Below are 144,179 nucleotides of genomic sequence, written 5' to 3' on the forward strand. Positions count from 1 at the left end.
AGTGTTCGAATGTCTTTTACTCTCATTCTGACATTCTCCCCTACAGTTGTTTTTTTTCTTTATCCCTTTTCAATTACTAGTTTTTGCTCCCAGTTTATGCAGAAACTAGACCTTTGCTTAATTCATTCATACCTATCTCTTCATGTATTGCACTGCCATGTGCCCCTTTAGCTATCACCAAACCCTCCAACGTGTGGTCACTCTTTTTCCAGTATACTCACACTTAACTCTGTATGTCAGTCTTTCTTCCTTTTTCTGATTGCTGTTTGGCCTTGTTTTTCTCATGTGTCTGCCTTCTATGTTTGTTACATTGTGAAAGGATTGTGGAAACTGTTTTATTTTTCTTTCACCTTTTGCTCACCCACTCTTCACCTTGATAAAGTGGCTATGTTTGTGAAACACGTTTATCTTGTTACCCACAACATTTGGGTCCCTGCTCATGTTATTCATGGCCTGACTGGCTGGTGAAGGATTCGAGGGTTTTGGCTTCCCTGCAGCGTTCAAGCACCCACCTCCCTTCTTCCAGTGCAGCCCGTGTACTTGTTCTCGCATGGCGCTTCCATGAGGGAAGATCAGTGATTCTGCTGTCAGTGGCATTTGTCTCTGCTGCCACGCTATTGCCTCATGTCACAGCGGCCTATCTCAGGGCCTCTTCAGTGCTCTGAGTTCTCTTTTCTTCTATACTTCTGGGTACGTGGGTTGGAGAGCTTTCCTCCCTGGCATTCCTAGGTTCGTCTTCTCAGTGTTCCTACCTCCCGGATGCGATCATTCCAGAGCCCAGAGGCAGCGTCTGCTCTGTCCATCTCTTCCCTACCCATTCGGATTAGCATCAGGGAACCTCCTCCTCCAGCTGAGGACTTCTTTTTTATAAGAGTCTCTATTACGAGATGTGCTTCTGATTATATGATGTTGAATCTGAGTAGGGTCAGGGATATCAGTTGGGTGTTGCCAAGGGTCACATCTCCGACCCTTGAGGTGTCCCTTGCAACCCCTGTGGTCTCCCTTGCTACCCCTACAAAACTTTTTTTTAAATTGAAGCTCCTGGGCTGTGGCACTGTGGCATGCGCCATGTGGCGCTTTGTTTCTGGAGTGGCTGGATTTCTTGTTCAGGCCTCTTTAAAAAAAAACAGTGGATTCCACAAGAGTAACACTTTGAGCAGTGATCCCAAATAAGAAAGAATAGGAGTAACAAATAATGTGTCTTTCTGGAATCCGATACAATCATTTCCAGACTCATTAATGGTTTATTTCAGGCACACTTCAGGGGTTTATAGTCATAATGTCGAAAAAAAAATGTCGACAGACAAAAATGTCGAAAAAAAATTGTCGAAAATAATAATGTCGACATCCTATACTTATAATGTAAAAAGTCATTTTTTCGAAAAAAAAATGTCGACTTTTTTTTTTAGACATTATGACTATAAACCCTTAAAACTATCAACACCTCACCCAACACCCTCCTGCAACCCCCCCACGCCCCCCACCACCACCCTCCCACCCCTCATATGCAACACATTCTATTTATATATTTATTTATTTATTTATTTATTCAATAAATAAATAACCAAAAAAAGGATCATTTACTATGGAGGGGGTCCCCCCCAACCCCCCCTCACCCAACACCCCCCTGCCACCCCCCCACACCCCCCCAACCACCCTTTCACCCCTCATACTCAACACATACCAATTATATATTTACTACCCCCCCTCACCCAACACCCCCCTGCCACACCCCCCAACCACCCCTCATACTCAACACATCTTATATATATATATATATATTTATTTATACAATAAATTCAAAATTTCGAAAAAATATCGAAAAATGTCGACATTATTGTTTGTCGACATTATTTTTTTCGACATTTATTTTTCGAAATTTTGACTGTCGACATTTTGACTGTCGACATTATGACTGCACACCCACTTCAGGTGGTGAGTCACTGATTTAGTCTGTTCTTAAACACATCAAATTCACAATGTAGACAAAACCTTCCAAAAAGCATATAGGGCAGCATAAGCATCCATTTCGGACTATGTATTTGGCTTTTCAAAAGTTTCAGTTATAGTATGATCATCACAAGACATTCCATCTCGGTGCCCTTGGTCACTTGACATAATCCTTGTGCCTAAAAGCTTGTGTACAGTGTAGAAATGTTTCACCATAGCACATAAAGTGGCCCTCCATTTCATTGTGCCACATGTAATGCTTTGCTGTAATGTGTCTATCTTTCCTATCTCCATGGCATGCTGTTCAGGATCTTTGTTTGCATGTATGAGAATACGGGATGCTGTGTGAGTGCTCTGCTTTCCTTGCACTACTTTAAATTATTTAATACACTCTTATGAACCCTCCTAATGGTATGTATTTTACCAACCTCTGAAACCTGAAAAGTAGATCCATGCAAGATTGACATGTGGGCAACTTTGCACCACACCTGCAGATGAACTGGCCTGTTATCAAATCTCAGGTACCAGTTTAATGGTATGCACTACCGAGTATAATTTGCTTTCTGACTTTGAGAACATTCAGACATGAAATTGCTCATTTTACTATAGCCGGTAAGATAGCTATAACCGGTAAGATAGATCACTGGGTTGAGCGCTCGCTGCTGTGGTGTGTGTGTGAGCTGCAGGTTGCAGGTTCGAATCCCGGCAATGCCAACTTAGCCTTTCATCCATCTGATGTTGATAAATGAAAACCAACACAGGTTGGGTGATATTGTATGTATCTTTGTTCTATATAAAGCGCTTAAGCGTAAGTGCTATATAATAACTCATCGTTATCATTTGGCCTTGGATATCTGCTTGCACTCATAGTGATTTGGTAATACACAGTGATATTAATGATAAATATGGTGATCTATTCTTGTGTGAAATGTGTATCACATTACAGCGATTTTGTAACCATATTTTTCATAGTGTACTTAGGAACAATGCTATGCGATGCCACTTCCTGTTTTGTCATTTGGTGAAAGGTTGTGTTCCCTCGCTTCCAGTGATGTCATTCAGGTTGGGGTCAAATGGCACCACTTCCTGTGATGTCATCAGAGGTCAAGGGTTGTGTGATGTCCCTTCCGCTACCCCTGGCATTTTGGTGAAATTAAGTCCCTGAGTAGGGTTCAGGACTGGTGTTAGAAAAATAAAAAGGTCTTATCTTTACCATTTCTGTGGCCCCTATATAGGCGGAGAGTATAGATTTCATGGGGTCCCTCTTACAGTCCTCGTCCCCTAAAGGAGGAGTCATTCCCAGTGGCCAACCCCCTAGGGAGGGTCTTGCGGGCTCACTGCCCTTGCCTCAATGGGGGTGGCTATCCTTGGGGAGAAGGGACGAATTTCTGAGTTTGAATTCAGGCTTCTGCACCTTTTAAAGCAGTCTAACAGACTAAATCAAATGAACTGTGCAAATGGATGCGGGAAGACATTATTTGCAGGATCACAGATCTGAGAAATCTGTCAACTTTGTGTAGGGTTCACCTACATCCACATACAATGGAAGTTGGGCCCCCTTATCACAAACCTGGCCCACCCAGATGAAAATTCCTGGGCCTGCAGGGGAAATACAGCCGAACCTGTTCCATGTTACCGCCGCACGTTTTGGCAGTAATGGCCACATTAAAAGTGACAGGGTAGCAGTATTGGTTCCCATTTTCAAGACCCATGAAAGTCCATTCTGGAAATGGAGAAATGATCACTGGCGTTAATTATGCCAGTGCTAATTCCGCCCATTTATTGGTGGTATTGTGGACCTAAATCTGAAACCAAGTACAAGAGGCTTTCCCTCCACATCACGTCCAAACTCTAAATCTGGTAGTGAGGAAAGCGGTGAAGTAATCCCATTGCTGTCACTTTTTTCCTGCACTGCCATACTCATAACTAGGTCCAATGATTTACAAGTAGTCATGTTTTGTTATGTTTAGCCAAAACCCTTGATTAATACTCTAGCATAATATAAATAAATAAATAAATAAATACATAAATAGTGAATGGCACAATGTGGATGCATTCTATAATGCACTTAACATTATTATCTGGCAGAGTCGCACCAATCCTATAGTGCTGATCTCCTATCCGGTAGAGTGGGGCATATTTCGTATTTCTATTGATCATCGATGGTTAGAATCTATAAAATGATATCTTTGCCAAATATATATAACACACAAACCGCCCTAATGAACGGTGGCAATGCCCCTCGCCTTTTTCTTCCTAAGAATACCAGAGGAGTTCATGACACACCTCTACGCTCATCAGCCCACAGCAGACCCGTCCCATGAAGACACGGCCAGACCTATTGACTTTTTCCGTACGTGTTTAGAAAGGCTTGGCATGATCACAGCTGGCAATACCCCGGTGTAATCCTGCTCGGATTACTGCAAAGCCCTTTTTAAGGGCATGCATTCTCGGCATCTGCAGAGGCGTCCAACAGTGCAAAAGTCAAATGCACATTTATATCTTTGGGTTTAAGAAATGTGGTCACGTCTCATTGGTGTTATAACCTTTCCAGGATGTTTAAAGTAGCCTCTGCGAGTCGTAAAATGCTCTGCTGAACTGAAAACCTCTACCTAAGCAGAAAGATGATAGTAATGCTTCAAAATAATGGCTGCCGATTGCCCAAGGCAGTGGATTGTCTTTCTGTGTTTTGGGACCACATGTAGGCTCTAAACACCCGTCTCAGGTAGACTAGAAACTTCCCCTCTGCCAGCTGTTTCGTGGATTTAGAGCAATTTAAATGTTTGCTTGCAAATAATGTGGGTGTCACATTGAAACTTTTTTTTTTTTCCAAATGATTATTACTATCATTAGAGTATTTAGGGGACCTGGCGTGGGAAGCAACAGAACGCTTTACAATCATAGGGGGAAGAACACAGTGAGGGAAGCAGAGAAACAGGCAGAGGGGAGCTAACAGTGGGCAACTGGCAGCAAAGGATCTACAAGCAAATCTAATCAGCCATGTTTTTGTCTGTTGCAGGTATGTTTCTCTGGATTATCACTCAGTGGCTTTGAGCCTGTCACATGTATGTAGGTTCAAAACCACAATGCTGTCGGGAGGTGAAAGGGAAATACCGGGACAATCGCACACAGGTGGAGATCATTTCCATGTAGGCACAGGGGGAGAGGGTGACAGGATCCAACAGTATTTCTTGGCCATGCGTAGTTCAACACATTTGCATCCAAATAGTACTCTGGGTCTTGAAACGCCCAGTCTCTCTTGAAACCCACTCTGCTTCTAAGCCTGGGAAAAGTTTATAAAGACTTGTGCATGGATTTTAAATGCACAAATGTGCCTCCCCACAAAGCCAGCCCCTCAAAATGTGCCAATCCCATAAGTACTTTAAATATCAGGATCTTTCAGAGTAGAAATGCCAAGGCCATACTGAACAATACTCGAAAGCAACAAGTTGCAGAATCCCCTTGAGACCAACTCTCCCCCTGCAAACGTTTTGGTTATGCAGGTTAAAGAAACAAGCATTGCCAAAGCCACAGAGGTGGCTTTTGTGTAGGTATGGGATTGGTATTTTGATATAATAGTGCTACCTGGCTATAAGATGGCACATCCTGTGAGTACCTAGGCATATCAGGCTAATGGCTGGCAAATCCAATCCAATGCCTATACAAGATCCACGCATTTTTGATCTGATAGGTTTTTTTTTGTAACAGGAATTCAGGACACGAAACAGATGCAAGTAGACATTAATGCTGGTTTGCAGTTTTGATTAACCCATTAACTTTTAGAAAACTGCTTAGAAATAACAGAAATCATAAGGTCAGCTCAAAGAAATTGAAGTCTTATGTGATTTGGACAGGAAGGGGCATATACTGAATGGTAATGGCCATAAGGACTAACATTTCTATGGCTTGTCTTTGGGTGGGTAAAAAAACAAAGAGTGTATGTTCTTCCCCACATCCCATCCCTCTTATTTCTTCATTTCTCATGCCAATAGTTATGGCCTTTGAGCAGCTCTTACGGTACCTCCTTATATTCAAAACTAAAAAGACAAGTCCTGGAAGACTGGTGTGGAAAGGAGGGTGTGGAGATAAATGAAAACACATCCATGTGAGAAAAGGCAACACTCCTGGACACGCGTCTCTAGGTGCCAGACCATTGCGATGCTCGAGGCTGAACTTGTACACAAAGAGAACACCAGGAAACACGCCTTCTCCTGGTACCTCCCAGCCTACTCCAACACTATCACAAGCACAATTAGGACTTCTCCAGTGCTCATGTAGTTCAGGAAGGGACTCAAGACCCTACTCTTCAGGATTCGAGGGGACATTTAGGAACTGCTACTCCTACGTATACATAACCACTGTAACATCATGCCTATGAGCTATTGCTTTCCTGTGTCCTGCTACTTGCTTGGGAGTAGCAATTACATCTTTTATCAGTCCCACCCTCACCACACACTGCTCTTACTATCCATTCCTTTCTCTTCTACTTCTCTCTTAATTCTCCTCTGCTCAAAACCATTTCAACTCTCTTCATATCACCCCTTTCTCTCGACACCATCCCTCTTCTAGCTCACCTGCTCTACCTATTCACAATGCTCCCCACCCTAACTTTTATCACACTTCCTCTTTCACATCTAACCCTGGTGCCTCTCTACTTCACAGACTCAACATCAGTATGCTTCTAAATTTTCACTCTCTATATGTTCCTCTTTGGAAACACAATCTGCCTGAAACTGGATGTCCCTTACCTATGACTTCCTTCTTTCCCATTCTCCATTTCTTGACCTCATTACCCTTACAGAATCTGGATTTCTTCTTCAAACTCTGCAGCCCTTGCTGCCCTTTGCTCCTTGCCTACACCTTTACTCACTCTTCCTAACTAACTATTAGCGTTGGTGGTGTAGGACTGATCACATCTTCCAAATGCCCTATCTGCCCTACTCCCTATCTCCTGCTAGTTCTCCCTCTTTCAAATACACTATCTCCACAATCACTATCCCTGTGACATTCACATAATATCTATCCATCGGTCAACTCGTCAAACTGGTCAATATTCTGACCACCTATACCAACTAATTGGCTCCTTTCCTCCCATCATCACCTCATTGTCACTGGTGACTTTACCCTCCCCTCTCTTTCCACTCCTCTATCCACTGACCTTAGCTCTCTTCTCTTTAACCACTAACTCTCTTCTGTCCATTCTCTGCCCATCCAATCAAATGGTAACTCCCTTGACCTTATTCTCATATCAGCTCAATTCTCTGCCTCTAATATCACCACCACTCCTTCTACCTCTCGTCATTCCATTGTCTATGCCTCAATCTCCACTCCTAGTTTCATCCCACTCTTTCCATCTATCACTTCCATTACCAAGCGCAAGTTTTCCTCCTCCAAATTCCCTATCTAACTCTCTACCCTACATCACTCTCCCACCTCCGAAGTAAAATTCACTGCTCCATCCACATAGAAAGCCTTCACTAACTTTAACGCTCCCTTCTCCTCTCACTTCCCTCTTACTACATTTACTCCGAAACCCTCCCCTCCACGGCATTGAATTACACCTACCATCTGCACCCTGAAAACAACAATGAGGGAAAACCTTAGATATCCACCTCTACCTGACTGCTCTTCAAAACTACTCTTCTGCTCTGGACTGCCAAAGGTGACTTCTATCTCTCTCTCATTTCGTCTCAATCCTCTCAACCTAGGCGCCCCAAAAATCTCTCACCTTAATTCCCTGACCTACTAAACCTCCTACATGGCCTGTACTCTTTCTGCTAACAATCTTGCTCTCTACTTTGCTGGAAAAATATTTCCAACATTCAAAATACCCCCGCAAATGACCTTCTATCCCCCATGTGCTCACTTTTCTCCACCACCTCTACCCTCCTCTCCTGCAACAATGTCTTTCTTTGCCCACACTAAACCTAATGAGATTCTTGACCTTCTCCTCAGGGCTAACCCTTCATGTGCCCTCATCGACCCTCTATCCTCACACATAGTGAAATGTGTAGCGTTCAGTGTTGATCCATATCTTACTTCCCTCTTGAATTCTCCTTTTGGCAGTGCCACATTTCTATGATCCTACAAGTAGGCTTCTGTCATCCATATCCTTAAGAAACCTGGCATAGACTGCCAATTTTCATCTGGTCACTATTCCAAAATCCTAGAGGGCGTAGCTTTCAACCAACTCACTGAGTTCCTTGACACACAAAAACTGTGGGATCCTCTTCAATTTGGCTTCTGATCTCTGCACTCTACTGAGTCAGCTCTCCTTAACGGGTGCAACTACATCTCTTTCGCTCGTCATGCTAACCGTTCATCTATTCTTATTCTTCTCAACCTCTCTACGACCTTTGATACCAACAACAATTCTGACCTTCTCTCAACACTATCTCTCCTAGCAATTAAGGACAAGGCCCGCACTTGGTTTGCTTCATATCTCACCCCCAGACACTTCCAGATGTCCTGCAACAGTCTTTACTTCACACTCACCCCACTTACTAGTGGTGTTCTGATGAGCTACCGTAAAATGTGTCTGTCACTCTGCCATCAAATACTGCATGGCATCTCACTTGCTCATGCTCAATTCCACTAAGAATGAGGTTTTCCCTTTCCCAGCCAAACAGGCTATTTCTTCCTCTACCCCTCTTTAATTCTTCTCTGCTGACTGCCTTCCCTTCTCTGCTTCTGCTTACAACCTTGGGGTCATCTTTGATCCATCTCACAATTTCTCACTCTTCATCTCCAAATCTGCCTTTGTGGCTAGACTAAATCTCCTCAACATCAAAAAAATAAGACATCTTCCTCCCTTCGAAAAACTGCTAAGCAGCTAATCTCCTGTTTAATACTTTCTTGATCTGACTATTGTGCCAGTCTACACTATGGCTTTCCCAATTATGCTTTTTCACCTCTCGACAAAGCACTCAACTGTGCTGTCTGTAAACTCTTCAACCTTCCCCACTTTCCCTCCAAATCCCCAGCCAGTCAGTTAGGCTGGTTATCTATTAGACACAGGGCAAAAGCATAAACACATTGTCATCATCTTCAAAACTATACATAGACGTTCCCCCACCCTACTTATCAGCCCATCTCACTCCCTACTCTCTCCTTGCTCCCTATGATCATTCTTGGCTCACCTCCTTGCCACCTCTTATGCCCCTTGCATTCCTACTTGTGTCTGCCCTCGTACTCTCCTCAATCCCCTACTCTGGAATGCTCTTCCTCTTCGTCTCTGCACTACTCCTACTCTATCTGTATTTAAATTCAACCACCTAGCTCCACTCTTTTCTCAAGAACCACTTGCATAGCATTCTATGCCACCACATCTCCCTGTTCACCTCTCCCCCACATCTCTACTGTTAAACCATATTTGCATAAATATCGTCTGATTATGAATATTGTCCTAACCCATCCGCATTTGTATTAAAACCTTCGGTTAATTAGAATTGACTTCAATCGCCATTTTGGAAAATATCTTCCATCTTGATTCTAACTTCTGCTCTCTGTTCAGAAATGATTAACCATGTTTTCAGCTGCCAAAGCAGAAACAATCTTTGAGCCTATGTCAGCACTGGGGCTGGGAGAGCAGACTATTTGTCCTGTGTAAAGAGACCTTTTATTCAGAATGAACTCTCATTCAATGTGTTATCTATATCTACAAAACTCATCCTCCCTCCAACAGTGATATACAATGCATGTAAACTAATGCTATGAGTTTTTGAAGGAATCCTTTGTACATTTCTTGAAACAGGACTTACTCTAAAAGCTAAAGATCCACACAGCTGACTACAACAAAGATTGCCAGTATGTTTAAGGAACCTTGGAGCCAAAGTGAACTTAAATTTAGAGTGTTGTCTGCATCAATGGCATCAGCCATATTCAAACATAAGAACTTGAATGGTAGACAAACTAAAACTATGTGCCTTAGCCATAAGCTATTGAATTTGTTTCTTGAAACGAGGATCAACCTAAACTGCAGAACCAACACCACCATTGAATCTTCAAGGATGCGACAACATGTCAAAAGTCCAAACCAATATTGTATATTTGTTATGTGAACTGGGCACAAACCCAAATTTGTAACCCATTGGTTTGGTGATGGGCTGGTCTATGGCCAGGACTGTGTATAAATACTGCATGTTTTGTGATGACCAGTACTCTCACTCCTCACTGTGTCAGCTGGTACACACTGCGAGGTGTTGGGAGCCAGATAGCTATCTGCTTTGATATTTGAATCTGTACAGAATAAAGTTATATTCATAACTTTTGACTTCGTGACTGGCGGATTAAATTTTTGGTGGTACTAACCCTCGATGTTCCTTGCTTGATCTTACAAGATGGTGCCCGAATAGGGACCCTCAATATTGATGTCACCTCGCTGATTAGGATGCAGCTACCAGACTGCGATCGGAGCGTGAGAAAAGGAGCCCCTTTTTGTATGAGACGCAACATCTCGACAGTACTGCACGATCTGATCCCTGAACGGTGAGCAAGTGGTTTGAGAGGACATCTTGAAGAGGGTCCCCATATCGAGGCGGGTATTTTTGAAGGAATCGCCAGCCACGTTGATCCTTTGTAATCCGATCGGACCTCCTTTGTCCTTTGCAATCAGGTGAGTCGTGCCCTGATTCCTAAGTATCCTGATATTTGGTTGCGTATTTGCACTTGCGAGTTCAAACTCTGCCAGGTAACACCAGTGATCTGATATGCCTGGGAAATTGTCTGCCTGTTTCAGGGGATTATTCCGTAGAGAAAGACAATCTATGGAATTTGGCCATCCGGCGAAACATGAGGTGTCACCGGCATGTATTATGCACTGTAAGTATGGCATTGGTAGTATAGTATTCAACGATATTTGGCACAGACAAACTAGACACGCTTCCGAATTTCAGTGGCCAGTCAATGATAGTCTTGAGATTGCCCAAATAGAGTATTTAGAGTCTATATTTTTAAAGAAAAAAGCCAGACCTGCAGCATTTGATGTAATTCAGAATTGGAAAAAGGAAGCTATGCAGCAACTTAAGAGTAAAGAGAAGCAGGCACGTTGTCATATCTCAAATTCAGAAAAGGCATTATTGTATGATCAACAGAAACAGTCAGAGTCTGTTAGAAACATGGATAGGGCTTTCCAACTTGGTGTACAGAAAATATATCCGTCTAAAGATTTTCATGCCTCAGATGAACTATTTGATAAACTTTTAAATGAGCGTAGGCCTGGTGCCACTGCACCACCTCCTTATGTACCTCTTCCTGCTGTCTTACCTCTTCCCATTGTTGCACCTCCTCCCGTAGCTGTCCCTGTTCTTCCTGTTGCTCCTCCGCCACCAGCTGTTGCTCCTCTTCCTATCGTTGTTTCTCCTTCTGCATCTCCACCCTTACCGATACTTGCTGTTCCCGTATTTCCGTCTTTACCGCCAGAGGTAGTATCTCCACTACCTGTTGTACACGATGTGTCTGAACTCTGTTTCCCAAGTGGTTCTGCTCCACTTGAAGCAATTGAAGGGGCGAGTGCCGAATCAAAGGTAGTGACTCGTAGTACAGTTTCTAAAGCTAGAAAGAGGGAATTGTATGTATGGGCTAAGAAATGTATAGAAGAAGGTGAAAAATCTGCTGTTTTAGCTCCTATTTCTGACCAAGAAAGTTTTCCGGAACAGAATATTTTTATAGAGGGGATGGGAATGCACTTTGCTGAAATGGGGAATGATTTGACAGACATGGATGTCCCAGAAGGGTTGAGGGATTTGAATGTCTTAGCTTACTCAAGGGACACTGCAGAGAAAGTACATGAGCATGTTGAGAGGGTTTTTTGAGTTTGAGTTAGATTGGTTACACAATGATGAAATAGATGGTGATAGGTTGGACGATCTGTATGTGCAGAAACGGTTTCTTCCTTCTTGTAAATCAATGAGTGAAGAGACACGAATTTGCACAAGGGATGCGCTTAGATGGATTTCAGATGTTTCGATATCTCCCATGGAGGTATATGATACGTTTAGTCAGTATACTCCAGAAATGCAAAAGAAAGTGTTACAGGTAATGGTAGAGTACCTGCAGGATGAGTGTATGAAGAAAATGATTTGTTGCCCTGCAGATTTGATGATTATTTATAAGAGAGCATTTTCACCTGACACTGCTTTGACTACTTTGTCGCTCGATTTAGCCTTATTGCTTAACAAACATTCAGAGTTGCCTACTTCTCAAATGCCAATGAGAGAGGTTCCTCCGATATTTGTTCCTAAAGTGAAAATTCCAGCTGATGCTGCAGCAGGCACACCAGCTACCACTATTGAAGCTCACTATGCTTCGCAATTTGTTCATGTTCCGTTTTCCAGACAGGAAGTGAATACCATTAGACAGTCAATTCCAGATATTAGGACAAATCCTACATGACTTTATAAAGAAATAGAATCTGTCTTGCATTCATCAGTTTTCACTCTGGGTGATATAGGCTTGTTGTTCCCTGTGATCCTACCTGCTGATTTATGGAAACCGATTAGAACTGTAGATGATCAGGCAGGGCTGTATGACACATGGGTTAACTCAGTACGGTTAGATGGAGAAAAGAAAGCTGGAGAGAGACCACCACAGGTGATACTGACACTGCCAGACAGAATAGTAATTACATTAAATACTCTAGTTCCAGAAAGCAGGATAGTTTGGGACAAACTCACTGCTTGTACCCAAGGGAAATCTGAAGGTGCTACCAAATTCTTTAATCGGTTTGAACAAGTATTTTCAGATTTTAGCGGACAGGATTTAAGCACTGAGTCAGGGAAAAGGTTGTTTGTGGATAAATGTGTGCGTGGATTGTTGCCTGATATCCAGTCACAAATCATGACTTCTGAAAGTGCTTGGCAAGCTAAATCGCAGTCCGAAGTATTGCATATGGCTCAGTATTACAAAAATAGAGTCAATAATGAAAAAGAGAGAATTGAAAAGAAAAAGGGAGACTTTGAAAACCAAAGTATTATTGCAACAGATAGTTAGAGGACCTAGAGGTGGGAGTACACAGTTTCGAGGTCAGTTTGTTCCGCAAAGCAATAACGTTTCTGTAGGGTTTTCTGGCACACCAGTGGTCAGTCCGGTTTCTCAGCTGGTACGGATTTCACTGGGGCCATTCACAGAGCATTGTCCATTTCTTCTAATGATGAATTGTGGTGAGAATTTGTTGGGGTTGAATCTGTTGAAGGAATTAAATGCGGTAATTCATTGTTCTTCAGATGGAGTACATTTGACGATTTCACCACAGCAATTTTATGCTTCACAATTTTTGACTAGGACTTTACCGTCTGAATTTAATTAAGTTCCGGCATGTTTATGGACGGTTGATGACAATGATGTTGGCATTTTGCAAATTGAACCTGTTAAAATTGTTTTGAAACCAGGAGTTAAGTTGCCACGTATTCCACAATATAAGATTTCAGTTGCTGGTGATCAAGCTCTAAAAAGAATAGTTTCTGATTTTGTTCATCTTGGAGTGATTGAGGAAATTGCAGGAAGTTTGTGCAATAGCCTGATTTAACCGGTGTACAAGAAAGGGGATAATGTGATTCCTTCCCATTTTATTATTGATTTGCATGCTATCAATAAGATTGTTGCTCCACAATTTCCAATTGTGCCTGATGTAACCACAATAATCACGATGATTCCAGCTTGTGCTACTCATTTCAGTGTGGTGGATCTTAAGAATGCCTTCTTTAGTATTCCCGTACATGTGGATAATAGCTATTTGTTCGCGTTCACCCTAGGGGGACGCTCGTTTACATTCACTCGTGCACCACAAGGGTACACAGAGAATCTGAGCATTTATAGTACGGCTTTGAAAGAGCAGCTTGATACACTTGAGTTGCCTTCTACTTGTACATTGTTGCAATATGTTGACAACCTTCTCTTAGCTGCAGACTCAGAAAGTGCTTGCAAGAAGAGTACTGTGTTATTGCTTATTAATCTAGCAAAGCATGGGCATAAAGCTTTGTTAAAAAAGTTTCAGTATTGTCGACAGGAGGTCGCCTATCTAGGCTATCTCCTGTCAAAGCAGGGAAGAAGATTGACACCTGAATGGATAAAAAGCATCTCTAGCATGTCTGTCCCAAATACACAGAAGGAAGTCAGAGCCTTGATAGGAATGGCTTCTTACTGTAGACAGTGGATCCCTAACTTTTCACTAGTGATAAAACCAATGTTGACATTGACAAAGAAGGGCATTTATTTGCCATTACCGTGGAACTTGGAGCACCAGAAAGCTTTTGATCTGCTCAAGACTTCACTGTGTTCAGCACCAGTTTTGGGCACACCAAATTATGATAAGGCCTTCATGTTATATGTGCATGAATGTGATGGATGTGCTTTGGCTGTGTTAACGCAGACACATGGGGGGAAGAATAGACCGTGCAGTTATTTTTCCTCTACACTTGATCCTGTAGCATGCGCTTTGCCGAGATGTTTGAGAGCTGTCACTGCCGCTGCTGCGTCCGTAAAACAAAGTGAGGGTATGGTTTTAGGTCACACTTTAACCGTGATGGTACCCCACTCCGTAGAAGTTCTTTTAAACAGAACGCAAACACAACACCTTACTTCTGCACAATTAACAAGAAACAAAATGATCCTATTTGCACCGCATATCCAAATTAAGAGGTGTTGCGTATTGAATCCGGCTGAATTGTTACCTTTTCCGCAAGAAATTGCTTGCAGTGACAAAATGTCACATGACTGCCTCTATAATACAGAGCAGGAAATCAAAGGCAGGATTGATTTAAATTACACTACACTGAAAGATCCACAAGGGAAGCTATTTTGCTATGGCTTCTGCTTCAAACCTCCGGACAGTACATCCACTGCTGCTTATGCCATCACTACATTAAATGCTATTGTGGAAACCAAAAGAATTTTGCATAACTCCGCGCAGGCCGCAGAGATTATCGCATTGACTCGAGCTTGTGAACTTTCCAAAGGGCTTAGAGTAAATATATTTACAGATAGCCAGTATGCCTTTGGGGTGGTTCACAACTTTGGTAGACTATGGGCAGAAAGAGGTTTCTTGACCTCACACGGAACTAAGATCCAACATGGTACCTTGATTGTTTGGCTACTCTCAGCACTTGCGCTTCCTACTCAACTAGCAATTATGAAGTGCGCCGCACAACAGAAAGTAACAGATGATGTGGGGAGAGGAAACTTTTGCTGACAGGATAGCCAAACAGACTGCCACTGATTTATACTCAGAAATGTATGTCACTAAAGAAGCCACAAACACTTGTATATTTTTTTTTAAACCATTTTTATTATTTTTAATAAACAACACACCAACACTTGTATGTTAGATAAATGATTTGAATCAATAAAAGGTATTCAAGCTGATGCCACTTCAGAAGAGCTTAAGCAATGGTCTGAGGGTCTAGCAAGTTTAGATGATGAAGGTTGTTGGATAGACAATGTCAGGAACAGATGGATGCTACCCAATGCTTATGTCATTGCTATGGTTACTATGGCTCATGGTCCTACTCACATATGTGCTAGAAAAATGAGTAAACTGCTAGAACATGTCTGGGTAAATGTAAACATCTCAAACACTGCTCAGCGTTTGGTCCAAAATTGCATGGTATGCTTACAGCATAATGGTGGAAAGGGTACATCGATACAGAGGGGTAGTTTTGGTCCCCCCTCTGTGCCCTTTCAAGTGATACCTTTCGACTTCATCGAAATGGAGTGATGCCAGAATTATAAATATGTTCTGGTAGTCATTTGTGCCTTTAGCACGTGGGTCGAAGCATTCCCTGTAAAAAATGCCACAGCAATAATGACGGCAAAAACCATGCTTAAGGAATATTTTCCTAGGTTTGGTTTGCCAAGGTTCATTTGGTCGGACAATGGTCCACATTTTATCGCTGCTGTTATTCTGCAAGTATGCGCAGGATTACATATTGATAAACCGTTCCATCCGGCCAGACATGCTCAGAGTACTGGGCTTGTAGAACGCCATAATGGTATCTTAAAGAATAAGGTGGCTAAGATCTGTGCCAGTAGCAATTTGAAATGGCCACATGCCTTACCAGTAGCTTTATTTTCCATGCAGACGACCCCACAAACCAGAACTGGACTCTACCATATGAAATAGTAATGGGGAGGTCAGCAAATATTTGGAACTTGCCCAAGCCAAAACGATTGAAAGACGTGGGGCATTTGCTCCTTTCTGAATACTTTGACCAGTTAACTGAAAGTTTGTATTTGATTTATCAATAGGTGCGAGAGGCCCTCCCCGTAAAATACGAGGGGACAGGTCATCGACTTCGACCCGGCGACTGGGTGCTCACTAAAGCATTTGAAAGAGCACCCTGTCTCGCACCGCGCTGGAGAGGACCGTTCCAGGTCCTGTTGGCCAGACAGACCGCTGTACGAGTATCCGGAAAGAGACACTGGATCCACGTGACTCACGTCAAGAAGATACCTTTTCCTCTGCCACTTGACGAAGGAGAAGAGAAGGAGACTGTTTTTTCTGTTCCATAAGACAAGCCTGTTGTGAAGAACACCAAGGGTGTCTCGGAGATTCTTCCTGAGCCCGTGGGGCCTGGGGAGACTGCTGCTTTGTTTTCAAATTCTTCCTCGGCTCTTTCAGCACCCTTGAGCAATCTTGCCTCTGTTTCACCACTTCCATCAGGAAGCAAGGACACTCTGTTCTCAGATCACGCCGTACCTGGAGTTTTGAGGTACGATCTGCGTCCACGGCACTAGACTTACAGCACGGCACGGCTGTGCCCAAAAGAAACGACTGTTGAGCTATTCACTTGCCACTCTCGCTGAAACATAAGTGGCCGGTACTGGCAAAGTTACCTTCAATCAAGATAAATCACATGGTCAGGAGATAGCCAACGAACAAACCTAAGGAGTTTTACCGTAGAGACTTTTTGGAACAAACTTTGAGGAACAATACCTTTCACTAACTCTACTCGTACGAAGCAACCGATCGATTGTGAGGCTAACAAAGACATTGGACATCAAAAATCATGGTCCTTGAGTACTTACTGTTTTCTTGTAGTTATGTTAACTGGTCTAACAGTTGTGACTGCGCTTGGGCTCTGGTATATCAAAGGGGTGCGTCCACTTGAGACTTTGTTACCTACTGAAAGTGTTCCCACTATGTCTTCACCTTTTGTGCATCTGCACACTCTACCTCCTAGGGATTCCCAACACAGACAGAGTTACCACAATAATACTTTATTATTAATCATGAGTGCGACCCATGCAATTCTCAATAGAACAAATTGCTGGATATGTTTGCATATGCCATAGTATGGGGAAAAGGGTTGGGCTGGTATATCCATCCTCTTTCTTTGACTACTGCATGCTATGCCTCTCTAAGGGCACTATTCTTTGGTCGTTGGAATGATAGCATCTCGGGGAACTTCGATGGGACTAATTTGAATTAATTTGAAAGATGGGTCCTGACGCCTTTCGGATTTTCCCTTTTCTCAAATAGGAGCAAACTCAATGTTGCCTCTATTAGACCTTCTGATAGACTTTCTAGACCTTTCCAATCGCTAATTTCTTTCAAGATGGCTCACATAGGCAACCGGGAGGCCATGCCTCCTTCTCATACTATTAATCATAGCCCCAACTCTGTTTCCTTCTGCATACAAAGGGATGGTTCTCAGTCAATGGGTACTTTTGAGGGTTGTACCAATATTGCAAATCTGACTAGTGAGGACAGACCTTTGTATGTAGGTAATCCCATTTATTTTGTCTGTGACAATGAAGCTTATACTTGGTTACCTAGAGATTGGCTGGGTATTTGTTATTTGGATATCTTGCTACCAGGGGTATATGTAGCTAGCACATCTGAGGTCTCTATAGCTCGTCCAAGGCGGGACGAGAACAGTGATACTCCTTCACAGCTCATGGGTGATGTAGCAAAATCTTGTTTGCCATTTTGAGGACAGATCATGAACTCTGAGGATATTAGGAGACTGGCAAGAGTATTGGAGAGAACTATCAACAGAACCACCAATATACTATACAATATGACGTTGAAACAGAAAGCAATCAGATTAGTGGCTCTACAGAACCGGATGGTGTTAGACATCATCCTGGCTGAGCGTGGTGGAGTATGTAAATTGGTGGGATCTGCTAGTTCCGTTTTCGCACCTGACTCCTCCCCTACCATATTCAAGGCAATTTAAAATCTACATACCTTGAGTACTGAAGTACATGTCCCAAAGGGAAACTGGAATCTTAGTACTTGGTTCTGGGACTTATTACGATCATGGGGTTGGAAGATCTTTGCAGTCTTAATGGTGATTCTTGGTATTCTCCTGTTCTGTTGTTGTTGTGTACAATGCCTCCCTTTCATATGTTCCATGATAGGAGGATGTTGTACACAAGCAGTAGGTACACTAGGACCTAGGATACAAATGCCTGAAAAAGTTTTATCTATGCCTACAAAACTCATCCTCCCTCAAACAGTGATATACAATGAATGTAAACTAATGCCATGAGGTTTTGAAGGAATCCTTTGTACATTTCTTGAAACAGGACTTACTCTAAAGCTAAAGATCCACACAGCTGACTACAACAAGGTTTCCCAGTATGTTTAAGGAGCTTTGGAGCCAAAGTGAACTTCAATCTCAAGTGTTGTCTGCATCAATAGCATCAGCCATATTCAAACATAAGAACTTGAATGGTAGACAAACTAAAACTATGTGCCTTAGCCATAAGATATTGAATTTGTTTCTTGAAACTAGGCTCAACCTAAGCTGGAGAACCAACACCACCATTGAATTTTCAAGGATGGGACAACATGTCAAAAGTACAAACCAATATTGTATATTTGTTATGTGAACTGGGCACAAACCCAAATGTGTAACCTATTAGTTTGGAGGTGGGCTGGGCTATGACCAGGACTGTGTATAAATACTGCATGTTTTGTGATGACCAGAACTCTCACTCCTCACTGCGTCAGCTGATACACACTGCAAGATGTTGGGAGTCAGATAGCTATCTACTTTGATATTTGAATCTGTACAGAATACAGTTATATTCAAAATGTTTGACTTTGTGACTGGCGGATTCAATTTTTGGTGGTACTAGGCCTCAATATTCCTTGCTTGATCTTACTCGACAACCACATGGCACTTATAACTCACCCATTCATGCTAAAACATAGCACTTCCACCACTATCCTGTACCTCTATCATTCTCTACCGTCCTTGGTCCCTGATTCATGTTTCAACCTCCCCTGCATCATCTGGTCTTCTATCCACATCCTCCAACTCATTGTTTATGTCACTGATTCTCCACTCTGTAAATCAGTGTTAATAAGTTTTGTAAACATTTTTGTGCCAAAAATGCATGGCTTCCCCTGTGATTTTCATTAAATAAATATTTTAGAAAAATAGTATCGGATAGCCCAGCTACTATGATCTGTAACCTACACTGCGGCTAAACTCTGTTAACCCCAAATGACATGGAGAGCACTCTGGTGCTTCCTGGCTAGGTGCCCACTATATAAAGCCAAATACAAAATGGGCAATCTTAGTTAGTTCTAAAGGAGGACCCTACTAACCTATTGTGGAACCACAGTCCCAGAAAATGTCTTCATCTATAGTGCTCCAGACAAGTTAATTTTCACATCACCACATTCATTTTCCACCTATTCAGTCATACCAAAAAAGTCTCAAAAGGGCTATAACTGGGGCTGTTTTTCAAATGTATTTAACACTAAGCAATAATCTCTTTCATATTTCATTAAAAGTATTTTGTTTTCTTAAAGCATCACAAATCCACTGATTAATATCCATATATACATATGATCAGGGGTTATCCTGGATACCTCACAATTTGTTTGTTGTTTCAAAAAAATGGATTTTCCACACTGTTTATGGTTAGTTTTAAGTGCAATTTTTAATTATCATCAATTGGTTTGTGTCAACTCATAGTGCCAATTGTGGTCAGCCGACATGTGTTTCGACTCTGTGGGTCTCTATCAAGGATAGTGTTTGGAATAGATGCCCCAGGTGGGGTTTAGTGGAGAGAATGCAGTGAGACTGGGCTCTTCAATTGTCCCTCAATTTACAAATGATGTTGCGTGCGAGCGTCTCAGTCCGTTGTCCGTGGCTATGAGTCCACACAAACCAATTGATGACAATTAAAAATTACACTTAAAACTAACCATAAACAGTGTGGAAAATCCACTTTTTTGAAACAACAAACTAATTGCGAGATATCCAGGAAAACCCCTGATCATACAACAAAGGAGGTGTGGGCTTCACCTCAAACACATCTTGTGACCTGGCAGCAAATAAGAAAGACACCCTAACAAAAACAGAGCTTCTCAACGACGGTTCCAAACCTAAGGCCCCATCACGAATACTCTTACATATATACATATATCCACAGAGGACACACACTAGTTACTTGAAATCATAAATAGACAATAAGTTACAAAGTCATAGATGAATATTAAACTTCAAGCAATTTCTGAGCGAAACCCTGGAAATGTTCAAGTGTCAACAGAGGGTCCGAAGCACAATCCATTATACAGGAAGCGCACATCCTCGGCAGACTAAACCCATTTGTTTAAATAGTTCTGCATCTGGACTTTGTATGTTTTCTATCCAAAAACTCGCAGTAGGCTACTGTTTGCCCCATTCATTATCATTAATATCTTTGGACATTTTAACCTATGAGCATTTTTATATCTGGTCGAATAGGTGGTTATTGTTATGTTATGTTAAATTTATTTCTAAAGCACGCAAACACCCAGGGACAACTTTGCGCTAACTCCAGGAAGGAATCAAATAGGTTTTCAAAAGACGACTAAATACGAAATAGTTTGCTTGGGCCCTCAGTGTCAGAGGAAGAGAGATCCACAGTGTAGCTGTGGCAACAGAGAAAGACCGACCATCAATATGAGTAGACTTAAACCGGGGCACCCGCGCCAGGCAAGCACTGGCAGAGTGAAGCAACCTGACAGGCACATAAGGACAAAACTTGTCCTGAAGGAATTCAGCTTCAGTACGAAAAAGTGCCCAGACGTAGAAGTGGCAGCTCTGGCCGGAGAATTCTGAAGCAGCTAAAGCTACCGGATCAAATAGGTGGGCTGAGCCAGGAATAGGAAATTGCAATAGTCTAGTGATGGCAAAACTAGAGAGGCAACTACCGGTGCCCGAGCTGAAGTGGGGGAAAGGGAAGAACCCTGAGAGAGATTGCCAGTTGAAGTAGCCCTTTTGGCAGATTGCACCAATCTGAGGCTCAGCTGACAGGGAGGCACACATTGTCACCCCAAGATCATTCACCACAGCAACAGGAATGGGAAAAGGATCAAGGGAGGAAGGCCATAAAAGAGGGGTCCAAAGGGTAGAGGCATAGGGGGGACCCTCAACCAGTACCTCTGTTTTGTCCCCATTTATTTTTAACCAGTTCTTATACATCCATGCTCCCACGGCCTCCTTCTCATTCAAATATGTAATACTTTACAGTAAAACACTTTGTAAACTTTCATAACTTTTCAAGCTGCAACAACTGCACACATATCTAGTGGGTTCAGGTTTTAATGAAACATACATTTCGTTTTGTAGACCATCTCATATCCATAGACGTTTTTGTGCTGTCACCTTGTCTTCTGGTGTGTCAGTGAGAGATCAACACACCTTCAAAACCATGCCCAGCTACACTACCCTAATCATCCAATCGTGTTAATAGACCTGGAACTGGGCACTGGGTTGTGTCATCCCGAGCTTTGCTCACGTCACCACCTGACACCCGTAGACTCAAAAGACATGCTCTACTTCACCACAGTTCTTATCTTGCCAAACACCAATTTCTTCCTCCTCTTCCTAGAAGTGGGAAATGCAACACTGAAAAGTCACTGCCCAAAGGATGTGGCATTGTGTGGAATTCCATGGGTTTTGCATTGAGAACCTCTGTATGGCTTATGCTTTGCTTTTGCTTCGATAATAGCCTCAGCAAATAAAGAAATGCTTAGCACATGGAGATCGTTGTTGACCTCTTCTCTGCCAATCAGAATGTTTAGAGTGCAGTCGATAACTACTGGTATTGACTGCATCACTGTGAAAATTATGTTTCTATAAGTAGACATGGATATAACCATGCCATTCCCAGTGAAGATTTATTGCTACAAGACCCTTCCAATCCGAGAGTACCTTTTTTGCTGCAGCATGCTATTTAACACAGAAAAGAGAAAGCTAAAACATTTGGGAAATGCTTTCACTTTCTCACAGACAAATCATTTAATTTTACATGACACATGCTCACATTAAGCACGTTCCAATTCAACCAAGTTGCAATTACAATGCTTAACCTAGGAAGACTACAATGTTATTTAAATTCTACGAAATAAATCCACATTTAATTTGATAACTCAGTCTATTTACTTTAATCATTCTTAAAGTAACCTTTTTTACTTAACTACCGAACTCCAAAACATGTACAACCATCATGTGCTAATAGCCTTGTCGACCTTGGGAGGGTTCATTATCATTTGACATAATGCCGGATCATTATCCTGTGATAATGATCCCTCCCTCAGTTTATAAGACTATATTATTTAGGTCACATAATATGTGCCAGGCAAAAGAAGCAGTTGGTGGTTTGCTCCAGCTACTTTTACAACTTTTTTTCTATGTAACCCTGACAAATAAGATAGTACAGAATTAGGTGGCGCTATCTGATAAACTTGCCATCTTTTTGCTTTTCACCATCTGATGTGACTCTCAAAGCAAATGCATTATTCCATTTCTGCAGAATAGGGTCACTTAGCCCAATAAAAGGACTCAAGATTGTAACCATACTGCATTCTTTTCAAAACTGGTCTAACAAGAAGACCCAATTGTTGTGCACATTTTTTGAATGACGGTTACACAGTTCCATAAAAGTGAACTAAATATACTCCCCTCCATCTTCAAAAGTGGTTTGGCTTGTTAGCTGTGCCCGCAATTAATTTTTTGCTGCTGAAGTACTTATTTCATCAGTTATCGAGTGTCTCAAATGTCCCTCTTGACACACATGACTGAAGGGTACTGAAATATAGGAGTAATGGAAGGCAAAGACTTGCTATATCATTGTGAATTGAAAACCACATTTCCAATTCATTTTGCTGCATAATTGCAGAGTGATAGAGTACTTTGTGTTCTCTGATGTTCACCTTGAAGATTTTAATTTACAATTATACCATGCAATCTCACTAGGAAGGACACTTCTAAAGCATTCACATGGTTGGCCCTCTCCAGTCCTGACCCCTCTTATAAATGTTCTCAGACCTGAAAGCAACAATAACATATATTTAAAAAGAGGACAGCTTCATGCAAATAACTAGGCTTTTTGCTAATTTTGCATTGTTTACTCCAGCCGATTCACCTCTATGCCACTGCAACGTCTGCGCCTGAGAACACTACGTCGCGGCGACGATAGAGAGTACTCAAGGCGCCTCACCTTACGAATGCAGGAAAGGGAGCCATTAAGGCCCAACATTAATCTCAGAGGTGCACTTTAGCAATGATTGCTGGTGAGAAAAGATATGATTGCAAAAGGACCTGCTGCACAGAGTAAGTTGCTGACAGAATCATTCCAAAGAATAAGCTCCATTTGTTTCTAAAGCATCATTAGAATTGGATTTTATTGTATTGCTTAAAGCACAAAGCTGGCTTGAGAACAGCTGAGTTCTCTACAACGAGAGTGCCAGCATGAGGCTTGGCAGTTTCTGCAGGAGAGAGGGATGGATTTTGACACTTCTGTCCTGCTGTAGAGGTGTCAAGCTCTATTATAATTGCTGCACCCACATTCTCCAAAAAAGACATCTCTAGGTGGGCTAGTCTATCTCTTGAATTTCTGATTATACAGCTTATTTGGGCAGATACACAAATACCTTCAACACTACCAAGAGGTCACAAACCATTAGAAGGCCTTCCTTGGGACAAGGCATACATCAGGCTGGATGTGCCTGGCTGCAACTGTGTAAACTTAAATGAGGGCACCATTCTTATCCAACATCTTCACCTTTCTAGAAGAAATAAGACTGCAGATTTGCAGAAAGTGGAGCGGTCAAAATGTTAGTGGACATACCTTGTATTTGAAAGGCGTTATGGCAAACACCTAACCCCACAATAAATGCTGCTAAATTCCTCAAAGCTAGCACAAGGGTATGAGTGTCAGGAATGTGTATGGATCCCTGACCTGTTTGGGAGAGTAAAATGTCAGATATAATATATCATTCCTACCAAGGGGATGTCCAGTGTCTTCTGAAAAAGGACCCACATGAACCCATGTCCTCCAGAAAAACATTAGGCCCTGTTTCGAAACTAATCCACTCTACAAGTGTTAACCACTATCCTGTGGCTCATTGTGCAAAGGGGGTGGTTGGGAAGCCCTGCATGGAAATACCCTCAGACAATCGAGCTTGGATTAGTCCAATCACTGGTTTGTTTTATCAGACGTACCTATTTATTTTAGTGGCCTCCCACTCAGCATATCAAGGTCTTTGTACAATCTCACAATCTTCTGGGACCCGTTAAGGTTGGCTTCCGACCTCTGCAGAGTGCACACTCCATTCTAGGGTCTCTCACGGATGACCTTAACATTGCAGCTGATGACAACAGTACATATATTCGCACTGTTTTAGATAGGTGTGATCTTTCCGCCGCCGCATTTGCTACCATTTACCAAGACATTCCTTTGTTCTGCCTTTGGGAGCTAGCACTTCTGAGACTGCATGCAGGAATGTTCAGATGTGTTCTCATTGGCTGTCTCCAGGGCGCTGATATTGTGTTAGGCCATTTCCTTCCATTAACCCTGCAAGCAGAAACTCTGCTGAGGACCATTAGTAGCTATGACAGGCTTGTTCCAACTTAGAAATTGTCCAAAAAGGATTAATATTTGCAAACCAAGGAAAACTAGAGTATTCATAATACAGGGAATACAGGGTGTAGATGTATTTAACTGCCAAGAGCTGCCAATGTTTAATTTGTCTAATAACACACTAGTGACTGCATAATGGCACCACTGAGCTAAGACCCAGCCATAATTCTGATAGTATACTGATTGGCTTAAATTGAAAGTGAACAGCTGCTATTCTTCTGTAAACTATGTCTGAAGATCCATCTTGAAGACTATCCCTGTGAAGCAGGTCAGTACTTCACCAGGATCCAAAAATTAGTTTGTGCTTATACCAACTGAGCTATAGAATTGGAAAGGTTAATACATCTGAGCTATAGGATTTTCCAAGCAGATTGGAAAGAAGCCATATTAACACCTCTTTTGATAAATAAACTCTTTGGAACCGACAGATCCTGGCACTTTTGCCCAATGTCTCAGCTGGCCTACCTCGCAAAATAACAAACATATAGTGGTGCTCTATCACTTACAGCCATTTGTGGATGAATTTTCTTTTTTTGATCCCACACAATTTGACTTTGGACCAACGCATTTCAAAGAACTCCTGACAGAGGCCATTTTGGAGCAATTGAGAGAGCAGGTTGATGGAGGTGGCGCTGGGGCTCTGTTTTTGCTTGATCTATTGGCAGCTTTCAACATTGTCGACAGCCAAATAATCATCTCTAGATTAGAAGATTAGGGCATATGAGAAGTAGACTTAAAATGACATCCTTCTTTCTTTACAAAATACATGCAATTAGTGCAACTGAGTATTTTTCCATCTGAAACCAAATCATTTGTTTGTGGCATACTGTAAAGGCTCAGTTCTGTCGCCCCTGTTTTTAAACTTCTATATGTTCGAGCACTAGTGGAAAGAATTCTGCCACATGGGCTTTGTTTTTTAAGTATGTTGAAAATACCCAGATTTTGCTTAAGCTTGCAGGAAGTAGAAATACAACATCAGCTACAGAGAAGAAAGGCCATTGGCCCATGTAGAAATTGATGGAATCGGGGTACCAATAGAGAAACCCAACAAGACAGAGTTGCAAGCTGTTAATGCATCCTTAAACCCTGGAACTCCTTCTGCTGGCCTGATTCTTTAGACCTTTGTCCCAAACCAACCTTCAAGGCTAAGAACCAGGGAATTATTCTTGACTACACAATAAATAGTCAGGTGGCTAATTTTTCGAAAGCTTAGTTATTCCAGTTGAGAAGATCAAAAAATCTGCTCCCGCTGCTAACGTTTCTTCAACAATTGACAGCTGGGAAAACCCTTGTTTCCTCCCGTTTACATGTTAATAATAGAATCTCTGGGGTTCAGGTAAGTAGTGGCTCTTTCTGCAAATAATTCACAGAGCAGCTGTAAATATGCTGCTTAAATTGAAGAAATATGACAACATTTCTTACGGATTGATTGCTCTCCATTGGCGCAAGGTTAAAAACAAAAAGACATCTTTATAGGCATGTATTTAGTTCACAAAACCCTGCAGGCCAGAAACCCCCCCTTTATGTACACACAAGATGCAAGTCTGTCATCAGTGCCAACTCGACAGACAAATGCGTGTTCTGCATTACAAAAGAGAGGATCTCTGAGGCTCTTGTTCGATGTACTTGCAGCAAAACAGGTCAATCCCCTATATAGATCTCCACAGACTGAAATAAATGTCCTTTCCTTAAGGAAATGGCTCAAGACACAGCCTTTTTGATTTATTTTGACCATCACTACACCTCTTAAGTCTACCGTCGTGCAAGCACTGCCCCTATTCCCATATCCTCAAGGTGTCATTCGGACGAAATGTGCTCTATAAAACCACCAAAACCACTGCCAATACCAACTGATAATATGGTGCTACTGGAAATATGACATTTTACATTTTATATGGGTGGTAATTCATGATATCAATAGCCGCAAGACAATAGAGGCATATTGCCCCTGAAATCTGAAATAAAATCAGCATAGACCCCTTCAAATTAAAAAAAAAAAAACATGTCATTCTTTCATTACAAAGCCCGGGTATAAAGACGGTGACACTACAGTGATGGGCACAATGGGGCGTGAACACATGGCACATTAAGTAATAACTGAAACCATATTGAGAGCTTATTGACAGGGCAACTAAAGCCACTCACACGTGAAATGGTCTAGACCAAGGCTTGATTTGTAACCAGGGACACACATATTTAAATTGTGGAATGACTCTGGCCTGTTATGCTTTTCCTAAACTACATAAAGATCTGATAGCCCTGCCAGGCAGATGCATGGTGGATATGGTTCTGTTTTAGAACAGCTGTGGATATGTGTCTCTACAGAAGCTGGGAGCACAAACACCTTCCTTTCATAAAGCTAAGACCGTGCTTATCGTTTTACCCGAGAATCTCCCATTTGATAACTCTAGGTTGATCCAGTTGACTCTAGATATTGAGTCGCACAAACTGATGCCATGACGAGCATTACTGCTGCTCTCAATGCAGGAAATGAGGTTGTAGAACTCAAAGCTATGATATTGCCCTCAAAAAACAACAAATTAAGTGTTGAAGTACACAGAAGCCTTCACTAGCTGTAAAATACAGAGCACATTTTAAAACAAAATACCTTTTAAAATAAACAACATCCATTAACTGTTTATATAAACATGTGGAAACTCTGCATCAATGGCTCCCTTTTCATCCAGTCTGGTAGCTGTTTGACCCTGAATGATTGTTTCCAATGGGCTCAATACAAGAAGCGGTGGCATCACTATTGGGTTTGACAATCAGTTTTAATTTAGCCTTTTTAGTTTTAGAGATCTCTAATGAAAATATGACCAGTTATCAAATACCATAATTGTACTTTTTTATCTACAATTTGGATTTCCTCCAAAGTCATTTGAACCAATTTTTGGATGTTTAATGACCCAATCACAGATAAATATATATTTGATAATACTCCATAATTGCATATGTCCCTTAATTGTTACCACCAAGACCATTCTTCTCTTCACAATGTCCAAGAAGCATTTAATTTGAAAACAATAGCCATTCCAATAAGGTGATTGATCCTTTACATCCACCAGTTTGACTGGTTTGTATGTTCCTATGGAAAAACCTTCTATTACATTTTTTGAAAATGATATTACATTTTTTGAAAATTATTTGTGCCAAGCCCTTATGCGCCAAGTTTTGAGTCAAAAGTCTGGCCTATGTACGGTGTAATTATTGACAGTCTTGTGTTAGTTTATACAAGAGCTTATTAGTTTTTAAATCAGGTTATAGGCACAGTTGTGCCAACATGACTCCCCCTCAGAGGCACGTGCTATATGTTTCACCCATTCTTGGGCTTTCTCAAGGCACATAGATACTCAATTCTACTCATGTACAATTGTTACTTTTGCAAATGTGAGTTTGTCTTTAGTCACATTTAATGCATATTAGTGATTGCCCATTCTAATAGATGTACTTTAACGTTGCATTACAATTTTGTTCAATGTAGACATTGTTTAAAATTCAGTTCAAAATTATATACAGGTCTTCATTTAAAGATAGATTCTAATCAAATGTGTCATCAGTCAGTGAGTATATATGCACATAGTGTTTGCGTTTCACAGGTTATAAAGTGAGGTGTAAGGATAAAGAGGGGAGAGAAATGGAGGGAAAAAAATATTATTTACAGGGAATCATAATCAACCTTCAGTATTTCCATCAGATTGTAACCTGTGGTAGAGATGATGGGAATATATTTTATATTCTTAACAGTTCCCCATTTATTCTTAAGTACTCGTAGTTGGAGGCAGTTCCGTAGGTGATCTACTGTTTGGTTTGTTTAGCGTTCTTCAGATTTTGTCTGTGGCATGCAAGTTAAAAAGTATGGTGACATTTATTTCGGAAGAGGTGAAAAGATGTTTTCGTTAACCTAGGCTTCCACACAGTCTTCCACACAGAGACTTAAGTTATCTTTCATTTCAAAATGAAGCCTGGCTGTATTTAGTCCAATTAAAGTAACGGTGTTTAGTTTTGAAATTGTTGTTTTCACCTTATTCCCAAACCTTCAGCGGCATAGATACATTGTGTGTCATGGCAAAGTGGTCCGTATGGTTACAGGTTTAAATCTATATTAGAAGTGAATTACAGTATATTTACAAAAAGGCACTAGTTGGCATTTAACCATTAACATCATGTCTTAACTATGCATCATGGCACAGTGGCCCGTGTGGTTCAGTTTACAGGTTTCAATCTATATTAGAAGCGAATTACAGCATATTTACAAAACAGCACTAGATGCCATCTATCCATTAAAATCGGGTCTTCATTATGCATCATGGCTTACCTATTCGGTTTATAACTGCTCCTTTGGTCAGGTTCTTTCAGTTTCACAGCAGTGCTCCACCTGTTGCTCTGCTCATTGTCATTCCTATCCTAGTTAAAAGCAATACAATGGCTGCACCTAATTGTGATGCGTGCTGATGTCATTACATTTGCGAACGTGCGCTATGAATTTTTGATCCTAATTCATAGAAATTGTTTGATTAAGTCATAGGGTAAATACATAGTTAGTACTATGTATCCATTATGGGCAGTTTGATCTCTGAAAAGTAATGTTGAAAATCGTACACAGGTTTGCATCGTCATTTGTTTCCGGTCAAGCTTGCTAACCCTCTGATTGGAGAGAGTTGCTCTTAATTTACGGACGTTGTCATTTGTGCTATTTTATAGCTCGACCTTGTTAGTGTGTATATATGATTTTATTTCGGTCACATATCGTCAGGACTTGATGCCCTAACATATCATACGTGGCTACCAGAAAGGTCTGTGCTGGTAAATGTTTGTCAATTATAGAGGTTTGTTGATACATTAAAGTCCAAATTATGCTTTGGTGCCAAATCATTGATTACTTGTTTTTTATTATTATTGGAAATTACATCCTATGTAAACTACATAAGAGCGTTCAGTCCTTGTTCATATTTCAGGTTTGTATATAATTCATGGTAATACATTTTAGCGTTATTGTTTTTCTCAATATCCACTCATTGTGTTGATCTGTGTTAACAGTGACACATGTTGCTGGTGACTTTTGCTGTGACAATACATTACATTATTTGTCTCAATAAACACTCATTGTGAGATTATCTGTGTTACAATTGACACATGATGCTGGTGACTGTTGCTGTGAGAATACATAGAGGAAATGATTGGCTCATTATGTAGCTATCATTGCTGTGATGACACATCAATGATATTATTTGTTCATTATGTGGGTAATGTGACATATGATGTTGCTGACTGTTTGTTATGAGTTTCGTTCACCGGAAGTAATACATTTCAGTGTCTGTGTTTAAACCTCCAGAGAATGTTTTCAGCACACATGTTGTTTGAGATTCCTGTTGCCGTAATGCCTTTTCGTGGTCTCCCAATCTTGGGTCTGGCCCAGTGTGCTTCACTCCAAAGAATTTGATGTCCTTCATGTTGTTTCTCACTCCACTGTGTTCTTTTTGCCAGTGTTCAGCCATGGCGCGCTTTTATTCCATTGAAGTTAAGTTTCCCAGGTGTCTCTGATTCTGGTTCTTAACTCTCAAATCGCACTTTCTACATTTTGTTACAAGCACATACTATTACATAAACCACTTGTGTTGTTCTTCATTTAATGAATTCTTTCATTGTTATTGATCATCCATTGGTTGCGTTGCAGTTGTGAACATTGTTCATTGCGTATTTGCACCTACTGCAGTTACAGCATTTATAAAAACCATTCAGTGGTCTGCCAGTTAGTAGGCTTTTTTGTCATTTCTGCCTGTTTCTGTCCATGAAGCTAGGGCTCAATCTAGTTCTAAGTGTTGGAGCTCTGATGTAGGTTAACATAGGTTTCGCTGAGATGTAATTTTGTAGTTCTGGGTCCAGTTGTAGTATGTGCAAATTCCTTTGGTAGATTTTGAGGACTATACTGTTGTTGTCTGAGCATTGGGTTATTAGTCTTGTTTTGTCATCATCGGGTTTCATTTGTTTTACTCTCGGTTTAAGGAATTGTTTGCAATCCTTGGATGTGATTTTGTTTTCAGAATTGGATATGCAATGATTAGGGTACCCTCACATTAGAAATTGGTTCTCGATAAGGTTGCATTCTGTATTGAAGGTCAAATGGTGCTGCAGTTCCTCCTGGCTCGGGTGAATTCTCCTATTGATGTATTTTCAATAGTACTTTTGAGGTGCCAGCTTTTCACATGGAGAGGAGAGTGGCCTTGACCTTTGTTTTTTTGCAAAACGTTCTTGTTTGTAAAAGCCAACTTTCAATGTATGTGTATAGGACTAAGAATGGGACCCCACTTTACTGTCACAACCCTCGCCCAAAACCCCCTCTGGCAAACCCATTGGCCAGGTGGAGTCAGGACTCAGGCCTCTAGGTCCTGGCATCCTCTTCAAAAGCCCTCATGGGGCCAGTCCTGGCACCTATGGCGCCAGGCTCATATACCATGAAAAACAATGTGCTTGGGAACTACTTTATTGTATTGTCAGACAACATGGAGGCATCCACATAGCTTGGTTCCTAAGAACCAAGCAATGCAGTCTAGTGTTTTGAGTGTGGGTGCCTAGGGACTACTTTACCTGGAATATTTTGTTGGGGCTATTTAAACCACACCCGAGCAAGACAACACGCTTCGTGTTACTTTGCAGCTTGCAACGTGATGCTCACCGTGTCCAGCTATTCCCTCGAACCTCGGAGAAGCAGAACCTGCAAGGAGACAAAAGGAACATCATTAGCAGCAACATCTTACCTGCAGTCTTCATCTTTAAACACTCGCAGCTACTGAGAACTGCTTCCTCGAATCTGCACTCCTCCCGGAAAGAACAACCTGAAAGAGGAAGATAGAGGCCACATTAAAGAAAGCAGTAGAGACATTTACAAATTACGAACTGCTCAAAAGGCTTACCTGGCTGCTCACCTCTCGGCTGGCACCACTCCGGAAATTCCACTCGCACTGAAGAACACCTAGACATACAAGGAAGGAAAACACAGGTTAGCAAAGGCAAGACTTTGCAGCGCTGCGCATAGCGCTTACTTACCGCATCATAGCGCTCTTAATGCGCCATCATTTACCAGCGGGGCTCAACCAAGTCAGTTCACCATGCTGACGCTCCGCATACCTAAGGGAGAAAAAAGAGACATTTTAAACAAAGAAAGGCATGCAGGATAGCAACAAAACTAAAGAACAGCAATAAGACCTACCTGAACAATAACAAACGGGCTGGCGTCAGTGAAGTAACTGGACCGCACAATCCACTTGGGCACCATGGGGACATCAGAAATGGACCAATTGGCCCAATTACTAGGAGAGCTTCATGCTGAGGTTCATTCTGCCCGACAAGAGACTAATGCCCTCCGGAGAGATCTAATAGTGACCAAAGAACGCACTGAATAGATTAGCAGGCAATACTTGCAATCACAGGCAGGACAGATGCCTCTACCTGGAAGCAATCCAATGATGCAAAACCCCGCCATAACACACACTCTGGTACAGATTACGTTACCTGGAACAGTGCCCCTGGCACCACCAGAAAGGTTCTCAGGTGACCCATGGAAGTATGCGTCATTCATCAATCAGTGCCGCATTCATTTTCTCTCTAGGCCTGGAGCATTTCCAAACAATGAAGCTCGGGTAGCTTTTGTTTTATCATACCTGAGTGGTAGTGCAGCAGATTGGTTGGTGCCGTTGGTAACCCATGACGATCCTCTATTACATGACTTTGGGGTTTCCAGAGAGAAATGGAAAAACATTTTGCTCGCCATACCCAGGAACAAGCAGTAGACAATGAACTCTTATCCCTCCGACAGGGGAATCAGGACTTGTTAACGTACATTGCTACCTTCAACAGACTGGTTGCCTAAGATAGGTGGCCAGAAAACAAAAGAACTATGTTATTCCATCAAGGCTTACGAAGCGAATTAAAGGACGTCTTAGCCCAGGTGGTTGATCCACCCAGAGTCTGTACAGAATTCATAAATCTGGTTGTGCAGCTAGACCACCGGTTGCAGGACAGAAAGGCAGACCGGTCTAAGATGGATCCTCGGACCGTGTATGTTCGACCAAGGGAAAACACACCCCGTGTACCTGAAAATGCTGTGGAACCCATGCAGATTGGAAGGATACGGCCTCCATTAACAAAACAAGAGTGGGACAAAAGAAGCCAACAACAGCTTTGATTGTATTGTGGGAAACCAGGACATTTCCTGAAGGACTGTCCAGTAAAACCCCCAAGAAGAACAGTCAGGGCCACAGAGAAGGATGAAGCTAAAGAATCGGAAAACTACCAAGCTTGACAAGCGTAGAGGTCAGTTTGTCAAGTGAGAAGAAAGAGTTGCTGACCTCGCACTTTGCAATACCAGTGATCTTAATTAACCACCAACAGTTTTCAAGAATGCATGCCGTTGAAGCATACATCGATAGCGGAGCAGTTGGAAATTATATTGATCAAGAGCTGGCAGCAGAGATGGGGCTTCCTTTGTGTTCTAAGCCAACTATGGACAAGGTAACCACCGGGGATGGGACAGAAATCGCTTCCGGAGCAGTAACCCAGTGCACAGCCAGGGACCACCTTGCTGTGCCAGGACGGACATCGGGAGTCTATTTCATTCGATCTCATCAAGGCACCTCACTTCAGGCTAATACTAGGGATGCCATGGTTGGTTGCTCATAACCCTTTGATAGACTGGCGAGCACGAAAATTAACCTTCCCCAGTGACTGCTCCCCTGCCTGCTATTACCAAGAGGAGAAACCCGACAACAGGATCAACCCTGGGAGCAACTAATACCTTGCCAAGTGAATACCATGATTTTCAGAATGTTTTCCGAAAGGACCAAGCCAATACATTGCCGCCGCATAGGCCCTATGACTGTCAGATTGACCTTGTACCTGTTGCCTAAATCCCTTGCGGCAGGATCTATGCTCTCACAGAACCAGAAAACCTTCATTTGAAATCCTATTTAGACCAGTAAGTTGCAAACGGATTTATCCGTCCTTCGAAGTCCCCCGCAGCCAGTCCTTTGTTCTTCGTACCGAAAAAGGAAGAAGACTTGAGAACCTGTATTGACTACCGCACATTGAACCAGATCACCGTGAAGAACCCTACCCCTTGCCACTTATCCCTGAGATGCTAGACCAAGTTAAAGATGCCCAGATTTATAACAGATTGGATCTTTCAGGAGCGTACCACCTGGTCCGAGTCAGAAGTGGAGATGAAGGGAAAACCGCCTTCTGTACTAAGTATGGCTTGTTTGAATATCAAGTCATGCCCTTTGTGTTATGCAACACTCCTGCGGCATTTCAGTATTTCATGAATTACATCTTAAGGGAGTTAATTGATGTGTGCGTCTTAGTGTACATAGACGACATCTTAGTATACTCAGCCTCGGAACAAGATCATGTCAGGCATGTTCGTTCAGTCCTCACCAAGCTCTGTCAACATCGCTTGTTTGCAAAGCTTGAAAAATGCTTTTTTCACGTCACCAAAGTCGAATTTCTTGGTTTTATCCTTACTCCAGGAGGCATCAGAATGTACGTGCACAAGGTAGATGCCATTCTGAAATGGCCTTCACCGACGTCTCTGAAAGGGGTACAAAGCATGCTGGGCTTTGCGAACTTCTACTGCCGGTTCATCCCAGACTTCTCTCAGGTTGTGCACCCAATCACAGTACTATTACGAAAAAACAATAAAAAGTTTGCTTGGACCGAAGAAGCAGAAGAAGCCTTTCAGGAACTTAAACAAAGGTTTACCTCTGCTCCAATCCTGTGACATCCTTGTCCATACCTCCCTTATGTCGTTGAAACGGATGTGTCCAGTCTCGCAATGGGGGCTGTCCTTTCACAGGGAGACCCAGAAACCTGTCAGCTACATCCTGTGCCCTTCTGGTCGAAAAAATGTCTTACCTCCAGAGATTAATTATGCCATCACGGACAAGGAACTCTTGGCTATCAAATCCGCCTTTAAAGCCTGTAGGTACTACCTTCTGGGGGCCAGACACACCATTACAGTCATCAGAGACCACCAAAACCTGCAATATCTCAAAGCAGCCAAGGCCCAGTCTTTGCACCAATAACGGTGGGCCCTTTTCTTTGCCGAATATGATTATGTAATCACATTTCGACCAGGAGTCAGAAACAGAAAGGCGGATGCCTTATCTCGCATGGGCATAGATGAAATAGTATATACAACTCCAGACCCAGTACCTATTATACCTGAAGACAAACTCTTAGCTATCATGACAGCCTTAACACAAGCAGAACTACGAAATGAAATCCAATGCACAATGAATCCTGATGCCTACCTCGCATGGCAAACTCAAGGAGAACAATATACCATCAAGGACCATCTACCCTTTTTTAGGGATCACCTATATGTACCCAAGAAGGAATTACAACACCATATTATTTCAAACTATCATGATTCACTGATCGAAGAGCATCCTGGGATCACCAAAACCCTAGCTAAGGTGAAAGAGAACTTTTGGTGGCCTACCTGGCGCACAAAATAAATCACAGAAACAAAAACCATTTGGTCTCCTACAACCATTGGACATTCCTCCAGTTCCATGGCACATTCTTTCCCTTGACTTCATCACTGTTCTACCTCCAAGCCAAGGGTTCAACACCATCCTTGTAGTTGTGGACTTTTTCTCAAAGATGGCCCATTTTATTCCTCTCAAAGGCCTCCCAGATGCAGCCACTTTTGCAAAAGTGTTCCTGGAGGGCGTGGTTAAGCTACGTGGATTCCCTTCGGTTCTGGTCTCTGATCGAGGCAGCCAGTTTGTTTCAAACTTCCCTAAAAAATGTTGTGCAATGGCGGAGATCGACGTTCGGCTATATACCAGTCACCATCCCCAAACGGACAGCCAAACCGAGAGAACCAATCAGACACTCGAGCAATATTTACTGTGCCTGCTGCACCACGAACAAAGGAATTGGAAAGACCTAATATGGATAGCCGAATATACATATAACAATTCTTTGCATTCAAGCATGGGACAAACGCCCTTCTATACCATTTATGGCAGACATCCTCGTACCTCTGAACTAGACCTTCCAGCCAGCTTGGAAATGCCAGCGGTAAAGACTCTACACACAACCATTATCCAGGCTTTCAAAAGGGCAAAGGAACACCTTATTCATGCCAAAGAAAAACAAAAGAGATTCGCCGACCAACACCGGAAAAAGGCCCCTGATTATCAAGTAGGAGACAAAGTTTGGTTAGCCGCTAAATTCGTACCCATCAAGGGAACACGGACCTTTCATCCCAGATTCTTAGGACCCTTTACCATTAAGGCAATTATCAAGCCAGCAGCCGTGAAACTGGATTTACCACCTCATACACATCCACCCGGTATTCCATGTGCCCCTCCTGATACCAATGCAACCCGGTACACTGATTGAGACACCACCTAAGCCCATACTTGTTGACGGAGAACCAGAATTCGAAGTCAAAGGTATATTGGACTCTAAATACTCTAGGACCAAGCTATATTATCTCGTCGATTGGAAAGGATTTGGACCACAAGATAGATCCTGGGAGCCCAGTGAGAATAAAGAGTATTTGTCATTGACAGTGCACACTAATGGTTCAGGGTACGTAACTGCTTGACACTTAATAGGTAATGAGTGATAACCTAGTGGTTAATATTTCCAGTAAAAACTTAACAGGTGGACAATTGGACATGCTCAATCGTGGGCATTCTTTTGTACCCACGAGCAATACATCACTTTTTGATGAGAAGATATGTCTACATAGATTACTCAAGAAACTCCGACTCAAAATTTTCTTTGACACTGATTGTAACATGGAACCCACACAAGGTCCTGAGGATGAACTAGAACTGAGCCCTAAGAGCTATGTTGACCCTCCTACACAGAATCTGATTCTTGATATGTTCGAGAAAAATGTACTTACTGATCTCAAAAGGATTAACTATCATAGAACCACACCCCCCATAACATTAGAAATTTTCAACTACACCACATTGAAGCACTGGCCAGAGATGAGAGTATCACAATTAAACCAGCAGACAAAGATGGGGCCATTGTAGTCATGGACACCGTTGACTACACCAATAAATGTATGATTCTTCTGAATGACTCTTCTACTTACACTAAACTCGATGGCGATCCCATTCATAGGATTAAGGTAGATATTGAAAAAACCATCAGTGAAGCATTCGAAAACGAATGGGTCAGTGAAAAAACCAGCAAGTTTCTTGTTAACCAACATCCTATAACACCTGTTTTCTTTGTCTTCCTAAAATTCATAAAAACCGAGATTCTCCACCACTCAGACCAATAGTAGCTGGAACAGACAGCATCTTTGATCCGCTCGCTATCTACATTGATCGTTCATTACAACCCCTGATACAAAGTATCCCCACATACCTTAGGGATACCACCGACTTTCTAAATTGTATTAATGAGGTTAGAGCCTTAGATTCTGACTGCATACTTTTTAGTATGGATATCTGCAGTCTATATACATCAATTCCTCACAGAGAGGGCATCGAGTCAGTTGAATGGTTGCTCCTTAACTCTCCATCTTCCAGTGGAAACCCAGAATTTATCCTAGAACTACTCAACCTGATACTACATAACAGTTACTTCAGATTTCAGAACACTTTTTTTCTACAAACAACAGGCACGTCCATGGGGTCATCAATGGCCCCAGTGTATGCAAATACATGTATGTATCGTTCCGAGAAGCAATTTGTGTTAGATCACCCTCGGTGGTCTGCATACATCTTGATGTGGAAGTGTTATATTGATGACGTGTTTGGCATATGGTGTGGTCCGGAGGAAGATTTGCTATCATTTTTGGAATACCTCAATTCAGTGCATACCAACATTAAATTCACCATGGAAGTTGGCAAACCACTACTACATTTCCTTGATGTCAACATAGAAATCAAGAATAATACCCTATCCACATCGCTATACGATAAACCAACAGACGCCAATAATCTCCTTCACTTCACGAGCTTTCACCCGAGAGCAATGCTTAAAAGTCTTCCATACAGCCAAATGTTAAGGCTGAAGAGGATTACATCAAAACCAGCGGGGTTTGACATGGAGTGCTCTAAATTGATTGAGAAGTTTGAATCAAGAGGTTACCCATCGTCAGTTTTGAATGAGGCAAAGGAAAGGTCTGACCTTAAAACCAAGGAACAATTATTGTCTGTCAAAAATAAAGAGAAGGAACCACCACTTTTGTATGTTTCCAAATTCTCACGTCAGAGCTTCCAAATAAGCAAGGCAATCAGGAAACATTGGGGAATCCTTCGAAATGACCCAACACTACATAAATTGTTTCCCAAAGCACCAATGATGGCGTTCAAGAGAGGCCGCAACTTGCGTGATAAATTGGTGAAAGCAGAGAGACCGCCCAAAGAGAAACAACAATTTTTAACCACAAAAAAGAAAGGCACCTTTCCGTGTCTATCTTGTTCTCATTGTAACAATGTAATCAAAGGTGACTTTATCAATCATCCCCAGAGGGGTAAGAAAATTAAACTAAAGGACTATGCAACATGTCTCACAACAGGTGTCATATATTCCGTCAAATGCCCGTGTGGCCTGTTGTACATCGGCCAAACAACCAGACCCGTCAAAGAAAGGTGGGCGGAGCACAAATCTACAATCCAATGTAAAAATACCAAATCTCCATTGGTAAGACATTTTCTTGATAACAACCACTCTGTAGCTCAACTCAAATTTCAAATTCTTGAAGTGGTGAAACGTCCGCACAGGGGAGCAGATTATCAGTCGATCCTATCAAGACGCGAGAAATATTGGATACATTTCCTGGAAACATTGGACCCTAAAGGGCTTAATGAAGAATTTTCACTAAGATGTTACATCTGAGTCAGATGATCACCATATGGTATCCCACATGTGGCCTACATGTAGTGTTCTGAGATGGAATCCCTTATGAACATTATCTCATTCTCTCTATACATTTCCAATTGTTCACATTTACAAAACAATTCTTTTTCATTCCCTTTCTCTGTATCACCAATATTGATCCTAAAGAACAAAGCATCTCCACATGTTTAGGTGATTAGCCAGTGTGTTACCTTGAGCAATTGCTCACACCATTGTTTTGTACGGTACATTCAATGTTAATTGGAACTACTGATACTTTTTCCTTAAATCATAATTCATGAGTGGCCAGTTGACTGCGGTCACCTCCATCTGTATATAATTGATGCAGCTTTGATGAAGAACATAATTATCAATGCAGTGACTTGCTCATCTCTTTACATGAATGGTACCGGCACACATGAATAATCGGTATAACAACGGCGAGTTCGTCGTTAGGTGACACTTGGTGCGCTTCACAATTAAATATTCTTTGTAATTAACGATTATGTGATAATTGGTCTTCGAGAAGGAGCACCCGCTTCACACCTACTTAGAACACTTATTTAAGTTTCACACTACTGTTTACTGAAGATTACCCGTCACAAGATGGACCTCGGACTTGAACATCCAGTTTTGTTTAGTCCGCTTTCTATCTTCATCACTCCCTTAGTCTTACGTGCTCATTAGCGTATCACGATCATCATCACGTGATTCGCTGACTTGAATTTCTATGGTAACCACTACGCTTCCCTGAGCGTAACCTGTTTTGGAAACGACGAACGCCGCTTGGCGACAGGTAATTTTTCTGTTCTCACGGAGCATCCAGAATCACTTTTTGAGCGAATTCGCCAATGACGTTATGTGTCCACTTGTCCACAGATAACCCACACGGGCCACTGTATGGAACAACGCTCCATTCTATATTTAGCTACTAACGCTTCGTGCGACCAATGTTGAAGCGACAAGCATGTTTTATGCTATTACCCTTGACTAGTCTCCTTCGGTCCACACCAGGTAATGAATGTAAACACTCATGTTTTGTGCTTTATCTAAACATTTAGTTTCTACGAAAATGTAATGCACATTTATATCACATTTTCACTAGGGAGCGCATGCCGCTTTTCACTGAAATGAAAATATAGAAGCTCCACATATTGACGTCCCATAGATCTGCGGTCACTCATACTTCCCTGCATTTGAATGCCCGTTGGGACATTTGCATGAGTAAGTCTCTATTTTCACTACTTTGGTCAAACGAGTTCTAGAAAGTCTATTCCTCATCACCCTTAGTTCAACAGGATTTTCCACCTAATTAGTATTCTATTGAGTTGGTGCTCACCGGGTCCTCCTTCTCCATAACAGTGGCTAGTAGAAATATGTGATTTAGGAACTATGCATTGAATGTATAGTTCGGTAGAGAATTATCACTTGACCAATTCTTTAAAGCATTGCTTTTTAATTAGCGGCACTGGTTTTATTTCTCTTCTAACATTTGTTATGTGATGCTCGTTATACAGAATTATGGAAAATATCCATTTCTCCTTTTTTTAAAAAAAAAACCTTTTCTTTTCTCCACTTTCTGTTGAACAGTTCATTTGTGTCAGAGTGCTAATAGGCTCAAGAAGAAGAGGATTTCACCTCGAAACGCGTCAGCCAAGCACTGTCTAATCTATGGATACTTTCCTTTGCTATGTTTTGCATTTTTGATGCCTATTGACCGACAGTCAATAATGACTATTGTACATTGTTCTTGTCAAAATTAAATTTCTCTACCTTCTTCATATTGAGATTTCTTTTGATTATTATTGATCATACTGCATATGCAAAATTGTACGTAATTTATTGAATGTCTTTGTTGACAATATTATACAGTGTGCAGGGGACGGGAGGGCTCCCAATCTGGATCCTCTTACTTCCTCTTCTCTTAGCCCAGTGAGAATAGCCACGCACCACACCTAATTAGGAAATTACATCGGGACTTCCCAACCAAACCTGGGCCAGACAGAAGGAACACCATGGGAGGGGCCTTAGGGGGGAGTGCTGTCACGACCCTCGCCCAAAACCCCCTCTGGCAAACCCATTGGCCAGGTGGAGTCAGGACTCGGGCCTCTAGAGCCTGGCATCCTCTTTAAAAGCCCTCATGGGGCCAGTCCTGGCGCCTATGGTGCCATGCTCATAAACCATGAAAAACAATGTGCTTGGGAACTACTTTATTGTATTGTCAGCCTACATGGAGGCATCCACATAGCTTGGTTCCTAAGAACCAAGCTATGCGGTCTAGTGTTTTGGGTGTGGTAGCCTCGGGACTACTTCACTGGACTATTTTGTTGGGGCTATTTAAACCACACCGAGCAAGACAACACGCTTCGCGTTACTTTGCAGCTTGCAATGTGACGCTCACCATGTCCAGCTATTCCCTCAAAAGTCGGAGAAGCAGAACCTGCAAGGAGCCAAAAGGGATATCATTAGCAGCAGCATCTTACCTGCGGTCTTCATCTTTAAACACTCGCAGCTACTGAGAACAGCTTCCTCGAATCTGCACTCCTCCTGGACAGAACGACCTGAAAGAGGAAGATAGAGGCAACATTAAAGAAAGCAGTAGAGACATTTACAAATTACGAACTGCTCAAAAGGCTTACCTGGCTGGTCGCCTCTTGGCTGGCACCACTCCGGACATTCCACTTGCGCTGAAGAACACCGTGACCTACAAGGAAGGAAAACACAGGTTAGCAAAGGCAAGACTTTGCAGCGCTGCACATAGCGCTTACTTACCGCATCATAGCGCTCTTAATGCGCCATCATTTACCAGCGGGGCTCAACCATGTCACTTTGCCACGCTGAAGCTCTGCATACCTAAGGGATAAAAAAGAGACATTTTAAACAAAGAAAGGCATGCAGGATAGCAACAAAACTAAAGAACAGCAATAAGACCTACCTGAACAATATCAAACGGGCTGGCGTCAGTGAAGTAACTCGACCGCACTCGCCCATGAAAGACAACACGCCCCTGCAAAGAAGGCAGGACAGAGAGCACGCCTAATTCTACCACAAGGTGACGAGAGGGCGCCAGAGGGACTGAAATCATATGGGGTGGAGGGAGGATACTTACCCCAGTCGGTCAGTCTTGAACACAGTCCTCCTGTATTTTCAGGCAGAACCTTCCCCGCAGACCACATCAGGGCAAAGCTGAGAAGCATACCAGCGAGTAACCCGGCTGGGTGGCGTCCATGTGGATACCAGGTGAGCGTAACAGTTGCTGGCCACCATTGTGAATTGTATTCCATATTTGCTTTGGTGAAGGTGCAAAAGTGGTCTAAGTCTGTTCTTTCTCTATTCCATATGATGAATATGTCATCAATGTATCTCAGCAATTTTATTAAATTGTCTGAAGAGGTTGGGTGGGACTGGACATGCTTCAGTTCAAATTCACCGACAAATAGGTTCGCTATAGATGATTTGCCATACATGGTTTGCTTGTAAAGAGTTTAATTGAACAAAAATATATTATTAATATGTTATTATCTAATATGATTCCCAGCATCTCTTTTATCATTTCCATGATCTGGTGGTATGACGCTAATAGGTTCCTAAATGTGTGGTCATCCGTTTCCAGTGCTAATCCATGGTCAATGCATGTATAGAGAGCCTTCACATCCATAGTTGCCATTAGGTAATTCTCCAGTATGTGCATTGTGTCCCATGTGTATGAGTCCAGTTTGTACACCTCCGGTCGTAGAATGTTGTGATTGTATCTTGACATGTTCTCTGTTGACGATCCAATGTCGCTGACAATTGGTCTCACTTCCGGTAAGTTTGTATATTCTTTGCGAATGTTAGGTAAGAAATAGATTGTTGGTATTTTAGATTTGCTGTTAATCAGAAAGGATCTTTCATCGTCATTGACCATGATTTTTCTGTGCCATTTATATACTAAGGTGTTTAGGTTCTGTATTGTTTCATTTACACAGCTTCTATAGATTATCTTGTAGTAGCCTGGGGTGGCGAGGTGTAAATTTGCCATTTCTATGTATTCTTTTTTGTTTAGTACTACAATATTTCCTCCTTTGTCAGTCTCCTTGATGATGATGTCCTTGTTTGATGTTAAGTTTTTAATTATCATTTGTTCCATTGGAATTAGATTTCCATTGATTTTCTTTCTGGATTTCTTTTTTCTTTTTCCATTGTTGTTTCAATGTCCTTGATAACTGCCTTGTGAAAGGTGTCTATGCAGTTTCCTTGTTGTGGGATTAGGATGAACTTTTTGGTTTAAATCCACTCTCCTTGAGTATGTTACTGTGTATTCCTAGATGGTCTATTAGATCATTTTCCGCTATATGTATGCCATCCTCCAGTGATAGTAGTATCCTGGTGTCCCTAATGTTGGTGATAGTCAGATCACTGTCAGGATGCTTTGAGGTTTCCATGTCTTGTGTTGGGTTTAGATTGTGAAAGAATTTCTTGAGCTTGAGTTTTCTTACGAATTTGAATGTGTCAATGTGTAGATTAGTATAGTTGTGATGCTGCATTTCCTGTACTCCCTTATCATGTTTGTTCTGTGTTGATTTCTGCACAGGAATCCAGTGGGACTCCTGGCAGTGTAGCCCTTCCTCTTTTTGGTCATGGTAAACAGAGACCCCCGGGATACTTTATAGCACCCATGGGTGGGGGTACAACACTGTATCCCTAGTGTATGTCTTGGGGCACCTGTGTGTTGCCAACAGAGCAGCGTAGGGGTTGGTGGCAGCTCAATGCTGAATGTGACAGTTGCTCTGAGTATCCTCCATTTTGGGATACTCAGGCCCAGCCATAGGAATCAGTGGATTCCTGATAGAGGACAAGATGGTCCCTGGGGCCTCTTGGTTTCTATTGCCTGTTACCATATTTCCCCAAAGTCCTGGGAAGCCCTGACTCTGTCCCTTCCCCTGACTGGCTGTTGGGTGGAAGAACCATATATGGTATTGTGGGGAAGCCCAAGCCAGACTGGTTGTAGCCTTCCCTTTGACTACATGATGTGGGTGACACCGTTGGGGTGGGACGTGTGTAAATAGATTGTGTGACCAATATGCAATCTATGTTACGAATGTCTGGTTTCTGTGTGTGGGACACAATGCATGAGACAGCCCTGCCTGAAATGGTGTGGTGTGCTGAAAGGCTGGGTGTTTGCTCCAATCCACATTCCTTGTTATGGGTGTCTGGGTGGAAGTGAATAGCCTGAATGCATGTGAGCCTGATTGACTGCCTGTCTGCATGAATGCCCCTCTGTGTGATTGGCTGACTGGGCCTGGCTCAGGTAGAGTGAATGAGGGACAGATGTGTATATCTGGGGACCTCTCACTTACCAATTTGTTCAGAAGCTGAAGTCAAAACTTGAAGCTCATCCTTGAAGTCCAGCTGGAAGAAAGAAGAATTGTGGCTCCATTTCTTTTGACAAAATCTCAAAGCTGTTGAGTCTGTCAAGGACTGATCTGAGAAAGGACCTGGCTAGGAGACCTCTCCCCGAGCTATGAGAGACCACTGTGCAAAAGCTGCTCTCCACCAAGGCACCCTGGAAGCCAGTCCCCGAAAGGCTGTCGACCATAGAAGGGGTAAGCAGAGAATCTTGAACTAAAGCACCTGGACATTGAGGCCATGAAAGTCCATTTCCATGGACCGGGGTTTGGAAGATTTCCATAACTGCTGGAAGCCAGTCGAAGCATGCTGCCCAGAAGCGGGGATACCTTGGCGCTGTGCTGCTCGATAACTGGAGCTTCAAAGCTCCACCTTGCATAAGAACACTTGAACACAGGGCTCCCTTGGCATCACTGTGGACTACTTTGTCCTGCCGGAGAAAATCAAGGTTGTCGGCTACCGGGTAAAGTACTCCAGTAGGTTTCCCACCACCCGAAGCCGACAAAGACATCTTGAGGACACTGATGGTGTGAAGATCTGTGGTCCAGCCTGTGGTCGAGTCCCGATCGCCAAAGCTATCCCGAGGTAAGTGCTGCAGCTGCAGCACCGACAGGCCAGAGGGCCGCTGAAGCATCTCTCAACATTGACGCCTATATCCATCAATGAGTCTTCTTTGTGGCAGCAAACACTTTGCATCTAGGTGGACCACATGCCTCATCTTCCCAGGACTTGCTCGAACAATCGTGGAAGAGCACTGCAAAGATCGTAGATGCAATCTTGACACCAGTGTTCCACATTTGTTCGAGGAATCTCGATGCCCTGTGGCTTCTGCTTTAAAGGGAGTCCACCCTTAAGGGATCCATCGATGAACCGTTGAAGAAGCTCTTCCATCTTGGGTACATTTGGGTTGTTTAACTTTTTGGCTAGGAAGCAGGACTTCTTAAACAGCAATGGACTGGGCTTGTTATACTTTCAGTACAGGCTGCCCAGGTGGGGGGAACATCACTCAGAATCATGTCTTAGTAGCGAAAGAAAGCATTCTGCCATTGTTTAACCTAACTTGCCTTCCTTCCCATGATCTATGTTGATATACCTTACTGCATGACTTGTATGCTACCTTATAACTGTCAGCAGTTGATACATTTTAAAGGAATCTGAAGATAAATGTGGTATAAAAAAGGTATATATTTGCCAAATGAGAATTACCAGAGTACAAAGTGTGTTATTTAATTATTATTATTATTATTAATACTATTATTATTATTATTATTATTATTATTATTATTATTATTTTTTTTTTTATTGTTGCATTTATGGTTTGCAGGAAACCTTACACAACATAAAGGGACATACAGAATCAAACTTCAATGGCACAGAAACAGCAGAAAATCATACATTATTTACCAAATGAACTAGAATAATTTGTAAAAAATTGTTCAAAGCTAAAATCAATGATACATTCGTTCCCCACATTAACCTGCACCAGAACAAGTTTGTTGAGGTATCTAAGTTGTCACAACCTTTACCCTTGAAACAACATGACCTAATGTTATCAGAAAAGAGACAAGCAATGACCCAGTGTTTCATGGTTTCTGTTATGTCAACATCTTTGCAAAATGTACAATGTGTTGCATTGCCGATTAGTTGCGAGACCTTCCAATGCTTTATTCCTTCCCTTGTGTTTAATCAGTTCAACCTGAAATGGAGGTGGTTAGCCCATGCTTTATCACATGGGAAACGTTGTAGGTACAGTGGTATGCACTCTCTTGCATGTGTAAAGTGTGAGTATTTGTTACGCACACCTGGCTCCCATATGGGCGTCGGTCGGACACGGACAGCTGCGGTCTCCACCCACGTGATGCGTAGTGCAGCGATGACTGACTGGATCTGCCCTCCTAATCTTGTCTGCTTAACCCGTAGAAATATTCTCCTGCAAATGGAGGGATGGATTTAGCCACTTGTGGATTCAAGTGATGGCACCCCCAGAGTCCTCCCCAACTAATCACCTCCGAAATGCCCTCACAGCAATATCACCTTATATTCTTGAAAGATGAGCTCTCCATCCTTCGTGGATTTGCAGGGGCGCGTCGATTCCAGTTAATTCACTAGTTTGAAGGCTCGGGAGAGTTCCGGAGAGTATTGACCCTGAGGTTCCTGGTGAGGACCAGTAGGTATTAAGTTCATAGAGTTCAATATGTCCGATGTTCACTCTTGTTCCCCCCTTCCTTTCTTGTCTTGTAGCTGGCTCGTGAAAAGATGCTCTTGTGGCAGCTGGTGGCGCTCAGGTAAGAGTCTGTATTACCCGGCACTGTCCGGTAAATGTTGCACGTGGAAAACGTGTTGTTTTGTCTCTCTTTACAGATGCTGCACGTGAAAATATGGAGAGTCACAAAAGGATGCCTCCGGTGGTAAATCAGGTAAGTCTATGGTGGTAAGAATTATATTTATTGGTTCACTTGGCTCACCTTGTGGTTTTCTTTTGTCTCCTAGGTGCCGAAGTTCGGCGAAGAAATGATGGAGGCAGCGCCGACCCGAAGGATGCTGTGAAGACTGGTGAGTATGGCGCGGCGCTGCAGCTGGAGGTGCAGCGCGTGCAGACATGATGTTCTTTACAGGTCCAGAGACGAGATGGATTCAGAATCAGATGTGGAATGGAAATAAGTTTGTTTTCTAACCTTGTCCCTTTCTTTCCTCTTTGTTTTAGGAGCTCCAGATTCGAGGCGGGCGTGGCAGAAGACTGGATGCAGGCTGCAGGCACGGTGAGCGTTACGCTGCTGGATGCAGAATAACACGAAGCGTGTGTTGCTGGTCGGGCGTGGTTTAAATAGCCACAAAAGTAGTCCCAGGTAAGAAGTCCCTAGAACCACACCCGAGTAAAAAATAGTCCCTGTAGAAAAATAGTCCCTTTCAGGCTTCATGTTGGATTGGAGTCATTTGCAGCATGGTCTGCCTGAGGTAAGTAATGACTATGAGCCAGGACTGATTTCTACTATGAGCCTGGCGCCTAAGGCTCCAGGACTGAACCCAGATAGCCCCTAGCCGGGTCTAGATGCCTGCTCCCGGGGCTGATGGGCTTGGCCCGGATGCCTGGGGGTAGGCATCATGACAGTATTCCACATATTTTGTGTTTATTTATATACCTTTAGCCTAGTCTGCTTGTATATAAACAACATTCTTATAAAACTCATTAAAATATTATATTCAGTACTTATTATATCACAAAATCTTAAAATCTCTGCCACATGAGACCCAGCTTCCCACATAAATGTACGTAGTGTACTCAATAAATACTGTTCTTAGTTATCCAGCAGTGTCATACATTACAATATAGAAAAACAAAAATGTCCTTTAAATAAAGCATTATATCACATCATGAGATAATTCGTTTAAATTTACTACACATTCCATAAAAAATTTCACAAAGAAATACATAACATTTATATAATTTCCCTCAATACATTTCTTCCACATATCTGCTATTGCTGTGCTGTCACATTTGTTATTACAGTATTTAATCCATTTTGCACGTAGGAGGGTTACACTTTCACAATCATCTAGAATATATTCTGTTTACTCTATTGTGTTCACTCCACATAGACGACACCAGCGATCTGCACGCCTTATGTTGGTGCATGTCCATGTAATTTCAAGTACTGGACATATGTTAAATTTAATCGGCAGATACTGTCTTACAATCCACCTACTTGGGTATGCCATTATATACTTTGGGCTAACATCTTGCTCCATTATATATGCTATAAAGAGTCTGCTATTCACGTGTGTCGCTAGTTTAACAAAATCTGTTTCGTAGCTGTATGCCTCCAGTTTCTGTTTCACCCACTTTTTGCATCGCCACTGGTGGTTCTGCTGGCTGTCGCTTCTGTACCCCAGGAGCCATCTGTCATTAATCTTTTTGATTTTGACAGTATGCCATGCTGAGTATAAGATTCGCTGGATGTATAGGCTCTTAGGTAACTCACTATGATAGTATTATTCTCTAATATCAAAAGTTTTTCGTACCATAGGGTTACTCTAGATATGTACACAGACATTGTGCCTTTTATGTTGAATTTGAGTCTAAGGTATTCAACTGGTAGGCTCTTGGGCATTCTAAATAATATCCTTATCATTTTCGCTTCAAAATTATTAATGTCCGAGGTTAGACCGCGTCCCCACACTTCAACTCCATGCATAAGAACTGGTATGATCTTTACCGTATATTGTAATACAATTGCATGGATTGACATTACACCTTGCCGCCCAATAAATGCACTTAGTGCATAGATTATTTTCATGCATTTATTTTGTGTTTCAATCCAATGGCATTTCCAGCTTAATGTCTCATCAATTATCACCCCAAGATATTTATACTGTTTTACACATTCAAGTGGTTGCGACTCGAAAAAATCCATCTGTACTTGCAGCTGAGTTTAGTAGCTTTCCCTTTAAAAATCATGATTTTTGATTTACTAATGTTTACCTTAAGGCCGATTGTGATGGCCTTATTATTATAAAATCTAATATTTTTTGCAGGCCACTTTGTGTTTGATCAGCAATAGCAAATCATCGGCTTAACCCATCCAGGTTATTCTCTGTATCCCAATCTTGACTGCTAAAGATTTGCAGGCCGATTCATGGAACAAACGAGTGCAAGAAAATCTTGGCACAAGCAGGCTCAAGCAGGCACAAGCGCGAAAAAACAGGCGCACCCGCATGCGCACGCGTGCGATTCATGGAAGTCCCTGCACGTGTTTTCCTCGGGATGTGCGCCAAACCCGTGCATGGCGCACACGTCACTGCAACATCCCAAACGGCGTGCGTGACGCACACAGTGAAAGCGCACAACCTCGGCGCATACACCAGAAAGTGGGCGGAACACGGGGCGTAACGCACGGAATGGGGAACAACGCGCGAAAATAAGGGCGTAACTGGGGATGTACTGCAGGGAAGCAGACAGAACGCCCACACGCACTCGAACCACATGTATTCATGGAATCGAATAGAGCAAAGCCGCGCACAGCCAAAGACACGCACAAGCCGAAACACGTCCGCCACACGAAGGCAGGCGGTAGCGTCCCTGCGCATTACAAAAGTGGCAATATACAGCAATGATGAATGTCCCATACTACGATTGGGCCTGTGCGAGCGGGGCACGTGTATTTCGGGGGTGCGTGGGAAGTTTCACATGCGATTGAGCGGGGTACGTATATTTCGGGGGTGCGTGGGAAGTTTTACACGCGATTGAGTGGGGTACGTGTATTTTGGGGGTGCGCAGGAAGTTTCACACGCGATTGAGCGGGGTACGTGTATTTTGGGGGTGCGCGGGAAGTTTCAAACGCGATTGAGCGGGGTACGTGTATTTCGGGGGTGCACAGGAAGTTTCACACGCGATTGAGTGGGGTTTGTGTATTTCGGGGGTGCGCGGGAAGTTTCACACGCGATTGAGCGGGGCACATGTATTTCAGGGGTTGCGCGGGAAATTTTACACTCGATTGAGCAGGGTACGTGTATTTCGGGGGTGCGTGGGAAGTTTCACACGCGTTTGAGCGGGGTACGTGTATTTCGGGAGTGCGCGGGAAGTTCTACACGTGATTGAGCGGTGTACGTGTATTTCGGGAGTGCGCGGGAAGTTTCACACACGATTGATCGGGGTACGTGTATTTCGGGGGTGCATGGGAAGTTTCACACGCGATTGAGCGAGGTACGTGTATTTCGGGGGTGCGTGGGAAGTTTCACACGCGATTGAGCAGGGTACGTGTATTTCAGGGGTTGCGCAGGAAATTTTACACGCGATTGAGCGGGGTACGTGTATTTTGGGGATGCGTGGGAAGTTTCACACGTGATTGAGCGGGGTACGTGTATTTCGGGAGTGCGCGGGAAGTTCTACACGCGATTGAGCGGGGTAGGTGTATTTCGGGGGTGCGCGGGAAGTTTCACACGCGATTGAGCGGGGTACGTGTATTTCGGGGGTGCATGGGAAGTTTCACACGCGATAGGTCTTGGGCGAGCGGGGTACCACTCACCGTCTGCGTGTAGAAGAACGCGTAGCCAACACCCACCCGCTGTGAAGTAATAGCGTGTGAACCCCAACGCCTGGAAAACACATGCACCGCACCCCACGGAAAGCAAGTACAGAGCAATGGAAATCCACGTGGGATCGTCAAGCCCTGCCAGGGCAATGCCCGTGCGCGATACGTCACAGACGCGCTTACGCGCTAAGGGCCATTGGTCCAATGAAATCGCGTATGCGTGCTGACACGCTTATGCGCTAAGGGCCTTTGGTCCAATGAAATCGCGTATGCGTGCAGACGCACTTACGCGCTAAGGACCTTTCCTCGAATTAAACGCTGACGTGCAATTTTTTCACATCCCAAATCACTCGTATCAAGCTGGCCACGCAAAAACACACGGAAGACCACGCTCCTGCCCAAAAGGCCGAATCATTGCCCCCCATAGCCCCAAGCACGCTCCCACCTGCCATCTGCTGCTGCCTGACTGCCTGCTGCCCTTGTGCCCTGCCATTTGGTGCCTGCACATCAGCCATCTGCAGGGGTCTAGTTGCGGTGCCCACCCCTGCTGGAACAGAAGACTCCCGACTGGGATACCATCGCTCCACAGCCCAGCCCCAGGACCCAGTTGCCCACCCACGCCTGCCTCGGGGGTCGCCATGTCAGGGCAAACACCATCAGAGACCACTGGCGACCACCAGCCAGAGGGGCAGAGGGCCACCAGCTTCAGTCAGAAGGAAGTTGGTGTCCTGGTGGAGCTTGTCCTGGGGCATTATGATGCCCTCTCCGGATCATCACGCGCCGACAAGGAAGGACGGGACAGGATCTGGGACGACTTTGTGGTTGCCATCAACGTGGAGGGGGTGGCAACCCGCAACATCAAGCAAGTCAAGAAGCGCTGGGAGGACTTGAGGTCCAGGACCCTCATAAAGGCCCGGCGCCTTGTGGAGCGAGGCCGGGGCAGCATGAGTACCATACGGATGAGGGTCCTGGAACGCGTACGCCCAGCGCTCCATGCCCAGATCCTTGAGAGGCAGACCCGTCTGGAGTCGAGCGGTAAGTGGCCAAGCATTGCTGTGTGAGACAGGGCATGTTGCAGTGTGCTGGTTGTCTGATACTTTCCTGTATGTGTGACATAGGCCATGTACGCATGTGTGTGTGCAGGGACATCATGGTCATGCATGTGAGACCAGTAATGTGTGAACCACACAGTTGGTGCATGTGTTTAAATGCAACATGGGGAGCCCTATGCGGAATGGACACATGAGAGCATGCCAGTCTCTGTTCCTGGACATGGGTGGGGGTAAGGGATGGGTGCTGATGCCATGTACATGTATGGTGTCCATGTCTGTGTGTCTGACCTGCGTGTCTGTGACTTGTGCATGCCATGGATGCATGACACATGTCTGTGACAATGTTCAGATTCACTGATGCAGCCTAGTTATCCTTGCATCCACTGTGTCTGGGGTGTACGAGGCCAGATGGATGAAACTACGGTGAAGTGTGTGCATGTGATAGGCATGACCCATGATGCATGTGAGTTCCAAAACAACATTGTATGTTTCAAGAGTCCCTTGGACATGTATGGTAATGTCCATAGCATGCGCCATGCCTGTTACTGCATGTGTTTTGCCTGCACTGACCCATGTGTTGTGGAGGGACATGATGGAAGTGATCTTTGACAGTGCCACTCACATGCTATTGCTTCCTGTCTAGGGGACCATTGTACAGTACCCTGATGCTTGTGTTCTATGTCTCCCTCTACACAGCGCCAAGTGAAGAAGAGGGCAGAGACGGCGCTGTGGAGCAAAGCGGCGGGGATGCCCCCACGTCTGCAGCAGAAGGGGTGGGTGAGCCCCCACAGGGGCATGCAACGGCGGAAGACGGTGTGGAGCCATCCAGGTTGGTGGTTTCCACAGAGGAGGAGGAGGCTGCTACTGAGCCGCACATGGGGCCTGGTGGGGGCATCCCTGCTGGTGCAAGTGGTGCAGTCCAGGGGCAGGGGCAGGAGGCAGCACAGGTCGCTGTGGAGGGGCCTGTGCATGTCACTGTCCCTGACACTGTGACTGCACCACCATGCACCAGCAGGGTTGCCCCATACCAGGCCCGTCCGCAGGTAGGGGGGATGTCCATGTCATCTGACTCCCCTCCAACTGCGGACGATGGGACCCCTGGCCCTATGGAGAAGGTCCTGATTGGTGTTGCGTTGCGCACGCGTGACATTCGTGATGACGTGCGTGCTTCCGGGGGGAGCACGCATGTCATCACGAAGAGCACCGTGCCAACGTGGCCCAGTTGGGAGCGGCCATGGTCAGGGGTTTCGTACATGTGTCAGCCACTCTGGCGACCCTCTCCTCCTCTGTGGATGCTATGCGCCAGTCGTTCTCCATGCCGTCTTCCGGCCCAGATGCCACCAGGGCCCCCTGTGGACCTGCCCCGACCAACGCAGCCAACTCGGTGGGGATCCCATCCCTGCCACAGTCGGGAGTTAGAGGTCCAGCAGGGGTGGACACACCAGCAACTGGACCCCAGCAGATGGAGGATGTGACGGCATCATCGGGCAGGGCACGTGCACAACGGCGTTGGTGGATTCCATCAGCCTGGATGCCGTCGTGCTGGCAGAGGCTGTTGTATCGGAGGCAGCGGCAGGCTCGACGTGGGAGGAATCATGGCTCGGGGCCATCAACATCAGGGGGCAGGCATCGGCCGGAGGGCAGGAGAACCCTGCAATGGGAGTGTCTTCCATGTGGGAGCGGTTGGGCCAGCAGATAGGTGCGGTGCGGCGGCGGGCAGAGGAGGAACGGCTCACAATGGTCAGGGCGGAGAACTCCATGCAGAGGGCGCTGAGGCGGGCTGAGTGCCTCAAGGGTATTCGCAGGGAGTTGGAGCTGGACACCGCATTATCCCTGTGAGACCTCAGGGCCAGGGAACATGCCCGCCTCTAAGCCATTGAACAGGAGTTCGATGATGCCCTGGCCCATGACATCAACCAGTGAGCCGTCAGACTAGCCCGCCACCTTTGTATATAGTTATTTAGGTTTAGGTTTCATTTCTTTATTATTATGGTTTGGAGTCCACGGACTTTGCTCCACTTTTTGTATATAGTTGTATTTTAGATAGGGTTCTTGGTAGGTTTCATTTGCTCTTGGGATAATGGACCCTTCAGACTTTCGTTTTCAATTTTCAGGACATGCATATACTTTCTTTTAGTCATATTCACATGGAGTAATGTTTTTTTATGCTTTCCATCTTTGGATTTCGTTCTATGGACTTTGGGGATGCACCACTTATATTTTTTCATTCTTTTCTTGCTTGGATTTGACTTTGTTTTTCTTATTTCAAAAAGTATTTCTTCATTTGCATGTGTGCTTTTCATTTTGACATTTGTTATACTTTTTAATACATTTATTTATTCAACATTATTGGTGTGGTGTACAGTGATGATTTTGGTGCATGTCTCCATGAGCATTGGCACAGTCATGTGTTGCAACTGTGTGGCTCTGTAGGACATTTGCTGATGGGCATGCTGGTTCTTTTCAGACTATCATGGAATGGGTGATTTACTAGGGAGTGGGAGCAGTGGTTTGTTGGGTTTTTGCACTCGGGTTTGGGGGGGTGGGATTTGGGTTGGCATTAGGGCCATGGGTCTGTATAGTCATGGCGTGGTGTTTGGGGGACATGTGTGGGGGCCTGCTGGCAGGTGCCCCTGACTGCTGGGGGTGGGGGTGCAGGGGGACATGAGTGGGACATGTGTGGGGGCCTGCTGGCAGGTGCCCTGCACTGCTGGGGCGTGGGGTTCAGGGGGTCATGCGTTGATGATCAGTAGTGCAAGCTGACATGTGGCTTGGCTGGGGGGCATGCCCATGGTGGATGGTCTGCCTGCAGGACATGACCAGGGGTGCGGGGTAGTCCCCTGTGGTGTGGGCTGCCTGCAGGGGCCGTGGAGGGTGTAGAGGGGACACCTGGGAGGACCCACACTGCCAATTCATGTGTAGGACTCCTCGGCACCCCCGAAATACACGTACCCTGCTGAAATTGTGTGTGGAAGTTCCCGCACACCCCGAAATACACGTACCTTGCTGAAATCGCTTGTGGAAGTTCCTGCGCACCCCGAAATACAGGTACCCTGCTGAAATCGCGTGTGGAAGTTCCCGCGCACCCCGAAATACACGTAACCAGGCCAATCACGTGTAAGACTTCCCGTGCACCCCTGAAATAAACGTACCCAGTCCAATCGCGTGTAGGACTTCCGGCACACCCCTGAAATACGTACCCAGGCCAATCGCGTGTAGGACTTCCCGCGAACCCCAGTAATACACGCTCCCCGCTCGGCGTTTGCTGCAGCCCTTTGCGCTGGATTGAGGATTTTGATGGCTTTTCTTTGCGCTAGGGGTATTCTTGGGGGCGTAACTGGTGCTGCTGCAGGGTCACTGCATCACTCTGCACCACGGCTGGTGATGGATGTTGAAATCCATGAATACGCTGTGCGCGGAAATGGATTTTAGCGCACGCGGCTGGCGCAGACTATCGCACGCGCACACTGTGCGCCAGCCGCGTGCGCCACTTGTGCGCTGAATTCTATGAATTACCCCCTTGGAGTCGAGAAATGCTGCCGGGAGGTCTGCAAATACAGATTAAAAAGGCTAGCAGCCAGGATACATCCCTGCTTAACTCCTCTGCTGGTCGGATAGTTTAACTTCAACATTCAAGCGTATTCTAGTATCCCGATATAGCAGTGTCATCATGTTCAGCAGACCTTGTGTAATTCCCCATGCTGGGAGTTAGCTCACAGCCTATTTCACATTACAGTGTCAAAGGCTGCGCTAAAATCTATATATGCACCGTATAATCTTGTTCATATATTCTACTGCAGACACTAGTATTAATAAATTGTGGGTGGTATTTGAATTTTGCCTAAAGCCAATCTGGTTAGGAGGTAGAATGTTATTCATAGTAATCCATTTCGTTAGTTCTCCCAGAATGACTTTTGCAAACAGTTTTCCAGTGATGTCTAGCATTGCTAACATCCTATAATTAGCCAGGCTTGTCCAACTCCCATTTTTATATGTTGGGAGAATATGGCTGGCACTCAATGACATGGGCACTGTCCCAGTACGTCCAATCTCCACAAGGAGGAGGTGTAGTGTGGAGGCCCAAAGTGGTGCTGATTTTTTAATGAAACTGTTGCATGTACCATCCGGGCCTGTTGCGCGAGATGAATTTAGTTTACTAATTATCAATATTATATCTTCAACTGAGGCTTTACATTCCCATAGACATGGTGGTAATTTGATTGTCGCATCTAGAGGGGTCTGGCTATTGAGTGGTGTCTCAATATGTTTAACCCATACATATTCTGCTACATTTTGTTGGGCGTAACCCACGATTTACTGGCCCTCTAATGACTGCCCAAACTCCATTAGTATTCCCATTAAGCGTATGGTTTGCCAGTTATTGCCATCTAACTCTTTCGCAGGTTATACAGTAGGTTTTTAGCCATCTCTTATATGACTTTGTTGCTTGTTTTATGGACTTGCTTGTTTCCCTTTGCATATTTGGGTTATTTGGGAATGTTAATATGTTAGAAATTTTAGTCCTCAATTCTTTTTTAGCAATTTGCTCCCGTGGAATTTTGGCAACTCTATGTTGTCTAGTTGTTTCCTTTACCTCATTTATGAGTGTAGAGAAGTCTTCTATGATCCTAGAAGTCACGTTCAATTCATTCGTTTTATGTTGCTTAATAAATGTTGGCAATAACAGTTTAGCCAGTGCATCAGCTTTATCTTTTTTTTTGGGGTTTCTCTGTATGCAGTATTGATTTTCATTGGTGAAAATGCTGCAATTTTCATCATAATCGTTAATATGAGTCCCAGATTGTTCAATGTCCAGACCGACACACAGGAGCATGTGGTTGCTTTCTTCTCGTAGTATTATGGCCATATCAACAAGAATTGACAAAGCATTTGGATTCCCAAATACATAATAATCGGGGGGACACTTTTTCACTAATGGTGAATGTTCTGTTTGAGTCATCTGAACAATTCCCATTTAATTGAACCATCGAATACGAGCAAAGGAGCTTCGCCCAAGCCTTTCCTTGTAGCTTCATTGGGCGTAACTTAGTGAGAGAGGAGCATCCTAACCTCATAGGCACACTTTCACTATTTTCATTGTGGGCATTAAAGTCTCCTACAATCACTAGCGGGACATTAGGAGGACATTCCTGTAACACTGATTTGACAGTCCTCACATTCTGTTTGGTGGCAACTGCCCCTGGGGGATCACAGATATTTATAATAATCAGGTGTTTGTTCTGTGTGTTATTAATTGTGTATATATCTCCGAACCTTATTTTTATATAAAGAACTGTGTTAGCACATAACATAGTCTGTTGACATTCCTTTGTGGGGGCCTGGGGACTCACTGTACTTAAGAACCAGCCTGCATCACCTCCTGAGAGCTTAAGCTTTGGTTGCTCGTCCATATGCTACCATATAGAGAACCTTGGCTGGGGCGCTCTGTGCCTCTCCCCTGCCATATAGGGCAGAGGTACAGATACCCCCTCCAGTCTTTACAATAGTCCATGTTTTTATCTGGTGCAAATGATAGACCATTGTTCTGTGCCCGTATGTCCATCTCACTTAGTATCATGCTAGGGAGGTTTAGTACCATGTTTAGCTACTTTCTATTTCTTCCCGTCTGTATTCCGAGCATGTTCTCATTCCCGGTTTGTCTACTGTTTCTCCTCTTCTTCCACCTGATCCCTCCTCTACAGCAGTGGTCGAAGTGTACGAAAAGAAGCAGTGGAACTATGTTCCCTGCTAGCCTGCACCCACTCCCCACAAACCCGATCACCACGCCCCTCCCAAACACAATACAAACTCCCAAACCCATGCACCTGCTTTTTAAGGGAGTGTTCAGGGCAGTGCACTGAAAGTGCAATCTTCAACTTCTTCCTACACTTTTATTTTAAAATGAAACTATTTCGGAACGGTTTATTTTTAAAATAAAAGTATAGGAACTGTAAAACTTAATGTTAAAAAGTAGAGGAGCACCGCTCCCAACCACACCCGCCCACTTCGACCACTGCTCTACAGCCTCTGGTCCTGAACCTGCTATTTAAGTATTTTGTGAAGGTGGAATTTGAAATCGTACTTGTTTTACGTTGGTAATTCTAATGCCGCGCTGGTACCTTTTGACCTGTTCTAAAAAACACCTTTCGTAGGTAATAGGTTATTGCTTGGGTTCTCCCTGTCTCTGTCCGTGTCGGAGCTTGCTGGTGATGTTTATGGTGTGCTGTCATGTGATTGCAGTTTATATCTGTCATTACATTTTTGCTGGAATGTGTAAACTCTGTCCTGTCTGTTATCTTGGTCATCCCTCAAGGTCTTGCAGGTCTTTCATAGTTTTACTTCATCTTGGTGTAATTTTAGTATGGCGTCCATTATTTTATAATTTTTGGTTTTGGGTTGCTTCCGATGCATCTGCTTTCTGTATTTCCTTTTCTATCTTTTCCATTTCTGTTTAAATTCTTTTGTGTACCCTGTCCGCATGCTGCTTCAATAGTTCCACCATCTTCATTGAGCTTCTATTTAGGTTGGTTTCCCATTCTTCTGCCAGGTCTGAGTCATCTGTATTGCTGAAGTTAGCTAGTATTAGGATTCTTAATCCCAGCGGCAATTGTTTGTTCTGCAGTTAATTCTGCATAGATGCTTTTTCGTAGTATTTATTCATTTTACGTATTGATAGCCTTTCCAATTTAACAAATGTATCTTGTTGACTCTCTGTGTTAGGTGCAGGGGCGTTGCTAGGGGGGGGCTAAGGGGGCTATAGCCCCTGATCTTTTGGTTGTAGCCCCGGATAGAATATCAGGAGCTACAGCCAAAAGGCCAGCTAGCCCCCAGTCCCAACAGTTCCGACATCAGCGTAGCCCCGGGTCTTTTCCACACCTAGCAACTCCCCTGGTTAGGTGTCCTTTTCCTAAAGGCATTATCTGTGCTGCCCTTGCTGAAAAAAGGGCTCTGGTATCTTCGTCTCTGTTGACCCTCTAGGTAGTAATGCTGGTTAGGATCCTTTTTTAATGTAGCTGCGTTCCCTTACTTGAGATTTAGTAGGAAAACGGAGGTGAGTAAAGGGTGTGCCCCCTCCTTTCATATGTTTGGTGGTTAGTACTGTTCTTCTTAAAAAGTTATTTTTTATATATGTCTGCTTTGCCTGGCTGTGTGGACCTGCATTGACTGATACCCACGAGACTTTATAACTTGCATGCCAGAGACAAAATCTGAAAAACGCTGAGCAAACCAAACAGTAAATCACCCACGGAACTGCCTCTAACTACGAGTACTTAAGAATAAATGGGGACATCATAAGAATATAAAATATATTCCTATCATCTCTACCAAAGGTTACAATCAGTTTGAAATACTGAAGCTTGATTATTTATGTCTGACTCAGAAGGCATTACTGATTTAGAAAAAAAAACAATGACTTGGTAAGACTGGAAACAAATACCTAATCAAGATTTAAACAAAATTATTTGCTTAAATGAAATCACCTAGGTATTTACCTGTTAAATAATATATTTTTCCCTCCATTTCACTCCCATCATTTTCCTTCCTACTCACTTTATAACATGTGAAGCTCAAACAGTACATGTATATATACTCGATAACTGATGACACATTTGATTAGAATATATGTTTAAATGAAGACCTGTATATAATTTTGAACTGAATTGTAAACGATTTGTACATTGAACAAAATAAGATATAAGAATGGGCAATAATTAATAAGCATTGTATATGACTAAAGACAAACTCACATTTGCAAAAGTAACAAATGTACATGAGTAGAACTGAATATCTATTTGCCTTGAGAAAGCCCAAGAATGGGTGAAACAATAGCACGTGCCTCCACAACTGTACGTATAATCTGATTTAAAAACTAATAAACTCTTGTGTAAACTAACACAAGACTCTCAATAATTAAGCCTTACATAGGCCGGACTTTTGACTCAAAACTTGGCACGTGAGGGATTGACGCAAACCAATTTCAAAACTTTACAGATCGACTGACTGGTGGGTATCAGTCAATGCCGGTCCACGCAGCCAGTCAACGCATACATATATAAAAATAACTTTTTTAAAAAGAACAATACTAACCACCAAACATATGCAAGAAAGGCGCATGTCTTTTACTCACCTCCAAATTCCTACTAAACTTTCTATTCAAGATGGCAGACATTTTGTCTTGACAGCCAGAGTATTTCTGCATCATTGAGCATGGCCTCACTTCCTGTTCTGGGAAAGTCTGACTCGCTGTTTGCAGTGATTATGAATAAAGTCGCAGAACCTAAATAAGGTTACATAGTTCTTTTCGATTCACATAGCTTGTCTAATAGTTAACTGGTCAAAGGCCTCACACGTGCCTCATTTCTATTTCTTTTCTCCTTCTCACTGCAGTCTCTCAACTACAGTCATCAACTGGCTCCCACACCCTGCATCCTGAAACAAGGGCACATCAGTTTTTTGTGCCTGGCAAAATGTGTAAACCATTAAGACCCTGCATTTCGCTGCAGGCCTAGACATATCTCAGTTTTAAATAGGCCTGCTGTGAGAAATTATATGGTGGCAACCCCCTCGCTGATCATACATTTCTAAAGATAGCAATTGCATTAAAACCCATAGTAACTAGGCAATAAAAATTGTGCACTACCTCATCTTGTCTCTGCAATCTAAGCCTTATTTGAGTTGGAAACCCCCGCCCCCCCCCGCACGATTCAGTGTTGTTTGGTACTCGTTGACTACCACATTGTGAACCAATGTCACACGTAAATGTAAGCTTGATTCCTGAAGCCTTTTTTTGTGCATGCAGAAACACAATTATGATAATACTTACACCTATTACTTCATGTGCATTATAAAATTTCATAACAAAAAAGCTCCTTTGCTCTATTTATTTGGGTACTGACAAAGGCCACTTTTAATAAAACTGAAACATGTTACCCATCAGGTGACAACCTTTCTCATATCCATGAGCTCAATGTGCCATGTTTTAAGATGTGCCTGAAATGTAACGCTATGTGTGCACCTTTAAAAATACATTTTATCTATCTATTTATCGCCAGTAAGCCATAGGCCTCAGAACGCTTATGGATTAGTGACATTTCTGTGTTTAATTTGTATGTGCCTGCTGCTTTCCGAGTATTCACAATTTATATTTTGATGATTGCTCGTTACGACCATCTACATTATTTACATAATAGTGTTCGTATTGCCATAAGTATTAACTTGTGCACTGTAAATGAAATTAGCTTTTTTTATCTTAAAGAAACATGCAATGATCTAAAAACAAATATAAAATAAAGTGTAAGCATTCCATTCAGAACTATATGTCGCTTGGTTTACTGATGAATTGTTTTTGTGACAATTATAAGTCAGAGCCTACCCCTACTTTGTTTTCTAAATTGATACCCCACACATGATTTATGTAACATCCCTCATACATATTAATTTGCATCATCTTTCTTCCCATATTTGATCTCTTGGGTGCATTTAAACACCAATCCTATTATAGCTATATTCTCCACAGAAATGATTGGCATGTACCAAACAACATAATTGAATTAAAAACCTGCCTGCTTAAAGCCGATTCAAGAGTGGAGCTTAAAGCCAATCCAACCAAGACAGAAATTCTATTTTTTCATGTGAGCTCAAACACTGAATATTAGTGCCAAACAAAGATACAAGTTTGGCTGGAACGATAAAAAAAATCAATCGTCCTAGTCCTGAAATGACTTCAATATCGCCAATAGTGTTGATTCATTGAGTCGTTTTGCAGTGGGCATAACTGACATACACAGTTTGGAGTATGAACATGGATTCATATGTTACAAATGTGGGATGATATCCAGTGTTTTCCAGGAGTCAACTTGGATAAGCTTAATCTTGTCGAGCATTGAGCTGCTTTACTTTGGAATCCTTTTACATTGCAATGCAAGTAAGTCATATTTTTCCGACTCGTTCACTTTTCTGCTGAAGTATCATCCCCTTCTCTGATATTTATTTCAAGTGACTTCGTTACTTTTCAGCTTTTCTACTCCTTAAGTACTACAACTCTAAGTTATTACTGTATCTTGACTAGAAAGTGAACACACATTCTGTTTATTTACTCATCACAATAATTATTTAATTGATCATTTTGTTTTAGAGGCAACTGCGAGGATATGGCTCAACGTTTTAAATATTTTAAATATTTGATTAGGCAAGGCAACATATTATGAATTCAAAAAGAAAGTTTTCACACACTCCACACTCCAACTATGGTAAGTTGATAAGGTTGTCCTAAAGATTTGTTAACCGAATTCTCCAAGAACATTATTAACATCTTGAAACGTAATTAAAACAATATGATAAGATCATGCAACTAGATGTGAGGATAATCTAGTAGAGGCCAACATCTAAAGAATGCGAAATGAGCACTGACTAACCGGATATCAGAGAAGAGGAATATGTTCCATCAGGCTGTTAGAGGGAGGACATATTCTGCTAATTGTGTAAGGGATTCCACCTCTGTTGCCCTATTTTCTGGCTTCTCCAAAAAAGATAGAGAAACCTGTTTTTTCTTCTATGAGACCTGTGAAGTGGGGTACAGAACCAGACATGGCGAAGTATTTAAAAAGGAGAAACACCAGGTACACATCAGAGATGGGTGTGGTGCCTTTACTTCACAACCCCCTCACCCCAGGGTGCTGATCATATTTTATCCCTCTATCGAGGAGCTTTACCCCTCCGGGCCCTCTGACTGTGAGGGGAGTAGACTGGCCAAGAGAACAAGGATGGTGCCAGCTGTAGCAACAACAAGTGGAACAGGCAATAGGGATTCCTCTATTTACTGTGATGCCTTGGATGGATATGTAGGCAATCAGGGACAGGTCCCCCAGGATACACCCATTTGCAGCACCAGTGGCAATCAGTATTCCAGGGCAATGTTGCCATTTGATACTTAGTCAATTATAGGACTCAACTCCACTGATTGACAATCCCTTCCCTGAGTAGCCCAGTAGATCCAGGAGTTAATTGCTACAAAACTAGGCAATAGAGCTGGGGGACATATCAAGTCTGATTCTACTAGACCTTCAGTTACAGTTAGATCCATCAAATGCTCTGGCTGCAGAGAAAACAAAATGAGAAATATGGCAAGGAGTTAGCTAAAGATGTGGATAGAGCATTGTAGGGTTGCCATGATACGCTTTCAGATGTAGTAGTGGGCCCGCTAGAAAGAAATAATGGCAAAAAAGGGGGGTACAGATATCAATTACAAAATCTTTAGTGCCTGCACACAAAGGACTATAGGCTTTCTAGACAATGTGAATGCTTCCCCAAGTATGGGGTGGCATAAGGGCATATTGATGAAATTAACCCTAAACTGGAAAACATGCCAGCAACATGACCAGAGCCATACGGAAGGTATTCTGTTTGGTGAGCAATATGTAAAGGTGGTCAGCTACTGTGTCATTTCATGTTCTATCCTTGTATGGTTAATAGCAGGGCCTGTCATAGTAGGAATGGGCCAACCATTCAGTTCTCCAGTTCAATGGGTTCCTTCAGTACAGCCAAGGGAAGAACAGAGCTACTTTGAACACACCCAACAATGTATTCTTTGCAAAGGTGAAGTGGGTGAGTTACCCTGTCCCTTCTTTCCCACTAAAATGTGCAGGGTACATTTGTCACTTCCTCCACAATTTGGTACAGATTAAGTCAGACCATTGGGTGTTACAAATGGTGCAAGGGTTTCCATTAGAATTTCCACTACTTCCAGGTAAAACATCCAAGAAGAATATGTGTTTCCCAGGGAGGATAACATGTTGTAGTGCCGGAGATGCAAAGGTCATTGCAGAAAAGACCTCTAGAATTCATAAGCTTTGCCTCAGAGGCTTCCTTGGGCAATTTGCTAATTGTAAAGAAACACGACAAAGGGTTCCACCCAGTAATGAACCTGAGGGAGCTAAATCATTTTCTGGTCTGTGTTACTTGAAAATGGGAACAATTTCCCTTTTTCAGGATGTCCTGTGCCCTGGAGATCAAATGCTCCATCTGGATCTAAAGGATACTTACTTATCACTCACTTTTTCCCCCAAACTCTCACAAGGATAATATCTTCATTTTCATTGGGGCAGGAACATTATTAGATTAATGTGCCTTCCCTTCACTCTTTCTTCAGCCCTATGGTGCTTTACAAAGCTCCTGAAGTCAGTGATGGGCCGCAGGAGACTGGGGGTAAAATCTGTAGTCTTTCGAGATGACAGTCACCTTATGTTCCAGTCACCGAATTTACTGTAACTGCAGTTGCAGTTGACCCAGCATTCCCAACAGGATATTTGGCTTGTTGTCAATGGGGACAAGTCAGATGTGCAACCAATTTGTCAGATGTATTTTCCATGATTTCATATCAATGCACAATGTTCTGCCTTATGCCTCATTAAAGTTCCAGTTAAGAATTAAGGAACTGAGAAGGGTGTTAATACATCCAGTAATTTCACTCCAATATCTGGCCGGATCATATGCCTTCTGTCTTCAGCCATACAGGTGATACTCTTAGTCCCTTTTGTATTACAGCGCTCTAAAGTATCCAAAGATGTGCCATTTGAGACATGGTTGTATGCGCTCCAAATAGGTACCTCTGACACCCGAGGCCAACAGACACCCACTGGTGTCTCAGATGCACAAAGGTCTGGAATGGAAGGGACATTTTTGGCTGTGGACCAGATCTACTATTACAATCCAAGGCCAGCGGGTAGGATGGGAGAGAGGTGTGGAAACACCTCGACTGGATGGCCACGTACTGTGTGTGAGTCAGGAATGCAAATCAATGGTTTAGAGATGTGTGCTGGCTCTTTTGCAATGAAGACCTTAGAACAGAACTCATTTAATTGCATTATCCTGTTTATAATGGAGATCATGATGGCAGTTAGATACAAAAACCACCTTGGGGCCACACGCAGACACGGCAAAAACATTTTTGTGAGGTTTGTCTCCTGTGCCACATCATGTTACGAGCAGAGTTTCTGCTCTCTCAGTCTTGTTATTACACTATTTGCCAACTGGGAAGCCCTTTTTCTAAAGAAGATCTACACGTTTGGGCACCGATAGTCGATATTTTGTTTGGAGTGAACTATTGTTAGAAATATATGTGGAAATTAATTGGAGTTTTATGTCAAAATAATGAAATGTTTTAGTAATTATACTAGTTTGAATCAGTGAATGAATGCATGACGTTAGGATGATTTTGAATAAAAATTAATTAAAAATGTTCAGTGATTTTGATATATTTTTATACTCAAATCAGAATAAAATAAAAATAATGATTTAACACTTATTACTTCCTGCCTTGTTCTCATCAGTTTCTCTTGCTACCCTGGCACCATTTTTGTTTCACTAGAAATTAGCATGGACATGGCGATCCTTCTTCCCCAATTCCCTCTGTTCTTGACATCTGGGTGTGTTGAAGGTGGGTAGTTGGGAAGCAGTTTTTGTGTAGTGAATTTCAGATTTCACATTGACATATAAATCACATTTTTACTTGAAACAATGACAGGAGATTTTTTTATTAATGCACAAATCTTGAAAGTGAATGTGAAGAACATATACATAGGTGCAAGGGGGCATAATGTGGATGTGCCGAACAGAAATAATTCACAAGAAGTTCCTTCTGGGCCAAATGCCCATCCCATGCCTCCATACACTTGGTGCGCACATGCATAGGTCCCGCAGGCACTGCTGCATCATCCCCATGGGGAGGCATGTCCAGATCTGGGGGAAGGGAAATGTTGCACCTGACACAGATTTTATGTAACTTTGCACAGACCAAGACAATCTGTCCCACCTTGTCGGGCCTGTACATTAGCGCACCCCCAGAGCAGCATAGATATCTGAAGCAGGCCTTCCACAGGCCAAAGGTGCGCTCAATGGTCACCCTATGGTGGACATGGGCCCTGTTGTATGCCACTTCCTGTGAGGTCTGGGTGTTCCTCAGAGGGGTCATCAGCCACGGCAGCTGTGGGTATCCAGGGTCACCTACAAGGGGGAATGAAACATATGGAACTCATGATGATCTGCGGATGTGTTGCCTGTTACAGCAGCATCTCCATACACAGTCTGTGCATGCATCTCTCGTGTGTCATTGCACCACACTGTTTCACATTCCAGCCATTGCATGTGGATTGCATTGCTCATGGGGCGGTATCCAGTCTACAGACAGGGCAGCTTGCCACTGTGGGTGGTTTGGGACTGTACATTGCTCCCATGCATTCTTTCTTTCTTGGACAGCTCCTTCGCCTCGAGCATAGTGCTTGGGCCAATGCAACAGTCCCATAGGAAATCCAGGTGAGAATGTTCAGAACGTCTCTTCAGGCTTAACGGATCCTTGAGGATCTGAGGAAATTCTGCTGACGGGCTGGGGGACTCCTTCTTTTAAGGGCTAAAGTCCTCATGTGATTGGTCTAAAGCTAGCCTGCTTTATGGAACCAATACCTGCTCCTGGCTGGAGTGGACTTTTCCCTGTTGATCTTGCACCCAAAGTGCTTGGTTCCGGGGGAAGCAGAGGTGACAGGAAAGGGCAAGAGAGACAGTGAGGAACAAGATGGTGGAAGGCTTCTTCCATTGTCCACAGCACTCCTGCCGATCCTACTCCCGCCCCCTTTCCTCCTACTGACAACAAAAAACTTTGGCTATGCAGCACCCTGGTGTGCGGCTACTCCTGCAGAATGGGTGTGATCCTTTGATACTTGGGCCCAGGATAGCTGCCTGCTATTCCGCTGTCTATGGGGGAGGGGTTACCGGCCCCCAGACAGAGAACCAAAGAGAGGCTGGGTCCTCTGGGTTTCAAGTCCTGCGGCAGTATCTGTGGTGGTCGAGTGGGCATCTTGTGATCCTTAAACCTGCCATTCACCATGAGCAGAGTGGGTGCAGCAGATCAGGCTACTGATGCAGAAGGATACAAGTACACTATGCTTTTGGCATGGAGTTGCAGCAAACGGGGATCTGGCTAGCAGATTACCCCTTTGGAGAATGAATCCCTCACATCATTGTATGTAACAATAAAAATAAATAAAATAAAAAAGCAAGGGCTTTGCACCCTTGCCAGATGGCAATTCCTCACACAGCCCACTAATCCATTTAACCGCACAGCCTGTCACTTTTTCCCCCCTGACTGTAAATATCAACTACATCAGAACATTTGCCAGTTATTACCTCTATGTTTAAACAATGTCCCTATTTGTAACAATCAAACGCATGCCTGTAACCCCTTCTAATGTAAGGCCTTCCATTAATTCCCAAGTTAGGTCTGCTAACTATAAACCCCAACATAAAACTTAAATAAATGAATACATTGCATTCTTAAGGTGAACAGAATATTAAAATGATTAATACATGGTTTTCTTTTCTCGCTCTAGTAGAGACATCATCAAGCTCTTATTTTAGTGGACAACATGTTCCAGGTGCCTTGGCAAAGTGGGCATTTGTGTGTCTACTTCACTATTCCTAGGTTTTTTGGTTTCCCATTTTCGTCCTAATCAGGAACTAATCTTGCCTGCTAAGTCTCTTGATAAGTCTTGTCTTTATCTCCTTGGTCTTTGGAGGGCTGATAGCATCTCAATCATACTTCTTCTTTCAGTAAATGTGAATGCGTATTTGTTTCTAGAAAACTATAGGAGGAGCAAAGCCTTTTGTTGCTAACCTGAGCCGATGGGCCACGGAAATGACAGTGCTAGCAGCAGAAAGACTCCTTAATTCTCTCTGTAAAGTAGCATTTTACCAGGGTTCTGGCCTCTTCCTGGTTGGATTCAAAAGGGGTTGTGGTGCCTAAAATCTAAGGCGAACCTCTTGAACTCTCCCACACCCCTTTTATGTGTTCTCATTATAAGCTGAACATTGGCGTCATGGCTTGTTTATAACAGAATCCTTTATGTTAATTGCTTTATTTTGAATCAGTCAAGGTCTTGCAGTTTGCGACATCCCCATGGCTTTAGTCCTTGGATATGGCAGAGAGATGATGAGAACATTTCAAGATAACTTACTGGTAATGTGATGTGATTCCTCTAAGCTCTCTTCAACATCACCATTCTCGTCCCATCCATACCTGATGCTTTGACCCAAACTTTTATCTGTTGACTTGCACATATGATGCAAGAAGTCATTGGGGAGGGTATAGTTTGGGACTGCTTTTTATGATAAAGTCTGGCTTTGCAGCAAATGGCCTTTCTCAGGGGTGGTTCACCCCCACCACGAGGGGAGCGTGATGAATTAGGCTAGGACTCCAATTAATGGGGATTGCAGGTAGGTAATGTTGACATTCACGGATGGCAATATTTTTCTGATATGCTAGAAAAGCGTGACAGAGGTTTCTTTAACAAAATATAAAACTCAAGGCAGATATGCACTGGGATTCAGAAGCTGAAGAATTTAATAAAATAATAATTAAGATGAAAGGGGTTCTTGGTACATGTGAAAAAGAACGTAAAGCACGCCAACGGCAACCATTTTCTAAAGGCAAACATGACTACGCTCTATATTGGATTTACCTCTCTGCCAAGCGCTCTTACACAAAAGGCTAAAATCTTGGGCAGTAAAGAGTGCCACTACACACAGCACAACGCATCCAACAGGAGGTGTAGACAACAACTGAGAAGTTGAAATGTAATATTTCCATGTATCTCTCTCTGCTTTTATTTCAGCGTCTTGGCGTACATGTGGTTTTGCAACTTATTTTTTCTGGCGTATGTTGCCAGAGGAAATCTTTAAGGTCCTGTAGTTGATGCTGCGTCTCTGTTTCACAAAGTCTTAATCAAGTCTAGTCATTTAGCAAATTGCGGCGACACGGTCCCAGAAGAATGAAGAGCATCTGTTTCTGTTTCAAACACCTTGTGCACCAGGCCTTCCTGGAATTGAAAAGCTGTGAAAATAGCAGCACTGCTGCCCAGAACAAGACATGTGTAAAAGGAGCCAGCAGCAGGATGACTTCCTGTGTCCTTGATGAGAGCATTGCTAACCAGTGGCCGTGTGCCTAGTCTAAACTGAGGGGAGGTGCAGGGAATAGCTGCATGCTTTTACAGGCATATGTATACATGCCTTGTACGTACACACAGAAAGTGTACCTTTTCATCTGACTACATGAGTAACTCAGCTTTCAATCACTGGCAGTAAATAAGGACACTATGGTGACTATAACGCACAATTCAAGGTGTAATCTAGTAATTAAGCTTTAAAACACTAGCTATATTTAGCGTTTCGTGCAGTTCAGGGAAGGGAAAAGGATGCTCCAGATAAACAGCTAAGAAACACAGTTATATATCATATTTAAAATGACCATGAAAATCTGTAACTGATAAATACTGCATGCCCATCAGTGTCTGTTCCATATAAAATATGCTGTCTGATTTGTTTGTGTAAGGATACACATACCATCGCAACCAACGTGGCATAGAGAAAACTCTAGCTCATGGCTCGTTTATATCATTGTCTCACCCCACCTATACTCTCTTGCGTCCAAGCTAGAAATTACACACAATCTTGCTAGCGATCACGACTTAATAGTACTACACCTAGACATCACATTAAAATTCCCCAAGAAGTCTGAATGTAAACATGTAAGTGTGAACCAAAACATATGGGGGACATTAATAAGGTAATTGAAAACTTTCAGTGGAGAATGTTTGTCCTTTCATTGGTGAAAAAAACATGTCTGTTCTAGCTAGCAACTCATATAAATTGCACTGCAATCAGCCTCATGCTTATATAAAAGAAATTCAAGAAAGACTCTTATGTGCAAAACAATAAAGACTCTAGGATCAGCATCCCTTAATAACAAGGAAAGAATTGAACAAATTCGAAAAGAAAAACAGTCATTGAAAAATTGGATTACAAATCATAAACATCTCCTAATGCAAAACGACAGAGAAAAAATGCTAAGTGCTGTTGCACAAAAACATAGCAAGAACTTCTGCAGTTTAGTGAACACAAGCACTAGACAAGTGCCGGATGAAATTACTAATCCCATCTCTGAGGATGCATGGTGTACGCATTTTGTAGAATTCTATAAAAATGTGGGTGATCGTTCCACAAGCCAAATTTAGATGACATCTGGAATATAGATATAACCCGAGGATCCATACTCAACATCATAAAATCTTCCTCCAATTCTCGGGCACCTGGGCCAAATGGCCTTTGTAATCTAGTGCTGAAAAATAATTCAGAAATGTGGTCTAACGTTCTTCATATCCTATTAGACAGTAAGACTATTCCCAACTCATGGTCCTCATCAGTTATTGTTCCATTTTTATTTAAAAAAAGCAATATATTGCAACCCATGAGCTATTATCCTATCACACTCCTAGATGTTGAGAGCAAAATCTTTACCAGTCTTTACCAGATGTGTACTGAAGAGTCTTGAAGAAAGGGTATCCTCATCAGGAAAACTCTCCCGACATCAAACTGGCTACAGAAAAGGAATAGGGACCAATACTAGTGGACTATATATACAGTCGATGGTTGATCAAGCATGTATAGGTGATAGTCAACCACTATATGTAGCCAACATGGATCTTAGCCTGGCTTTTAACAAGGTGGACAAAGCAAGGTTGTGGACAAAATGACTTGCTTGGGGAATTCCTTATCAGCTCCTTGACATCCTAATTCAATTACAGAGACACATTAGTAAGAGTGGGATTAGGAGCAAGCGTCAAAGTATCAAAACCAATAAAAACAGATCGAGGAGTTAAATATCTAGGATTTAATCGGTTTAGATTTATAGAATCTAAGATTGGGAAGGCATATTATCACAAGTTACCTGCTAAGGGTTATGGGATGCAAGACCTTCAGGTTCAGGGAAAGGGCTGCTTGAAATGTGAGTAATGCTGTTTCCCATTTCACCTTTCTAAGTATGTTGGTTAGCAGGTTGAAAGATGCGTCAAACCTCACTCTAACATATTCAAGTGCTATGCTCAGTGGCCAGCTGGGATACTGAGGCAAAGCAAAGCGTTTGTCAGGCATTCATCAGGCATTGGTCAGGGTAGGCACCAAAATCCCCACTCCATACATTGAAGATCAAACTTACCTTTTCACCTAGCTTAAAATATCAACCATAGACTAACATAAATTCAGGATTAAATGCCTGATAAATGCCTTGCAGTGCACTCGACAAGCACTGCCCCGATGGACAAAAGTCCCAGAGTGCTACTGAGCATGAAACATGAGCATTTTAGAGTAAAGTGTGAGGCATCTCTGATACTGCCAAGCAACATACTAAGGAAAGTGACATTTTGCCTGGCATCTTCAAATTATAAGCAGCCCATTCTCTGAATCAATATGTCTTGCCTTCTGCAATTCTTAGCATGTATCTTATGATAATGAGAGGAGTTTTCTGACTGCCCTCTTTCCTTCATCTGCCCATTCGCAGATCATTTCTTTCTTGCACATGGGGTACAATGTATCTATTTGGGACAGAGAGAGAGGGAGAGCATAAACCAGAGAAAAGAGAGAGAGCAAGAAAGAGAACGAAACAGAGAAAGAGAGTGGGGGATTGACAGCAACCATGTGAGAAAGTGGAATGGGACCAGCCTGCAAAAGACCAGTGGTAGGAGGGGCAGGCTTGTTTGTAAGGCCTGCTCCCCCATTTCTTGATTAAGCGACTCTGCTTTCCTACCACCTTACACACACACACACATGCTTTCCTACCACCTTACACACACACACACAAACATTCTGCCACAGACCTAGCTATTAGCACATCAACACTAATTGCACCATGACCACAATCACCTCTTTAGCACTATCAAACTCTCCTAGACCTTGGGTTCTTCCCTCTGGATAACATATTTTTTAGCCTCTCCTCCAAATCCCTAGGAAGCAGAATGGCTCACAGAAATGGCTACTACCAACCTGCACCCATCAACACCACAGGTTTACAGACCCACACACAGTGAGGCCACCGAAGGTGGCAGAAGAGTGATATACACAATCAATTTAATTAAATCTCTCTGAAAACAGCATCAAATCTCTGTTGAAATTAAATACATTCCACACTGACTAAACTACAAACATATTTATAAATTCAACCTAGAAAATCTGAATCTGAGTGGTAAATCCTTTATCAGTAATTATACCAGTAGCAACAATAATGAGTCTGGCTCAAAAATAAACCACAGTTGTCACATCACAGCATCACATAAAACACAGAGTTACATGTTACACTAACAACGTACGGTACCACAAAACTCAACATTGAATCTCTCGTATAAAAACAAATCTGTCATTACCACTGGGCACTACAGCATACACTAAACCACACACTCAGAATCAATTATTACGCTTTTATTAGCATTAGTAGCATGCACCGCAGCATGCAAACAGCTTCAAGCATCACAGTGAGCATCAGCATACGCTCCCCCTCCCGAACGAATCCCGATCAGCTGGTAGCTGATCAGCTGGAAGTCCACGCCGACAGCCTGATCCCAAAATGGCGGATCGCAGATGCGGCACGAAATGGAGGCCAGCCCACGGTTGCTAAGCAACCCAGTATTTGATCCCCCACAAGCAGAGATCCTATCAGTATACTAACTCTACAACCCGCTCGGGTAAGGCTACCCCCCTGCCCTCGTGCATTTATCCTCGCCACTGACATTGTTTATATTGAGGTGCCTCATGTCTTCTCTGAAGCACTTGCCTCATCGCATAACTGCCGGTATATGAGTAACGCCGCATCTTGACATTATTCTTATAATAGTACACGATTAACTAGTCAAAATGCCAACTATGTTGCTAAATTGCAGCTAAACTTTTGAGCATGCCTCCTGCCCCATAACAGAGTTATACGTGCCTAGATTCTGCTGTAAACGTAATAGGACCTGTCCCAGGTATGGATTCCCTCTACAACCCACCCTGTGGACTGTTGCTCTTTATACTAAACTGCCCTAACGGGGTGCATCATATCTAGCCTATTGTACCCACCACGTGACATTGCCAGCAAGCCTGCCACACAGCCTTACTCTTAGGCTGCACACTTAGGTTAATGCTCATAATTTGTTATCTATATACATGCCAGGCCTAACATATGTTACCTGTATTTAGCCTACCTGTACCTAACCTGCATTTAGGCACTGCTGTGTATGTTTAACTGTGTCTATTATTTCCACTACCTTGCATTTCATGCCCCAGCTTGAAAACCGAATCTAGGCACTGCTGCATATGTTTAACTGTATCTATTATTACCACTACCTTGCTTGAAAACCGAATCTAGGCACTGCTGCATATGTTTACCTGTGTCTATTAATACCACTACCTGCATTTCATGCCCCTAACTTGAAAACTGAATTTAGGCACGGTTGTAAATGTTATCTCTGTGACCTTCTAATGATCTGCCACCGTTAGGTTAGCGTACAATACTAGCTGCTCGAGAACATTGTCTGCCCCCTCGGACTGCACCCCAGTTGCACGCACCCGGCTCAGTGGACCTCTACTATCATGCTGCCCAAGGCACCACACTCCACACACAACAAAGACTCACACACCCTCTCTCTCAGTTCCACACTCCGGCCAGCCTCCTTATAACCTTCGCTATAGCCATCACGATAATGGCCCCCATTCTCCCACACCCGGCACACCAAACTCAGTACCATGAACCCAACTCCCACATCACTAGACCTTAACGTCACACAGTCTCAGCCACCCAATCTGGTAACCAGACTCCCTACTCCAACAGGTGCAAAAGCACCGCCCCACTCATCGTCACCCCAACCAGCCTGAGCACTACCACACACCAAGGCGCACTGCACTACACACTACAACAAACATACAACCTCTCACATTAACAGGGATGAACATGAAAGCAAACATTATCCTCCACTCAAATGTGCACTGCTTAACGTACGCTCCTTACCTGCACATGCCCTAGAGATAAATGACCTCCTATCCACCTATAATCTTGACCTACTAAGCATCACCGAAACTTGGCTTAATGATGCCTCTTGCCCATCTATCGCTCTTGCCCTACCTCCAGGCTACGTCATCTTGAGGCAAGATAGATCATACAGGATTGGAGGGGGAGTCGCCCTTATTCACAAAGATTCATTATCCATCAGATTACTAGACCAGAATACCTGGGATGGAAACGCTGACATCCTCTCAGCCAAGCTCACGCTCTCTCCCAATAACTCCATCAATATCCACACCCTCTACAGACCTCCAAGCCTCCCACTAGACTTCCAAGAGCACCTCTCTCACCGTCTCAGTCACAACATCAAAAATCCTACTATTCGGAGACCTAAACCTAGGTTTTAATGACCCAAAAGATAAATCTGCCGCATCCCTAGCAAAAGAACTAGCAGACTTAGGTTTCTTCCAAGGAGTACTCGCCCCCACCCACGCAAAGGGTCGCACCCTCGACTGGGTCATGGACCACAACTGTGCAACCACCATTATATCAAACACCGCCTTTCCCTGGACAGATCACACTTGCATCGAATTCATTATCCCCTCCACCCCAGCCACAAAGCTCTCACACACACGCCACCTGCTACAACTAGAAGCTCTAAAAAACTTAACGCTCACAACCTCTGACCATACCTCAAAAACCCCTGCCTAGCTCCACCCTTCTCGCAGGATCCAAATGTGCTAACAGCCATCTTTAATGATACGCTTACCAATGCCATAAACCTGATAGCCCAACTCGAAAGCAAGAAAGAAAAAAAATAATTTCACTGTAACTCTTGGTTCTCAGACGAACTCCAAATGCTCCACGCACAAGTGGCAGTCACAAAAAAACTGGCAAGCAGATCCTAGTGACCTTAACAAGAGCCTCTTCAAACAGATAGCTCTCCAATATAAAAAAAGCCATCATAGCAGCAAAATCCAACTCCCTTAATGAGAGGATTTCAAAGGCCAACTCGCAAGCCAAAGAGATATTCACAATCTTTAATGAACTAGTCAAACCTCCGGCTACAAAAGATGAGATAATTAAAGACAAAGTTTGGTGTGCTAGCATCCAATCCGCTATGCTCAACAAAATTAACATCCTCCAATAAAATTCACAACCATTACAAAGCTCTCCCGAAACAAAAGCCCACCCCCCCCAACACAAGTTAATAATAGCATAAACAAACATGCCCAATTCACTTTCAGAGACACTACCAAATCAGAGGTCCTTGAACTTATCAAAAACCTCAAACCATCCCTTTGCAAAGCAGACATCTGCCCCCCTAAAATCATCAAGGAATGTGTGAACGTCCTAGCACCCCTCATCACCGCATTCATCAATGCATCTTTCAAAACAGGATCTGTACCAAACAGCCTCAAGCAAGCTTGGGTTCGCCCCCTTCTAAAAAAAAGCCACACTCGACCCAGCACAGCCCAATAACTATAGGCCTATAACAACAGTTCCTTTCCTTCTGAAAATCTTGGTTAAGGCAGCTCACAACCAGATCCAATCCTACATAGAAACGAACTCCATACTAGGCAAAAGGCAATCTGACTTACGTATAGGGCATGGAACAGAATCCGCCTTGTTAGAAACCTGCCCTGCTCCTCCTTCTCGATCTATCGGCAGCATTTCATCTGTTAGATCACAAAACACAAACCACCCATCTCACTCATACAGCTTATTTCTCTAATAAAGCAGCATCTTGGATCACGTCCTTCCTTGAAGGCAGAGCCATGAAGGTCTTCTCTAACATAGCTAATGCCGACCCCACCACCATAAACTGCGGCGTTCCCCAAGGATCATGTACAGCCCCCACTCTTTACAATCTCTTCACAAAACCCCTATTCGATCTACTTGACTCTATGGGTGTGGCATATACCAACTATGCAGACGACACTCAAGTACTCTTACCACTATCCGGCCTCTATCACCAAGATGCCATGGCCCATCACGATATCTATGCTACTATCCAATCATGGATGGCGATCAATGGCCTTTGTCTCAACGGGGATAAGACTGAAATACTTATCCTCGGTCAGAAAAACACTTTAGCTAAGCTAAACCCCCAGTACGCCAATTTCAACATAGACAACTCTACCATCACTGTCTCATCCTCCGTAAAAACTTTAGGCATACACATTGATGCAAATGTACAGCACCAAACGTATCAATGCCATTAAACCATACTTGTCCGCTCCTAACTGTCTAGCAATAGCCAGAGCTATAATAGGCGCCAAACTGGATTATTGTAACACTCTCCTAGCTGGCACCTCTTCCAAAAACATTCACAGACTACAAACTACACAAAACAATGCCCTATGAGCAACCATGAGCATCCCTGGAAGAGACCACATATCCCATGTCAGACATGCAGCACAGTGGTTAAAGGTCAAAGACCGTATTACTCTCAAAATCCTTACCATCACACACAGATGCATCTACAACACACTCCCACATACCTATCAGAAGCTATATCAAGAACACAATCCACACGCCCCACAAGATCTCAGTACACCAACCAGCTCCACACACCACGCATTAAGAGAGATACTGCTGGTGGTGGTCGGTCAAAAAACTGAAAACAAAATATCGAATCGCAAAAATCCTGAACCCAAAATCTCGAAAAAAAAAAATCTCGAATTATTTATTTATTTATTTATATGTATTTGTGGGTTCAGGTAAGTATAAAAAAAGGGTAAAATAAAAAAAAAAAGAAAAAAGGGGGGTTGGGGGGGAACCCCCCCATTTCGAAATAAAAACGTATTAAAAAAAAAAATCGAGATTTTTGTTTTCGATATTTTGGATTCGAGATTTTTGTTTTCGATATTTTGTAATTCGGTTTTTTCACTATAAACCACTGCTGGTGGGCTAGGCCTCTCTTACATTGCACCGAAACTATGGAACTCACTCCCTGCCACCCTCAGAGCGGAAACCTCCATCTCTGTCTTCCGCAATACTCTCAAGATCTCTTTCCTTTACTAACACTGTCACCACACCTTGTCCTCTTAACTTGTATATTGTAATATAAATGTAATATAAACTATTGTAAGTTTTGTATATACTGCATCACAAATGGAATCACTATGTAACAAATGTCGATATTTTTTATGTAACTAAGCTCTGCCGTGTAACAAGTGCCACGATGCTTACGGGCTGATGTGCGCTATATAAATTTGAATAAAACAAACAAACAAAATACAATCTGCCTTCAAACCCCACATCACACCCATTGCAACACTCAAAATGAAATCTTAACCATGTCACAACTTAACCACTCTAAAGTCAGCATCAAATATACCTCTAAACATCATTTGATATCACAAAATTGAGCATCATTATTATTTCCTCCCACTCCATCCTCATATCTACTAATGTTAGTACTATGTTTCATCACAAACTCAGCATCACATTCTCAAAGTTCAGCATACAACTTCCACCAAAGTAGAGATTTCCATCTTACTCCAAAGCAAGCATCAATTGCCCACATGCTCAGCCTTAATTGCCCGGCACATGGCATCAAATTCCACCAAGCTAAGCAATCATTCAACCACTTACCTTAGCAACAAATATACCACAATTCCAACAAGACCTGACTTCCATATCCTAACATCTAAGCTCCTTCCATAACTCAGCAGATTTTTTCACATTCCAAATATCATCCTCAAATATTACCCTGATTTAGCAGTAAATGTCCTCAAATTCTGAAATCATGCGCATATTCCGAGAACCACTCTTTTGTTTTTAGAATTTTGTAATATGAGAAGAATGATGGAAATGGCACAATATTGTTTGTTTTGTAAGTGGTGAAAGCTGGCATTCCCCACAATTATGGTGAATTAATTGAATAAGAGACACTAATGGACACACCCCAGTAGGGAATGAGACCAGGACCAAGTGCAAGTGAGGTAAGAGATACGTTGTTATATAAAGTTAAAATGGGGCACGCAGAGGACTCTGCTACTCTGAGAGCGCTCTCCCCAAACAACAAACACACATTATATTACAAAAACACGTCATCTATGACGTGTGCTATAGGGGGTACAATATGTAATGTTCATTGGGCAAAGGGGACTGGTCAGTGTGGGGATGATGCTTCAGGATTGGTCGGCTTCAGATTGTAACTTCTTGGGGCACGCGGGTCAACTGGGCTCATCTGGGAGGAGTGCAGTCAGGAGATGCCCAAGTCGCTGTAATTCATTCTATCTAACATTTGCCCTTTCGGCCACACATATCTTAGCATTACTCATAAATCTCAACATGCAATATATATATATATATATATATATATATAATCATTAGACTTTTGACCTGAACAATAAAAAGTAAGGGTACATTGTTCCAGGTGTCTTATCTAACACAGTATTTCAGAAGCACATTAATCAAGTATCTCCTCGGATCTACTGCAGGTGTTTTACTGTTTGTTAGGACGAGAATAATATATGGCCACATGGGATTAGTGATAGGGGGTGAACTAGAGTGGCACACGGGCGAGGGGCATGCAACTGTTACATCAAAGAGGTGTGGGGTTAGGGGGCTTGTGGTCTATATTTCCTTAGAAGGGGTCTGCTAGTGAAGAGGCAGATTTGTGGAGATAGGGTGGTTTTTTCCAGGACCAGGCTTCGGCCCGGTCACACACAGGGCAATGATGTAAAAGGAAGAGGAGAGATACAGTGTTTAGCTCGTTACACTTCACGCCCAAGCTTCCGTGAGAACAGGATAGCCATGGAGAAGGCAGAGGGGAGGATGTGGGGGTTGGCACGCTGGCTGTGCATGGAGAATGAAGGGGAGAGGTGCAGGCCTGCATTCAGCATTTACATGCGGCCTACTAGAAAATGGAGTTGGTAGCTAACACAAAATAGAGACTTGCAGCTCATAGGCCATGCATGGTTATGGGTCATTCAATGGTAACCTCACATCTTGGCCAGAGGTGCGCTGTCAACCATGGAATGAGCATATCATGTGCGTTGTTGGGAATGAAGGGGTCCTGGGAGACCCTTCCTCCCTTACATTCCCCACTTTCACGATTACTGTAACTATCCGAAATGTTTTCGTTTAGCTTCCTCGGCCACTGCTTCGTCCCAACCCTGGATTCCCTTTCTTGGCATCCAGGCCCGACATACCGCCCTGCATATTCATCTGGGTTACAAGTCATGTAGATACAACCCCCGTCCCCCTCCAAATCTACCCATACTTCATTGTACCATTCTAATGACTGGGGTTCCTTAATTGTGGTGTGCCAGAACCGATCTACAATGTACCAAGTGTTATATATAGTAGTCATTGTATACTTTGGTTCTGAATCTTCTCCTTTTGGACCTGGGCTTCATGTGCTACCTGTACTACTCCTTCCTGCTGCATTTCACATTGTCACCATCACCATTGCACTGTTAGGAATATACTTTGAAGAGCACCTGAGTCCCAATTGAACACACACAAAATTTGCAAGAAAAAGACGATGATGGGTATCAGTAGCTTCACTGTCATGCCAAGCCATGACAGGACCCACTCAAACAGGTTGTCGAACCATGTGCTGGACTGCCCTCCTCCTTTTTCCTTCATTCTTTCTCCAAGATTATTCACTGCTGCTATCACATGTGATAGTGTCCCATTGTATGCATCGGCAGAGGGTACGAAAGTGCAACATGCCCTCCCGGGTTTTCAGCAAACACGGCTGTCCATTGCAGTTAGAAGGTCCAGGACGTAGCGGTTCTGCAAGGTTATGAGGCGCAGGGCTCTCAATTTCTCCTTGATAACATTGAATCCTTCTTCTTTGTCGTTGGCTAGCTGGATGAGTTCTCAGCGTATTATCTATATGCATTTCTCATTTGCTCGAGCTTGGAACGAGATACATGAAGAATGTTTCTGCTGAAGTAAATAACTTAAACTTGTCAGGGATTTGCGCCAAACGTTCAGAGGGTTCAGCGGAGATATAGTTTGATGATCTCCATTTTCTGGATACCGTGCTTTGTAGCTGTTCTTCGGATAGAACATCATATGTGGGAGCTCTTCGGTCGTTAACGGGGGTGCCTGGGACATCTTTGCTGGCACCCTCTCCCCTCGGATGTGGGTTTCTTGTATCGCCATCAGGGCTGAGCGCAGCGTTGCCAGAGCACAGGTGCCCCTCTATGACTGCGGAAGGTGCAAATATGCCTGTTTGCCGCATACCGAGTAAGTGTCCATTAAAGCTGCTGTTCCTTTTATCATGCCTGAAATGATGAGAGTTTTGCTACAGTTCCTGTTTGTTCCTAAGGGCACTTTCCCTTCTCCGTGGAAATACAGTTCGTATGATATCTCACGTTGCACCTTGATCGGTTTCTTGAGAGTTGTTACCCACGTTAGTTTGGTGATGTGCTGAGACCAGATTGGAGTGCATGTGCTTGTAATCCATTGTAGCATTTCATCCGACAGTCCTCGCAAAGCATCTGCCTTACACGTTACTTATTCTTCCTGCCACTTGTTGTCAGAAAACATTGTCCCTTGGATCACGAAAAAAGGTTCCTTGATGCAGATCACTCCTTGCGGCTTGTTGTAGCAGGTTTTTTCGTTCTGCTGCATCTGTAGTGTAGCAGTGTGTGCTTGATAGGTGCTTTTAATTCTACACAGTGCAAGATGGATTAGACACTGGGCCTCCGCAATAGGTGCCTCCTGTGGTAACAACACTTTAGGAGTCCTCGAGGCATGGGGAATCAAGGAGCATACACAGCAGCTTTCATTGGTAGCTTGCTTCGCCATTGTGCTCATGTCTGCATACCATTTGTTGGACTGATCTGGGTTTTGTGGGTCTTCTATTGTATCCAAACCTAGACCATGATATTCATCATACCTTTTCCGTCCCTCCCCGGTTTTCTGCCTCCTGCTCTACCCTGGACCACTTTGGATTTCTACTAATTTCTGGTATCGACTGGCAATATTCCAGGTATTATCTTTGCTCCCCTCTCATCACTTTGCTGTCCATCTTTTTTACCATAAGCCGGGCAGGGGTTTCTCTTTCATCATTTATATAATCGCTGCTTGAGGTAGCTTGTGTGGTTGTATAGAGATCATCATATGGCAATGTAAATGCATAAGGGTTGGGGTCATTCATCTCTTTTATGTTAAATTCATGCTCATAATAATCGGCTATCGAATAGTTCAACATTGGGGCTCAGACAGTTTTATTCTTGTGTAGGGTAGTGAGGTTTGTGGGAACATTGTGAGCCCATATTAGCTTAAAACCGTCCCATACTAAGTGGGATCCTTCTTGTATCAGTTTTACTCCTCCTCCCCCCTCTTTCATATCAACATATATGAAAGATATTGCCCAGTATAATGCTAAGCCAAACAATAGCGAAAAAAATAGAATTGCGGAGAAGCAAAACCCGCGCTCGAAAGAATACATCCTAGTGTTGCTAACATTTCTCCTATTACTATCTATTGGAGAGTCGCTGGCATTGAGGGCCCTCGTTTCTGCCATCTCTGTACCTAAGAGTGAGATACAATTGGGTTAAGTACACACTGCACATTTAACTTAATTTTGCATGTATTTTCATAGAAGCACTTTTTACATAACCATCTACATGTTAATGTACTCATCTTTACCATTTGATTGGAGAGAAAGAGAGAAGGAAAGAAAGAGAGCGAGAGAGAGAGAAAAGACACCGAGAGAGTGAGAGGGAGAAAGAAAGCGAAAGAGAGACAGATAGAAAGATTGGGAAACAGTCAATTCCTGCAGTTGCGGGCATATGTAGTTTGCATTTTGCGAGTATCTTCAATTTGATATACATTTCTTTCTTTGTTCCACATACACCTTTTTCTTCCATTTGAGACAGTTCACTTTTCCTTTTATTCCTCTTTTTCATCTGGCTCTGTATAATTTCTCTTCATAATTGTTAATGTTACGTTTGCATTGTTCTACCCTCAGCATTCCTTTCTCCTTCCACTACAACGCTATCATTGCTGTACAAAGCTGCAGACATATACCGTCTCCCAAGGCAATAGCTGTACATTTAGACTATCTCCTGTCGGGGTTTCTGTGTCACTTTCACTTTCCAGTGTAAAGGGCGCAGCTATTTGCTTTGCTTTTATTCTTGCTGCTCTAGTCAACTTCCTTAGGTAATCTTGGAACTCTTCGCCCAGTACCCTGGCTGTTCTATGTGCATCTGATATTTTCCTTAGAGGTGATATCGGGATGTGCATGCGCCTCCCTGTCACTATTTCATGGGTTGACAAGTGGTGGTCTTTGCTAGGCTGGTTTCTTAATTCAAATAATGCCAACGGCAAGCAGTACACCCAGTTTTTCTTTAGGGTGTGACATAGTTTTGACAATATGCTTTTGAGGAGGCAGTTCATTTTTTCCACAACTCCATTAGCTTGCGGGTAATAAATCGAACACAGTTTGTGTTTTATCCCCAGAAGCGCAGTCACTGCTTTGAATAAGTCATTGACAAAATGCGTCCCATTGTCGGATCGTATGACACATACAGATCCCCCACCGGGGAAACACTTCCCTCACTAAGAATTTCGCCACCCATTTCGCATCCAGGTGGGCGCAGAGTCCTGCTTCCACCCAACACGAGAAGGGGCAGACCACCACAATCAGATATCGTGCTCCATTACACCTTTCTCCCATCTCTACATAATCAATATTCAATTCACGGAATGGTCCGATGGGGTAGGGCAGTGTTCCTATCAATGTTCTCAAGGTCATTCCTGATTTGTATGTCTGACAAGTTGTACATTCTATCACCAGTTTTGCCACATGTTCTGGCACGAACCAATTTTCCTGGATGTCTGCTGCTATGTGTTGTTTTGCAGTGTGTGCGGGGAGGTGTAATTGCTGAAATGCTAGCTCTAATAACTCCACAGGTATTACTACTTTTCCTGCACAATTGTGCCGCCAGAGGAGTGTACACCATCATGACTGTGTACACCATCTTTTAGTCCAGAGTGCCTGTTCCTCAGGTGGGCCCGTTTTTGTAACTCGATTATCTGTGAAATTGGCATTGAGTTATAACCATCATCTTTCTCTTCTTCCACGCTTCCTTTTATTATGAATTCCCCCTGTACCTCTTTTTCTAAGTATGCTGCCTCTTTGGCAGCAGCATCCGCTGCTGCGTTCCCAAGGAGATGACGTCATTATTGTTAGTGTGGGCCTGGCATTTAACCAGGGCCACCATCGTTGGTTCTGTTAAGGCTTCTATCAGCTCTTCTAGAAGCTCGGCATGTTGCACCGGGGATCCATCTGTCCTCCTGAACCCTCTCCTCCACCATCGTGACAATCCCCTGTGTACTGTTGCGGTCATGTAAGCTGAATCAGTGTAAATAGCTACTGCACACCCTTTTGCTGCATGTAAGGCTTCAATTAGCACTACCAATTCTGCTGTTTGTGCTGAAAAGTGTATGGCAACTGCTTTTGAACTATTCTCTCATATTTCCCTTCTTCCAGTCTCACTACTGCTGCCCCTATGTGCTTGTCTCCTGTCTTTGAGTGTATTGACGCTGATCCATCTACAAAATACACTTCTCCTTCCTCCAGGGCATTCTGGTTTGCTTTGGGCATGTCATCATCTTCCCCCTTGTATATGGCACAGTCACGGTTTTCCACATCTTCTATGGTACATGCCTCTGTTAGGAATGTAGCTGGGTTTTCTGTTTTGCACCGCACTATGTGTATGTTTAGACTGGAAAGAATAATCTCATATGCTGTGGCTCCCTGTGTTGTCAGTGTGGATTTTGATCTTTCAAGGATGGCAAACAATGAATGTTCAACAAACAACATCACTGAGCATCCCATTACAATTGTGGCGCTTTTCTCAATTGCGAGTGCGGCGGCTGCAAGAGCCTGTTCGCACGCAAAGTGTCCCTGCATTACTGCATCAAGTGTTCTGCTGTAATATGCTAGAGGCTTGTGCCCTAGTGACGTTTATTGTGTCAGTACAGTACTGCTGTCATCAGCATTCCATCAGTGTGAGAACAGGTACAACTCACTGTCATAATCAGGGGTTGCTGGAACGGGTGCTGTTGAAATTAAGTCTTTGAGTGCGTGAAAGGCTGTGCTCATTTCTGGGGTCCATGTGAGTCTCGTGTTTTCCTTTTGTGCTTCTTTTAGTGCATGCAATAGGGGTTTCGTGTATGCTGCATAGTCCAATATCCAGGCTCGGCAGTTATTGCACATACACAGAAATGTTTGCATTTCCTTTACTGTTCTTGGATGGCTGACTGCGCGCACTGCTACTGCTCTTTCTGGTATTATTCTCTTGCCATCCTTTGATATGAGTTGACCCAAGTACAACACTTCAGTTAGACAGTACTGCAATTTTTGTTTGTCTACTTTGTACCCCTTGTGGGCCAGCAAGGTGAGCAATATTATTGAATAATTCATGTACTGTTCCTCATTCTCTCCGTAAATTAGCAGGTCATCCACGTACTGAATATTAGTGCTTTTTGTGTCAATGTTTGCAAGGTCTTCATGTAGTATTCTGTTAAAGATACGTGGACTTTCGCAGTATCCCTGGGGCAACCGGCAATGCTCGTATCTTTTTCCCCCCAAGGTAAATGCAGTTAGGTATTGTGACTCTGGGTCCAGTGGCACCAAGAAAAACACATTTTTCAAGTCTACCACTGTGAAACATGTCGCTGACCTTGGGATGCTGCACAGAATGGATGCAGGGTAGGGGACAAGTGTAAATTCCTTTTGTATGATGTCATTAAGAGGCCTTAAGTCCTGTATCATCCACCAGACCCCGCCCTTTGCTTTTTAATCAGATAAATGCAAGTGTTACAGGGTGAATTTGATGGCACGATAATCCCTTGCTCCAGTAGTTCATTTGTTTCTTTTATCCCCTCTTCTGCCTCTCTTGAAAGTGGGTATTGTTTTACACGGGGTAGTATTGTACATGGCTTGAGCTTGATTCTAACTGGGGTTACTTCCTGCAGTAGTCCTACATCATGGGGCCCTGTGGTCCACAGTATGGAAGGTACTTGTTGCATGTCTTGGTCAAAAAATGCTGGCGGTGCACTGACAATGGACATGAGGGGTGTTGTAACTTGTCTGTGTTGAATCATTATCTCGCATGGAATGGAAATCTCCATTATTATTTCTCCATCAGTGTCATTGTCAGTGAACAGCTCCTCATATGATATGTCAAGTAGCGCTACATTGGGGTCTATACACAGCACTGTCCGCCACTCACACCCATGCATGTCCATTTCTATTACCACTATTCGTCGCATGGATACCTGACTAAAAGCAGATCTATGGACACTATTGCCCTAGGCACCACTTCTGGGTCTGCTACGGGGCGAAATACAAATTCTGATGGAACTCGCCACTCTTGGTGCATTATCTCCGGCACTACTCTCGCCAACTCCTGTATCCCTTGCACAAACATGTGTGGGTAAATGGGTATCCCACAAACTGTTAGTTCATTGGCTTGTGTGTGTATTAACAACATGGCCCTCATGGCACATATCCCTGGTGTTGAACACACTATTCCTCTTTCTGTAAAAGAAATGGTCATAATTGAGCTTGCGGATGAGGTCCCTCCCCAACAAATTTATGGGCGAATCTTCATAATACAACAGGGATGCTCACACTGTTTTTCCCCACACTGTTACATCCAAATCTTCATTGTATGGAACCTCGACCACCGCCCCAAAAAATCCCTGCATCTCCATTTTTCTATCCAAAAGCGGAAACCGGCCTTCTTTTAGACACACTTTTTCCGCTCCCGAGTCCACCATAAAGATGAACTGTTTGTTTCCTATCTCTGCGCCCACCAGTGGTTCCTCGTCTGCGCGGAGGATCGTTGATAGCACTGGACACGCAAGTGTTCTCTGTGGGCTGTCCTATGCTGGGTGTCTCACTGTTTCATGCTTGTGATCCTCCTTGTGATCCTCTTAGAGTGGTGCACTATAATGCTCTGTATTTCTGGCCAGCCTTTGGCGTCCATCCCTTAAATTTTATCTAGTGCCTTCTCTACTTCCTTTGGGAGGCCCCTCTTAATTATGAAGTAGAAAAGGGAGGTGGACTGATCCCAAGCCATGCATGGCTTTGCCCTCCACATATCCTGCACTCGAAGAATGTAAGTCGCAGAATCGTTGTCCTCCCCCATGGTGCACTGCATTACAGACTGCAAATAAGGAGTGTCTGGGAATGTGCTCCTCAGTGGGTCCCATACCCGGGCCCTCACAGTGTTAAATGATGCTCCATCATGGTGGTCACAATCCAATGTTACCCCGGGGAACCCCGCATTCGCCCACACCCTGTTGGCCTGATCACCCACTGCGGAAACCAACAAACTTTTAACATCACCAATTGCTAAGGGAAACGGGGCTGTATTTTTCTCAAATTTGTATATCCATTTACTCGCTCCATCTGAAACTGGAGTTAATGTTTTCCATCTGTGCCCACGGGACATAGTGTGGCCTCCCTGCTCCTTTATGCATCAATGGTGTCTGTAACTTGCTCTTTCCTTTTCCCGCACTTACCTTTGCTCCCTTTTTTCATGCTACCACCGCTCTTCCCATTCTATTTCTTAGTCTCCCTTGGTGCCACCCTTCCTCTTCCCCCCGTTAACCGGGCACTGATCCTATAAGCAGGTACGCCCCACCTGACGCTTCACCTGTTCTATTCCCCTCCTTGTCTTCCTCTAGATCACTTCAGTATTCTTCCACCCTTTCAGATGACACACTTTCTTGTCCCGTACTCACCTGCTCCTCTCCCTGGTCTACTTGAATTATTCTGGCGGGGTTGTCATTAATGCAAAATAGAATCTTCACCTTTTTCCAGTCATCTCCCACTATGTTTTCTGGGGTACCGGGTGCTCGGGGGCGATGGCATCTTCCACCCCTCTGTAAGGGTGTGCTTTGTTCACATAGCCCTCTGAGCCGTGTTAGTTCAGTTTGTGTCATTGTTAATCGTGTTTATAGGTACTGTGTTAGCTGTTCTATATTTAACGGAGGGGTGCACATCTGTCCAAACAACCCTTTTGGATCATATGGGGGAGGGGCTGTTGCTGTTGACACGGGGAGTGTGCTTGGCTTTGGTACATGCACAGGGTCACTACATCCCTCTACAGGTTTCATTAGCATTGGCTATATTCTTGTAGGCTCTGTTATCTTTTCCTTACTATCCCCTCCTCCCTCACTGCTGTTCATGGCTTGGGATGATGTGCCTTCGCCCTTATTCTTGCTTGGGGGTATCTCTCTGAATAGTCTCCACAAATTCAACACTTCTCGTCTGTTCTGGAGTTGTTTGCCCTTATATTTAATGGACAAGTATGTTGCTACCATGTCTAGTATTGACTTTTCAAATTATCCACATTCAGGCCATACCTGGGGCATACCTTCCCCATCCATTTATGAACACCACTGTTCGTGGTATTTTTTTATTTTTTCACTATACCCTGGTAAGCTCTGACATATATGCATAAGTGAAGTTTCTGCCCCCATTGTGCCTCGTTTGTGACCTATCGGGTGTACATTCGAGTATGAACAATCTAGTACCAGTTTTAAGAACAACAAAAAAACTTTGTATTCAATAAATGTATAGCAACGCTTTTCACAAGGGACCTTTCCTTAGACCTTCAAATACCACACTTTATACATCAAACCAACAATTGAACAGGACATTGGCCACTTGACATATAACACACAATTTGACATACACAACATAGATCATGCAACATTGAACAAAACGTGATACATGAACATTAAAACATGGACCCGGCCTGCTTGCAGTCCCCTATTTCTCCCCTACCCTTATTAATACACCCAGAATCTCGCCCCTGTCCTGGCCCTTCCTGGATCAACCTCTAAGAGACAAAAAAGGATGAAGGAAAAATAAAAAGCATTTCTAAAAACTATTCAGAGTCTTCTCTTTACATAAGACTCCTACTTGGTTCACTTTGTCACCATTTAATCCCTGTACTATTCGAGATAGTACTACACGGGGCCGCCTTCTACCCGCTCACGGAGCTAGGTTCCCATACCTTTGTTCACCTCTTAACCTCTTATAAACTTCTAATGGCCATATGTGAAAGAAAAGGGCAGTACAGGTACGTTCCCCACTTCAAAGAAAAGTACCCTGCTTCTATCCCCACCATGTATTCTCAACACACCTCTATCTGACTCCCTTCCCGTCTCCCCCTCCACCTTCTTTTAGGATCTCTCGCACTTGATACTCACGTGTCTGTATTGATCCGAGAGCCTCCGGACCCAGTCTGTCAAGGTGCTGCCCCACACTCAGCAGTCACATCTTGCTCTGGCAAGCAGTACGGCTGGGTATTTGCAAAGCCGGGACCCGTGGAACCTTCTGTCCTAATATGCGCACTTCTAAGGGTACCAGTTGCCATAGGTGGGCAGCCTTGAAGGGGGCGCCCTGGATCTCGCTGCTGTGCGTGGGGATGTCTCGTACCAAAAAGGAACAAAAGAACGCTATTGTGTGGGGGTCCCCAAATGAAAGCCGGCATTACCCACCATTATAGTGAAATAATTGAATAAGAGACACTAATGGACACACCCAAGTAGGGAATGAGACCAGGACCAAGTGCAAGTGAGGTAAAAGATAAGTCTTTATATAAAGTTAAAATGGGGCACGCTGAGGACTCTGCTACTCCGAGAGCACTCTCCCAAACAACAAGAAACACACATTATATTACAAAAACATGTCATCTATGATGTGTGCTATAGGGGGTACAAAATGTAATGTTCATTGGGCAAAGGGGTCTGGTCAGTATTTTTCAAATAGAGATGATTCTTCAGGATTGGTCGGCTTCAGATTGTAACTTCTTGGAGCACACAAGTTAGTTCGGCTCATCTGGGAGCGGTGCGGGTTCAGGCGATGTCCACGTCGCTGTAATTCATTCTATCTAACATTTGTCCTTTTGGCCACAGATATCTTAGCATTATTCATAAATCTCAACATGCAATATATATATATATATATATATATATATATATATATATATATCATTAGACTTTTGACCTGAACAATAAAAAGTAAGGGTACATGGGTCCAGGTGTCTTATCTAGCACAGTATTTCAGAAGCACATTAATGAAGTATCTCTTTTGATCTACTGCGGGTGTTTTACTGTTTGTTAGTATGACAAGAATATGATATGAAATGATATTTTATTTGTATCGCGCTCATACACAAGTGTTTCGGAGTGCGACAAGGCAAGGGAGAGGAACAGGGGAGAACAAAACAACGATCTTACTAGGCCCAGTGACATTGAGAACGTGCAAGTGCATGGGAAAGAGAAAGGGTAAAGGTGCATGGAAGGGGGAGAGTGGAAAGTGCGGAGCAGAGGATAAACAGATAAATAAAAATAACTACAAATAAAATAGATAATGGAGCAATACACATGGGTAGTGCAGCCCGCAAGTGGAAAAGTGCTGTGTTTACGGCAGCAGAACTGGGTACGTCTGAAAAGTGCATAAAAAGAAGAAAATGGGGGGGACTGTATGGGACAAGCTACACTCCCCAGTGCAAGGGGTGGCCGGGAGGAAGCGCATAAGGGTGGCAAGGGGAGCAGGTACCTGGGCCAAAGGGACAAAGGGTGGCCAGTTGCACAGTGCCAAGAGAGAGCAGATCAGCAAGGAAGAGGGGGATGAAAGGCATATGCACTGAGAAAGGTCTTGAGGTGCTCCCGGAACCACAGATGGTTCTCCTCAAGTTTAAGAATGGCAGGGAGGCTCATCCAGAGGGAGGTCCTGGCCAAAGACGGAGATCTACCCCCATCTTGTTTCTTTGAGGTAGAGGAGCGAAGAGCTCAAGGGGAGTTATTTGCGGAGGGATAGCTGCAGGTATTTTGGACCCAGGCCCCAGAAAGATTTGTGGACAATGCAGAGGGTTTTAAATGTAATCTTTGCAACCAGTGGGAGCCAATGGAGAGATTTCAGAGCTGGAGAGATATGATCCCAGGGCTTGAGGCCAAGGACATGTCTCGCAGTCCTGTTCTGGATTAGTTGCAGAGGGCGAAGAGTAGAGGCAGGTAGATTTAGGAAGAGGCTGTTACAATAGTTCAACCTAGAGAGAACCAGAGCTTGGGAGACAGTGAGCTTCTGGGGGAAGGAGAGAAAAGGAAGAGTACCTCTGAGGAGGTGCAGTAGGAAGTTTGACTTTTTAGAGACCTCAGAGATGTGGGTGGAGAAGGAAAGTGTTGACTCAAAGATGACCCTGAGGTTCTTAGCCTCACAGCTGGGGATAGGAGGAGGGCCAAGCGAGGCCGACCAGAGAGAAAGGGGAAAGGATGGAGAAGGGTTGCCGATGAGGAGGATCTCTGTCTTGCTGGCATTCAGACAAAGATCATTGGCGGCGCACCAATTTCGAATGGCAGTTAGGCAATCAGAGATGAGGGAGGGAGAGAAGGTGGCCGAGGGCAGCCTGAAAATGAGTTGAGTGTTGTCAGCGTAGCACTGGAAATTTGAGCATAGAATGGCAATGTAGTTGGCGAGAGTTGCCAGGTATTGGTTGAAAAGCCAGGGCGAGAGGTTAGACCCCTGGGGAACACCACAGGTAGAGAGGAAGATAGAGTATAGGAAGGGCCTGGGAGGGTCAATCAGAGAGGAGAGGAAAGAGGTCAGCCAGGCCAGGGCCTGGTCAGTGATACCCAGGTTCTCATGGAGATGGTTTAGCAGGATGATATGGTTGACTGTGTCGAAGGCAGAAGAGAGATTGTGTAGGATGAGGACAGAGGGAATGTTAGAGTCAAGGTTGGAGAGCAGATCTTCATGGATGTTCAGGAGAGCAGTTTCTGTGCTTCTGGTTGCTCTGAAACCAGACTGGTGGTCATGTAGACAGGCAACAGAATCAGAATGAAGGTTAAGATGAGAGATGGGCAGCTTTTCCAAGAGTTTGCCCAGAAAGGGAGTAATGGAGATTGGGCGATAGTTAGCCGGACAGGAAGGATCCGCTGTGGGTTTCTTGAGAAGAGGATGCAGAAGTGAGGATGCACAAGGGAGTGTTTCAGGGGGGAGGTGAAGGATCCTGAAGCAAAGGTATGTTTGCAAAAATCGGCAAGGGCCGGAGCGAGGGTGTAAATGTGGTCCTTGATGGTTTTAGAGGAACAAGGAGGCCTTCATAGATCATACTTGTCTAGCGACCTGATCAGGGGAGAAAAGAGGAAAGGAAGAGAAGGAGAGAGGGGTGTGGTTAAAGGGGGGTTAGATGGCACAAACAGAGGGGAAATAGTAGGGGGAGGGGAGGAAAGGGTATATTGAGATAAAGTAAGAGGCAAGGTCATTACAGAGAGCTTTGGAGGTAAGAGGATGGGTGGAGACTGCAGCAGGGTTGGCGAGCTCCTTGCAGATTTTTGAAGAGTTCAGCAGAGTTGTTAGATGCCGCAGAGACAGAGGCTTGAATGTGGACTCTCTTCTTGGTGCAGACAGAAAATCGGTATTGCCTTTGGAGCAGGCAACAGGCCAGTTTGTCAGAGGATGAACAAGAAGCCCTCCATTTCCTCTCAGCCATCCTACACTTACGTTTAAGTGTAGCTAGGTCGGACTCATACCAGGAATTACACTTGCCTTTGGGCTTCAAGCGGATCCTCATGACAGGGGTAAGAGCAGCATCAAGTGTATCAGAAATGGAAGAGTAGAGAAGGGACAGGGTTGTGTCCGGGTGTGAGTCAGCCAGAGGACGAGAGGGGGGGAGAGAAGGTAGCAGCGAAAGCCTCAACTGACACACGCTTCATAGGTCGGATGTCCAAGAAGGTAGGTGGCAGTGTTGGGGTGAGCTTGGCTTGGGGGGAAGAGAGTGAGAGATTAGAGGAGCGAAGGCAGTGGTCACTACTGGAGAGAGGAGTGGTCAGAGGGATAGAGAGGAAGAGGCCAGAGGAGATCGGGATATCGAGTGTGTGTCCTGCAGAGTGCGTCGGGCCAGAGGGGAGGATAGAGAGGGAGAGGGAATCGCAGAGGTCGCAAAAGAGCAGAGACGAGGGACAGGCGGAATCAAGGTGGATGTTGAGGTCACCAAGGAGGAGGAGTTGAGTGGTAGAGGTCAAGAGGGAGGAGGAGAGTTCAGCCCACTCACAAAGAAAAGAGGTGATTTGCCCAGGGCCCTGGTAGAGAGTAGCAACAGTAAGAGAGTGGCTAGGGGAGATTGAGAGCCTGCAGACAAGGCATTGAAAAGAGGAGTAAATCTGAGTGCAAATGATAGTGGCAGGAATCCACTCGGGAAAGATCAGGGCTACACCTTCTCCGGGCCGGGTGGATCCGGGTGCGGAGAGGATCTTGTAGCCATCAGGGAGGAGAGTGTCAAAGCTTGTGACAGAGCTGGTCGTGAACCTACTCTCCAAAAGACTGAGGACTTCAAGCTCCAATTCTTCAAGGAGGTGGCAGATGTCAGAGGAGTTGATAACCAATTGGCCTAGAGCACACCTATTTCTAAAAGTGTAAATGATGTTTAGGGTGATTAGTAGGGTGCAGGGGAGAACACCAACATTGAAACTAGGTTGTATCATACAATGTAAAAACAACAGATGTCCACATACTTGTGGAACACTCCCGTCCCCTGCACACCCTATTGTTATTGTAAACACAAACAAAACTGTTACTCGTGTGTTTTTGTATAAACATTGTATAGGTTTAGAAAGAACAACATTTGCACCAGAAATTCCTTAAAATGTTTCTTTAGATAAAAATAAAGACATTTGTATAAGTATAAGTATTTACTATTACTACAACAATAAATTCAAACTATTACAATCTCATCATAGTCTGATTTTGCTGTTAGTGCATCATCATTCAATTTGCTCTGATTTTTCAGGTAGACATTAGCATAATATAGATCATCAATTTGTGCATATATAACGCAACAGTTCATGATTGCTAGTCATATATGTTCGGGGTGTCCTTAAATGCTTTAAACTTGACGCGTTTCGGGGAAATGAAGTCTCCTTCTTCAGAAGTTGTCTACCAGCAATTGAACTTCTCAGTATAGCTATAAAGTATAATAGATAAACATTTTTAGTTATCTTACCATTAAATCATTTCTCACTGTCATGTCTTGATGACTTAAAACTCATAATCACCTGGATGTGCAATCTTTTAGTTGTAGCTTCTTGTTATTACAATTCCTTATGCATTCACGATATGTTTTGCATGGCCGTCCTAAAGAAACTGAAAAAAACTATTGTAAGTCTAAAGAAGTTCTAAATCACAAAAAAAGTGTCTAAAATGCCTCTTAAAACCTTCAATAGTATTAGTGCCAATGATTACCTGTTTTAGTAATTATCACGGTCCTATGGGCTTTTGCTCTAGGATGTAGGAACTTTCTCAGTGATGGAATTTAGAAAGTACATCTGATCTGCATCAATCAGAGGATCTGTCTGAATCGGCTAGTCTGTGGGTAAAGAGAAAGTCCACTGTAACCAATTCCTGCTAATATATCTCAAACTTAGTAATTGTTTAAACAATTTAGTATAGCTTTTTATTGGATGCAATAATTGACCTCCACCTATGGATATATTTAAATGTGTCAATTTTCCAAATGTAATGTCCATTGGGACATATCTTTCACCATTTCCAATATCTCTGTCTCACCTGTAAGGGGACCGTTCAGTACGTGTTCCCGGTCCTCTGAGCTAAAAGGAACGGCAAATCCAAAATGGCTGCTTGTTATTGGCGTGACGTGATGATGTCATCATGTGAAAATGTGTCGACGTCACGTTGTTTACAGTCTGTCGCAATGCGAATAACATTAAGATCAAGATGATATATACAAATGTATAAACATCTTTGCATTCCATTTGTGTGTTCTAACTATATAGTGGGACACTATGTATGAAAGCAGTATCAATCATGGGTTCAATAAATGTTGAGAAACTCTGTGTCCATTACTCAACTGGACCAATCTTAGAGGATGCAGAGCTTGTTCAATGGGGGTATCTGAAGTACCAAATTAAGATATCTGAATTATGTAATCACCAATTTCTGTCTGAGCCAATCTTACAGATGAAGGCTATTCATCTTAAATCCCTACTATTCTTTCAAATATTTAGTGCATGTTTGACAGCAACCAATTTCTAAAACTTATCACCATCCAGAGATTATGAGTGTCATGAACATACTCCCAATCTTGTTTTTGGGCAGTCTAAATTGGTATCTTCATTCCATATTCCACATTTCACACTTTCTGTCATCTGTTTGAGTAGGTGTCTTATTGGCTAAGCCTGTAAAGAAGGAACCGCGGTTGTATTCCTTGTTCATTCAGTTAAGGGATAGGCTGTTTTATTTATCAACCCAATAAACTTCTCTCTGATTCATGTGTCTGGCGTGATTTCCTCCTCTCTGTGATTTTTTGACCACTTCTAAAATGATCATTTTGAGTTGTGCTACTTTGTGCTTATTCTGCGCAAAGTGTTGTTCGACTGGTGACCTTATGTTGTTGGTTCGTATGTTGCTATTATGTTCATTCCAACATTCCTTGGCTCTTCTGTTAGTTTGTCCAATGTAGAAGATGCTGCACGGGCAACTTAGTCCGTATATGACAGACTTGGTATCACACGTTGTGTAGTCATTCAGCCTGATCTTATTGCCATTGTTGGGATGTCTTACATATCCTCCTTTCATCACATTGTTGCAGTTACAACAATTTAGACATGGGAATGTGCATATCTTCTTCTTTTTCAATGTCCGTTGTTTATCCATTTGTATTCGTTCAGCTTTGACTAAATGGTCTTTAAAATTTCGGCCTCTCTTATATGCAATGATCGGAGGTTTTGGAAATAATCTGTCCAATTGGCTGTCCATTTTAATGATGCGCCAGTTCTTTTTAATTATCCTGGTGATATGTTGGCTTTGTGCAGAGTACCTAAGTGCATAGAGAAAAGGAACTTCTTTTGATTTGCTCTTAGTTATTAGGAGATCACTCCTGTTCTGTTTCTCTACTTTATCTTTACCCTTCTCTATGATTTCTTCTGGATATCCTCTCTTTCTGTATTTATCTGTCATCAGTTGGATCGACTTCTGTAGTGTTTATGTACATGATGTTATTCTTTTCAGCCTTAATAATTGGCTTTATGGAAGATTGTTCCTTAAATGATCAGGGTGGTGGCTTAGATAAGGTAAAGAATTATTAATGTCTGTAGGCTTCTGATAAATATTGGTGATGATTTTGCCTTGTGGTCCAATCTGCAGTTCTACGTCCAGAAAATGTAGTTTAGGCGCTCCTACCTCCATGGTAAATTTGATGCGATTATGTATGTTGTTGATGTGGTCCAGAAAAGAATCTATATCTTGTTTTGTCCTTCTGCAGACAACAAAAATATAATTTATAAATCTCTTCCATGTTATGAGGTTCTTTTGCCATTTGAGTCCATTAAGAATTGTGTTGCTCTCTAGGTAGAACATGAAAAGGTTGGCATAGGCCGGGCCATTGATGAGCCCATGCATGTACCTAAGGCTTGTAGAAAGAATTGCGCTTTGTTCCTAAAATAATTATTGACCAGTATGATTTTGCTCAATTCCAAAACAAATGTTTTGTTGGCTTCACAATTATTTCTCAAGAGTGACCATTCGAGTGCCTCCAATCCGTCTTGATGTGGAATAGATGTATATAAACTCTTTACATCAAATGAATCCACTATGTCATCTTCCTTGATAGTTGTTAGTGAATCCAGATGGTTAAGAAAATCTGTGGTATCTTTAAGGTAAGTATAAGTGCCTTGCACTATTGGTTGTAAAGCTTTATCAACGTAGGTTGCTAGCGGGTTGAAAATGCTGTTTTTGCCTGCCACTATCGGTCCCAAGGGTGGTGTCTTAAGATCCTTGTGGATTGTAGGTAACCCATAGAAAATGGGTGTGATCGGATATTCATTAGCTAGAAATCGTCTCTTTTTTTCAGAGATCCATCCGTTTTCTAAAGCTTTGTCCAGTAAGTTCTTCAGCATTTCTGTGATATCTTTGATTGGATCATGTTCATTTTTTATATATGTATTCTCATCATCAGGCAGTTCATTGATATTGATATCATAGTATGTTGTATCCATCAGGACAATTGCACCCCCTTTGTCGGCAGGTTTCAAAGTTAAGCGCCGATCATCTGCTAAGTCTTTGATGATTTCACTCTGTCTCCTCCTGATGATGTCGTTTTTTGTTTTAGTAAAATGTACTCTTTTTAAATCCATAATCATTTGTTCCTTAAATATTTTAATGGTTAAATTATTTACCTGGGGATCAAACCGACTCTTGGGTTTAATTTCCAAATATTTGTGTTCCTCTCGTACATGTCTACTTCAATTTGTGTGTCAAAAAACACCTTCAATCTCATCGTCCGTGCGAGTCTATGGAGGTTAATTTTTTTTTCTAAAAGGTTGGAATTCTGAGTTGGTATGAATGATAGTCCTAGGTTTAGTGTATCAATGTGGTCACTTATCAAGTGTTTCTTTGAAATATTCACCACTAACTGTTCGGTTTGTTCCTAGGTCTTAGGTTTCTTGATGCCTCGTCTCTTTGCCTTTTTTCTAAAGAAGGAGCCGGTTGTTCACTAGATCTTGAGGCCACCTTGAGGTGTGTAGTTTTGTGGAGTTTGGTTGATTATTCACTATATTTGGCATGTCTTCTCAACTAGTGGGTACCTCACTCCATGGATTACTTGTTTCTTGTCCGGGTGTTCTTGGATTGTATGGTTGTCGTTTATTGGTGCCTGGTCTATTCTGAGTGTAGTGTTCTTGCCAGGTATATACTATGTCCTGCAAATAATCTAGTGTATCCCGTCTGAATGTGCGCTCTTTCCGTTGTTCAATGTCCTTCTTATAATTTTCTAAAGTCTGATTGACCTCTTCTATGATGTTTGTAAATTCTTCCTTTGTTTTGAAAGTTGACAATTGTTCTGATAGTTCCTCTATTTCTTTGTCAAGTTTGTTAACTGATTTTGCCAATTCCTCTATCGTCAAAAGGATTAAATCCAGTGAGCACTTGTTTAATATGTGTTCCCACTTCTTCTCAAAGTCAGGATTATCCTTGCACGAAGTCGGTTTTAGGTATACTCTTAAACCCCTTGGAATACGTTGTGCTCGATAGTATTGTACCAACGTTGTGGCGTGTCATTTTTGGGATATTTCACGCCTAATTACTCTCTCTAGTTGGGATATTAGTTTTTCTGGGCTAGTGGTAACTGGTGTACTGCTTTCTATCTCATTGATGAGGCCTAGTATGCAATTTGCTTCTTCTTCATCAAATGCAAATGTAGTTGCATGTTTCTCGGTTAATGTATTAATTTTTTAAAATTACATTTCTGACAGTCTGGGTCAGGATGGGTGCTACTAAGGCTTTTGTGTCACACTCTACATAGAGGATGTATCAAAAGCTGATAACCAATTGGCCTAGAGCACACCTATTTCAAAAAGTGTTAATGATTTTTAGGTTGATTAGTGGGGTGCGGGGGAGAACACCAACCTTGACACTAGGTTGTATCATACAATGTAAAAACAACAGATGTCCACAAACTTGTGGAACACTCCCGTCCCCTGCACACCCTATTGTTATTGTAAACACAAACAAAACTGTTACTCATGTGTTTTTGTATAAACTTTGTATAGGTTTAGAAAGAACAACATTTGCAATAAATTCAAACTATTAAAATCTCATCATAGTCTGATTTTGCAGTTAGTGCATCATCATTCAAGAACATACAGGACAAAGCTTTAGAAAATGGATGGATCTCTGTAAAAATGAGACGATTTCTAACTACTGAATATCCGATCACACTCATCTTCTATGGGTTACATAAAATCCACAAGGATCTTAAGACACCACCCTTGAGAGCGATAGTGGCAGGCACTAACAGCATTTTCAACCCGCTAGCAACCTACATTGATAAAGCTTTACAGCCAATAGTACAAGGCACTTAAACTTACCTTAAAGATACCAGAGATTTCCTTAACCATCTGGATTCACTAATAACTATCAAGGAAGATGTCATACTGGCTTAATTTGATGTACACAGTTTATATTCATCTATTCCACATCAAGAAGGATTGGAGGCACTCGAATGGCCGAATGGTCAATGTTGAGAAATAATTGTGAAGTCAACAAAATATTGGTTTTGGAATTGAGAAAAATCATACTGGTCAATAATTATTTTAGGAACAAAGCGCAATTCTTTTTACAATCCCCAGGTACATCCATGGGCTCATCAATGGCCCCGGCCTATGCCAACATTTTCATGTTCTACCTAGAGAGCAACAAAATTCGAAATGAACCCAAATGGCAAAATAACCTTATAACATGGAAGAGATTTATAGGCACTATTTTTGTTGTCTGGAGAGGGACAAAACAGGATCTAGATGTTTTTCTGGACCACATCAACAACATACATAATCACATCAAATTTACCATGGAGGTAGGAGCGCCTAAACTACATTCTCTGGACATAGAATTGCAGATTGGACCACAAGGCAAAATCATCACCAATATTTATCACAAGCCTACAGACGTTAATAATTCTTTACATTATCTAAGCCACCACCCTGATCATTTAAGGAACAATCTTCCATACAGCCAATTTTTAAGGCTGAAAAGAATAACATCGTGGACAGAAACACTACAGAAGGAGAACCAACTGATGACAGATAAATACAGAAAGAGAGGATATCCAGAAGAAATCATTGGGAAGGCTAAAGATAAAGTGAATACACTGAACAGGAGTGATCTCCTAATAACTAAGAACAAATCAAAAGAAGTTTCTTTTTTCTATGCACTTAGGTACTCTGCACAAAGCCACCATATCACCAGGATAATTTAAAAGAACTGGTGCATCATTAAAATGGATACACAATTGGACACATTATTTCTAAGACCTCCGATCATTGCATATGAGAGAGGCCGAACTGTTAAAGACCATTTTGTCAAAGCTGAACTAATAAAAATGGATACACAGCAGACATTGAAAAAAAAAGAAAACAGGCACATTCCCATGTCTAAATTGTTGTAACTGCACCAATATGATGAAAGGAGGATATGTAAGACACCCCAACAATGGCAATAAGATCAGGCTGAATGACTACACAACGTGTGATACCAAGTCTGTCATATACGGACTAAGTTGCCCGTGCGGCATCTTCTACGTTGGACAAACTAACAGAAGAGCCAAGGAACGTTGGAATGAACATAAGAGCAACATATGAACCAACAACATAAGGTCACCAGTAGCACAACACTTTGCGCAGAATAAGCACAACATAGCACAACTCAAAGTGATCATTTGAGAAGTGGTCAAAAAATCACAGAGAGGAGGAAACCACGCCAGACACATGAATCAGAGAGAAGTTTCTTTGGTTGAGATCTTAAACAGCCTACCCCTAACGGAATGAACGAGGAATAGAACCTCAGTTCCTTCCTTTAGAGGGTTAGCCAATAAGACACCTACTCAAACAGATGACAGAACATGTGAAATGTGGAATATGGAATGAAGATACCAATTTAGACTGCCCAAAACCTAGATTGGGAGCATGTTCATGACACTCATAATCTCTGGATGATGCTAAGTGTTAGAAATTGGTTGCTGTCAAACATGCGCTAAATATATGAAAGAAGAGTAGGGATTCAGTATGAATAGCCTACATCTTTAAGATGGGCTCAGACAGAAATTGGTGATTACATGATTCAGATATCTTAATTTGGTACTTCAGATACCCCCATTGAACAAGCTCTGCATCCTCTAAGATTGGTCCAGTTGAGTAATGGACACAGTGTTTCTTAACATTTATTGAACCCGTGATTGATACTGATTTCATACGTAGTGCCCCACTATTCAGTTAGAACACACAAATGGAATACAAAGATATTTATTCATTTGTATATATCAACACGATCGCAATGTTATTCGCATTGCGACCGAATGTAAACAACATGACGTCGGCAAGTTTTCATGTGATGAAATCATGAAGCCACGCCAATAACAAGCGGCCATTTTGGATTCACCGTTTCTTTTGGCTCAGAGGATCCGGAACACGTACTGAATGGTCCCCTTACAGGCGAGACAGAGATATTAGAAATGGTGGAAAATTGACACATATTTAAATATACCCATAGGTGGAGGTTAATGATTGCATCCGATAAGAACAGGATCCCGAGAGCCAGGGGAGAATCCATAATTCACCCATTAATATGAACACATGGTAAGGATGGTTCGCACAGAGGGGAATACACAGCTATACTAAGTTGGTTAAACAATTACTAAGTTTGAGATATATTACCGGGCATTGCTCACAGTGAACTGTCTCTTTACCCACAGACTAGCTGATTCAGACAGATCCTCTGATTGATGCAGATAAGAAGTACTTTCTAAATTCCATTACTGAGAAAGTTCCTACATTCTAGAGCGAAAGCCCATAGGACAGTGACAATTACTAAAACAGGTAATCATTGGGACTAATTCTATTGAAGGTTTTAAGAGGCATTTTAGATACTTTTTTTGTGATTTAGAACTTCTTTTAGACTTACAATAGTCTTTTTCTGTTTCTTTAGGACGGCCATGCAAAACATATTGTGAATGCATAAGGAATTGTAATAACAAGAAGCTATAACTAATAGATCGCACATCCAGGTGATTATGAGTTTTAAGTCATCAAGACATGACAGTGAGAAATGATTTAAGGTTGAGATAACTAAAAATGTTTACCTATTATACTTTATAGATATACTGAGAAGTTCAACTGCTGGTAGACAACTTCTGAAGAAGGGGACTTCATTTTCCCGAAACGCGTCAAGTGTAAAGCATTTAAGGACACCCCGAACATATGTGACTAGCAATTATGAACTGTTGCATTATATATGCACGAATTGATGATCTATATTATGCTAATGTCTGCCTGAAAAATCAGAGCAAATTGAATGATGATGCACTAACAGCAAAATCAGACTATGATGAGATTGTAATAGTTTGAATTTATTGTTGTAGTATTAGTAAATACTTATAAATATACACATTTCTTTATTTTTATCTAAAGAAACACCTTAATGAATTTCTGGGCCAAATGTAGTTCTTTCTAAACCTATACAAAGTTTATACAAAAACACATGAGAAACAGTTTTGTTTGTGTTTACAATAACAATAGGGTGTGCAGGGGACAGGAGTGTTCCACAAGTGTGTGGACATCTGTTAGATGTCAGAGGAGCGTTTGACAGCAGAGCGAGAGTTGAGAGTGGCAAGATGAAGTAGGTTGCCAGCCTTAAAGACCTTACAGGGTACAGATCAGAGGTATGCCCTGCAGAGTTGTGAAGGTAGCCTGAAGAGTGTCAGAGGAGGAAGGATGAGTGGGGAAGGTAGCCAAGGAATGAGAGGAGGGGACAGCCGGAGATTAAAGGAAGTTGATGAGGCGAGGGAACCACCTATCGAAGAGCAGGAGATTGGCCTGAGGACCTTGAATCATTACAGTGCTGTTTAAGTAGACATTAAGGATGACTCTGGAGGAGTCGAATGAAGCCATGAGGACTTCCCAGCGAGTGCCACTGTTAATGGGAGAGGAGAAGACAGGAGAGAGCACAGGGAATATATGGCCACATGGGATTAGTGATAGGGGGTGAACTGGAGTGGCACACGGGCGAGGGGCATGCAACTGTTACATCCAAGAGGTGTGGGGTTAGGGGGCTTGTGGTCTATATTTCTTTAGAAGGGGCCTGCTAGTGCAGAGGCAGATTTGTGGAGATGGATGGTTTTTCCCAGGACCAGGCTTCGGCCCAGTCACACACAGGGCAATGATGTAAAAGGAAGAGGAGAGATACAGTGTTTAGCTTGTTACACTTCGCGCCCAAGCTTCTGTGAGAACAGGACAGCCATGGAGAAGGCAAAGGGGAGGAGGTGGGGGGTTGGCACGCTGGCTGTGTACAGAGAATGAAGGGGAGAGGTGCAGGCCTGCATTCAGCATTTACATGCGGCCTACTAGAAAATGGAGTTGGGAGCTAATACAAAATGGAGTCTTACGGCTCATAGGCCATGCACGGTTATGGGTCATTCAATGGTAACCTCACACCTTGGTCAGAGGTGCCCTGTCAACCGCAGAATGAGCTTATCATGTGCATTGTTGGAAATGAAGGGGGACCTGAGAGACCCTTCCTCCCTTACAGTGGTAATAGAGCATAGGCGTCCATCATTTTTGTCCTGAGAGGATCAGAGTTGCGTGCCGAGTTTGGAGATGTGCCCCTGGCTTGTAAAAGGTATTTTTGTGACTTTTTGCAAGTTTTCGTCAGGTACAGTATGTCAGTAATCAACCTCACATCAAACATGATGCTATGATCTGACTGAATTGCACTTTACTGTACATTTCTCTTCCATATTATTTCTGACAGTAAATCGAGAAAGGCACATTTGGGAGCAATGTTTAATATACGGATGTCAACCAGCCCCCTGAGTGTGCAAGCCCTATATTTGATGAATGTCCCCAAGTTCTGGAGGGAAACAATAGAGGGTGTCGGGATTGCTTAATAATAAGTGCATCCATTGGCTCAGAGTTAGAAAGGGTTGTTATTCTCTCACCAGAAGTGACATTAAGCATGTGGTGTGCCTTGTAAATCTGTCGAGGAATGGGCTTGATTACTTAAAGATCTCTTTTTTTAAGCGATATGGCCTATAACCAACTTGCCATCGAGTTCAAAATGATTCCACCATCTGGGGCACAAATCACGGTCAAGGGAATAACCCCTACCACAAAGCTCCACTACGTCATGGTATAAATCGAATTGGAGATGCTTGACACTTTTCCCCCCATTTGGATGTGGCCGGGCAAGGTCACAAGACAGGGGCCATCTAAGTATAGCCTTCTAAGCAACCTATCCAAGACCTTGGCGTGCTCAGGGTCCTCCCCTGGAACATAGCTAGCCTTGAGAGATTAAGAGAGATAAGGAATGGGCTAATTTTATTAGCATATATGATGTCCCTCTGACACATTCATTTGGGTCTAAAGGCTTGTGGGAAAGCCCTAGCTCACAGTCAGACATAAGCCCTCATTCTAAATTTGGTGGTGTCCCATGGGAATTATGGAATTAGCATTCCTGCTGCCTAATATCCTGGTATTACTGGAATATTCTGGACGGTGGGAATGGCAGTAACTCCCAATTCCATTGAGTACCATAGGACTACATGGAGGAGATTGCTGTAATTACCAGCACCAGTAGCACTGGTGCCAGTAAATGCATCATTTTCTTGCCGGTGTGGGCATGATCTACTGGCAGGTCAAGCTTGGAGGTAGATCTGTGCCCCCCCGTCCCACTGGCATACTTGTGTTTCTCCGGTCTGGTAAAAAGGCCAATGCCGGAATTACCGGCAATTTGTCCTGCATTTTATCTGGACCGGGCACATGCAATGGACCCCATAGTCTCAGTCACTTGCACTAACAACAGAGTCTAGAATGGGACAGTTTGTAACAAAAATCAGCAATGGCAGTGATGTTTTCAGATGCACTCACTCTCGTTAAGGAGGTTTTCACAAACGTCCTGCAGAATGATGAATTACTTTGAGACTTCAATGCCAATCTAAGGGGAAAAGAGACCAGCAGGATGGTTTGATGCAGAATCTAGAGCAAAGAAGATCTATTTCTTAGCATTCATAAAAGTGACCGAACCAGATGTACACTCGCAGTTGGCGGTAGTGAGGAAACAAATATAAGCAGCCCATTGATTAAAAAAAGAAAATGTTGTTTGCACCTAAATGGGAGGCTATGAATGCTGCAATAAAGAATAGAGACCAGAGGGCATTCTGCAGATTGGCCTATCTAGGTGATGACAATGTGACAGAGGAACTCTGGAGAGTACGCAGATGTAAGTGCTCCTTTTGCATGTGAACACAACGCAGGTGGAAGAAGTGAGAATGTTGGAGAGTGAGGGTGAGAGTGCTAGCGTTCTGAGAGTGGTGTAATTGTGAAGTGGAAAGACCACATGGCATTTGTATTTTTGATTTTTTTTTATTATTATATAGAGTAAAGAGGATAAAGGAGTAATGGAATCCTTCCAGTTGAGGGAAGAAGACAGCGCTGTAGTCGAAAAGAAGAAAAGAGGAATGAGGGTAGAAACCTGTGTATTGAGTGGGACTAGGATCTCTCTACCCAATATAAGGGGGACATGAGAATGAAAAGAAGTATTTTGATGTTTCTTATTGAAGTTTTTATTGTTCTAGTGTGGACCAAGGAGGGACCCGGGTTCTTGATGTATATATGTATATAAATTGGTGGAGAAGGCGATGTCCATGGGCAGTGTGAGGGTGTGTGGAGTGGAGTGGTGTGCAGTAATAGAGAGGGGTGTGTGAGTGCGTGTGTGGGTGTATGGCCTGATGGAGGGTGAAGTCGGGGCATTGGAAATGGGAAAGGGGTGGGGTAACGGGACGACAAGGCATCGCTGGATCGAAGCCTGAGTAAGTAAGGTATTATATGACATCTGAATGGGGCAGCTAAAAATGAGCCGGCGAACCTATTTGAGTACCTGTGCACAGCTCTTCTGCTATACAGGGAGACGATTATGAAATACCACAGGAAATGGGTGGCTGAGATGAAAGAGGGCATGTTCAAGCCATGAACAGGGTACACACAACAAGGATGTTCTGGGTGACATGTACACATTCCTAGCAGCAAGATGTAAGGGGAAGAAGTTAAAGAATACAAAGGAAGTGTTGGAGTTATGGAAGATGGTGGAGGATTTAGATGCCCCCCTTGGTCCTGCGAGGACAGTGGGTGGACCACCTCTGTCATGTGTTGTGACTCAGACCACCCCCACCACCCCAATTGTTCAGGAGCACCTGCTGCAACACCACAGAGCACCCTCCCCCTGCAGGTTGTTTCCCAACATGCAAAGCATTAGGGTACACCAATCCCACATACGTCCTGCTACCCACCACCACTTCTCCTTCTCCATCATTGTCCCGGTACCAGAATCTCCAAAACCCCATAGCATCTGCAGCCGCTTGAGATCAAGAACAGAGGGACTTAGAGCAGAAGCCACGAAAGAGTTAGAAGAAGCGTTAAGAAGAACAGAAGAAGATTGAAATTGCATAGCGAGGATAGACAGCATGCACCTTTGATACAGACGGGTGGCGAGTGGGGGACATTTTGTTCAGAAGTGACAGTATGGTGGTCATGGATGTGCATATTGAGAGGGAAAGTAGGAGACAGCAGTTTGAAGGTCTACGTGGGGAAGGCAGGGAGTTTGGCTTATGGGTTGGCACGGCCCGACAATAATATGGAGCAGGGGAGGAGGAGTGAAACACAGTGCATACATTGGGGGATGAAGAGACCCATCCATTATATCGCCGTGGGTGGAGAGCTTGTGGGGCCTACATTGAGGAACCATTATGGGCAGATGGTGGTCATGAAGGGAAAGTAGGTGGGGAAAAAAGAAGGTGATGAAGATGGTCATGGAGCAGTTCCCGCTGTTGCACAAGGGACCCGGAAGGGCCCTGGCCCCACATGGATAGAAATAATCTAATAAAGACATTGACATCTTTCACAGCAGGGCAGGAAAGTGGATTTATGCATTTAAAAAGCAGACGGAAGGCATCACTCTGGCAGTGGACGACGCATAAAGCGTGTTTCTCACAATATTGGGAGATTAGGCAGATACCATTTGGGCTAAAGCAGGGTACCCTGGGGTGTCATTAGGGGATGATAGCCATGATGGTGCCCATTTTCATAAAATCAGTGCCCAGGTGTGTGCAGTGCCGCAGTGCGCATACCTCGATACCCCAGATCTCCATTCAATAATGCAAAGTACTATGCAGGATGGTGAGGATCTTAAAAATGCAGGAGACGTGGAGGGCAGAAATGGGCGAACCATGGGACGAGTCAATCGCATTTTTGTATTTTGTGGTTAAGAAAGGACCCCCCAAAGATAAGATAGTGGGAATTGAGGTAAATGGGTGGGCAGAGATACAGTCTTTAATTGTACACCACTGTTAACGACTAAAGGAAAGGGACAAGGAAATGGCATGAAAGGTGTAAACAAGTGCAAAAAAAGTGCAAAGTTGTCAGTGGAGTGGGCAGTAGTAGCTGTACCTCAAGAATGGCAGACAGAATACAGGGTGATTCTTGGAGAAGTATGAGTGGCACCCGCATGGGGAGGAGGGTACGACTTGAATGGTGGGTATCAAGGACAGTATCGTGGATGGACCCTAAGAGGTTACCACAGAAGAAGAGGAGGTTTCTCTCGGTCTCGGGGAGGATGAGGTGGTTTTGGATGAATGGGTGCAAAGGGAGGGAATACGGGACAGTGTTGGATGTGCGGGAAGATGGGTCACTTTTCACATGAATGTAGAAGCAGGCAGGCGACTGCATACAACCCTCAAATTTCCCCATATGTGCAGGGTGCACCATTTCCCTATCCACAGCCATATGTCATACCACCTATGAATGTCCCGTATGGTACACCACAGTAGAAGGCACCTCCCATGCCTCCACCGCTGTTCCCGCAGCTGCCTGTCCCAGCGCCCAACAATGCACCAGCGTACACAACACACCCAGTACAGCAAAAGAGACCATAAGTATCCAGCAACAACATGGCACCTCACGGCAAAATCACAAATTAACAGGGAGCCAGCGTATTAGGCGGCAATCATTTCACCTTCTCAGGGACAAACAGATACCCAGACTAGGACAGCCCCCACAAAGAACTTTAGCATGCCGAGTCCTGTCAGTCACTGCCAACCCAGAAGAGGAACCATTGGTGGGCATGGAGATATTTAAGAAACTATTTGTTTTTATGGTGGACACAGGTGCAAAAAAATCATGCATTAAGGAGGGGCACTTCCCCTTATCAGGTGAGGTAATGGACATGCAAGGGTTCTCTGGGGCAATACAATTGGTTCGGTTCACAGAGGAGTTGTCTATAAAGGTAGGGGCAAAGAAGTGCGAGCACCACTGCTAAATTTGACAGCGTCCCAGAAATATTTGCTATGTAAGAACCGCTTTAAGTAAATTAAACATGACAATATTATTCATGGACGAAGGTGTAGTGTGCTCCACCCCAGGTATATATTACGTGAGTGCAATGTTAATTTTGCATGTGTTAGAGAGTGAGGGAGCAACAAGAGAGGTACCAGTGCACCCAGCAGTATTTGAGTATGGAACCACAGTATTGCTTAACGCAGTGCCAGGTCTGGCCAACAAGCAGCGGAGAATATCATCAGACTTTTTGTTCAGACCAGAACAGCTCCAAAACATGTGACTGGGACACATATAACTATTGTTCTGGAAGGAGTGGTGGTGTCCAAAGACAAGATTGTACTGATAGGTACAGATACTGAGGGAGGGGAATGGTGTACTGTTCTATGCATAGACCTAGCACAGCCATTGAGTGGAGTGCCCGATGATCACCTTTTCAAGCATACAGACAAAGTTATATTGGCAGTGTGGGTCCCATGGGAGATAATGATTGAATATTGAAATGTACGCTGCACCATGAAGTTAATAGGGAATGCCCCACAGTTTGCCCAAGATGATCTGGGCCAGGGACCCATTTGTTTGTGGATGAACATCCCCACGATGTAGGCATGTTGAAATGTATAACCCCAGTACACATTACACTCAAACCAAGAGCGATATTGCCTAGAGTAAAACAGTACCGTTCTCCAAAGAGGCAGATGAGGGTATCTATGATACGATCACAGCCCTATTACATCATGGCATTATAATGCCATCAAATTCGCCCTGCAGCACAGCGATTTACTCTGTCAAAAAAGTTAAGGCATCCAAATGGAGGATGATTCAGGATTTGTACCCCTAAACAGCATAGTGCAAGATGATTTCCCAGTTGTACCTAACCCCGCCACAATTGTGTGTAATATACCAACAACACCGACCCACTTTACTGTTATTGGCTTAAAGAATGCCTTTTTTTCTATTCCCCTGCAACTCGATTCTCAATACTTCACCACATTTACCTATCGTGGGATGCAATTTCAGCTCACTAGGCTCACTACGCTCCCCCAGGGGTACTGTGAGTTCCCTAGCATCCCCCAGAGTTCTTCGTGCAGATTTGGGAAATATACATGTACCCAGCATTATCATCCAATATGTTGATGACTTGTTTGTATGTTTTTCAGTAATGCAGGGTCAATTCACTGATGTACAAGCTTGGGTGCCAGTAACCTTTGCAATTTAAAAATCAGTGACGATCTCAATGGGGTTTTCAATAACATTATATATGGAACACACAGTGTTCACCACAATGGAAAGGTCCAACTCCACACTCACGACACAAAGGGCCTCAGTATATGATGTAATGTTATCTAGCCTGTCCATTCACACTGTTAGGTGTAAGACAGTGAACCCTGCAACATTCATTACTGAACCAGTCACTGGCAATGATGATTTACATGACTGTACATGACTGTGTCACTTACGAAGATGATGACTTACCCAAGGCAAGGGACTGTGCCCTAGGGGATGGAGAAGTATTTTTCATTGACGGACCAGCGACTATTGACCAAGAGACAGAGAAGAGACACACAGGCATGGCAGTGGTCTGCCTACTAGATGGAGTGTATTAAGTACTATCAAAGAAAAGGTTGCCCATGCATTATTTGGCCCAAGCAGCAGAAATAATTGCCCTCATCGAGGCACTTGAAGAATCCTAGGGGTGCAGAGTAACTATATATTCTGACTGAGCTTATGTCACCACCACAGTGCATTCTGAGCTGTCATGGTGGAAGAGAAGGGTATTTCAAAGGACATACAGCTCCCCTGTGCAACATTCAGCACTGCTAGAAAGATTAATATATGCACTTTCATGGCCTACACTTGTTGCTGTTGTCAAGTGCACTGCTCACATGAATAACACAGACATAATTTCCCTTGGAAACGAGGCAGTGGAAGCAGCAGCCAAAATAGCAGAGAACCTCCTTGTGCCAGAAATTGAAGCGTACCTGCTAACAGCAAAATCGCAAGTACAGCTAGACACCAAGATGAAAACAGGTTATGGCAAAAGAGATGGTGCCAACAGTCCCCAACCGATTTAATATGGAGACAGACTCTCACAGGCAAGGTGGTGATGCCCAAGGAATTGGCAATAGTGGTGTTTTAACAGTTGCATTATTCATCATGTGTCTCCAAACAACACATAGCTGCAGACATTCAGGGGATTGATTGATATCCAACTTCCAGTAGTTGCTTATTGCCTTTCTAGCAAACTATATTATTTGTCATATGTACAACACGGGGCAAACATTGAGAACACTGCATGGCACATTACCTTGCCCCAGTGGTCAATTTAGAAAATTACATATCTTAACATGGGAAAACAGTGCAGCATTGACAGATACCTAATTGTCATTATATGCCCGTTCTGCCATTGGGTTGAGGCTGGCCCTGTGCACATCCAGATGCTATATCAGTGGCCACATTTTTAGTGAGAGAAGCATTCCCCAGATCTGGAATGTGCTAAGTTCTGAAATAAGATAACGGCACACACTTCTTCAATGAGCTGATTTAAGAAATAGCTGCGTCATTAGGAATTTGCCATAAGGTGTGTTCAATTTACCACCCACAGGCCAGTGGCGTTGTTGAAGAATAAATGATCTCTTGAGAGGAAAATTGTCAAAGTTATGTGTCACCATCAATTCAGTTTTAGGACAGAGCCTTGCAAGGACCATCACCTCATGCCTCAATAGATTGTGACGGGGGGAGGATGCACACGCCACTTTCACCTACGCGTACTGCATCTGATGCACACAGGACTGCAGCTATTCCTGGAGAAGAATTTACTGCATGTTTGCGACAGTTAAAAAATGCATTAAGTATTGTTCTCACCAGATAGCACCAAGAATAGCAAGATAGGACAACAGTGCTGCACCAGAGACTGCTATCTCACCACCTCTGCAGCTACAACCCGGAGATTAGTGTTTATTAGGAAATGTGTCCATTGTTTTAATGCCCTCTATCGGGTAGTATATGCCACTCCATTTGCGGTAAAGGTCAGGGAATTGCATATTGGGTGCACCTTTCTGATGTCTGAAGGCCCCTCTACAGAACTTCTTTTGCCAGATTCTTTGCGTCCATCTGAGTAAAGTATCAATCTTTATGTCTTTCTCAATGATACCCACTACCTCAACAACATAGCAACCGTGTACGTTCAAGTATACATAACAGTGCTCATCGAGAAAGTGTGTTCTGCTTATGAATATTCTGTATTAAATTATGTGCCTTCCTTTTACCATATTATTCATTTGTTAGTGTAAAGTGATAGTTTTAGCATTGAATAATATGAGTACTTCTGTAAATATTGCATGGTTAATACATTCTTCTCGCCCCCTGCAGATTGCTCATCACAAGCATTGTATGATAATGTCTCTGTTATATGTATTTGTACTTTTTGTTTCAGGATTGTGTATATAATTGCTCAGCCAGTTTATATTCTTGATGTATGTAAAGGGGGATGTATAAAGCACAACTTTTTTAAAGTATTGCACTGCACATAATGAACTCCTTCAAAATGTCCTAATAAATATAAAAAGGACATGGTTAAGTGATACCACAACATGGCAATGGAAGCCACATATTAAGAGATGGTTTGAAGAAGATGGGAAGATGTGACACAGTCACATGCACTCAGTGGGGCAGCATAGGTCACATGGTAGCTGCTACGCTTTGTCTCTCATTCCTCATGCATCAGGGACACCCAAAATGTTAGTACCACAAGGAAGGCCAGATCTATAAGTCCAGATTTTGGGTCACTTGGCACTATGCCTGGCTCGGGATATGTTCCAAGGACACAGAGTATGATTTGACTGATTGATAAATATAAAGAAAGGTGTGCTAACGATGGGAAATATCCTCAGTGCAGGACATGTCCACTGCTGAAGATGGATTGATGTTTGTCTCCAACCAATGGGAGGAAGCAGTGATAAGCTGTACAGCAGCGGGTTGGCAGGCTTTGAAGAAGAGGTCATATGGGACAAGAACAAGAATTGTCTCACCATCTGGGCCACATATTTTCCAAAGCTAACACAGTTTGATGACAACTCGCCTCAACACCTAGGCCATCACATCGCCCCTCGCACCACCCAACTCTAGATGCCACCTACCCCTCTCCTCCCCACCACCCAGTACAGCTGTACCCCTCCTCTGTCCCCTCTTAATCTCACCCCTCGCTGTGTATCTGTTCTGTATTACCTCTGAAAAGCAATCTTTTATGCATTCGAACTGCTGTATACCTCTGTAATGCGCTCTGTTATGTATCTGTATTGTTGTATACCACAATAAAGTGCTCTGTTGCTTCTTGAAGCTTGGTCCATGCTCCAAAAATACCATCATTATAATAATAATAAAATGAACCACAAATAAAAGTGCAAGAAGAGGATGAACATGCAGTCTGTTTTCCGAGGGTATGGGACTGCCCTGGTGGGCACCAACATCAAGTGCAACAAGACATTATTCAGTCCCAATCTCAGAAAAGGTACAGCAGAACTCATTGACATCTTCTGGGTGTGCAGCCAGCAGGCATACATGCATCTCCAACCATCATGGAGAGGATCCTGCTCCTTAACCACTCTACACTGAGTCATTCCAGTGGTTCCTGATGCCCACCTGGCATTAACACACGTGCCTGCCACAGAACCACATCCGTCCCAGTCCAGGCCCCCCCAAATGGAGAGAAACCAGTGTTCACTTTGGATAACAAGTCAACAAAAGAGATCCAATTACCTATCTGAAGACTCTTCATAACTGTTGCATTGCATGCAATTCTAGACAAATATCATTTGTATACCAAAGCAGAAGTAATATTTTCCTCTCTTCTAATGCCATGTGTCCAGTCCGCATCCAGCACCAAGAGGCTCCAGATTGTGTGGTGGGAAATTAGACATAGAGCAAGGCTTAAACTCCTTCAAAAGTGAGATGCATGCCATCCGGCTGATGACGCTGCAAAATATGTACATCTTAGACCTACTGATGGCCATGGAGGGGTGTGTGTGCAAAACAACTGGACTGTCATGTTGCATATGACCCCCCAAATGATGCGGGAAACCGCTTCATGATGAAATGAAATGATAATTTATTTATATCACGCTCATACACACAAGTGTTTCAGAGCATGACATTGAATATAATAGTGGCCCTACATAAATTAAAGACAGGCGAGCATGAGTGGAAGCTGAAGGTTGGTTCGACACAATGTCCGCTTGGGCTCTAACCTGGTTGGGGATAGCAGTGAAGATGCTGATTCCTATCATGGTGGTCCGACTGGTGATGTTTTCCATATGCCAAATGATACTACGGTGCTGCACAAAGACTCTCCCAAACAGTGCCATGATGATGGTCTCAATAATGGCTGGTAAGGCTCCTCCTACTACAAAACATACAAATACTAAAACCAAGGATACACACACATTTTTTATGGTAGCTATTGATCGACCTGTACATCCCCCTCGGTCTACCATCCACCCACAGATACAGAACATGTCATCGAATATTGGATTGATCTAGCGGGAGATGGGGACTGTATTTTCCTTCCATGTACCCCGGAGCAGTATGCCCAGGGTGGGAGGTGTTTATATGAAGTGTTTAGGGCATGGGTCCCTAAAGATGATATTGATAGAAAATGAGAAGCAGCTGGGTTAGTTAATTAAGGATTAACTAAAGGAGGGAATGTTGGGATGTGCGAGTGATATTGAAGCACAATAGTTGAAGTATAGTGTATAAGTATGTGAATGCAGGTTATGGTTCCCAGCAGGAGAAATACTGAAGAACCACCATCTTTAAAGTGAGGCCTAGTATGTTGCAGGCCCTGGTGACAGTAGCAGCATAGTATGGTAATGAGTTCTGAATCACCGTCCCATCCCAAGCCCCAGAATGGAAATTGAACACAGAGGCCTTCAAACATATAATTGTATCAAACTAGATGCCTTCAAAACCAGATAGGAATGTGAATGGCAGAGTATGGGCAGGGCTGCGCCGGTCCCGAAGGACATACTCATGGGTGCTGTGGTAAAGGTCTTGAGCTGCAAAAGGCCTAGCATAGATTTAGGACACTACCACCCCCAGGAGTAAGGAAATCCTGATTGAACTGCCAGATGCTCAGAAAACAGAAGTCCTAAATTCATCACAATTTGGCTGATTAGTGTGGTCCAGGATAGACCTAGGAGAAGCTCTTAGGAGGGGCACCTAATAAGGGGGAGCAAGGAGTGAAACATACTGTGATCTGTGGTAAGAGGAGCCAACACATGTAGTACCAGGGAGACATGATGGAGGCGCCTGCATTTCTGGAATCAATAAAAGCACTCCTTTATTCTGAAGGGCCCATTTGACCTCAGAGGTATCCATTTAGCTCATGTTAACAACCAGGTGCACATCATGTGACTAGGCCCATGGGGAGAGTAACATTCTAGTTGGTCCGCCAATCCAGAAGCAGGGAACCAAGGTGATGGAGTAGAATAACTATGTGTTGGAGGGCAGGGGTGGGTTAGAGTGTGGCCAATTTGTGGAGGGAATATAGGGGATTGTTAGTATGTATATAGGTGGTAACCAGTGAGGGTGAACAATGTATGTTGCTTACATCATGACTGACAATTTCTCGCCTTAAAACATTGTGACTGCTTTGAACTAACTGAGATCTCTGTGTCAGTTTGGTTCTATAGGACCTTCTGACAACTTTTTCCTTTCTGTATACAAAATAAACCCTGTTTTCCTTGCAAGGAAGTGCACCAAGCTTTTTCCTCAGAAGAGTGTTTTTTAATGTCTGGTTGTCAGGAGGTCTGGCCTACACTATTACTCAAGATATCTGGTATAGCCATTTCTCTGCCTTATACAGGGATTGTAAGACAGTGTTGTATCTTTCACCCACGTGCTTAAGAATGGGGAGCAACTGGTATTCACCCTAAAAGAGGTAGAGGCTGCAATATTGTCTCAGCATATAGGCAAGGTTCCGGAATCAGATATGATCCCAGTTGATGTTTACAAATATGAGCTGAAGCATTGGGCCCCATACCTACAGATAGTCCACTATTTATTCTGTCAAATATGCAGGGTCCCCCCTAGAGGTGTCATACTAAAATTGTACCAATCTTCAATAAGGGAAACAGGATGCTAGAGCAGATTATCACCCTATTTCCCTTCTTGATGCATTGGGCAAGATATTTGGCAAGCTGGTTGTGGGTCGATTGGAAAGTTGAGCAGTCAAGGCTAACTGCATAAGTAGCTTACAAGTTGGATTTAGGAAGGGTGTCCGTACAGTGGACTAGTCCTGCAGGCTTTATGTCATTATTGAGAAATATGTGACCTTCAGGTCTGAAATTCTTTATTTTTTGAATGTAGACCTTATTGACTGTCAATAAGCATTTGACTGTCTCCGCCATGCGAACTCTGTAAAACATTAAGAAATAAGAACATACTAGCCTCTATATTAAATGCCATCCTGTTGCTTCACACTGGAAACAGCGCCACTGTAAGAGTGAGACAGGGGGACTTGTACCAAGCAATTTCCCGATGAGAAGGGGCTGGGGCAGGGCTGTATTTTTGCCCCTTCTCTCTTCTCAATTTTCTTTGATGATGCTGTCAGATATTTAACCATAGGTTATGTTGACACCCACATACTAGAGTGGATTGGCATCAGTATTTTAATGTATGCAGACGATGCTGTACTGAGCTCTAGAACACCAAGTGGCTTAATGAGATTTTCCAACTGGTTTGTGAAGTTCTGTGACCTGAAGGGCATAACGATTAATACAAGCACAACGAAGGTAATGCGCTGTGGAAAGAAAATGAGAAAACATACTAAAACTGCCACTGTGATTAAAGGGGTCAAGGTTGAGGAAGTCAAAATGTTTGATTACCTTGGTTTCCATCTAGCCAGTAAAGGGAAGAAGAACCATACATGTGGAGAAGATGCTGCTCACCTGTGCTGCGGTTGGACATTTTCCCAAAAAGTATGGCAATAATGCTATAATTCCAGCCTTAGAATTGTATAGGTCTAAAGCAATTGGGGCTGCCACTTATGTGGCGGAACTGTGGGATATTACCAACCACTGTCGTTTGACTGTTGAAAATATGTTTCTTTAAAGATTGTGTATGCTCCCTATTAGCAGGCAAGTGTTTTAGTCCATCTGGAACATAGCCTAAAATGCATTGGTGATGTGATTAAGATCAAACCAGTGTTATACTGGAGAAAAGCTTTGAACAATTAAATATTGGGTTGCTAAAGGGAAGCCACCAGGGACATAATGGGCTGCAAGGATGCAATAACCCTTCCTTGGTTAAGTTACATGAAGGCAATGTTGCATGTCATGAACTTGGAGCAGATATGGTCAGATCCATGGAATATGTCTGGTTATTCCGCAGAGCTCATTAAAAAGATATATTGGGACATGGTGTCTTCGAAACCGCTTGCCAATTGGCTGACAAAGGCTGCAGGCTACAAATATTTGTCTAATAAAACATTGTGTACATGTGAAAAGTATGTATGGACATCAAGTCGCCATTTGCTCATTCGTTATATATGAAGTGGAGATTTGATACTTTGCCACTAGCATCTTTTACCAGCGTGTGGCATAAGACTGGAAATGCTTGGTGTGCATTTTGCCCTATCGTCATCATCTCATCCTGCGGTTGTATATGATCCGGGCATGGAAGAGAAGACGCAGGAAACTAGGCTCTCTAGGATGAACTAGGGTGAAATAGCTTGCATATTACTTAGGATGTGATTCTCAGAAATGTGGACGACTTGTGTTTAAGATTAGGCAAACAGTGTTGAACTGTTTATCTGTATTATATCTGTAATGTTTATATGTATTGCTTTTATGGTGCTAAGCCAAAATAACGTATATATTGATTGATTGATTGATTGATTGATTGATTGAATAGTCCCCAAGTGTTTGTCTTACTGTATGAGAGGAGAGTGAAACTAACAAATAATGCACAGCTGGCTGCAACAATGCCTCAATGACTAGATAAGCATCTTTGACCAAAAAGAAAGTTAAATGTTAAAGAGGTGTAGAAGAAGTGCAAATGTGTTGCCATGTAAAAGCTTCTTCCTCAAACTCAATCCGGTTTCCGGCCTGCTCACTCGAATGAAACGGCTCTCCTTCACATCACTAACTCTCTTCATACACTCGGCATAATCAATCTTCCTCTATTCTTATTCTTCTAGATCTAGCGGCTGCCTTTGACACTGTTTTCCACCCCCACACTGTTCTCCTCTCTCTACACTCAGGTTCTCTATCTCAGTCTCGCTGTGGTTTGGCTCCTATCTATCTAATCGCTTTTTTTTTTTTTATTGTTTTTTTTTCAAACCTTTAAAAATAGAAATGACGACAATTTCGTCGTAAGGCAAGACATCAAACAAGAAAAGTACATCTTATTACATCCTGTTCCATGTTAGTCACCACATTCGTCATTAGGTCACCGGACAGATTTTCTCCTCTGTTAAATAGCCGAGTTAGTGTATAAACGGTCTTTGACGGCTTGGAGGAAGGAGACCAGGGCATATAGCACAGATCTGTTCGACCCGTCGAACAGGGCTTTCCACTAGTCCTCCCGGGATGCAAACTGAAATCTCTTTGTGACTGGACCAAAGATTCTGTTTCTTTCTTGTTCTAGCCCAGAGCATATCACTGTCAGGTGTTTGAGGGTTTCATTTGTGGTTAATCGCTTTTTCTCTATGTCCTGGGCTGGTCACACTTGTTTCCCTTGACCTCCCTTGCCCTCTTTGCTACAGTGTGCTGCAAGGCTCTGTACTAGGTGCCCTTCTGCTTTCTATATGTACGCTACCCTTATTTTCCCTTATCAAATCTTTTCCTCACGTTTATGCTGATGACACCCAGATCGTTTTCTCTTTCTCGAAGTTCTCTAACTCCCTCCATGCCTCTGTATCTTCTTGTCTCTCTGCCGTACAGGATTGGATGATAACTCGCTTTTTCCATCAGAGTCCTTCAAAAACCGAGATTCTCTTCGTTCTGCCTGCTTCCTCTTTGCCTGCCCCTGGCATTAGTCTTTTCTTCCTTCCTTCCTTCGCTATCACCCTTTTCTTCATCCGCACGTAATCTTGGCATCAGGATTGATTCTTGGATTTACTTCTCCACCCACATCCACTTAACTGCCCAAATCTGTCACTTACTTCTGTTTCCACTTTTTTTGCATCCTGGTCTTGCCCATTCTTATCTTGCCTCTCTCATTTCACCTTACTCACCCAGCCACCCTCTCCGTTTTCAGGATCTTCACCTTCTTACTGTCCCTAAGGCCCCTTGCGCCCTTTCTCACTTCCGCTCATTCTCTCGCCTAGCTCCCAAATTTTGGAATGCCCTACCTCCTGATATTCGTTCCTCCCCCTTTCTTCATATCTTCTGCTCTGAGCTTAACGCTCATCTGCTTGACTCCTTCTCTTCTACATAATCTTCCTATTCTACCGTTTGCCACCTGTTGTTATCAGCTCAGTTTTGTTCTACATTTTTTTTACTTTTACGTACAGTGCTTTGGCGAAAGCTCTCTATACATTGACACAAAATACAAATACAGATGCAAATATAAAATGAGCATGCACTGATGCCATATAGACTAGACAGGGGTATTATAATATTTATTTTGCAGATCGTCAAGTTGAATTTGCAAGCTAGATGTACAATCTACACATCTACACACAACTAGTAAAGTTGCTAGCTGTAGTCATGGTTGTTCCATGGGACTGTTGCAATGTCCTCAGGTATCCACCGTTCAGCCATATCTTCGACTTTCAAAATAGCCCCGTGGCAGGTATTGACAACAATATAGTAGCATTTTAGCTACTGATACCATTAAAGATTATTTGGACTGGGGTATTTCTAAATCCCAAAGGAGCCCCATAACCAGAGCTCCCTTTAACTGTTTGCTTTTATGCAAACATTTATCCCAGATGCCCCATGTGCCAAGCCATGGCGGAGGATATGCCACATTGCTTTTTCTTTTGCCCTGTCTATACGCTCTTGAGAACAAGGTTATTGGTTGTCGCATATAAAGACAATAGATCTACTCAATACTGTCTGGCACTTTATTTTCTACTGAATGTGGAGTCCCCTATTACGGCTTGGGCATTGTCTCTCTCCATATGCCAGGAAAATACGAGAAAAGAAGCAAAGGAGTGAGGGCCAAGCTTGGTGTTGGAGCTCTAGGGTTTAGGCAGACATTTTAGCTCCATCCTTTATTCCTTGAATGATGCTGATGCACTTTATGGTGAGCTAAATGTTAGCACCTTGTTGTTGGTTTCTTTTCTAAACTTCTAAACAGTGATTGCATGCAAAGGTTTTTAAAGAATGTCTTTTAATTAATGTTATATTGTAAGTGCTCTGTTGTGCCTGATATATGTTATACAATTGTTATGAGCTATTGTAGTCTAGTCCCTTTAAGCCTCGATGGACATCCAATCCACGCAGGTAGCACAACAATTATCGTGTGGAGGGGATGACTACATGACGACATCTATACATTTACATCGATTTATGGATTTAAACATGGATTTTGCTTTTATTTATTTCTGTGACTGCTATAGCTCTTTGGCTTTTTAGACAAATATGCTAATCTTTTTGAGAATGTATATGTTTTGTACATATTACTCGCGCCTTGAGACACTTGTGTATAGGCGTGCTATGAATAAAATAACATATGATATCATATTATGGTAGCTACTGCTTTTATGGATATACTTTATCGGGGTAAAGTAATTTGACTGAGTGACTGTAGCACAGCAAGATGTTCTTTTATTTCCCGACATTTTTGCATAATTTCCGAATATGGTTGGATCTCTTAATGGCACCCATGTGCTGTTGTATCACCAAGGGCCCAGGGGCAGATTTTCAAGAAAAGTCATATGCAGTACGCCATTAATGTACAGGTGATCTGCACAGTTGAGCTTATCATTAAACACTGTAATGATAATTGTCACTGATCAACCTCCGATGCCCGCATAATGGGAATCAGCACTCTCCCAAACATGAGCACTTTGCCATATTAGGGTTGCTTGCCATTTGTTGTTATACATTAACATGTATTGTGTAACACTGAAAAACTGCTTCTGTGCAATGGGGTTGGAAGTAAAGACCACATTGTGACTTGGACCAAAATGGATGTGATAAAAACAGACATTGTGACGGCGACACGTTCTTCTTAGTTGTCATGAGCTTACAGCACAGGGAATGACTCCTTCACCTCTCTGGCATGGACAGATTGTTCCCCCGTTTATCAATGATTACAAGTTCTGAACAGAGCACTGGTGAACCAAGGGACTTAAGAAACCGTTTAGTGGAGAGATACTCCGCACTTTTCCCAATTTGCAATAAGTCACGCAGAGAGGATAGTGTATCTTTCTGACCAGTTTCTCAACGACCCATGTGTCAGTGTCTGGCTCCATGAAAGATCAATGCGCCTCTTTACGAGTTTGGTGGTAGTAATTCGTCGGTAAATCTGGCTAATTATCATCAAAAACGGTTACCGTTACTGATACTTGGGTTACGAGTGGTGGCAAGGAAGTGATAATCACCATTTTTGGAGTCCATAGGTCTCCATGGGGAATTTGGTCAAATTACTGGAAGCCAAAATTCTGCTGCGTAATTCTGCTGCTTGTTGGACTTAATGTGGAGGATTTCCCTCCATCACTGAGCGGGAGGTAAATCTTCCACATCAACTTCAGATTCTGAATTCTACGGCGCAGTAGAAATGGTGTGAATTTCTTTGCCACGAATAAAAGTGGCGGTAACAGAATTGCTGCCACTTTTCTATCGCACTGCCAAACTCATAGCAAGGGCCACTGTGTTTTGTGAAAAGAGCACAGTGTTCTGTACTGGATTTCACTAGGCTATATTGTCCAACTAGAAGTGAAGGTAGATTTTTATTTGAAGCAACACAAGCTTGAACAAAGTAATTTTCACCACACGCACCCATGTCAATCTCTTCACTATTCCCTCAATCATTACCTTCTGCACTGGCGTACTCATAAAAAATGCCACTAATCGCCATCCACATTAGTTGAAAGTATCTATAACATCCAACTGAACTTTTATGTCACTGTCCACACTGTTTACTATTGCCTTTGTGGAGAGCCTTTTTTTACACACTCTCGGTAACTTGTAACCACATTTCCTCGTCATCTGGGGCAATTGCTGTGGTTATTGGGTTCTCTTATAGTGAAGACGGCTCAGGGACCCCGAGTGCAGCATCGTGTTGCTGTGGATATTGGGTTCCCTTGTAGTGAACACGGCTCACTGACCCTGAGTGCAGCAACATGTTGCTGTGGATATTGAGTTTCCTTGTAGTGAAGACGGCTCACGGACCCCGAGTTCAGCATCGTGTTGCTGTGGATATTGGGTTACCTTGTAGTGAAGACGGCTCACGGACCCTGAGTGCAGCATCGTGTTGCTGTGGATATTGGGTTCCCTTGTAGTGAAGACGGCTCAAGGACCCCGAGTTCAGCATCGTGTTGCTGTGGATATTGGGTTCCCTTGTAGTGAAAACTGCTCACGGATCCTGAGTGCCGCATAGTGTGCAGCTTGATTGGCCGTATTTGCTACACAAGCTCCAGGGAATGTCTTTTGGTCCTTCACATCTCTTCCCCTGATCCAATGGAGCATTCCAATTCAATACCTACAAAGATGGTATGCAATGCAGCAACATGTTATGTCCAGAGTACTACTTCTGAAAGCAACTCAAATGTGCATTGTAACCCACCTTGTAAGTACATGCAGCAGCCTTGAGCAAGTAGATATTTATTACTTGAGCCTACACCAGTCCTTGAAGACCATCCACATACATGAAGTCCAACAACTTCATTTCTATGTGCTGCCCATTCAAGGGTGGTCCTCCTTCTTGGAACCTTCTTTCAAAATTATTTTTTCTATATCCCTGACCTTTAAGTAATACCATACCATAATTTCAGTACATTATTGATGATATGTATTTCTGTGGATATTCTGTTTTTTTGTCCATCATAGCTTGTCAGACCTTGTGTTGCACTGGCAAAAGAGTGCAATGTGCATTTTTGGCAAAAGATAGATTCTTGTTCTGAATGAAGCCTTCCAATAGTAGCTGCTGGGTCACATCTGAAAATGCCTGCTTCCTTTCCCAAATCCCGCTGATGTAGCTATTTTCCTCATTCTGAAATATCCATGATACAATAGCCATGCACAAACATAAGATCCGCTTGCACATCTGAAGGAAATAGTAGATATTAATATTCACATCCTTCCTACAATCTTCAGTGTTCATGAACACCCTGCAGACGAGAATGCGGCATTTAAAAAATAAAAGATAATCGACCGCCAAAGACACTTTCCTAAACGCTCAGAAGACATCAAGACACCTGCAATGGCGGGAAGACTGCTGTACACAAAGAAAGTTCTGAATGTTCCCTCGGGCGCAGGTACACGCTGCTAGGTGAACCATCACTTAATTGCTGCTATCAAATCAATCGCTGTTTACAAACAATATTCTTGGGAATATTCACGTGAGCACGTCTAGCAGTATGTATACATGTACGTATGTGTGTGTGTATGTATGTGCTGAGCTTCATTTAGTGCACACCTAGCTGTGCACTTGGAAGGACGTGGCGAGAGGTGATACAGAGGTTAAAAACCATGGAATCCAAGGTAAGGAATGAAAGGCGCGAGCGTTCTTGAATGATTTCTTGTTGGATATGCAGCTGTGCTTCCGTTTACGGTGTATTCCTATGAGTTTCACATGCTCTGACCTTACTAATTGCTCTGCTGTGTCTTTGGGTCTGCTGCAGCGGCAATTGTTTTCCTTGCCTTTCTCTCCTGTGAGAACATAGCCACAATATCTGATATGAATTAAATTAGGCTCCTGGGGTTAAGAATACACCAGCTACTGTGCTTCTCCTTCACATTTTATTTCTGAATTGTTTTAGACCTGTATGCAAGCACCTCTTCCCTTGCCATAGGATGCAAGTGCTCCTTATGTTGGTTGCTTAATGCTTAATCTTGTTCTGTTAATGTGGTGGGTGCTACTACAGGATAGTTACTATTTTCATGTATTTACACAATACCTGTGAACTAGGAGCCAATCATACCATTTTTGTTTCCAATTTAGGGCGTGTTCGTGTGTGTGTGTGTTGTGTGTGTGCGCATATGTTGTTCTGGGAAAATGGGAGTACCAAATGGCTACCACAGTTACTGCCCCTTCGCTCCTATTCCCACAGCTCTTTGCTGCAGGTTACACAAGACTGAAGACGGCTTGCCAAGTGAGGCCTTAAGAAGTGTTAATTTCCTCCTTTTCCATTCATTAGCTTATGGAAATACTGAGATTTGGTTTTTGCCGGATCGGAACTTGGAAATTGCATAAATTGACAATTCCATATTTTCTGCCATGCTTGCAAGTAGTCTGAAGATGATCAGAATTTCATGCCAGGCTTGCCATCTTGAATAGCCCACACATGAATGAGAGGTCAGAATGAGAGGTGACAAGTCACAGTAGCAAACGATTCAGGGTCAATTGAAGTTTTCTGCAGCAGACTTTGATGAGCAGCCATACCATATCACTTAGCTAGATGTGTAGCCATTTCCCACGCAGAAAACCCCTTGACTGGCTGGCTACTATAGTGGTTAGTGTGAGAACATAAACCACTTTTGTATTACCAGAATTATTGCATGATGAAGTTCATGCCTTTTTTAATTCCACCCACATTTTCCAATCAAATATCTTTCAAAACCCAACCTAAAATCACACACAACCTCAGCATGAAATCTCGCAAAAAATCTGCATTTATAGTCAATTGTATTCCGGACCCTGAAATAATAATTCAGCATTAGGGGCAGCACCTCTTAGCTTTTTTGTTCTTGGATGGCCCAATGAGTGATGCACTTAAGAACATAGAGTGTTGAGGTAACAGCTGCTTCAGCTACTTATGGTAGCGTTCTTCTGTTTCAGGTTTGGTGCACAAGCAGTGTAAAGGAATTGGTAAGCCCTGTAGTTCCTATTCAGAAGAAAGAATCCAACAAGCTGCGACTATGTGTTGATATTCGATGCCCCAACAGTTAGATTGTGATACACAACTATGGTTGGTACAGCATATCAGAACGTATTTTCTTCTATGCAAATAGGAACGCTTTGCAGAATTGGACAAGAGAAATGCATATCATCAGATACTTTTACTATCCCTCATTTGTTCGTTCGAGTACTTCAGTACTCCAGAGTTCTAGTCATACTCTCCTCTCCAGCTGCAATGTTCCATAGGATGTCAAGATGCATGTTGATATCCTAACATAAAGAGGCTGCAAAAACATTCACAGGGTAATTCATAGATTTCAGCGCAGAGGCAGCGCATGCGAGCAGCGCAGAGAGCTAGCGTGCGCCAGCGTGCGCCAGCCGTGTGCGCTAAACAGCATTCTGGCGCACCGCATATTCATGGAATATCAAAGCCATTTTGAGCGCTGGCACAGAGAACATCCCGCAGCGCCAGTTACGCCCCCAAGAACGCCCCTTGCTCAAGGATAAGTCATTGAAATCCCCAATGCAGCGCAATGGGCCGCGCTAACCCTGCATCAGTTCACAGGGCCAGATTCAGTGCAATTGGGGGGTGCACAGGATGTTTCACACACTATATGTGTTGGGCGAGCGGGGTACGTGTATTTCGGGGGTGCGCGTGAAGTATCACATGCGATAGGCCTTGTGCGTGTGGGGTAGGTGTATTCCGAGGGGTGCGTATGGAGAATCACAAGCGATAGGCCTTGTGCTAATGGGGTACGTGTATTACGGGGGTTCATGTGAAGTACCACACGCGATAGGGCTTCGGGTAGCAGGGTAAGTGTATTCTGAGGGTGCACAGGGAGAATCACATGTGATATGCCTTGGGGAGTGGGGTATGTGTATTTCAGGGGTGCACGTGAAGTAACACACGTGATAGGGCTTGGGCTAGTGGGGTATGTGTATTCCGAGGGGTGCGCGGGGAGAATCACCCGTGATAGGTCTTGGGGAGCAGTGTCTTTCAGGGGTGTGCGGGGAGATTTACACATGTTTCACTGCCACTGGAGGGGTATGTGCACTCCTGGTGTGCCCCAACACGAATTAGAAGTGTGTGTCCTCCCAGGTGTGCCCTCTCACCCCTCCCCAGACCCTGCAGGCAGCCCACAACACAGGGGACTACCCTCCACCCCTGGCCATGCCCCGCAGGCAGCCCATCCACCCTGGCCATGCCCTCCAGCCACCCCACATGTCATCAATGCACAAGTGAGCACTGACTCATGTCCCCCTGCACCCCCACCCACCCAGCAGTGACAGGCACCTGCCAGCAGGCCCCGACTCATGTCCCCCCACCCACTCACCCACCCAGCAGTGACAGGCACCTGCCTGCAGGCCCCGACTCATGTCCCCCCCAACACCTCATGACGATCCACAATCATGGGCCTTATGGCGCCCCAAATCACACCCCACGCACCCCAGTCCAAACACACAACCAGGTATGACATCCACCCTACAATGAAATCCCCATCACATAATACCTCCCAAATGGCAAGTATGCACATCAACATATTTCCGCCACACCCACACAATGGGTGCATGTGATTGAGAAAACACACATTGTGACATGCATGAAACCAAACAGAGAATACCACACATTGAAGTCGGAATTCAAAATGTATTAAACACAAAAGCAAGGGAATTAAATGATATACACAAAAATGGAAATAAATAATGAAAAGCTGCATGTCCAAAATATAAACCAAAAATGCATGATAGCAAAGTCCAAAGGAATCCAAAAGCACGTGTCCAAAGTGTCAGTCCGGCAAAACAAATCCAAAGTGCAAAAACAATAAAAAAACATTGATCCATGAAAAAAAAAAAGAAGAAGCCAAATCCTTTGTCAAACTATTTACAAAGTACAAATCCAGGGTCCATATCCCAATCATTGAAATGAAACCCATAAAAAAACTATATACAAAAACATGGGGCATTGTCCAAGTGCCCCAAAATAAATAAAAACAGAAAGGAAACCTAACACTAACTAACTATATACGATGGCGACGGGCAAGTCCTACGGCTCACTCTGTGATGTCCCGGGCCAGGGCATCATCGAACTCCTTGTCAATGTCCTGGAGGCGGGCCTCTGCCCTGGCCCCGAGGTCTTGCAGGGATGCAGTAATGGCCTGGTCCAACTCCCTGCGAGTTGCCTCGAGGCACTCAGCCCGCTTCAATGCCCGGCGCATGGAGAACTCCGCCCTGATCATGGTGAGCCGCGCTTCTTCCGCCTGCTGCCGCTCTGCATCTATCCGCAGGTCCAATCGCTGTCACTCGGAAGACACTCCCATTCCAGGGTCCTCCTGCCCTCTGGCTGATGCCTGCCCCTCTGATGTTGATTGCCCCGAGCCATCATCGCTCCCACCTTGAGCCTGCTGCTGCTGTCCATGTGACCTGGCCGATGATGCCGGCACATCCTCCATCTGCTGGTCTCCAGTTGGTGGGGTGTCCACCCCTGCTGGACCTCCAACTCCCGACTGTGGCAGGGTTGGGAGCTCCACTAAGCTGGCTGCATTGGTCGGGCCAGGTCCACAAGGGGCCCTGGTGGAATCTGGCCCGGAAGACGGCAGGGAGAACGACTGGCGCATAGTCTCCACAGAGGAGGAGAGGGCCGCCAGAGTGCTCAACACATGTAGGAATCCTCCGACCAGAGCCCCTCCCAATTGTTCCACGTTGCCATGAAGCTCTTCGTGTGGCGGGCATGGTCCCCCCAGGAAGCACGCACGTCATCATGAATGACACACGTGCACAACGTGACACCAATCAGGGCGGAACTCATACGGTCAGGGGTCTCCTTGTCTGCAGGTAGTGGCGTGCCAGATGACGTGGGCCACCCCCCTACCTGCGGACGGGCCTGGGACAGGGCATCCCTGCTGGTGCATGGTGGTGCAGTCACAGGGTCAGGGACAGTGACATGCACAGGCCCCTCCTCAGCGACATCTGCTGTCTCCTGCCCCGGCCCTGGACTGCACCACTAGCACCAGTGGTAGTACCCCCACCAGGCCCCATGTGCGGCTCAGTAGCGGCCTCCTCCTCCTCTGTGGAGACCACCAACCTGGATGTCTCTGCACCGTCTTCCACCATCGCAAGCCCCTGGGGGGGCACACCCGGCCCTTCCGCTACAGCCGTAGTGGCAGACGCGGCACCAGTCCCCTCGCTCCCAGATGATGGCAATTCCTGAGACGGTGGCAGGGCCTTGCATCGCCACCCGGTGGAGGCATCCACGCCGCTTTTCTCCACAGCGCTGTCTTCACCCTCTTCTTCACTCAACACTGCATAGAGAGAGACATAGAACACAAGCATCAGGGTACTGTACAATAGTCCCCTAGACAGGAAGCAATAACACATTAGTGGCACTGTCAAACGTCACCTCCATCCTGTCCCTCCACAACACATGAGTCAATGCCGGCAACACACATGCAGAAACATGCACGGCGCATGCAATCAACATCAGCATCAATGTACAAGGGCCTCTATTGACAGAAATGTTAGCTTCAAACTCACTTGCATCATGGCTCATACTGATCCCATGCACACACATCACCGGAGGGTCATGCATCACTTATATTGCAAGTGCTGTTTTATGCCTGTTGTATGCTATACAATTGTTATGAGCTATTGCAGTCTAGTCCCTTTAAGCCTCGATGGACATCCAATCCACGCAGGTAGCACCAAAATGATGGTGTGGAGGGCATGACTAGATTACAACATCTATACATTTACATCGATTTATGGATTTAGACATGGATTTTGCTTTTATTTATTTCTATGACTGCTATGCCTCTTTGGTTTTTTAGACAAATATGTTAATCTTTTTGAGATTGTATATGTTTTGTACATATTACTCGCGCCTTGAGACACTTGTGTATAGGCGTGCTATGAATAAAATAACATATGATATCATATTATGGTTGCTACTGCTTTTATGGATATACTTTATCGGGTAAAGTAATTTGACTGAGTGACTGTAGCACAGCAAGATGTTCTTTTATTTCCCGACATTTTTGCATAATTTCCGAATACGGTTGGATCTCTTGATGGCACCCATGTGCTGTTGTATCACCAAACGTCTGGGGGCAGATTTTCAAGAAATTCGCCAACACCCATGTCAATCTCTTCACCATTCCCACAATCATTACCTTCAGCACTGGCGTACTCATACAAAATGCCACTAATCGGCATCCACATTAGTTGAAAGTATCTATAGCATCCAACTGAACTTTTATGTCACTGTCCACACTGTTTACTATTGCCTTTGTGGAGAGCCTTTTTTTTCCACATTCTCGGTAACTTGTAACCACATTTCCTCGTCATCAGGGGCAATTGCTGTGGATATTGGGTTCCCTTGTAGTGAAGACGGCTCACGGACCCTAAGTGCAGCATCGTGTTGCTGCGGATATTGAGTTCCCTTGTAGTGAAGACGGCTCACAGACCCTGAGTGCATCATCGCGTTGCTGTGGATATTGGGTTCCCTTGTAGTGAAGACGGCTCACGGACCCCGAGTGCAGCATCGTGTTGCTGTGGATATTGAGTTCCCTTGTAGTGAAGACGGCTCACAGACCCTGAGTGCATCATCGCGTTGCTGTGGATATTGGGTTCCCTTGTAGTGAAGACGGCTCACGGACCCCGAGTGCAGCATCGTGTTGCTGTGGATATTGGGTTCCCTTGTAGAGAAGACGGCTCACGGACCCCGAGTGCAGCATCGTGTTGCTGTGGATATTGGGTTCCCTTGTAGTGAAAACTGCTCACGGATCCTGAGTGCCGCATAGTGTGCAGCTTGATTCACCGTATTTGCTACACAAGCTCCAGGGAATGTCTTTTGGTCCTTCACATCTCTTCCCCTGATCCAATGGAGCATTCCAATTCAATACCTACAAAGATGGTATGCAATGCAGCAACATGTTATGTCCAGAGTACTACTTCTGAAAGCAACTCAAATGTGCATTGTAACCCACCTTGTAAGTACATGCAGCAGCCTTGAGCAAGTAGATATTTATTACTTGAGCCTACACCAGTCCTTGAAGACCATCCACATACATGAGGTCCAACAACTTCATTTCTATGTGCTGCCCATTCAAGGGTGGTCCTCCTTCTTGGAACCTTCTTTCAAAATTATTTTTTCTATATCCCTGACCTTTAAGTAATAGCATACTATAATTTCAACACATGATTGATGGTATGTATTTCTGTGGATATTCTGTTTATTTTGTCCATCATAGCTTGCCAGACCTTGTGTTCACTGGCAAAAGAGTGCAATGTGCATTCTTGGCAAAAGATAGATTATTGTTCTGAATGAAGCCTTCCAATAGTAGCTCCTGGTTTTGATCTGAAAATGCCTGCTTCCTTTCCCAAATCCAGCTGATGTAGCTATTTTCCTCATTCTGAAATATCCATGATACAACAGCCATGCGCAAACATAAGAACCGCTTGCACATCTGAAGGAAATAGTAGATATTAATATTCACATCCTTCCTACAATCTTCAGTGTTCATTAACACCCTCCAGCCGAGAATGCGGCATTTAAAAAAATTAAAAAAATCGACCGCCAAAGACACTTTCCTAAACGCTCAGAAGACATCAAGACACCTGCAATGGAGGGAAGACTGCTGTACACAAAGAAAGTTCTGAATGTTCCCTCGGGCGCAGGTACACGCTGCTATGTGAACTATCACTTAATTGCTGCTATCAAATCAATCGCTGTTTACAAACAATATTCTTGGGAATATTCACGTGAGCACGTCTAGCAGTATGTATACATGTACGTATGTGTGTGTGTGTGTATGTGCTGAGCTTCATTTAGTGCACACCTAGCTGTGCACTTGGAAGGACGTGGCGAGAGCTGATACAGAGGTTAAAAACCATGGAATCCAAGGTAAGGAATGAAAGGCGCGAGCGTTCTTGAATGATTTCTTGTTGGATATGCAGCTGTGCTTCCGTTTACGGTGTATTCCTATGAGTTTCACATGCTCTGACCTTACTAATTGCTCTGCTGTGTCTTTGGGTCTGCTGCAGCGGCAATTGTTTTCCTTGCCTTTCTCTCCTGTGAGAACATAGCCACAATATCTGATATGAATTAAATTAGGCTCCTGGGGTTAAGAATACACCAGCTACTGTTCTTCTCCTTCACATTCTATTTCTGAAGTGTTTTAGACCTGTATGCTCCTCATAGGATGCAAGTATCCCTTGCTCCTTATCTTGTTCTGTGAATGTGGTGGGAGCTACTACAGGAGAGTTACTTTTTTCATGTATTTACACAATAGCTGTGAGCTAGGAGTCAATCATACCATTTGTGTTTCCAATTTAGGGCGTGTTCGTGTGTGTGTGTGTTGTGTGTGTGTGCATATGTTGTTCTGGGAAAATGGGAGTACCAAATGGCTACCACAGTTACTGCCCCTTAGCTCCTAGTTGCAGGTTACACAAGACTGAAGACGGCTTGCCAAGTGAGGCCTTAAGAAGTGTTAATTTCCTCCTTTTCCATTCATTAGCTTATGGAAATACTGAGATTTGGTTTTTGCCGGATCGGAACTTGGAAATTGCATAAATTGCCAATTCCACATTTTCTGCCATGCTTGCAAGTAGTCTGAAGATGATCAGAATTTCATGCCAGGCTTGCCATCTTGAATAGCCCACACATGAATGAGAGGTCAGAATGAGAGGTGACAAGTCACAGTAGCAAACGATTCAGGGTCAATTGAAGTTTTCTGGAGCAGACTTTGATGAGCAGCCATACCATATCACTTAGCTAGATGTGTAGCCATTTCCCACGCAGAAAACCCCTTGACTGGCTGGCTACTATAGTGGTTAGTGTGAGGCCATAAACCACTTTTGTATTACCAGAATTAATGCATGATGAAGTTCATGCCTTTTTTAATTCCACCCTCATTTTCCAATCAAATATCTTTCAAAACCCAATTTAAGATCACACCCAACCTCAGCATGAAATCTCGCAAAAAATCTGCATTTATAGTCAATTGTACTCCGGACCCTGAAATAACAATTCAGCATTAGGGGCAGCACCTCTTAGCTTTTTTGTTCTTGGGTGGCCCAATGGGTGATGCACTTAAGAACATAGAGTGTTGAGGTAACAGCTGCTTCAGCTACTTATGGTAGCGTTCTTCTGTTTCAGGTTTGGTGCTCAAGCAGTGTAAAGGAATTGGTAAGCCCTGTAGTTCCTATTCAGAAGAAAGAATCCAACAAGCTGCGACTATGTGTTGATATTCGGTGCCCCAACAGTTAGATTGTGATACACAACTATGGTTGGTACAGCATATCAGAACGTATTCTCTTCTTTGTAAATAGGAACGCTTTGCAAAATTGGACACGAGAAATGCATATCATCAGATACTTTTACTATGGGATTCTAACCCACATACATCCCTCATTCGTTCCTTTGGAGTACTTCAGTACTCCAGAGTTCTAGTCATACTCTCCTCTCCAGCTGCAATGTTCCATAGGATGTTAAGATGCATGTTGATATCCTAACATAAAGAGCCTGCAAAAATATTCAATTATCTCTGACATTTTTTTAATTTCAATATACTGGTGCTGTGTGCCATTTTTAGGCCAGTTTGGGCACTGCGATCGCTTCAGGTAATAATTGTATGGGTGTGGATGCAAGGGAAATGTGGACAAACATCGTTGTTGAAAGAACTGGTGGTTGATTGAAGCAATGTAATTGTATGCCTATTGTGCCACCTGTGAACACATTTAGACCATGTGAGGAAGCTGTGAGGCAATACGAGCACTTGTTAAATCATGTGTTTTCAAATCTTGCAATTCAAGATGTTTCTACAATACCATTGTTACCTTTGTATACTTCCTGGGTCGCTCTTATTAGACTCCTTGGGCTCGATTAATGGAAATATTTGCATGGAAAATCAGGGATTTGCACACCAATCTGCACGCAAATCCCTGTTTGGCGATTCATGGAACCAAATGTGCAGGACTTTTCGTGGACTTGCGAGGATTCCGCGCAGGCCCGGCACTTCTCTGCGAGTGGCCGAGCGCCTTGCGTGAGATATCATGCAGAGCATGGACGAGACCTGCACAGAGGACACAGTAGGGGGTCGAACTCGAAAAATGAGGAAGAAAAAAGGGAAATGGGCGTTACGAGGGACGGGCCGCAGGCAGTCCATAGCACGCCCACAAATGCGCACAGCAAACTGTATTCATGAATGTGACTGTGCAAACTCTCGCCTGAAGGCAGGCGTAGAGACACTTGCGCATAGGAATTGCAGCGCAGAGGTGGGAGTGCATGTCAGTGTTAGGGGTGCGTGTACACAGCCGGGGATCCAATCGGACTTAAAGCGCACATACATAGTGTAGTGTGGTGCAGGAACGGTTTACAGGGGTTCGCACATAGATTTTCTGAGATTTATCCGAGTTATGGTCAATTGTCGGGGTGCCGGTACCAGATACGGTGGACCATGTGCAGCGTCCCTGAGATGCAGGCCTGCTTGCGGGTCAACCCACACATTGTTTGAAGGGTGTGTGTTTTAGTGCCCCGGGGGAGTACACAAAGGTAGCTGTTCTGGCTGTTTTTGCTTTGCGTGGAGCATGTGAGGGGCGTTCCGGCCGCATATTGTGCAGACAGTTACTTTGCGTGGATAATTCCATTGATACGCGTGTATGCATTTTTTATTCTGCGCGGAGGCTCACACAGTGACATTTTCGGCGCTCAGCCTCTGTGGGATAAATGCAGAGTTTTCCATGAATCGGGCCCATTGTGTACAAGTATTTGGACACATTGGCCATTATGGGCAAGGCAATAATTGGATACTGTTTCTGCAGAATCTTGGCCAAACTCGTTTGCCGTCACCACCACTCCATCAGACAAATGTTCTGCCTGTTTATAAGTGGATGTAAGGTGGTGTTGATCCTCATTTATTGAGGACTCAAGGTGGATTTTTAGGGATTTGATGTGATATGACGTACTGCTGCAGTGCATCTGCTGAGGTCTCTTGGCGCTAACGTGAAGGCTGTCCCTCCAGCGAGATGCTGGAGGTAAACACTCTGCTTCACGTCCAGACTAAAAGTTTGGTGTGATGGGAAAGTGGCATTAAAGTGGCAGCAATTGTTACTGTAATTTTGCCATCATTTTTTCGCATTTTGTACTCCTAATGCAGCCCATTACATGCAAAACGTTGGGTGAATAATATGGTCTGCTGACGTGTAACTTCCCAGCACTGCCGGATTTGAGAACTGTTTTACCATGGGTGCATGCATGTTTCTGTTCTTATATGTGCTGTAGATAGAGGGGGAATGGATTCCTTGCATACGTCTTCCTGCAGACTATTGAGTCCAAGTGACAGGTGTTCACTTCCTTTTTTCCTATGTAAAAATATGTTTGTGTTTATTTTATTTTTTTGTTTCTCATTTCATTGTGTGACCATCATCTGATGATGCTAAGGGGCTACGAAAGCTTTTTCATTTTACAATTTTAGCATGACATTTTCAGTGAGTTCTTTCTTTAAAAGGTATCAACAGTTTGATTTTGTGTGAGAGTACCATTCCAGATTTGCCTCCAACTTCTCCAATAAGATATTACCTGAGGCGACTACCATGAAAAGTTGGAAAATGTTCATAGACAAAAGAGTTGCAACAGGCATTTAAAACTATAAAAGAAGATATTGTGCATGCGCTTTGCCTGAAATCTTTTGACGCAAATGAACCCACACCAACCGCTTTTGATGCATGAGCGTCCGGTGAGGGTGCAACTTTGATGTAGTCGAAGAAATCAGATGAGCACATTGTAGCTTTTACCTTAGAGCAATTGTCTACACCAGAAACTCATTGCTATGTGTTGTAAACGATTTGTTGACCTGTATATTAGCCACATCCCACTGTCGATTGTATGCACGGGCTGGGTTTTTCATACTGTACTCTGCTCATAGACCCCTAATCCATATGTTAAGTCCGGGAGACCACGTACAAAACGCTTAGCTAAGCTGCTGGTTTATCCTTTCCTGTGCAGCAAATTCCAGGTAAATAGAACACACAGGCAAGTTGCCTAGTAATGCCTTGCACAAAATGCAACCAGACTCGGACTGGTCTTTAGGGCAATAGGCCCATGGCCGAACCAAAAAAATGCAAAATACTGGTGTGGGCCCATTTTTTTTGGTCTAGTGGGCCTCTATTTTGGCCAATGTGGGCCATATTGATGAGTTACTTCACTATGCACGAGCAGTTTTTCACCAGAGTTGCGAATAAATATCCCTTAAAATGAAGATTTGTATCACATTTTATCAAAAACACCCCTTTGGGTACTATTCAAACAGTGTCACAAAAGGAATGAATAGGCATTTGCAACTGTGGGCCACTTTTTTATTGGTACTTGAGGCAATTATTTTATGGCCCAGTCCGACGCTGTCTCCTACTACCTTCTATCAGGATGAATGTGCAGTGGTCATCTTTGACAATTTGAAACAAGTTGATCCTAACGAACTTGAAAAGTCTGCATGAGAGGAGACCATGGCAACTGATTAAACATTTTGCAGAAGTCTGGGGTTTGCAACTGACAAATGGTGGCCTGAGCAATGACTACACTGTGTGCTTCTACCTTGTAAGAAAGTAGCTGAAGACATTTTCAGGAATGATGAATGTATTTCACCCAATGTATCCAGACTGATGATCATATAATCTGCACATGAGGTCATCCAGCAACTACACTTACCAAAAGGAGCGTAAGTTGCGTTTGCGGGTGGCTAGGCATGGACACGATGTTGTAGATGTCCTTCATTACTGTTTATTACCCGAACAGTGACACACGACTTTATATCACACAAGCACCACTATATTCATTGGATGCCCAAATTGAAAGAAAATAGGTTTAGACGTATTGAGTCGGTTAGAAAAAATATCATTTGAAAGCATACATGTAATACTCCTAGTGGATTATTATCCAAGCACATTGAACTCTACTTTGTAGAGGACATGTCCACAGACAAAACAGTTCAAGTTCTTGAATACATTTTCAGAAGAAAAGGGTAGTTTACACCAATGAATTGGATCCAGATATATCCCAAAAAAACATCACACGACCATGGGTGCGTTGGAGGGGCTCAAAGATTGAGCCGGAGCCCCACCCTTGCGTTGCACTCATGGTCGCAGCATAGATATATCCCATCGGGATCCGCATAGTTTATCCAACCCCGGAAGACGTGATAGGGCTTGTGAATCTTAGGAAGCACGATGGCAGAATATCAATATACATTGACTAACACATGATATTGGGTTGATGATATTCAGTACTACCCGGTTGTAATGTTTTCTGAAAACTTTAGTTGTCATGACAATGCTCCAACAAGTCTACAGTGTCTCTCCCACACCAAGATGGAGATTCACTGCATTACTCTGATCCGCGCATGCGCGTGATCACCATAGTTAATCACAACTTGCCACGCTGGCAGGAACCCGTGTAGACACGACCACTCGTTTTGAGACAGGCGGTCCGATCGGGTAAGCATTACGAAACTTTGTAAATCCTCATAATGAATTAATGCGCTTTGATGTCTATACGCTCATGACAAACTGCACCCTGTGAGGCTAATCAGAAGGCTACCTAATTTGGTAGTACAGCAAATGGCAGCTGGCGATTTGCTGCACGAGTAGAATGGATAAATCCTTCATACGTTTGGGAAATGATATTCATCTCAATAAAGGGGCGTACTTAAATTGTTTAAAATACATATCCGACGCAGCATGGTTACCTGTCGCTTACTCATCTGGATCATCTGGATATAATATAAGATGACACGAGACAAGCGTGTGCTTTAGGCACACTCCGTTGATCTAGAAATCACCAAATCACCACACGATAGCATCTATTTTTTCTCTACAGTGTTACGGGAGTCCGCAAGGACCATTCTTCATTAATTTTCTCTATAAAACCCTGCACAGAGGACAAGTCCCACGGGGTGGGTGAGTACACCTTACAATATCTGTCTTTCAATTATCAAAAAGCCTACGCTACAGATACAGGCAGGCACAGAAATGTCACTCTTAAGATTGCAATTTTACTAAAACTGTGAACGCACACATTCTGACAATGGAACTCCTGTGGTTTTCACCACAGGTGTGTGTACAAAATGAGATACTGATAAAAAGATAAAGGTCAGTACCCTGAATCTGGTATTTCTATCTGTTTAATTGAAATTCTGCACAAAAGAAATTCTGGAAGATTCATTAACATGAATTAGCATATATACCTGTTACATTCACAGGATGAACAGACACTCTGGGAACATTTATCTCAAATGCCCTGAAGATGAACTAACAGTTCAAAACACATTGGCGTTAGTTGTTTCACAACGATTTGAGTTTATTCGGACAATCTATCCTTTGAGCCTATGAACACTTGATGCACAATTTTCGCAAAGCATTCTTAGATGAATGTTAAAGAAACACACCATAGCAATGCACACATTAATGTTATTAATACAGTACCGGTCCCCTCTTCGCCCCTCTCCCCTTGCGTGCCCCACATTAGGGGGCATGGAGGAGAGGAGGCGAGCGGGGGACCAAAACTGCTCTGCTGGTGCTGTATTAGTAGCGCAGCTCCCCCATGGCAGATTGCTGGAGCCCAGCAATCTGCCATGGGGGAGCCGCATTATTAATGCAGCACCGGTCCCCCTTGCGCCCCTCTCCCACTGCAACCCCCACATTAGGGGGCATGGAGGAGAGGAGGCGAGCGGGGGACCAAAACTGCTATGCCGGTGCTGTATTAGTAACGCGGCTCCCCCATGAAAGATTGCTGGAGCCCAGCAATCTGACTTGGGGGAGCTGCGTTATTAATGCAGCACCGGTCACCCCTGCGCCCCTCTCCCTCTGCAACCCCCACATTAGGGGGCATGGAGGAGAGGAGGCGAGCGGGGACCAAAACTGCTCTGCCGGTGCTGTATTAGTAACACAGCTCCCCCTTGGCAGATTGCTGGAGCCCAGCAATCTGCCATGGGGAACCGCGTTATTAATGCAGCACCGGTACCCCCTGCGCCCCTCTCCCTCTGCAACCCCCACATTAGGGGGCATGGAGGAGAGGAGGCGAGCGGGGACCAAAACTGCTCTGCCGGTGCTGTATTAGTAACACAGCTCCCCCATGGCAGATTGCTGGAGCCCAGCAATCTGCCATGGGGAACCGCGTTATTAATGCAGCACCGGTCCCCCCTGCGCCCCTCTCCCACTGAAACCCCCACATTAGGGGGCATGGAGGAGAGGAGGCGAGCGGGGGACCAAAACTGCTCTGCCGGTGCTGTATTAGTAACGCAGCTCCCCCATGAAAGATTGCTGGAGCCCAGCAATCTGACATGGGGGAGCTGCGTTATTAATGCAGCACCGGTCACCCCTGCGCCCCTCTCCCTCTGCAACCCCCACATTAGGGGGCATGGAGGAGAGGAGGCGAGCGGGGACCAAAACTGCTCTGCCGGTGCTGTATTAGTAACACAGCTCCCCCATGGCAGATTGCTGGAGCCCAGCAATCTGCCATGGGGAACCGCGTTATTAATGCAGCACCGGTCCCCCCTGCGCCCCTCTCCCTCTGCAACCCCCACATTAGGGGGCATGGACCACCACCAGTAGCCAGAGGTAAATTCATTATTAATGTTTACTACTTCCGGGTTACTCTTAGCGGGTCACCAACCCTCAACCTATATGACCAGTAGCACTAATGGCCACATGTGTTGTCTTTTGGTATTCCACAGCTCAATAATCAGAGGTTTGGCAAGACACACATCTCTTATTATGAATATAGAGCATATTTTATTAAAATGTGTTTTATTCATATCATTGTTTTTCATTGGTTGCTAACTGCTTCACCACCAGAGTTATGCTCTATTCTCCTACTCTGAAATCAGATTTTTCAGCTTCAGTGGATACAATCTATTCCTGACCGCATTAATGTTTTTTGGTGCCAACCAATAAGCTCCCACAATAATCAATTTTGGCACCAATTATTGTACGAGAAAGCAGGATGCAATTTTCATCAGAAATAAATGGCTGAATACGGCGAAAGGAACTTTAGATAATATGCGGGTGACGAAATCACAGCGTTGACCTGATGATTCATTGACACAGTGGAATCAAAATATATTCCCATGGTTTTATATAGATATAAAATTACACTCATGGAGGCAAGCGGGGCACCATTCTACTCCAGCGCGCGATAACCGTTCGCAACCGAGTACAATTTTGGAGTCCATGTTTATAGGGGGGGCTTGGGCCGGAGAAATTTTTCTTAGGGGGGGCTCGGGGTAAAAAAGTTTGAAGACCACTGACCTAGGCATTGGTCCTTCCCCTAGGCGGCCAAAGGATGTCCAGGGGTAGAGGGGAGGGCATGCTCTTTAAAATATAAGCAGATTTTCAACTGCTTATATTTTCTATTCAAAGGAGTCACCTTAATCCTTTTTTTACATTAAAAACATTAATCTTAATCTCATTTTAATCTGAACTCCCGCCCCCCACATCCTTCTGGCCCCATAGTTTGAAGACCATTGCCTTACCTGAAGACTTTAAATGTGTGCTTTTCACATCAGGTTACAGATTGCCTTTAATAGCATCCAGCAGTGTTTACACCTATTAGCCTTTTACTCTGGTTTCATCTGTGTTAACACCTTGCTGGCACAGCAATTACTAACTTTTCAGTGGCAATTTAGTTTTTTCAGCTCGCCTCTGGCTGCCTGCCCCATGAGATTTAAGGGCATTCCTTTGTATCCATTCTTATTTGAGCAACCCAAGGGTGCCACAGACTGCATCCACCCCTCCGAACTGTATGCAAGGTGGGGCCCATTTCAATATGACAAGCCCTGACAAATGTTTAGCTGGGCCCTTTGAGCGAGCACTAAATCTGCTCTTTGTTATTCCAATGTGTCTGACTGCCAGCAAGGAGGGAGGGAGTTGTGTGTTGTGGCTGGTGTGATGAGATGGGAAGGTATCGGACCGGGGAATGGCAGGGCTTGGTCGTGTTTGGTCTGTCATCCAAGTGCTAAATCCACCTCTGCTCTTAGAATCACATGGACGGACAGAATAACGAGAGAAATAACATAGCAAAGGAAATACAGGCCATGCAACCAGATCTAGATTAGGCCAGAAGATGCCACGCAAGTATAAAGATGTTGAAATGTATTCACGTTTAGTTTATTGTGAAAAAGGAGGGAGGCATATGCTGGCACCACCATCAAAGGCCTTCATCTAGGTCTGGGAGGCCTGTGCCTCCTTCACTCTACATCCAGCAAGAAGCAGCAGAGCAGTGTTCTCCCTCCAGGCCACTACCCCTGCCTCCTCCAGTCATCTCAACTAGAAATCATTTGGACGGTAAGGCCATCCAGCCCATGAAAAAAGGATAGGAGGCTTCTGCAGCATTTTAAAATGAAATGCTGTAATTTAAAAGCAGCATAGTGCTTTTTGCATACTTTTTTTTACTGTGCGCGTGACACGGATTGCCAATTTGACTAACACAAATAAGATTGCTGTAGCAGCCAAATCGCTATCTGTTGCTTTTGCATCCTGCTTGCATTGATATAAAAAATAACTTATTAGGCAACCTTTCTGCCTGCTTTCCTTGTTTCTGCCACCTTCCAAGATGGCTGCGCCTGCACCCTGTAGTGGAGCCTGCCTATGTGTTTTACCTGGCTGTGTGATTGGCCAATATAGTCTATTTCACCCGGGTGCACTGGGAGGCGGAAGCCGGCACCAGGATCAAAAGCCCTGTCTGTGCTTGTCAGGGCCGAGAAGGGCATGGAAAGCCATATATTTACATCTCTAGCTATGATCCGTCCACCGGACTATTGCTGACTGCTTCACTGCTACTGGTTCAAAGGCCACCCACAATCTCTGCAGTAATGAAAGTGAGTTTGGCTGACCTCCATTACTAACTCTCCTCAGGCATCATTAGTACTTTTCACCTCCTCGATCCTCACCTAACTTTATTCCTTTCACTGCATGTATTACTCTCACTTGTGTTTTGCATTAGCTGTGCACCATCTGCATTGTTTGCTAACTTCAGTTAAAGTTGAATTTGGGGTGTGCTTTTAAAATCAAATTTGGATACTTTGCATTACCTATGCACCCTCTGCGTTGTTTGCTGCTTTTATTTAAAGTCAAATTTGTGTGTTTTGCATTACCTGTGCACCATCTGCATTGTTTGCTAACTTCATTTAAAGTTGAATTTGGGGTGTGCTTTTAAAATCGAATTTGGATATTTTGTATTTCCTGTGCACCATCTGCATTGCTTGCTGCCTTCATTCAAAGTCGCATTTGGGGTGTGTGATTCTCTCCGACTCAATCTTCTAGGCTCCGTAATGAGTTTAGCCAGAACTGTACGGTGCTGCCACTCCTCCCTCAATCTTTGGCTAAAACCTCTGCCCTCCTATGGCTCTCTACGTCTCTCCCATATTCTCAAACTGCGACACTATCAAATATCCCCCATCTCTCTCCAAGCCCGGCAGGAAAAAGCACAAAAAAGATATCCTGAGTGCAAACTGTAAGAAAATATATAGCGTTTTACCAAAATGTGAAGGCATAATTTTAATTGCAAAGTGCAGTGGCATTTTATTGCCAGCAGTAATGTGGTACATACATATATTTTTGTGTTGCCAGTATAAATGTGAATATGTTGCTGGTGGCATGCAAGGTACAGCATTCATAATATAGCAAAAGCCCAATGTGAAACTGCAGTGAATGAAGTGCACCATTTTTTTATTTTTTTGGAAACCTCACACATAGAAGACTATATTATTTATATAACTAACTAATTCAATTAACATTACTAAATACTAATTCTAACTTTTTTAACATTATAAAGTAGTCTCATGTGCAAAATGAGGTGAAAATACATATTTTGGTGGCACTACTGCAATGCATTTTAAATGCACAATGGCATTTTTTTTTATTTCTGTGTTAGCTTGTGGAGAGCAGAAAGTATGCGCAGCAGGAAATAAATTGGAAAAGTTGCTCAGAGAGCAAGGATTTCTTTGTTTTGGAAATGAAGGGTGGTGCAGAAAACATGCTTTTGACCTGATTGGAAGAAAGTGTCTGCAGACATGGCACGTAAATAAAGTAGGATGGCTACAAGTTTTGCTAATGGCGAAACTTGCGGATGGGGGTTAGTTCGTGGAGACTGGGCTGTGAAGACAGAAGTCCAAGGTGACACAGAGCGCTGGCTAGAGAGTTTCTCGCCATGCTCCCAGACACACAAGATTTACAGAAGCATTCCGTGCTGGCTGGGCCTGTCTTTGCGAGTGGAACAAGATCGCGTGGGGGACTTTAAAGAAACATTTTGGGTAAGATAAGTACAAGTGAGGATACTGTTAAATGCCGCATGAATGGCTGAGCTTTAGAACAGCGTAGAAAGGCAGGGAAGTCACTGCATGTATTTGTTCGCTATGTTAAGAATGGGGGGGAAATTAACCATGCTTTAAAAGGCTTGTTTGTTTTGTTTTATCTTTCTTTTTGTATTTCAGATGATTATGCAATGTATCCATGGTAAGGTTTGTTAATATCTGAATAAGGTTCCAAATAATAAGTATTTATGAAAACAAATGGTTTAGTGTCATTTTTGCATCTGTCAATTTATGTATAAATATACAGGGGATATTCATTTTGTTCAGTAGTGCATTTGTCAATTTACCACTGCAGATGAAACAACAATCCAAAAGAAGCTAATAATAATCAGTGATAAAGCAGTTTAGAGCGTGTGTGTGTGTGTCTCCATTGCATGATGATGGGAGGTAATCTGAGATGATATATAGATTACTGGACGTCCATGAGCCAGTGATACCGGCCACAACCTATAGGTGGCGCTATAAATATAATTGTTGGGTTTCTATCACGTGCATAGGTCCAAGACTCTCTATAGACCACTGGGAGGTACTCTAATAGAAAGGAAGGTTTTGTTTTATGATGGGGTTATAATATAAGGAAGAAAACCATGCTCACCACTAAATACCACCCCAATACAAGATAACACGGTATGGTCACTAAAATAATATGAGGCCAAACCCAATCTAAATGCAAGGCTAATTTACCACCAAACGACCGCTCATATTTTGACGGTAAGACAATACTGCCAAACCCCAAATTTACTCCAAAAAGACAAAGTATCCAACAAAACCCTGCACTTCCCATTATAGACACCTATGTGAGTACTTTCTCTAGAGAGGTTTTCACTGATATCCTTTTCTCTGTCCCCTCTCCTGATCTCTGGATTCCCCATCTCATCTCCACTCTCTCTCCCTCCTCACACTCCTCTATTAACAGTGGCACCAAGTGGGAAGTCCTCTTGGCTGGTTTTGCAGCCCCTTGTTGCTGATTCGTTAATGTCTAGCACTGGAACCATTCTGGTTCATGGTCCACAACCCAACCTCCTTCTTTTTGACTGCATCTGACCTTCTCTCATTAACTTACATCCTTTGCCTGCATCCCCCCTTCTCTCTCTCTCTCTCTCTCTCTCTCTCTCTCTCTCTCTCTCTCTCTCTCTCTCTCTCTCTCTCTCTCTCTCTCTCTCTCTCTCTCTCTCTCTCCCTCTATCTCCTCTGAATGGTGTACCATGTCCCTGTACCCCACCTCAGAAAACCTTCAAAAGCGCTGCCCATCTCCACCTGGTGACTCTTAATGCCCACTCAGCCAACATACACTACTCTGACATCTGTCTCTTTCTTGAAGACATTGACTTCTACATTCTCGCTCTTACCAAGACTTGGTTCAATGCCAGCTCTGTCACTGCCTTTGACTCCCTCCTCCCTGATGGCTTCAAGATCATCTCCAAGCCTTGACCTCACCACACTGGTGGTGGAGTTGCCTTAATCTTCCCTGAGTGGGTTCCTGCTTCCATCTTACCTACCCAGACCTATTCCTCTTTTCAAAGCCTGGTTTGCAAGTTAGTCACCTCTCCCACCTCCACCCTGTCTATTGCTACCATCTACCGGCTTCCAGGCGTCACCTCCCTATTCCTTTCTTAATGGGCGGACTTCAGCTCTTCTTCACTTTCTTCCCCCTCTAACCTTCTGCTCCTGGGTTAGTTCAACATTCAACTGGACTCCCCTGGCTCTGCATACACTCTATTCACTGACCTCTGCTCCTCGCTTTCCCTCTCAAGTCTCTACTCGCTTTTGAGTATCTCCAACCAGCTGGTAGAGGTAGGTGTGTATATCAGCATTATCATTGCAATTCACTTGTATTGTCCATTGACACACCATGGTGTTGAATCATCACAGCAGTCTAGGCGACCAGTTCAGTTTACACTCACTGAAGGGGAGTTTGTACACACCCCCTTTCTCTTCTCGCCCCTTTCTCTTTTTTGCCTTCCAAAGAAACTGTGGGAGATAATGGCAGGAATGCAAATGAAGTTCCTCTAGTTCTAACCAATTCCTTTGGTGATTTTGTATCTACTTTGCGCAGTTCATCCAATCTGCTGGGTACGATTGACTCGGCTAAGGGAAAAGGAATGCTTTTTCCGGAAATAGGTATGTTCTAAGAAAAGTTTCTTCCCCTGCCGTCCCCCCCACCACTCACCCTTCTTCTCTTCGAAGTAGTGCACTGATCAATATAAGACATAGCCATACTGTTCCAATATGGCTGAGCAAAACTACCTGATGTTCGCTGAGGAGCTCGTAGAGGGCATTTTGGCCAATCCATCTCTGCTTGGAGTGCACATGGCAACTAATGTGAGCATCAACTCTGATGATTGGAACAGAATTGCGATATTAAGAAAAAGATTATATGCACAGAACTACATGGCGCACTAATGACAGAATATCTGCGAGATCCTGCAAGAAAGACTCTCTTTCATTCCAACGGCACACTATGACCTTTTCCAAACCAGGATTGAGCTGACCCAGCTCATGCACAAAGTTAGATTGAAACAATTCTTTGATGAAAACATACTGGAACAACAAGACACTACTGGATTATGACCAGCATCTCAGTTTTTTTCCGCCACAATGTACCAACTTAGTGGAATCCATCACGGTTGAGCAAGCATTGCTGAAGAAAATCGTTAACTTTGAAAGAGAGATCCCATTTGTACATGGCAATTGCTCCAACGAGCAACTAGTGGCACTGACAGATCTGGCCAATAACCATGCCATTACGATCAAGCCCGCCGACAAAGGAGGGGTGACTGTGGTGATGGATACAGGTGACTATAACAACATGTTAAATGTGTTATTACAGGACCAAATCAGCTACCTGATTTTACCCAGGTATCCTACAAACAACTTGAAGGCACTGATAGGCCCCATAGTTGAAGACGCTGAAGCTGAGGGCTACATAAGCCCAAGAGAGGCTGCTTTTTTAGCTCCTCCATACCCCCTTCTGCCAGCCTTTTTTGCACTTCCAAGGATCCACAAAGGACACACTCCACCGCCAGGGCGACCCCATAGTATCCGGAATAAATTCAATACTGGAACCACTGTCACAATTCGTAGGCTCCTTCATCAAAAAGGAAATTCCAAAAATGAAATCATATGTAAAAGATTACACAGCCATGCTGAACCTCCTTCACACACTTTAGTATGATAAAGGAACACAGTGGCCGGGTACCATGGACATCGAGTCTTTGTATACTAAGATCCCATACCAAAATATATTGTCAATAGTACAAAGTGTGCTAGAATCAGTCATTGAATTGTCGAATGTACCCCTGGTGTTCATAACACACCTAGCAGAAATAGCTTTGACAAGGAACTACTTTCTGTTTACTTACACCTTCTACCTGCAGGTCTCAGGGACGGCCATGGGGGTCACCTTTGGCCCCCCCCCCCTTGCCCAATCTCTATGTAGACCAATGCAGAAAGAATCATATATATCCGGCCATCAACTCTTTTTTAGATCAGATAAAGGTATGGCAGTGATATATAGATGACATTTTTATGTTTTTTGAATGCACAATGGAAGAATCACAAGCATTCCACCACTGAGTCAATGGCCCTCATTACGACCCTGGCGGAAAGTGACTGACCGGACCGCCACAGCGTAAATAGCGTTTCCGCCATTGCACGATGGAGCAAAGTGCGGCCCATTCCGACCCATCGGGCACGAGCACCACGCCATGGCGGAAGTGCAAAGTCCGTGATGGCGGAAATGACCCCAAAACGGCCCACACCGCCGCCGTACGGCGCCCTAGGTGCAATACCGCCACCCATCATAGCGGACACCGCAGTGAGCGCCAACCGGAAAGTACGGCGACCGTAAATATACGGAAACGGAAGTAAAAACATGGGCCCGGAACGGGAAACAACACCCCGTACACCTATAAAACCACAAAATACACACAACCACTAAAAACACCACCCTGAGACACATCCCAACCCGTCATCCACCCTAGTGAAACCAAGAAAAATGGGAAAAGTAGCGAAGAAAGCGTGCGACCGCAAGCGGCAGGTCCACTTCTCCCGTGAGGAACTCACCGTACTCACAGAGACCCTCCAGGAGAATGCCGCCGCCGTCTTCTCCACGCAAATGACCAGGACGGCACTTGCGAACAAGAAGGCCATATGGGCCCTGGTGGCACAGCGGGTAAGTGCGGTGGGGACCGCACCCCGCAACCCACAGCAATGCAGGAAGCGGTGGGACGACCTGCGGATACGCGTCCGTAGCATGCTTTCTGCCAACCGCAACATTGCCACAGCCACCGGGGGAGGGTCGGAATCACCCATCAAGTTGACCCCCTGGGAAGAAATCTGTGCCTCCACCATTGGAATGGAGAGCATAGAGGGAGTCGGAGGGATGGAGAAAGGAGTGCAGACATCCGGAGAATCAGGTAGGTGGCCCAAATAAAACCATGCCAAATCCACAATGTCCAATCATGTGACTCACATGTGTCCACATAGCGCAACAGCAACACATGGCCAGGAGAACATCCACACACATTGGCCTGATAGCGCACTTTAAAACACACAATAAATACATAAATAAGTAAAAACCCCAAAAACACCCACTACACGTGCAGCAGGCACACCCTAACTGCAGGCTGCCAAACAACTGCACCCTCACTCCACACACAAATGAAAGCACCTCCAAGGCCCCGACCCAAATCACCCTCAGGTACCACCCCAATGCATGTGATACATTGCCATTCCAATTCCCACAGACCCATTAATAACGCTCGCCCTCCTTTACTCCACCACAGGGTCCGATCCAAACGACGAGCTCCAGGACACCCCTACCAGCACACCTGCAAAGAGGGCCAAGACCGACGGCCAAAGACCCTCCACCTCAGCTGCACGCATCAAGACACGGCAGCAG

The sequence above is a fragment of the Ambystoma mexicanum genome, chromosome 7q (genome assembly GCF_040938575.1).
Source record: "Ambystoma mexicanum isolate Mex_15411 chromosome 7q, UKY_AmexF1_1, whole genome shotgun sequence".
Lineage (NCBI taxonomy): Eukaryota > Metazoa > Chordata > Amphibia > Caudata > Ambystomatidae > Ambystoma > Ambystoma mexicanum.